The sequence below is a fragment of the Manduca sexta genome, chromosome 26, assembly GCF_014839805.1.
Source record: "Manduca sexta isolate Smith_Timp_Sample1 chromosome 26, JHU_Msex_v1.0, whole genome shotgun sequence".
Classification (NCBI taxonomy): Eukaryota; Metazoa; Arthropoda; class Insecta; order Lepidoptera; family Sphingidae; genus Manduca; species Manduca sexta.
In genome coordinates, this window is record NC_051140.1 from 15,325,481 (window position 1) to 15,429,021 (window position 103,541).

General features: G+C 33.7%; 9 protein-coding genes and 1 long non-coding RNA gene across 16 annotated transcripts; 6 read left to right on the forward strand and 4 right to left on the reverse strand.

The window, feature by feature from the left end:
• Positions 1 to 5,137: 5,137 nt before the first annotated feature.
• LOC115442037 (myb-like protein X) lies at positions 5,138 to 18,330 on the forward strand. 2 transcript variants are annotated; one of them, XM_030166993.2, is made up of 16 exons: positions 5,138 to 5,334; positions 5,999 to 6,136; positions 6,421 to 6,615; positions 7,089 to 7,172; positions 8,317 to 11,232; positions 11,402 to 11,506; positions 12,299 to 12,517; positions 13,102 to 13,212; positions 13,664 to 13,771; positions 13,858 to 14,685; positions 15,044 to 15,121; positions 15,481 to 15,567; positions 15,760 to 15,870; positions 16,742 to 16,849; positions 17,049 to 17,119; positions 17,244 to 18,330. In XM_030166993.2, the coding sequence occupies exons 1-16, from the start codon at positions 5,310 to 5,312 to the stop codon at positions 17,709 to 17,711; spliced, it is 5,652 nt and encodes a 1,883-aa protein (XP_030022853.2). In that variant the 5' UTR covers positions 5,138 to 5,309; the 3' UTR covers positions 17,712 to 18,330. The 2 variants fall into 2 exon arrangements, with proteins under 2 accessions (XP_030022853.2, XP_037299494.1); XM_037443597.1 differs by lacking the exon at positions 5,999 to 6,136 and having other exon boundaries at positions 5,150 to 5,334.
• Positions 7,177 to 34,763, reverse strand: LOC119190783. 2 transcript variants are annotated; one of them, XR_005113099.1, is made up of 3 exons: positions 34,661 to 34,763; positions 33,688 to 33,841; positions 7,177 to 7,294 (listed from the first exon to the last, which is right to left on the reverse strand). It is a non-coding gene; the product is annotated as an uncharacterized LOC119190783 (long non-coding RNA). The 2 variants fall into 2 exon arrangements; XR_005113098.1 differs by having other exon boundaries at positions 33,681 to 33,841.
• On the forward strand, positions 18,413 to 32,855 carry LOC115452409. 2 transcript variants are annotated; one of them, XM_037443599.1, is made up of 9 exons: positions 18,413 to 18,460; positions 26,654 to 26,761; positions 27,050 to 27,954; positions 28,035 to 28,159; positions 28,386 to 28,493; positions 28,606 to 28,775; positions 29,128 to 29,277; positions 29,367 to 29,451; positions 30,010 to 32,613. In XM_037443599.1, the coding sequence occupies exons 1-9, from the start codon at positions 18,428 to 18,430 to the stop codon at positions 30,114 to 30,116; spliced, it is 1,791 nt and encodes a 596-aa protein (XP_037299496.1). In that variant the 5' UTR covers positions 18,413 to 18,427; the 3' UTR covers positions 30,117 to 32,613. The 2 variants fall into 2 exon arrangements, with proteins under 2 accessions (XP_037299496.1, XP_037299495.1); XM_037443598.1 differs by lacking the exon at positions 18,413 to 18,460 and adding an exon at positions 18,625 to 18,851 and having other exon boundaries at positions 30,010 to 32,855.
• Positions 34,764 to 35,264: 501 nt separating the features above from the next.
• On the forward strand, positions 35,265 to 37,876 carry LOC115452407 (protein misato). Its single transcript, XM_030180923.2, has 2 exons — positions 35,265 to 36,215; positions 36,354 to 37,876. The coding sequence occupies exons 1-2, from the start codon at positions 35,736 to 35,738 to the stop codon at positions 37,512 to 37,514; spliced, it is 1,641 nt and encodes a 546-aa protein (XP_030036783.2). The 5' UTR covers positions 35,265 to 35,735; the 3' UTR covers positions 37,515 to 37,876.
• On the reverse strand, positions 37,863 to 46,649 carry LOC115452406 (calcium homeostasis endoplasmic reticulum protein). Of its 4 annotated transcripts, none has more exons than XM_030180922.2 (14): positions 46,382 to 46,649; positions 46,123 to 46,293; positions 45,736 to 46,022; positions 45,023 to 45,185; positions 44,114 to 44,261; positions 43,537 to 43,613; positions 43,159 to 43,357; positions 42,531 to 43,086; positions 42,222 to 42,355; positions 41,935 to 42,102; positions 41,296 to 41,399; positions 41,032 to 41,161; positions 40,153 to 40,301; positions 37,863 to 38,068 (listed from the first exon to the last, which is right to left on the reverse strand). In XM_030180922.2, the coding sequence occupies exons 1-14, from the start codon at positions 46,404 to 46,406 to the stop codon at positions 37,965 to 37,967; spliced, it is 2,415 nt and encodes an 804-aa protein (XP_030036782.2). In that variant the 5' UTR covers positions 46,407 to 46,649; the 3' UTR covers positions 37,863 to 37,964. The 4 variants fall into 4 exon arrangements, with proteins under 4 accessions (XP_030036782.2, XP_037299146.1, XP_030036781.2 ...); XM_037443249.1 differs by having other exon boundaries at positions 40,153 to 40,319; positions 46,123 to 46,255; positions 46,382 to 46,648; XM_030180921.2 differs by having other exon boundaries at positions 40,153 to 40,319; positions 46,382 to 46,648.
• Positions 46,650 to 47,150: 501 nt separating this feature from the next.
• LOC115452408 (vesicle-fusing ATPase 1) lies at positions 47,151 to 62,064 on the forward strand. Its single transcript, XM_037443318.1, has 16 exons — positions 47,151 to 47,289; positions 47,746 to 47,834; positions 50,906 to 51,035; positions 52,122 to 52,207; positions 53,430 to 53,575; positions 54,132 to 54,270; positions 54,612 to 54,754; positions 55,106 to 55,305; positions 55,548 to 55,680; positions 56,081 to 56,283; positions 56,548 to 56,736; positions 57,036 to 57,168; positions 57,579 to 57,736; positions 57,964 to 58,148; positions 58,512 to 58,670; positions 58,881 to 62,064. Exons 1-16 carry the CDS (start codon positions 47,278 to 47,280, stop codon positions 59,014 to 59,016), a joined length of 2,241 nt encoding a protein of 746 aa, XP_037299215.1. The 5' UTR covers positions 47,151 to 47,277; the 3' UTR covers positions 59,017 to 62,064.
• A 1,160-nt stretch (positions 62,065 to 63,224) lies between these two features.
• Positions 63,225 to 64,051, reverse strand: LOC115452412 (transcription elongation factor 1 homolog). Its single transcript, XM_030180927.2, has 3 exons — positions 63,816 to 64,051; positions 63,566 to 63,683; positions 63,225 to 63,495 (listed from the first exon to the last, which is right to left on the reverse strand). Exons 2-3 carry the CDS (start codon positions 63,679 to 63,681, stop codon positions 63,363 to 63,365), a joined length of 249 nt encoding a protein of 82 aa, XP_030036787.1. The 5' UTR covers positions 63,682 to 63,683; positions 63,816 to 64,051; the 3' UTR covers positions 63,225 to 63,362.
• A 1,892-nt stretch (positions 64,052 to 65,943) lies between these two features.
• Positions 65,944 to 71,447, forward strand: LOC115452413. Its single transcript, XM_030180928.2, has 9 exons — positions 65,944 to 66,128; positions 66,211 to 66,325; positions 66,668 to 66,902; positions 67,100 to 67,316; positions 67,479 to 67,672; positions 68,232 to 68,392; positions 68,513 to 68,617; positions 68,761 to 69,234; positions 69,428 to 71,447. The coding sequence occupies exons 1-9, from the start codon at positions 66,059 to 66,061 to the stop codon at positions 69,708 to 69,710; spliced, it is 1,854 nt and encodes a 617-aa protein (XP_030036788.2). The 5' UTR covers positions 65,944 to 66,058; the 3' UTR covers positions 69,711 to 71,447.
• Positions 71,448 to 72,284: 837 nt separating this feature from the next.
• LOC115452410 (protein FAM32A-like) lies at positions 72,285 to 74,002 on the reverse strand. Its single transcript, XM_030180926.2, has 2 exons — positions 73,638 to 74,002; positions 72,285 to 72,449 (listed from the first exon to the last, which is right to left on the reverse strand). The coding sequence occupies exons 1-2, from the start codon at positions 73,845 to 73,847 to the stop codon at positions 72,327 to 72,329; spliced, it is 333 nt and encodes a 110-aa protein (XP_030036786.1). The 5' UTR covers positions 73,848 to 74,002; the 3' UTR covers positions 72,285 to 72,326.
• Positions 74,003 to 86,474: 12,472 nt separating this feature from the next.
• LOC119190806 (cuticle protein CP14.6-like) lies at positions 86,475 to 87,517 on the forward strand. Its single transcript, XM_037443741.1, has 3 exons — positions 86,475 to 86,504; positions 86,832 to 86,976; positions 87,297 to 87,517. The coding sequence occupies exons 1-3, from the start codon at positions 86,496 to 86,498 to the stop codon at positions 87,491 to 87,493; spliced, it is 351 nt and encodes a 116-aa protein (XP_037299638.1). The 5' UTR covers positions 86,475 to 86,495; the 3' UTR covers positions 87,494 to 87,517.
• The last annotated feature ends 16,024 nt before the right edge of the window (positions 87,518 to 103,541 follow it).

Genomic DNA, 103,541 nt, shown 5'->3' on the forward strand with positions numbered 1-103,541 from the left:
ACACTGTATAAATGCAAATTGCGTAAATAAATTGTGTAATAGCAACCATTGGAAATGTGATTGTCCAGCTGCAAAAACTTGATAACAATGAAAATCGACGTTTTAGAGTCTATAAAACGGTACGAAACGACTCTCATCCAATACTCACCCTCCCATACGAAAAAATGATTCAGTAATCAGTTGATGAATATCCAACAAATCCGCAGCAAAAATGACAAAAGGTTTGCGAACGAAAATATCCGCGGCTTATGGAATAAACCAATACGATACAAACATGAAAACTATCGATACGAAAAAGATTACATTAGATTAAATTGAAAGTATTGTTAATGAAATAACAAACATTCCTATTTGTATACCTAGTATACACAAAATAATGTTATGCCGTAGTGATAAAAGTTACGGAGAAGTACTTAGAAGGTGAGATCATGAATTCTTTCCAAATAATCTAATCTAACCTTAGAAAATCTAATCAAAGTTTTATTGAGTTTTTCGACGCGAAAACACCTGTGACCTATTTATTTATAGTGAAGACTAGTCTAGCTCTCACTAAGTTGAACATTGAAATGTTTATGGCATAAATAAGGATAGTTTTTATTATCAACTATTAAAACACCCGTGAGCTTCTTCACAGACTTACACTAAAACACTTATTTTGTAAGTGTCCGTGAGCTCCTTCACAGACTTACACGTTCACATATGTATATTATGTAATTTGTTTCCCCTGTCACATCACTGGTCAAACATAATCTGAGTAAAACGTAAATGTATTCATAATTTCGTTTCTACCCACCGATTCGATAACACTAGCGTTAGCTTATATTTATGATACTATACATTAATAATAAATTGTGAAAAAGAAGTCAGATAGTCACATACCTATAGATTAACCTTGCCCATTATAAATGCTGAGGTAATTCTTTGTGAAAACCGCAAATAAGTAGGCAAACATACGTCCCTTAGCGCGAAGGTCCGACAATAACTGGGTATGACGAGGCGAAATTCAGGCTAAGTGGTACACCTTTGCTGAGCCGTATATAGATGCCCGCTTCAATATTTTGATGACAACAAAGGCAACATTCTATAGGTGTTTTAACATATTTTCTAGACGTTGCTCTTTTTACATACACGGATAAAATAACTATTGACTTAAATATGTAAATGTTTGGTGGTGTAAGTTGTATTGCGTTCATAGTGCGAATGCCATTTTAAAGTCTCGCGTTTGATCCCCGCATTGGGTAAAATGTTATTGGGATTTTTGCTTCACAATCCAGAAATATGGAATTGTACCAATAATGCAACGTACCGCGCGTAATGTGAATGTCATGCACCTCTACGTTCAAAAAAGGAAAATAGTGTGAAGTAAATAAAGATGTAATATTATAATAGGTGCGATATTATCATTGCCAGATAATGTATTTACTAGTTCATAATAAAAACATGTTTCCAGACCCACAAAGAACACTCCAGAACTTTATTATAGTAACATTTACTTAAACTTAGCTTCACAAAGAGATTTTACTACAAACCCGTGAACTTTGGCGTTACACAATAGTTAGGCCGCTTCTTGGCACATCAAAGGTCAACAACTATTTTAACTGCTTACAAATATAATATGCCGAACATAATGAGAGTACCGGATATCAAATAGTTAGGTTAATGCGATTTCTTATCCTCGGTAAATTGATCAATATCATTATAAATAGAAAAGTACCTAGTCAATCAATATCCATCTATCATTACTTTTTAAAATTAAATTAAAGTAGGTTATACAGATAGATATCAAACTTAACAGAATAATCTAACCAAAGACTGGTGTCCGTAATATTCTGATTGGCACAGATAATATCTAAAATATAAAATAAGTAATTGGTAATAGAATAAAAAAATACAAAAATTGTGCGTGCATTGCTAAAACTGAAATGAATTTAGTAAAATTTATTACGTGCTGAAGTTAACTTGACCGTTCATATTTCATAAAACGAGCAATCTCTGAACCACTGAACCCTATAGTGACGAGATTAAAAATGTTAAAATTGCATATTTTTCATACACTCCAATCTACTGTCGATATACTAAAATAAATTAACATCACGTTAATTAAACTTTGTGTCTATTATACACATCAATAATTAATTCGTTGTGATGTAATAAATAGATCTTCTCTGACCCCTTTAAAATTATTTTCATTCCACAATCCACAGTACAATATATAAGTTTACACTTCCACACATAAAGATAACATATTTAATTGTCATTTCTTACTAAGTACTCCTAATTGACATTATCCTTATTACATATATTACAACTACAGTAATGCAGTATTATGGACCTGATCTTAACTTAAAGTCTTAAAAAGAACTAGCAGCGGTGCTAACGTGGACAAAAATGACACTAGTAGAAGTAAGAAATAGGAAAATCAAAACATTGATTAAAAATTCAAAATAAATCTAATTTTCGGATTCTATCGCGGTGTTCGGGGACGGGGGGTCCCCCCCGTGACCATGAAGGCTGCAAAGTCTTCGAAACGTCGGGAGAAAATAAAATACGAACACCGCGATAGAATCCGAAAATTAGTTTAATTTCAATGTCTAACATTCGCGTAAACATAAGAAATCATTAGTTCAAAATAAATTTCGCGCGATACGCAATGAATTTTGTTTGTATAAGTAAGTATATTTTACCTTTTATTTCAATTTATGCATTAATATGGTAATTATTTATTCTCTTTATTAGACAAAAGGTAGCACACTAGGGGCCGTACCCAAGTTGCTTTCTAGAATCGTTAACGCTAACGTTATGGGGATGTATGATTTTTGTATTGTTTTCTAATAGCGTTATCGATTGTAAAAAGACATCTTGGCAACAAACTCGGAGTTGTTAACGGTAATAGTTATTCTAGGTTTAATTCTCATGACCAGAAATCTATATGTTTTATTTGGAATCTAATAAAACACACCTCAGTTCCCTGGATAAAAATATTTTCCAAAATGGCGATAATCTCATTCCCTGTCATATACTTAATGATATCACCTGACAAAAAATAAGCAACAAAACAGCGTAGATACACATGTACAGTGGTACTCTGTATGCAGATATGTAATATAGGTAAGTATTTTAATGCGATATAGTGGCCAATTATTACCACATTAAAATACTTCAATACCCTTAACCCATTGTTAAGATTGTCTTGCCACTCATGGTCCTACGGCGCACAGCGCCTTTAAAAAGGATGTGTAATAAAAACAACGAAGTCAAATTCGTTGAGCAACCGTAAAGTTATGCCGCAATCGCAAAATTATACCCTTTATTATTTATGAACACTGCCATAACAAACCAGTGCCTTATTTGCACAATCAGTGTCATATCTGCCATTCCGTATTTGCCCAATTTCTCCAAGGGTGTTCCAGTTAGACGGACGTCCCCGGGGAGAAATGGGGTTAACATCGTTGAACGTAATTTCTGAAGAGGGTCATCAGGAAGATATAATGCCATTTCTGTACCCTTGATGTCTTTTTAAGTGCGGACCCACTTAACCCTAACGCGGGGCGGAGTTTTCTGCCATTCGATGTCACCTCTGCAAAAGAAATGGAATTATAAAATATGAAAGAATGCAAAATAATATCGGTGGCTAATATTTTGATATTATGCAGTGAAAACAAAAGTACGACCTTTATACTTATCGTTATGCAATCTCTAGATACGTAGAGTCGTGATGTTTTATCTTGAATAATGTACATTTACCGTGGTAGAGACACATTATAAACCTATTTGTCGACATTGTAGACTCAACAAGATAAATAATCTGCTCTACCATGGTAGAAGCAGTGAGATTCACACAAAATTTATGTGTAGTCATAACTTGCTTTTGTTTTTGATCGATAAGTCTCAATCTGTGTTCCATTTTTTTTCTCTAACATCCCCAAACTATCCATTTATTATTGTGGGTGTTTATGGGCTGCGATATTTAGTTTAAAACCTGGATACTTACTGCTTTTACAAAAAAATTAATGCTTTTTTTTTAATAGTCACGGGACTCATAACTCGCAAGATACCTTAGATCATTTACTTTGATACATATAACATGTTCGTACATTCGCGGGTTCGAATCATATTCCGTCACAGGAAATTTCACAGAAAAAAACAATCGTGCGCAGAATATGATTCTCTCACACAGTCTCTCGTTTAAAACTCTAAGTAATACCGAGCGCCAATGCTCGATGGAAGGTATTTATCCGGAAAACTGTCAAACTACCTAGAAAATAAGAATAAAAAGGACTGAAATTTGATCGACTGTCGGTTTCTTGGGTATCTTTTATATTCTAATGCCAAATTTCGGGTGTTAAGAACAACAATAACTTAATCCTTATAATATATACCTATATTGTAGTCATTAAAACCCTACACCAATATCCGAAGAATGCAGACAAAAACTATGAAAACTTGTTTATCATAGAGTCGTAAATTAGATCATTGCGTTGTTTGCATACCTTGCAACTTCGTTTGTATTACACATTCGGCGTACCTATTCAAGATTGGAAAACTAAATAAAAAATTATGCATATTGTGAGTCTCAATTTTTAATACATAATGTCAAAAATATATATAAAGAAGCTCCCCCTCGAAACCCTGGTCGCTTGCACTTGCATACTTGAAATTTTCGCAACTTTAGATTAAGGCTTAGGTACTATTGGTCAAGGTCCGAAGCTTAACATCCCAAATCCCGCTATGCACCGCCTAAACCTACAACAGCTAAGCCCCAGTTTTAAACTTCGGCATTACGCAAATTTCTTCAAAATCAGTCCGTTCCTTTCGAGGGTAACAAATGTTCAAGGAAACATTTTAAAACGCCTGTTTGGAAAGATAGGTATTAGTAATGGTTTCTGCCATTCGATGTTTCTGCCATGCTGACTCTATCATCTTAAGTGAACCGTACGGCGCGACACGATGTATCAGACGTAATGCGTACACAGGCATAACTCAAGACGTGAAAAGTAGTGACTAACCTACTTTAGTTTATAATTTTAAAAAATAACAGAATATTCATTAATATTTTTATTACTATTTATTATGTTTTATTTTTAACATCCAAAACTTTATCTACTTTAACCATAAACCGGATGCTGCAGTGTTGCCAGAATACGTTACCATAGCACGCTTTGAATTTGAGTTTGACAATTCAGACACCGCGTCCTAACAGCTGTTTTTAACCAATTGTTTCAAAAAGCACGGTTTGAATCAGTTGAGGTAGATGCACGTGTTTAGTGGAAATTATAAATAGGATATCATAAGTTTTCTTTGTTTTAAACATGAGTGAAGACGTAGGTGTAAAAGGTACGTAAACCGTATAATAAAAATTTGAAGCCATGAAAACGTGGTCCATTTATCTAATGTGTAGCCACGAAATTATAGCGTCAGGATCTATAAATTCGAGTAAATTACTTATTTACCTTACCAACCAACCTCTATAAATGTTAAAATCAAGAAATGTCTAATGTGAAAAACCCATGAGCCATTTGCGTCGCAGTCTTCATACCGGCCAAATTTATTTTACCTTCACATTGTGCTATTGAAAATAAATAGAAAAAACTCTTTATCAGTGCGAGTACTAGCCACGTGATATCTTTACTTAAGTTCCTTAAAAATATAACTAATAACCATTTCACAATGAATTGTAATTTAAGTTTAAAGCCAAATAACTCAATAAGCATCTAGTACCTGCTCTTTTTTAGTAAAATTTATATTTCTAATGCATATTCCTTTATATGTCTATACCCTTTTTAAATTAATAGTTTAGTTACATTACTTTTTTTTACTTATCTATTTACTTTGCATACATTTATTAGTAAATTACAATTTTACAAACAAAATAGTATATCTATGATTAAAGTTATAAGAAAGTAAGCATAACTAAGGCCTTCATTATAATCAAAAGGGGCCTACAGATCATTTGAATAGGGATTTAGAATAGATGTTAATGTTTGATATTGTTATCAAGCCCCTGTAACACGCTTGAGGCGGAGATTGTCAATTGAGACTGAGGATGTAAAATCTCCTGCTGGGACTATTACACCAACTAAGAAAAAAGGTGGAAGGCTGGCCACAAAACCACAACTTGATTTAATTGAAGAAATTGGTAATTCCATGGAATTAATAACTAATTATAACTAACAGTATCTCATCAAACTGGGTCTCATCATCTACATCTGGGTTATGATAAAAAGAAATATTATAATCATTACTAACATGATGCATTAACACATAAAAAATATTAAAATAGAAACACTAATTCTTTAGCATATTTTTCAATCAATATAAGTTATTATTTTTGTTTATCCTTACCATTTATTTGCAAATTATCACCATCATGACATAAACAGATATATTGACATTAAATAATAAAACATATGTATTAAACAGATTCAGGCCAAGTTCCAAAAAGGTCCACTCGTAAAACGGCAGTAAAAGATATAGAACCTGTTGAAGAAAAACCAATGACGCCTTCAAGACGCAGTGCCAGGATAAGATCCAATACTAGTATTATATCAGAAACTCCCCAGGCTTTGGACTCACCAAGAGCAAAGAGAGCAGCTGCAAGGCGAACTTCTCAAGCTGGTATGTATAATCTCATCATATAATGTATATCATGTACATCTATAATCACATACTGTGGAGCTCAACATATTGTTTCATTAAAATATAAATCATTCAGCCTTAGCATGAATATCATAATGCTATCAATATCTACTCCTTCTTCTTTGATTTCTGGTGATGAGTTTGATTATGAAGCTATTCTGCCAATGTTACATTATTACAGACTGCAGAGTTGTGAGGTGCTATAGTTTAATGTCTTTATGTTATTAATATTTATCTTGTCTCTGTTTATCGCTGCACCATCCAAATGTTAATTGGGAGAGAATACCTATGGCATTAAGTGTCTGTACATACTATGTTTAAAGAATAGTACATAAACATATAAGAGCATTCCAAATGTAGTCTATATACATTATCAGTAACATTTTACTAGTCAGAAACTCTGATTTGCTGTACTGCATATTTATACACTATACCTACAATTTATGTTATAGGAAGTGACAATGATGCACCAATCACACCTGCAAGAGTTACCAGAAGAACTAGGAAGGATTCTACATCAAGCATTGACAAACCAGGTGATTTTCAGTTTGCAATCATATTATTATAATATTACAATTCTACAAAAACAAATACTTGCTCCAAAATAATTCTGTTTATCATGGTAATTTCATCATCATCATGGTAATTTTTCCAACACCTATGAAGACAATAATATTATTAAAACTTGGCGAGACATATTAAATTAGTCGAAAAAAAAACACGGTTTTACTCACGTTTAAAAAAGTGATCGAAAAGCCTCCGCGACGCGACGTCCTCTTAGCACTCGCCCCTGAGGATGACTTACTTAATAGGTCGAAACTGGTCGGCGATTCCGACTACTTTTTAAACGTGAGTAAAACCGTGTTGTTTTAGACTAACCTATGAATACTTCAAAATATGTAAAATTATCATTATTACAATCATTGCAATAAATTCATTTTCAGCATTGGTTGTTTAGCAGACATTGTGATTAAATATAAGGCCAATTAATAACATTTGGTTCCTTTGGATTTGGTGTGTTTCTAAGTGGAATATGCAATTGAAAGTTATTATCTTTTTATCATAAATGATTAATTTCCACAATATTGAAACTTAAGTATCCTTTTTATACAGTACCAATAGCAATGAACCACTTAGAATTATTTTTATAAAATACTGCATAATGCAATCCAATTATAGACTCAACAACTGGGTGCTATCTTAGTATTTGCTAAGTAGGTTCCGTTATGATTTCTTATGTTTACGCGATTGTTTGACAGTGCAATAAGTGTCTATTAAAATAAAACCACTTTACGGAATTTTTTCGTGGTTATCATCATCAGCTGCGGGATGTCCACTGCTAAACATGGGCCTCCTCCAAAGATTTTCAGACTGACATATTGGAAGCGACCCACATCCAGCAACCTCCCGCAACTTTTTTTAGACTTTATGGCCATAAATTTGTTGATTTTTATTCTCGAAGTTTCGTAGACTGCAGTCTACGAAACCTTAACTAGTCTCCCTGTAACCATTCATCGTTACGCGGATCCCATGACCCGTGACTATTATTGGGACTCGGTTTCACAAAAGCTTCAGCTGAGAAAATGCGTTTAGTAGTTTTATTTCAATAGACATCAACATCTACGATAGTATAAAATAAAATTCTATTTACCATAAATCATTTTTTTTTTTAATTTTCAGCTGACAAAGCCAGTTCCAAAACATCTGCACCCGCAGAAATAATAGTAGAAGAACAGGAGACAAATACTTATGAAACTGATTCAAAGGACAAATCCATCAATAAAAGTCCTATATCCAGAGGAAAGAGAGGTAAAAAAAATAATTCATCCAAATCTTCTAATGACACTGAAGATGACATCGATAATAAACATTTGGATACTTCAACCAATAAAGAAAACCAAGTAAAGCATGAAGAATCTATAAAATCTATGCATAAAAAACCAACCGATAATAGTGAAAACAAAGACATACATAAAGATTATGATAACAAAGATGAGCGTAATGAAATTTTGACTGAAAACCTTGATGCAAAACCAAAAAATAATAGGTCAATATTACATAAAAGTGCATCTGCAATTGAAGATTTTAAAAGTAAAAGACACAGAACAATATCTGTATCAGCTATCCCAACACTCAATACAAATGATTGTAGTTTCTTTAGTGACACTGAGATATCAAAAAAGAGGAGAAAAAATAAATCATTGACAAGCGGTTCCAGTGTTACTATGTTTGTCCAGGATGGTGAAATTTCCAAGAAAAGTAATGATAGCTTATTGACACCATTACAAAATATAAATAAAAAGGATGACTCTCTAAATACTTCTGTAAACTCTAAGAAATTTATAGAAATTGAGAATGATAATGAAATGAAATCAATGAATACATCAGGAAACCTAAATATTAATGAAGAAACTACAGAACATGACAAATCTACTAATTCTGTACTAAAAACAGGATGGAAGAAAAATATTATTAATCAGATTCAAACAGGAAGCAAATTGGATTCGAAAAATAAAAAAGATTACATTTCGCCCATAAAATGTTTTGAAAATGCTCCAAGCAAGAATATTCAATCTGTAGTAATTTTAGATGATGACTCTGATTCAAATGCAGTAACGAATGACAATATACGCCCCGTTCCTTATTTAGATAGTGAAGATCAATGTGTGCCTGTTGTAAAGCATGATAATCAAACTGATAGTAATGAAGCTATACCACATAATAACAGCTATGAACCTATGGATATAGATGAATCCATTCAACAAAATACATCTATAAATAAATCAGTAAAAAGTACTCCTATAGCACTCAACAAATTGGGGACAAAAAAACAATCTTTAATAACTATGGACCAAAATGATGATAGCAGTCCCAACAAGTCGAAACGAAAATCTTTACTTTCTTCTTTTGAATCACACAACGAAAAATCTACCTGTGAAAGCAAGAGTACCCTTATATTATCTCAAATTAAGGATACGTCAAGCAATGAAATTGAAAAAAAGTTACCTAAAGCCAACAATAAGGAGGAATTGTCTAAATCCATAAATATTCCTGATAAAATTAAGAACAAAGAAGTTGAAAAAAGAAAGTTGTCTCTAGATTATTCAACTAGCACCCCGCTTCAACAAAAATCTATGAAAAAGTTGGGTGTACCAATTGATACTTCATTAATTAGTCCTAAAAATGATGTAACAGATGGGAAGAAAAGAAAATCAAAAGAAAGTTTTTATGATTCAAAAAAACAGACTAATACTGATAATGATGTTGACTCAGATCAATCTGATGAGTCAGGAGCAGAAATAACAAAAACACAAAATGAAATAATAGATGATGAGGCTGAAGAAGCAAGTGAAGATTATGAATCTGGGGATAGTCAAGATTCAGACGATAGGCAATATGAGGAAGAAAATAGAATTGTAGAGAAAGGTGAAACTTTGGATACTGAGGAAGAATTTTCAGATGATACAGATTATGAAAAAGACTCTTTTGTTGTAAGTTCTGATGCAGAAGATAATGAACTCTTGAGTGGTTCTGGGGATGATCTGTCTATGAGCGATAATGAGCTGTCAATGAGTACGAAATCAAAGAAAAAATACAACGAAAAGAAAATTAAAGAACAAAAGAAAGCATCGAAAGAAATGTATGAAGCGCGCCACAAACTGGATAATTCCAATAAACGTATGCCGAAATTAAAAACAAAGAAAAATAACCGCCAACGCTTAGATTCGTCAAGTTCGGAATCTGGTGAGGAAATATCTTTTAAAAAAAAGAAAAACAATCGTCAGAGGATAGACTCAAGCCAAGATTTAACTGGAATAAATTCAGATGCCAATGAGTCCTTGACTGAGAATGGAGAAACTAAACAAAAAAGGAGGCGAAAACAGTTGTCTGAATCTGCCTGTGATGAAAATGATTTAAATGAACAAGAAATTACGATTTGCAATGAAAATAAAATAGAAGAGAAAGATCCTATTTCTGTCACAATTAAGCATGAACCAAAAACACCTCAAAAGGATAACAACTTATCTGCTGTAGTTATCAATCAAAATATTGAAGAAATTAATGTAGATCAGAATGTAACTATTTTGAAGCCAAACGAAACATCAGACCCATTACAAGCTACAGCACTCGAAATTGATGAAAACTCATCCTCCAGTGAAGAAAACAAAGAAATAATGGATAATTACAATTCAGTTCTTGAAGGGTTAAACAATAAACCTAAAGGAAACAAAATACTTAACAACTCTTTAAACATAGATAAGAAGCAAAAGAAGATTAAGGAGGCATGTGTGTTAATTGAACAATTGAATCTAACTCAAATTAAATCAAAGACAATTAAAAAGAAATCAATTGAAAAAGTGTCTTTAGAAACAGAAACTCACACAGAAAGAGAGAATAAGACACCCGTCGAGAAAGAAGATGATGATGCTTCAGATTCAATAAATATGCGCCTCCTTTTTACGGAAGATAGTAATGACAGCGAGAATCCTAATACAGATAGCATAAAAGAAGTTAGTGTAACAAATATAAGCGAAGACAAAGACTTTATACCATTGAAGAAAACAGAAGCAAAAACTAATTTATTGGAAGATATGGGTAAGGTCTATACAACTATGTCATTAGTTTAGTTTCTTTTTCTCTCATAAGGGTAGCGGGCAAAATGATCGGTATCTAAATATTATTAGCGCAAATAACAATACAAGTTAAAAGTAATCCATTAGAAGTTGATGCAGATAAGGGTTCTAGTAAAATAATCTGTTTTCAGATACCGCATCTATACTTGATAATTCATCTCAACTGAATGAAAGCAAGAAACTGAAAAATAACCAACGGTCTTCACTGAAAATTCCAGAAGAAAATTCACCATCAAGTGAGTTAGCCCACACTTACTTAAACCTACATGCTGTATTATAAAAGAAACTTGTATGTTTATTTGCGCAGTTATGAACTCTCAACTATAAAGGAAGAAAAGACTTCAATAAAAAACAATCGCATTCTAGGCTACAAATTACAATCATAGTGGTTATTGTTCAGTTATAAAAATAGATTAAAATATTGTTTATATTATAACAATTTCTTTTTCGTTATTTAAATTTCTAACATAAAAAGCGCGCTCAAAATCCGGTAAAAAGATATAAGCCACGGAAGGGCTAGCTGTTAAAAACCTAGAAAGAGACGCTATAATATCTATGTGACATCATGGGGAATTATGGTGCGCACGACAAAAAGAAACTAAACGATAACCTCACTATGCACCGAGTCTTTAGCATTTCAATATTTAATATATAAATTGATTCGCCAACTTTTAACCAATCCTATTGCTAGGTTCGGAAAAGAAAACAGCTTTTCAACACTTAGAGAATAATTTTAAAACCGAACATAGTAAAATACCCTATTAGAATATGATGTACTGTCATACTGGCCTGACATACCTATATCCACGACGAAATTTCAAATGAAGGACATAAACTTCAATTCATTTTTTACAATCAAAAGAATTTTGATAAAATTCTTAATCAGTTAAATAAAGTCAGTCAGTAAAGCTTCGACCTTTATAATAATAGACATCCTTAAGTATTGACGATATCCACCTAAAATACGCGCGTTAATGTTTTTGTATCATTCATACCAGCAATTAATAAATTATTTAATGCAATTTCAGATGGCACAGAGAAAAATGAAGTTAGTTTCTTCATTGACACAACGGGTACTAGAGATGACCAAGATGAACCAATGAATGTATCATTGAGTGCTAGCAGTAAGAAGAAGAAAAAGCGTAACAGCTCTTTGACGGATGTTCAAGAATTTTCCATCATCGCTGACGGAGCTACTGGAGAGAAGACACCGAAAAAATCTGTTGATACTGAAGTGGTTATCACAGGTAGGTAACATCCGGCATTAGTATTCAATACAACAGTAAAACCTTCTTAAGTGTATTCCAACATTTAGTTCGAGAGATATGTACAAATATCTAAACACTATTTAATTAAATCTTTAACGCCAGCAGACAAAACTAAATTAGTTAAGTCTTACTTGCATGGCTATGAATATTACTCATAGGACCTTGCATAGTAAGCTATTTATATAGTTTGTTATAATTAAGATTTATATAGTTTTTCGTCTGCGCACAAGTATAAATAAATACTTCAGTTTTGCAAGCTCAGCTAAATTGACTTGGCTTGGCTTTTGATCTGCAACCGCAGAACCGGCGTCAAAGCTAGGTGACCATATAAATTCACATTGTATTAATTATTAGTACAAAAGTCTCTTACCTGATAAGATATATCTGATACCCCCTTTTTCAACAATCATTTGTTGTAGTAGTTCACCCATGACTAGAAAATTGCGTAATATATATTTTTTTTATCATCATCTTTTTTGTATGTGTGTGTGTGTGTGTTTTTTATGCTGTGTGTTACTAAATTCCGTACAATATTTTAAGCTTATTCTATCGTATTTTTATAGATGAAGTTGAAAATGAATCAGAAAAAATTACACCGCAGAGTGAAAAGAAAAAAAAGAAAGGAAAGAAATCATTGAATATCACCGAAGTTGATGAACTGCAAAATGAGATCAGTAAGATATCTTTCTAAATAATAAATAGTTTACAATAACTTTCATAATGTCTGAGCCAGTTTTCTTTCTTCTTGGCCCTCTAAAAATGAGATATTGCCTATAACTCTCTAAATTGAAATATATTACCTACACAATAATAAAAAAAAAGCAATATTCTTTGGGTTAATTAAAATGCAAACAACTTATTTATGAAATTATTAGTTCTTTTTCGGGACTCCGCCCATGTTAAATCCTTTTTCGGTATAAAAGAATAGATGTGCAATTAACGATACAAAAAGTAGCCTGTATGCCAATTCTAGAGTATGTTATATTCATGTGACAAATTTTATCCAAATTCATATAATGATTTCCTCACTTACTTCTAACAAAAATCCTAATTTCTCCACGAACTTTCACAGTCACGATACGTTTTGTTCAATGAAATAGATAAAGATATTGTTTATCATTACAGGTCATGATGAGCCAACAGATCAGATCAAGACACCACAGAGTGGGAAGAAAAAGAATAAATCAATATGGTCTTTGGATGAGTCTGAAAATATTATGCATAATGTTCAAGGTAATAGCCACCTGTCTTGTTTTATGGTCATATTTCATATAAATTACTATTTTACATAACTATTATTATAATTGTTTATTTTTCAGAGGAAAAAGAACAGGAGATATCTTTTGAGAATAAAGCCAGCAGTGACAAGAAAAAGAAAAAAGCCAATACATCTCTAACTGATACTCAAAATGAACAAGTTGATGGAATTAGTGAAGCACCTACAGGAGAAGAGGAACAAGAAATGTCATTTAATATCTTTACTTCCAGTGACAAGAAAAAGAAAAAAAAGAAAAAATCTCTGAATAATACACAAAATGAGCAAGTTGATGAAACCAGTGCAGTGCCTACAGAAGAAACCCCACAAGAAACATCGTTTGATATTTTAACAGCCAGTGATAAGAAAAAAGCCAAAAAGTCTTTAACTAATATACAAAGTGAACAAATTGATGAAACCAGTGAAGTGCCTACAGAACAAATTCCACAAGAAACATCCTTTGACATCATAACTGCCAGTGGCAAAAAAAAGAAAAAGGACAAAAAATCTTTAACTAATGTACAAAATGAACAAGTTGATGAGATTACTGCAGAGCCTATAGAAGAAAATCCACAAGAAACATCCTTTGATGTCAAAGTCAGCAGTGACAAGAAAAAGAAAGCCAAGAAGTCATTGACTAATATGCAAAATGATGAAACTAATGAAATAAATATAGAGGACAAAGAACAAGAAATATCCTTTGAGGGCCAAACTGGTAGCGAAAAGAAAAAGAAAAAGGCCAAAAAATCTCTAGACAATATTCAAAATGAACATGTTGTTGAAACTAGTGATGAGCCTACAGAGGTTATGCAACAAACTAAGAAGAAACGAAAATCCAGTCAATCCAATATTGGCACAAATGAAATCATTCCTTTAGAAGCAAATAAGTCAGGTATTTTAGATTTTACATAGCCAAAGTTTCAGTATTAACTTTAAAAGTTCCTATCTAAATGGTCAATTGTTCACAATACTTATGTTGCATATTTTTTAGAGAGAATGATTGTACTTCTTGCCCTTAAAAATATGTTCTTTTATGACTATGTATAGTTACTATACAAAACATAATTATACACTGCTGCCAGGTGACTGTTTCCGTAATAATTGATCATAGAACTAATAAGCGTTTATTAGTAACATGAATAAACTAGCTAAAAAATTTCTTCATTTTCGAACAGCCTCCCGAAAAATAGACGCCCTTGTTCATCCTTGCCTTACAATAGAATATAACAAAAACCTGTTTATTTTTCTAGATGATGAAGGGGCACCTTTAGAGATTTCCTACCAAAGTAATAAGAAGCACAAGAATGTGTTGCAGTCACAACTGTCAGGTAACTATCAAATGTGAAAGGTTTTTATGTGTATTAATACATGATAACCCAATTTTGTTCCACTCGTTTTTCTTTTACTAATCAAAGTCAAAAGGTATTGTACATTGTGGCTAATGTTTCAATTTTTTTGATCTCTTTTACTATGAGAAATGACAAATTTCACAATAATTTGGCGTTAATGAAACTTGTTCTGAAACTTTTGAATCCTTGCATGATTTTCGTTAATAACTCGTTTATAATTCCCGATGCCCAGAATATGAAATATCATATTTTTGTGTAGGGACCAAAACCGACAATGTCTGTTCTGTGTATTTATTTTTAAAAATTTTTCAATCAACACAAAAATTTTTTTGTTGCAGAACCAAATATTGATAACAAAGAGATTGGTTCAAAGAAACGGAAACGAAAACATTCTGCCACGGCTGATGAAGATGCTACTGTAGAAAGTATGTATACCAAAATTAATGTTATCAGCCATACATAGTATGATTCATTTTTTATACAACTAAATGACTCCAGTAAATTGCTTGGTTAGTTAGAGTCAAGTCTCCATAAACAATAGCAATTAACAAATCTTTGAAATATATAAATAATAGCATTGACTTACAGAAATATATTAATTATAATTTTATTTATAGATATTAAGGAAAAACCCACCAACGAACTGTTAAATGAATCGGCAACAGGAAGGCAAAACAAGAAACGTAAAATAAATAATAATTCACAGGATCTCAGTTCACAGGATAAAGGTATATTGTTTTAATCTGCATTTACAAAATCGGTGTTCCAATATAAATACAATTTAATTGAAAGTATTCATCTAGCATTGGTTTATCTATTTATCAGATAAATAATATTAGTTAAATGATACAATATATTTGACATTGGGTTACTAATTGAAACAACGTGCTTATCTTCTTCAAAATCACACTACAATAAGTTACTCTAACTTTAGATAAAAAAGTGTAAGTTTCAAACATCAATAAAAGTAATTTTTATTTCACACTCTAATCACACTAATTACGAACTCTAAAAGCTACTACGAATTCTAAAAGAATTCGTAGTAGCAGGAGCAACACATTATAAGTCAGAAATACACTTCCAATAATTATACCATATTCGTACTAAACTAGAAAAGGGTCGAAAAATCAAAAAGTAAAACTGGGATTTTGCTGAAAATATTTGTTATTCATGAATGATTTTTGGCAAAATGTTAGCAAACGTAAATACGAGTATATGGTTTCATTTATTAACGCAATGTAAAATTGATTCTGTATAACATTTTTGTAAATATAACTGTTTTATTATAATTAACCTTTGTAATATTAAGTAATGTAATAATTAATATGATAGATTATTATTATCTGGTTATTGACAAATTATCCCTTATTTATATAATGTTGCTAACATGTGTCGTTTATGTAACCCGTAACTACAGGTTAGTGCTCTTGATTGAATTAAAATAAAATATGTAATTAATATCTGTCCACATCAATAGGTGGAAATGCAATTCATTCAACAAAAAACAAAATGAGAACATACCGCTTTAGCATGTACTATGACTCTATTAATTATAATTTATGTATACAAATTTGTATTTAAAAAAATCTTTTCCCACAGATGCTACCAAACATGGCAAAGAGCTATCTAATCTGGAGAATAGTAAACCTGCAAAAGTAAAGAAAACTAAACATGCAAAACAAGAAAATAATCAAATTATTGACAAGGGTATATACATAATCTTGTGTAACTTTGTTTTTACTAAAAATTCATAACTATTACAATTAAAAAAAAAAACAGTAAATATTGAGTATATTGTATAATACAAAGATAAAAAGTTAAACTGCCTTAAATGTTTGGGTATATAATACAATCAACAATTTAACATTCACTAAAATATAATGTTTTTGTGTTTTTATTGTTTTAGACACAGAAAGCACCAAACAGAACAAAAAACGAAAGGAAAGAGATGACGATGATATCACAAATGTGTCAAAGGTAACATATATTTTTTGAAGTTACATGTAATATATAATTTTTCATAAAAATATGTTCTTAAGATTGTTTATTTTATATAGCATCATTTAAAAGGGTTATTAATCCAAAAACATTTCCTCGTCAGGTACTCAAACAAAGCTCCTTCGACAAAGCGCAAGTGCCGCGGCTTCCTTCACACATTCTAAACCAACTAGAAGATAAACCAAACAAAACTATTGCAGAAGCTAAAAAGGCAAAAGTCATAGCCACTACTAAGTTTACAGTGGAAAATGCAAAAGTGAGAAGAAATAAACCTTCAAATTATTTGGAGGAGAGTGTGTACTTAAATGACGATACACTTGTTGAGAAAAAGCAAAAGAGGTCCATCAAGAAACCCAAAGTGCTACCGTTTATACCAACAGCTTCCACTTCTGATAAAGGGTTCACAACAAACTTTAGAATTAATGTTTTACCTACTGAAACCCAATTTGTTGCTCAAGCAACCAATGTCACAAATTTCAAAAAAGATTTCTTACAACAACAAAAAATGAAAAAGTTCCACACATTTGAAAAATACAAGAATCAAAGGAATGTCAAGTTATCTAAGTTTTAATTTAATGTTTATTTTAATTATTGATTTTTAATGTCTGGTCACATTATTTGTTTTGATATTTTATTTCCAATGTTTTTGACATCAAACAACGCCCGTAATTAGACATTGCAAATAATAATTGTTAATTTATGTCAAGGAAAGAGCCATTAGGTCTTACGACTTTACATGGAATCTGATTAATTATTTAGAGTGGGTAACTTTCAGGCTTCTAGAAACAATTAAATATAAATACAATATATTCACAGAACCATAAATGTGAAGTCTGCTAATGCACTACTATTCTATAAATGTTTCAATCGCCTATGAGCTTATTTAACATACTGTTTATACTTTTCTTGATCCTTAATCTATCTTAGAATAACCTAGATGTAATCAAGTTTCTATAAATAATTGTTATTCTGTAACCCAGAGGTAACTGATGACTGAATATCTACTAAACTAAATTTAAAGAAAACGAATGTTTGATTTTTCCCGCCATTATGTTTGTGTTAATAGGATATGGCCGCTAGTGGGCGCTAGTGTTTGTAAAAGTGGTATCGCCCATGTGCATGTTCTTTGCGATTATTTTGTAATTGACTTCTTATCATATATGGTTTTAATCAATAAAGTATCCATTAGATTTATATCTTCATTTTTAAACCAGTAAACAATAAGATAAGTATACATACACCACAAAAGTACTTCCCGCCTTATCATGCCGGTGTAAACAAACCGCCATGTTGTTGTTAATGGAATGGAAACAGTTACCGGTAAGTAAATACGTAAATCATATTTACTGCATTATGAAACCTAAATCTTCTTCCAGTGATTATTATTATTTAAAAAAATATTTTTCGTAAGCGTATTATTAACATATTGGTCGTAATTATAAAAATACAATGTCTATTACTACATGACGTCAATTGATATCTCGTATCGTACCAATGGCAGTCGTTCGTAGACGGTCACGTGGGTAAAATCTACCAATAGAAAAAGACACCATTCATTGTGTACCTTTTCACAGAACAGTAAAACAGATTGTGGTTTTTATATGGAGTGAGTGGTGTTATATCTGTCAATCTAATGACGTTAAAAGCGTAAATGTGTGAAATTCAGGATTATTGCATCGAGCATAAGGATATTTATACCAATAAATATTCGGTAAGTCACACAAGATTTTTGTAAGTTTATGTTTATAGCTATTGTTATGAAAACATGAGATTGACAATGGGAAAGTCCAAAGAGTGGACATGTCCCGCTCTTTTTAACGTCACTAAGCTATTGTCTTAAGTTAATATTAACTTTTATTGCATTAATTATGTATAACGTGTCTTATAAATTACAAATAGGCCTCATTTTAGTATAATACGAAAAAATATAATCATTATTGAAGTGGCGGGAAATCGTTGTAGCTCTCTCTTTCTCCCCGTGAAATAACTGCCTCCGAATAGGTATCTTCCTAATTGATTAGGTAATATCGGGAAACTAGTATCTTGCTCTAAAAGAGCTTAAGCGAGACCATTTATAGATAATATTTTAATATCTTATTTGGGTCGTCTATTTTCTAAACGACTACGTGTGTGTATAACGGACATCGTTTATTTTATTTGTCGTCTCTTTCGCACCTACCAACTTTATCAATAGTTAGTAAGGATAGCCAGCCTATAGGTACATAAATTATTATTATCAATGGTTCATTCTATTTCTTATGCACGTTTGTTTTGTAACAGGAATTATATATTTATGTTAAAATATAGATAACAACTATTTTCATATATTTATTTATTTAGAATTCAACACAAATAAAGTGAATTTAATAAGTTAAGTACTTATTTCGAAGTAAAGGAGATAGTAAAAGTAATAAATTATTGTGTAGTAGACATTAACGTGGTATTTTATTTTGTAAACATCATACGGTGTTATTGCGTATGAATTACTGATTAGTACTACATAATAATATGTTATATATCATTAATAAATAAAATAATATATCGAAAACATCTGCATAAACAGGCTATTTAGAAAACGTCTCCATTAATAGTGAAGTTATTTAATTTTTTTTATCATTAACGTAACATGTAGGAATCCAGGAGGCAATTTAGTTCCCACGGCCGGTTTTGAGCGAGCGAGAATTTCAAAACGTTGAACAATGAGTGCACCGTTTGTTTGTGTGTAGTTGTGTCCGTATGGACGTGCCATGGTGTGTGTGTGGTGTGCGCACTCAACGAGACGAGATGGCTGCCGACTGGCTATGCTGTTCACTACAGTTTTTTAGCTCATATACCTGCTTGGATTTTTAAATGGAATTTGAATAGGTACTAAACCGTAAAACTGGGCCCAGAGACGATTTAAAAAGTTAAACATTTGACAATCAGTCGGAACATATATTTCGTACCAGTTTCTTAGACCCTAAATAGGTTTATAGGTATTATAAGAGTATATAGACATTTCATTAAATTCTACCGAACGATGTCACTAAGGTTGCCAATTTTCATTTAATAACATTGGTATTACTTGCGGCTTCGTCTGCGAATGTAATGTAAATGCCGAAAAATCTACCTGCACATAAAATTTATCCAAATCCGTTTAACTGTTTATTCATTTACTTTAAAAAAACATTTCCGCAAACTTTCCAAAATATATCCTTTGCGGAGGTACCTTACCACCCGGACTGGCTTTCAAGAGACTTACCTCATAGTACTAAATACACAACTCACGCCTCTTATCCCCGAAGGGGTAGGCAGAGGTGCACCCACTTTCCGCCATTTCCATATTGGTCACAAATTGCACACACCGGACGGATACTAAGTAGGAAACCCCATATTACTGCCTGTCCCGGGGATCTAACCTGAGACCTTAGCACTGCAGTCGTACCATAATACAACTACGCCACTGAGGCACCACATAGTATTTTCCTGTAAGAATAAGATATAGTTTTAATTTTTTATATATCCCAAATATTTATGTGTCTACGTAAGAAAGAGTCTGTAACAACACAAAGAAAAAATCTCATTTTCTAAAGACTACGTAGTTTGCAGCTTTAATGGTACTAAATTAAGGTACCTTTATACTTAATCTTCGTACAACAAAACGGCAACCCTAGCAACTTATATGATGTCGCTATGCACTATGCGGATTACAAGGTTGCCGATGATCTAACCGGGAACTAGAAATATTTTCTTAAATAATCTAACAAACATTTGATATAAATATTCTAACGAGCTAAGTCAGCGTCATAAACAAGTACAAAGCTTGTTCTATCTGTGCCAGGTTTCAGATAAATCCATTCATCAGTTTTTGCCTTTAGGTACATATTATCCTGTGTACCAATTTTACTAGTTGGTTTATTCTTTAAATGCATTGAGTAAAAGAAACAAGCTATAAACTAATTATAAATGTCAGCTGCCAGTCTTTAGGAAATGCAGTTTTAAATGCCTTCAAATAGTTTCCAGTTGTTTGTTGTACTATTTACGGAGCACCATGTATAAACTACTTGTACAACTTATTGGAAAGTTTTCTAATGGTTTATACTACACATTCGTCATTACTCGCAATATTTTGCTTTTACTGTAGGCACTATTGGTTCGTGAACTGGGATGTATGTAAGGTCCAAAATAACTAATTTGAAGAGCGTATGTTGATACTTATCACGTAACTAAGAAAAAAATCTATATTATGTATTCCAGAAGGGCAACATTAGTGCCTCTACCTTAAATTCGTCTGTGCAAATTATGTAGAGTATGCAAAAACATAATAGTTTCTTCAATTACATAATATGTAACATTTTAAACAATTTACAAAGAATCAGAGACAAAGTAAATTATTATATTTTGCTTGAGTGTTGAAATAAGATGGACATTTTGACAAAAGGCAATGCATGTAAAATAATTAAACCTGCAATTTTAAATAGCATGAGACGCGTTTCTTGTCATTAAAACTGACACCTGTGAAAACTTATAAGGTCACCTTTCGATCTATATTTACTACCGGAAATTTGCTTAAATGCTTAGTCATCTGCTAAAACTAGAGTACATTATATAGTTTATGGTATAAGTTTTATACTTATATGATTGATGGATCCATAGTAAAGGAATTTATGATGTCCTTTTAATAATTATGAAGAAAATTATTTTAACCGGATTATGGATGTGAAATTACGTAATTTGAAAATTCTATATTTCGTTAGAATTGATAACATTGTGTGTTACAATGAAGGATCTGTTATACCTAAAAGTTAAACACAATACATTATATTTCCTAATATACTCAATACAATATTTCTAGTAGGAAATATAATATATTAAAAAATCATACACATACAGATACATGTAATTTCTCAAAAATAAGTTAAATATCAGGCTTTGAAATTTCGTGAAAGGTGAATGTAAAATACTTATGAAGAAATTACGGAAAAAAGGTGCATCACCTAAGCCGTGACGTCACTAGTATTAGAATACAGACGTTAGAGAAAGACAGCGAGATAACTATGTATTTGAAATACGTAGTCCCTGCATGCTAGTTTTACCAATTTCGAGCCTGTTTTCCTATAATAAGGGTTTTTTCATGTTATATTGTCACAAACCATTACCTAAGTATTTTAAGCAAATTATTTGGTTTTTCTTAAATCCGAATATAAAAAAAAAACAAATTTTAACAAATTGAAAATAATAAAATCCTTTTTATAAGCATTATAATAATATTAATTTTATACTAATATTTTTGATCGAGCCGATTCGGCAAATAATAAATATAGTATAATTTACTTAATTGTAAATAAAGAGTTCATGTTTCTTTGAAAACTTCTAGAACGCAGCAGTTAAAAACAAACTCGTACGAGTTCCACTTTACAACAGAAGCGAATTAATCGATAATAATCGTAGTGCGCCCGCACTGCAGACAGTTGATAACTTTGAATTTGTATACCGCACGTCGCTAATGTAATTTATTTTAAAGTTTAATCTACATGCCTTGTACGTACAGCTTCATTAATTACAAATTAAAAACATAACGATAATATTACTTAGGTGGAGTCTTTCATTTACTTCTACGGCTCAAAGTTTACTAGACTATGTACTACACAATAATAGAAGGGTTTCTATCAGATGCGCTTCACGTATTAAATTTTAATATATTTGATTTTAATATAACGCAATTACCTGGCCGCTAATTAATAACTGAAGTACCTGCGGTCTCACATACATCAACCGTTATCAACAAAGTTTTCACGTACCTACCTATTCTTGCTGGGAAATGTGAAATAAAGTTGGTTTCTATTCATAGATCGTTGAGTCAGTAATTTACAGTGAGGTTGTTGACCTGTGAGCCATCTGTCTGCGGATCTTTAATAATATATTATATTGTTTAGTAATGGAAAGAAAACTAGTTGAGTTAGCAAATGTCACCCCATTTGCTGTATCAAAATCAGTACTTTGGCAATAGTACTTCGTCCTCTTACCTCTATGAGTAGCTAAGTAGACGTTCCTAGCTATAACTATATGAAATATTTCAGTTTCCCTCCCTTTATTCGAAAGTGGGAACTTTGAACTAGGACCACAGCGAGGGGAGCAACTCGCGCATGTAATCAATACGGAACCCCGCCAAGAAGTTGGCTCTGCGCGCGCAGAAATTATGGGAAATTTTCGCGCCAAGGAACTTTATAATTTTGTTAACTTCCAATATTTATTATGTTGAAATTTATTGTGGCTAAATGGCTGCTAAAATAATACACGAATAACTTTTTTTGACTAAGTAAATCAAAGCATTTCTAAGTCACGCGTTACATTTTTTCCCCAAGACGTCAATTTTTCGCGGTCGTAAGCGAACGTCGACCATAGGCGCGAGAGGCGACCACGGAAAGTTCAAGGCGAGCGCGTGCGGTCAGGTTCGAGGACACGGCGACGGCAGCGCGTACCCCTCGCGGTGCCTCCTCCACAGGCCGCAGCTCGGATACTTTACCCAGCATGCCATCATATCTCATTGCTGCAACGACGTAGGTATAATATAGGCACTTTATGGTATTAATTTTGCTGAGAAAATTGTACCATAGCATTTTAAACTCGTCACTAATACCGGAATTAACAGATCATTGACATGCTTTTTATTTTCGTTACTTACCAATAATATAAGACCAAGTAATAGTCTTTGTATGGTGCCTAAATGGGAAATACTTATTTAAATTTCTTAGAAACAGAACATACGGCTATCATTTTAAAAATATCTACATAAAAACATTCTGGTTCATATCGCACGTAGCAGACGTAACGAAGATGAACTCGAAAAATACTAAAGCCGAGTTCATGGCCTTCTATGACACGACATGTCTGTGACGAGACGGATGGACATGTCGGATCCGGAGATGTACCTATTTTATTACGTATCAAGCACGTGTGTTTACATCTTTATCCGATAAGAAACTAAATTATCTACCGGGGTCATAACCTTATTGGTATAGCGCCACGAATAACGATCCAAAATAGATTTGTACTAATTAGCGGTAGTACATTAAACCTTTTATAACGAACAGAGGTTTCTGTTTTGCCATCAAAAGTAAAAATGTTGAATTTTCGTTCACCCTGAATCGATTTTCTTCGCTTAATAGTAGAAATTAAATCATTGTCCGAAAAATAACGTCATAGGTAATTGATTTTTTTTCAATTATGTATTCATATGTTTATTTTGTAATAACAATTGAAACAATCTTATTATCCTAAAGAATTGATTTCCTGTTTTCTCTGTTTTGTTCCTATTCTACTTCTTATTATTTTTTCATAACGACAGGTGTCGAAGCTACGAAAAAGACAGGTGGAAACTATAAAACAGCATAAACCTTGGTAACATAATATTAATTATCGATATCTACCAGAATAATTAAGACTTATATGGAAGTTTTGATTCCTTATAACTATGCTATATTTTATAACCATTATAGAGTAAAACCGAGTCGGATAGGCCTGCAAAAGCGTAATGTAAACTCAAAAGGGTGCGGCCTGGCGGCTACAATGTCATTAGGGGTTGATTCACCCTCTTTCGATCCTGTGTATCTATCTCTTTCTGGCACCCCATCTATACTTTCTCTTTCACACGTGCACATGGCCTCCGTGTTTTTATTATTCCCATAAAAAAATGGCGGGAAAGAGAATTGTTTTAAAACAGCAATTACTATTAAATGAAACTTGTCAACTGTAGTTCAATACGAACTTGCAATACCTACTTAGTTTGAGTCACGAATTTACTTTTTACATATCAGAATAAGCCCCTTGTGATATATTCTTTTTGTAACACCGAGCCGCCTGCATGGTATTTTAATAAACGTTATCGAAAAGTTCGTTCCAAACTAAGCTTAATTCAGTTAGATGTAAAACACTCACGTGTATCTTATCTGTCAGTGCACTTGTTCGCCATTCCGGCGTGTTTTAAATTGTTTACTTAAGATAAATAACGATTGTAAATAAATGTGATACTGAATATTTATAAAATAAATGTTGCCTCATTAATAAATATTTGTAGATAAACAGATACCTATAGGTATAGGTACTGCTCAGCAAATATATATATATGGCCCACAGAACGGTAAAATATATTTCCAAGTAATAATTCAATAGAAATTCGAAATTTACAATAATTACAAGGCTATCTGTGAAAATAAATACATGCTAATCTATGAATGATAAAACCGATTAGAAATAATATAAGCAACTTCCAGATCATAAACAGGGATGACCTACCAACCTATACTAGATAGAACAAATTGTAAACAATAAGTACACATCCAAGCTTTTTTAAGCATAAATATAGGTAGGTACGTACCCAGTGGTTACATAAAATTTTATTTAATAATATTAATAACGAAACTTAATAGAGAAATAATAATAGATTAGCAGAGCAAGAATAGAAATGATGACAATAACCGTGGGAACAGGATAAAAATAAGCTAGCTTACTAAAGGAATACATTATTTAATGGGTCATGGCATTCCGGTACGTGTTTATTTATAGCCACGAGTAAAAGCACCGACAAAAAATGGTCCCGAATGTTGGAAGCCTTCATCGACACCGTTCGTTAGCGTTTTTTGTGCACTTCGCTTGGAACACTGTCTGATCCCTCGTTTCACACAACAAATTGTCAGTTGCCTTAGGCGTTCCTTTAAAAAAAATGGTAACGTTGCGTAGGCATGGCTTACTATGTAATATTGAATATGGCGAAGAGGTAATATTCAAGTATGAAACGGACGTGAACACCTCATAAGTAGAGTAATTACTAATTATACATAATTGTATAACTCAACAGAAATTATATCTAGTCATACACTTGAAAAAGCTCGTAACATTTTTTTCTTGTAACAAAAATACCTGTCTATTTGAATGGAAGAAAACAGTTTACAATTGGGCCGTCGCGTCAGGGTGAGCATACCTTATGGCAAAACAGGTTTGTATACTACGTTAGTACGTAGTAGTTTCATTGTACCGCCCCTCCCGTCCAACAGTTTTGCTTCACTGCACTCTACAAAAATGGCGCGAAAAACGAATTATTGTTGCAAGAATAAGTTTGTAGAATTTTGGTATCATTGCTAAAAAAATATGTTCTAGGGCATTTAAATTATAATATGCTCGTTATCTATAATAATTATAAGTTATTTTGTACTTTCATCTTTATAAAAGAATTCGTTATTTTCATATTTGGTCAAGTGGTAGATTACTTGACCTATAATGGTTTATAGGTTCTGAATTAAATACACATTGGCTAAGAAATAATATATGAGTTTTTTGAAACAAAGCACAAACTGGTTGCTTGGAATTAAAGTTTATGCTCAAATAGATTGTGCGAATCTAGCCTACCACATAACGAAGTACCTCATAAACCCGTTGAAATATGGGTGCGCCAGTTGAGCTTCTACCAAACCCATCGAGAAAAAATGTTGAGGCTGCATTCGTAAATACTAAATATATTTAATTGTTTTGTTACAGCGGTGCTCAGACATGGATTTATATATCACCGACTCACTCCAGGACATGCTGGATATTGACATCAAGAATGAGATCGACACAGATCTCAGCAGCATCAATGGTTTTCCGGTGAGTGTAGCTTGGTCTATACTTTTAAATGCAATAACTGCAGCCCTTCATTATCCGACCTTATTGTGCTTGTGCTAAAAAAATGGGCATAAGGTCGCAGGCTCTATAAATTGAGTTCATATGAAACTATTTCTCGAAAGTACCCTGCGCAGAATCCCGATCTGGCACGCATTAAATAGAATACGAATGATGATCAGCATAGCTGTAGTCAATAGTTATATCGGTTCATTAATTTTGATGGTACATACTCTAACCTACATTGCGTTAAGGTTATGTAATTTTTTTCAGGACTCGCTAGGAACAAATTTCTCCGAAATGCCGCCACTTTTAGACATGGATACGGATAACTCCGCGTGGCTTAATAATAGTTCTAGTTTTGTCCACAATTTAGATTTATATGGTTCAGAAGCGAATGCTGTGATGGTAAATCCAAATTCTGTTATGCCTTCCTCATTCGTGGACACCCCTATAAAAAGCATTGTAAAAGAAGAAGCGTCTAATTTACTCCTAACGTCAGCAGCCGCCGTGGAGAATGACTCTAACAGTAGCACGTCATTACCGAGTCCAAAAGGAGAAAAGAGTCATTTAACGTTCTCCCCAAATACGATAAAAGTGTCAAAGGTACAAGAACACGAAGAGCCCGTAGTAAAAAGAGAGTTAGAAGAAGCTAAACAAATGGTCATATTTGTAAGAAAGAACGAGAAAGCCGTTGTAAAAGATTTAATAAAAGACTTAGAAAAGTCAAAAGTGCCGACTCCCACGGCGACAGTTCGAATAAAAGCACAATCAGAGTTATTAAAAGTGAATAATAAAAACTGTTCCATTTTAAACACTAGCCAAAAAATAACTCAACATCAATTAGGAACTAAAACTATTATATCTGGTAACATTCACATATTAGATGCTCAAACAATCAACCAATCTAGGACAATTTTAGCAAATGGCAACAAAAACCAAGCAACAATATTGATCGAGAATTCGTCATTAAATAATAGTAGGCAATTAATTAAAACTTCTCTTAATGGTGCGTTTAGTGTCGACACGAGTCAAACAAAATATGTAAACACGTCTAGCAAAATTAATGTTGGAGAGTTCCCCAAGCCGGCATACTCATATTCGTGTCTAATAGCGATGGCGCTTAAGAATTCACGGACAGGAAGTTTACCAGTATCGGAAATTTATAATTTCATGTGGTAAGTTGATAAACAATTGAGTAAATGCAATGTTTTGTAATAGATTTAAAAGATTATCTAACTAGATTTTTACTTTTCAGCCAACATTTCCCATATTTCAAAACGGCACCAAATGGCTGGAAGAATTCCGTTCGTCATAATCTAAGTCTCAACAAATGCTTTGAAAAAATAGAAAAACCATCAACAAATGGAAGTCAAAGAAAAGGTATTTAAAATGATAAAATAATGATTTCTTATGTTTACGCGAATGTTAGACATTAATGTTAGCCATCATGAAGGCTGCAAAGTCTTCGAAACGTCGGGAGAAAACTAAAATATAAATACCCGCGATAGAATCCGAAAAGTAGTTTAATTTTAATGATAAAATAAGTAAACAGGTGATGGACTATGTTTTATGTCTTCATGCTAAAACTTTTTGTGCTTTTTTACAGGTTGCTTATGGGCTATGAATCCTTCTAAAGTAGGGAAAATGGACGAAGAGGTTCAAAAATGGTCACGAAAAGACCCCCAAGCTATAAAAAAAGCTATGGTGTATCCAGGTAAATTAATAGTTTAAAAATATTTTAATATGATTCCTATTTATGTGGAATAAAATTTTCTATGACATTAAAATCCAATGTATTCACATATTTTTTTTTTCTTTCTTTTCAGAAAGTCTTGAAGCTCTTGAAAGAGGTGAAATGAAGTACAGCAGTGCGGGAGGCGACACGGATGCGGACGACGATGCTGACGTCGACGCCGACGTGGAACTAGACGCTGACGTAGAAATAGATCCAGAAGTCAAAGAGGAAGTAGAGGAAGAAGAGGCTATCATAGAACAGGTAATATAGATAATATAGATAATTAAAATAAAACTATTTATCGGCTTTTATCGCGGTTTTCTATGTTATCTTTGTTTCTCGACACGAAGTTTCGAAAACTTTGCAGTTTTCATGGTCCCGAAAGGGGACTCCATCAATTCCACAAATAGACTTGCAGCGTCTTTAACGCATAAAACATTTTGGGCGAGTTTTTCGAGCGTCGCGTTGCTGCGTATTTCAATTACAGACAATAGACAGTAGAATGGAATTTGGCCACCTTTATAATTTCAAGGTCCAATGCCTTAACAATCGGTCGCTTTACCTGCATTTGAACATAGATACATTTTAATGTTATTATCGTACTGATTTATAGGAAGTTTCGGATCAAGAGTTGGAAGTGGAACAGGTGGTGGAAGGCACGGGCATGGTGGGCGGTACGTACCGTCTACTAGCAACAGGGCCATCTTCGCTCACGTCATACATTACAGACGTCGAGTCTAGCGAGGAAGTGAGCGATATTGAGGTTAGTATTAAGAAATACTGCAAGAAAAACATTTGGTATACAAAATTCGTTGATATTGTTGGGTATTAATGATGTTCATTTCTTTTTAGATCCTAGACCATTCATATGAAGAAATTGATATAGATGTAACGAAACCAGTTAAATTAGATTTATCGATGACGGAAAACTACACATGTAAGTAGCCTTGTTGATTCTTTTATATTTGTCTTATAATAATTATTATTGATAGACATAGCATAAGCATTTGCCTATACTTCCAAAAGAGCAAACAGAAGTATTACGAGTTTGTTATACTTTTTTCGATTCTATATTACGATAGCGCCTGATTCTTCAGCAATAAATTTACGATTTTTGAGTTGAAGTCTTCAATTTTACTGGTGGTAGGTCTCTCATATGTAATAGTCCGTCTGGGTTGGTACCACCGCAATGTCTATTTCTGCCGTCAGGAAGCAGTGTTTAGTCACTTTTATGTTCCAGTTTAAAGGACACTGTAACCAGTGTAACTACTGGACATAATGAGAGTTAACATCTCGTGTCTCAGGGTGGCGAGCGCAGTGGAATACCAAACAATACATTGTAATTTAAGGTGTTGGATGGTGTTTCTACTGTCTATGGGCGGTCATATTGCTTACCATCAAGCGAACGGCAAGCTCGTCTCGTCATTCAAAGCAATAAAAAAAATTTATACTTTGCTTCTATTGTACTAAATAATATTTTATTTTTTGTTCATAGATTCAGCGAAACGACCAAAAACAAGCTTCGTGTACCAGCCGGTAACTACCCAGACCCACACAAGCAGGCGGAAAACACCACTCGTGAACCGAGTTGCACTAATGTAAAATGTAATTCCTAAACAATTAGGCTTAGTAAATTAATGTGATCTAATATTATGTGGTGAAACGTAACACATAAAATCTCCAGTGATTGCTCCTTTATAATACAATTGCAATGAATCGAATTCTAATTATTTTATTGTGAATGTAAGTGGTAATTTTTTGTTGTATTAGAATCGCAAACGTGATAGTCTGTACCGGATAAGTGTATTTACTTTTAGTTTTTTTGGTTTAAGATTATGGGACACTTGTTACATATCTTACACTGTAGATTTTAATTTTTAAGTCTTTAATGCCTAGAATGTCTATATTGTCTTCTGTACAATTCAAATTAGATTTTGTATAATGCTGTGTTTAATGTCTTGGTATTTAATGTTTCCTTGTGTAGTCCTTAAATGGTTGATTAACAGCCATGTATCAGTACAAAGACATAACGCCGCTGAATTGACAACTTTTGCACCTAACACTCTAAGTAGCTTGAAATTTTTATTTTCATCGCATTTTTTTACTGTGTAACATATCCGAAAAGTAACACTAAATGATAGCAATAAATATCAAAAGGTCTCAATCCAGCAGCAACAATCGCGGGTATGATATATAAATTTCCCACCGCTGCTATGTAAATATATATAATATTGATTACTTAAGTTTGTTGGCACTGGCAGCTTTCTCATTCACTGTGGGGAGTATCTGGATTCTTCCATTGAGATTGTAGCTCATTTTGACATTATATGAGTTTAAAAAGGGTATTTAATACTTCATGGATAATGCTGTTAAAAAGACATTCAGGTTCTGAATTGAGGTGTTAAATATTTCTTTTTGAACTCTAATGTATTTGATCATTTAGACACCAAGTAATTATAGATAGGTTATTGTGTTCATTAAATACAATAATATTCGTTTTTGAATAACCATTTAGTATACGGCAATATTTTACAACTTCACCAATGTTGCAATTGGTAACAGCATATTAAAGGCAATAAGATTCAATGATTTTTTACATGAATTAGGAAATATATTTTACATGTTGGTGAGAATAGGAACGTAGCGTCGCCTCATGGGTTAGATTAAAATGATTAGCTATCATAAATAGAAAATAGATCTGCCTTTAGTAATAAATCGATGGTGAAATGTGAAGAATTAACTTTCATATTCCAAAAAAATAGTCTTAAGTTTTATACGTGTTTTGCAATTATAAATATATTTGGGACATGATCGTAATCTGATACATAAAAACGTGACATTTGTAATATTGTTCAACTACAAAATTGATACTGTGATATGAAACTCGTTAATTATCATGAGTATGTAAATTTTTAGTTTGTGCAACAATTTAGCACTATTGTGACTGTTGTTTATTGTAAGTGCACTGTACTTGTTTTATTGTTTGAGTTATTTTCGAAATTAAAATGAAAGAAAATACAATTTTCAGTTTATGCAAACGCAAGTACACAAAATGGTTTGTGTTACATTTTACATTATTGTTTATTCATATAGTGCACTTACAACAGAGAGGCATAAGCTTGTATTTGTTTTTTTAAGTGTATCTTTCCTGTCAGTGTTATAATTGTATAATATTTTATCAATGGGGCCAATCCGAGGAACTAATTTAACACTGGTATTATCGTAGCTAGTCTGATTTGTTTTAAAGGCAATTCTGCTTATACTTCACCAAATATTGTGGATTTGAAAGCATAAATTTTTTGTATCGGTGTTTTATAGAAAAGAGAAGTTATATATAATAAAACTGCCTCATGAATTCGGACTTTCAAAGACTAGTCAAAAGGAATCCACGATATTTATGTGTAATGCACAATTCCTAAGCTATGATTATACTACTGTTAAATTGTAACTAATATGTCGTCACTCAAGCCATGTACAACTGAAAAAACCAATTAAATGCATTAATAAAACTAAGGCACTTGTCTCACCGCCAACGAGCAGATCTAGTAGAGTTAGAAGCGAGGGTATAGTTCAAATAGTTTTGTTTCTGGGCTATAGCGGGTCCACGAGTGCGACGAGCGATTTCTCGCCCTATAGTAGATAATAGTCGTTAGAAGTCTGCGAGTATTATCTTTTATAGTTCTTATCGCTGCGACAAACTAGTGAAGAGTTTTCGCCGGCAGTGTGAACAGCCAGCGATCAACTATTTATATATATATGTCTAATACAAACAATACTTACACTACTTTACGTTTGTTGAGCTAAAAAATAGTTAATAGTACGTCGCTTCATCGTCGGCGGTGAGAAATGGTCTAAGGAAACGTCTAACTTAGGTGCTCTTTGGATACATATAAACATATGTGCAATTTATATAAATAATTATATTTATTATATTTTGCGTTGGTATATCATATGCATGTATTACATAGGAAACTAGATCGTGATTATGATATACATTTGTTTGTAGAAATCATTGGGAAAATAATATGGTAAAATATTTGTAATGATGTATTAAAAAACTGTAATTGTATTAAAGTTTGCAATGATCAGATATATCCAATAAGAGGTTGTACCGCTATTTAGATGTTGTTACTAGCCTGCCCGCGTGATAGTTCTAATTTTGTACTAAAATATAGTTCATATAATATTTTTCCACTGCCAGTATTGCAACATCCAATTAAGTAAGCATTTAGAATGTTAGTTTAGTAATTTAATTTAGAGTACCTACCTACATGTTAAGAACACTGAGTTGAATGATTTTTAATAACATTTTGTAATAAAATTAAGTGAGTACCTAATACACCTGTGTGTTTAATTTTCATAATGTCCACAAAATATTATCTAATGTCCTAAAATTTAAATGCATCGATGCAGGTAGATTTATTTGGATACTACAAGGAAGAAATAATTTAAAGACACTTAAATTATAATGATAACATGGGTAGATATTTGTATACATTATTGGATCGAATGGAATACACAGTAAAAAGTTGTGATTTATTCCTTCCTAACCGAATTTCGGCCACGGCGGCCGATCTCAACCGAAAACGCCCAAGTACGCAGGAGATTCATAGTGAACAAGGATGTGCGCAATACACAGATGTACTCTGTTCTTTCACTTTCATAGTCCGATGAGACGGCAAGCCGATATGACCGGAGAAAAAACATGCGCAGGACCAACGGCTTTGCGAGCTTTCCGAAGCACGGGGTTTCACACCGTCAACTTCCTAATTCCGAGCTGCGACCGAACAATTTTTAAGATGGAGAAATCCAGTTATAATTATTTTGGTCCGACCCGGGATTCGGACCCAGGACCTCAACGCGGTGGTCGTACTCATACCGTCTACAATTACAACGACGCCACCGAGGCGTTATAAACTTATAAAAGTTATATAATTATACTAAACATAATTATTTCTTATGTTTACCAATGTTAGAAATTGAAATTAAACTACTTTCGGATTCTATCGCGGTTTTTATATTTTAGTTTTCTCCCGATGTTTCGAAGACTGCAGCCTTCATGGTCACTACTTACTTATACTACACATCCAACTCATAACACCACAATCCAAGTACTAATTGTTACTAATATTATAAATGCGAAATAACGGTTACGATGAACATCACCTTATACCTAAAGGCAGTGGCGTAGCGTGCGTTCTTGTCACCCGGAGCAGATCGTCCCAACCACGTTGCACCATATCCTAAAGGCAGATAATTTGCTGACAAAAGACGCCGCTACCAGCCGATAGCTGCCAAGTGCCAACCGGCGCATTTTGTAACCATCTCTGAAATGTGAATGTAGTCTCTTGACTGGCTACGTGTATTGCGTGCTACTGACGTACTACCAACTTTACTAATTGCATTTTTGGCATCAGTATCGATCCCTAATCACCCCCTGATAGTTATTTTGGAAATATATTTCATGTACAGAATTGACCTCTCTACAGATTTATTATAAGTATAGATAAATATAGATAATACTTATCAGCCCTGTATTATATTATACTGTCCCACTGTTGGGCACGGGCCAACACTACTATTAAGATGGATTAGGCCTTAGTCCACCACGCTGGCCTAGTGCAGATTGGTAGACTTCACGCACCTTCGAAATTTCTAATGAGAACTTCTCAGGTGTGCAGGTTTCCTTCACCGTTAAAGCAAGCGATAATTCACAAAGAATACACACATCATTTTAGAAAAGTCAGGGGTGTGTGTGCTCTTGGCTTTTGAACCTGCGGATATTCTTAAAACGTAGTGATTATATTCTCTTTGATATTCTTCTCGGCAGTCCGTTCTACAACCATCTAGGCTATCGCCGTTTTTTTATATGTGTAGTTATTTTTTAAATAGTGTTTTCTTTTTGAGTTTTTAATCATTTGAAGACAAAGCAGACAACACTGAGATTCTCAGTGTTTCCACTTTGAAGACAAAAAGAATCTTTGGGGTATAATATACCAAAAATTATAAGAATTTTTGTTATGAGGCGAAATGGCAAAATTTTGTGCAGGACACAGGCTTATTTTTATTAGGATTTAGAATTAGGGGTAAAATCTACCAAAAATGTTAGATTTGTTTTAATAGTCGTTACCCAATTAAGTACTCACTAAATGTTTTACAGCTCCATTGTATTGATTTAAATTCAATCAATTTGTAGTAAATGTTATCTATTTAAATATAATTTACCATATATAATACAGTCGAATCCGTTTATAATGACATCGAAGGGAATTGACAAACACGTCATAATAAGCGGACGTCATACAAAGCGTTTTGTGAAAAAAAAAATATGTAAATAGTATGCATGTATTTAAGTACTTTAATAGAGAAATATAGTAACTTATAAAATAAAAAATGCACGTAATAAGTACATACCTATGTATGTACATAAAAGTTGTATTTTTTAATGTAAGTAATCTGTAATTTTTGTCTGCTTTTGTTTTTTTATTTTATTGTAAAAACAGTCTCTAATACTATTGTGTATAGAAGACATCGCTATGTCAATTACTCACTGAGATTCAAAACAAAAACGAGCCACGTGCCGAACGTCGTCGGGAATCAAGGAACATTACCGAGGGCGTAAAGAATCATGTCGGTCATTATAACCGGACATAATTTATTAAAAGGGGTCACAATAAGCGACATGTCACTGTAAGGGAAGTCATTATATTCGACTTTTTTATAAAGAATCTTATATGAAAACCAAACTTCGTAGTGTAATTACGTCATAATAAGAGGTTGGTCAATATAGGCAGAGTCATAATAAACGGATTATACTGTATTGTTCTATAGCCGATTACAATGATCGTTTTTAGGCGAAATGTCCTAGGTTATTAGAATTAGACTCTATAAGAAAAGGTTTAGTTGTATTAAGATACATATTTTATTTCAATAAAATATATAAAACACTATGACTTTAATAATATTCATCCAAAAAGGGATTCTAAAATCTTTGAGAGAATTCAAAGGATTTTTCTGATGATTTTGATCTTGGGTATAATCAAAATCATAAGTGGACATACTAATGATTGAACTAGAAATATGACTTTGACATTGCATTGCGGCGCGGTGGTGTGTTTTTGAAACTCTTTGTTTTATATGTAAACCAACGTGAACTTGAGATACATAATAAACCCGTGTGGAATATAATTTGTATTTAATTATACATGTGCCGTATTAATTATGGATACACGCGAAATATTGACTCTACAATTTGGCCACTACTCTAATTTTATTGGAGCACATTTCTGGAATTTACAAGAACTCAGTTTTGACTACACTGGGACGGTAAAAACTGAAGTTAATCATGATATTTTATATCGAGAGGGGCAGACTTCCAACAGAGAAGTAACTTATACTCCTAGATTATTGCTTGCTGATTTGAAGGGATCGTTAAAAACTTTACCTGAAACTGGTGGTTTGAGCAATGATTTGGAAGACTGTGAGGTGCCTTGGGATACTGTTGAAAAAATTGAACAGCCTGCTGCAGACAAGAATGAGTACCTTAAACACATAGACTCTGATGAGGTGCCGTCGACAGCCATTGAACAAAACAATTACAACTTTGACCAGAATGTAAAAACTTGGACTGACTATTTATATCCTAGATTCCATTCCAGAACTGTAAACATTGTCAAGGAGTATCAATATGGTAATGAAACTGTAAGTAATGTAGCACTTTCCTTATTTCTTGTTTAATAGAATAAAATGATTCATTCAAAGTTTGTTCATAACACTGAAACACTACAATGTAGTAAGTATTGCCCTGCCATTACTAATTCATATTTTTTTTGCTTTCAGGAATGTTTTGACATATACAACAAAGGTACAAATGTATGGAAATCAGACTTTGGTGATACATTCAGTGATTCCATTAGGAAATATGTTGAAGAGTGTGATAGCATACAAGGATTTCAAGTCAACTTTGATTGCACAGATGGTTTTTCAGGACTAGCACTCGCTTGTATTGAACATCTTTCTGATGAATACACAAAATCAATTTTGGCTTATCCAATAATAGCATCACATTACCCAGATAATGATCCTAAAACTCAAGAAGAAAGAGATGAATCTAACCTTAAAGACTCCTTAAGACTGGTCAATCTAGCATTATCAGTGCAAGAACTATCAGAACATGTTTCATTTTTTGTACCTTTGTGTACTGGAGAAACTGGATGGAGAAAACCAGGCCGTCCTAGGGTTTTTGAACATGTCAACTACAACCCTGAATTATACTATCACTCATCAGCTTTGTTGGCATCAGCAATTGACACACTGAGCCAAAAATATAGGCATAAAAGTAACTTCTACACATTATCAGACATCTGTGGTGATATGACTGGCTATGGCAGAAAGATGGCTGCAGCATCTATGCAAATTCCACTTACATTTAAGGATACACAATATTTGATAGAGTATTTAAATGAAACTACAAAACCACTATACTCGTCTATTACACCTAGTTGTAAGATAGCTCCAGACAAAATATTCCAGTTGATTACCATTCGAGGTATTCCAGAAAGTTATTTAAAAGCTCCTCCTAAACAAGCCAAGGAGCAAATGAATTTGCCTGCATACAGATGCAATTCTGTTAAAGAAATGTTTGAACTGTATTTCCAAGCTAATAATTTCCTTTCTGCAACAAATGTTACAGTCTGTGACAAACCATTGGAGTTGAAGACACCATTCCCAAAAATATTTTCAGAAAATCTTAATGAATATGGCTTTGTATCAAGTGATGCCACTCAAGAGAAAATTAAATCATGTCCTATCATAGCTGGATACCATAATGGCAACTTCCTTACAAACATGCTCGAAAAGTTACACAGAGAAGTGAGTAGAATACAGTTTACAAAATTACATAAATTTAGAGAGGAGGGTTTGGAAGCAGAAGACTATAAAGAAAAATTAAACAAATTGGCAGAGTTCAAAGATAATTATGAAGATGATTTTGAATTATAAATATAATATTAAAGTCAAATGTACTAAGACATGGCTGGACAACAGCCTTTCATGATTCTGCTTTAAGCTTTATATTGCATTATAATATGCTATTACATGTAATATGTACAAATAGTTCATTGGATCATAGTGATATTGCAAAAGGTAAACTTTAAAAACAACTAATCCTCACTATAATGATCTGGTAATCAGATATTTTGACCTTTATGGCTGTTAAATCAATGGTTTTGTATAGCATCAAAGATTTATCAACCTGCCTTATCTATTAGTTACTAAAGCAATTACTAAACCAAAAAACATATTTTTGTACAAAATGCTTTAAGATTGTTATGGTAATAAAATAAACACTTGTAATAACTTTATTTTAATTATGATTTAGATAAAATAAATCATGTTTCAACCACTCATTCTCAATTGTACACATTTACATAAGTCTCAAAACTGTAGCGATCATGATGAACGCTCCAGTGCTCTCTCCTTCATCCTCGTAATAAATGCTGCACCTTTGTTCTTTCTGAAATTTTCATATGGGTCGTTGAGGTTCACGCCAACACCTGCAAAGTATTTTAAATGTCAAAGTAAGAACTTTGAGTCCACACACACTATGATGAATAGTGTGGTGGAAAAATGCAACACCATATAAGTAACAGAAAAGTTGTAGGATTATCAATAAAAATTTTAGTATACACATTAATTTTAATTGCAACGTTTTTGTTGGTGATAGACAAGTCATCGGGAGAATGTATTGAATGATAAGAAAAATCCTCTACTTCAATTTCATTGTTTGTGTGTTCCAGTGTACGAGTTTTAAGCTATTAAATATTAGTAGTAGGTGGATAATATAACGGAAATAAAATACATTAAAAAAATTAAATAAATAAGTAACTGCATATGAATATGAGTAAGCATATAGAATCTTTATGTGGTGCGTAGGTATGTATGTGTGTGGCGTCGACTCCAGCCCCAGTGTAAACTTGTAGCCGAATGGTAAATAGGGGACCGGACAGGTATTACCAAAAAATCTGAAATTCAGTTTAAAGTAAAGTTTGTAATATTAAAAATATTATCTCATATTTGTTTTTGTAAAAGAGTTGTGATTTGTATTTTTAAATCAATAAATAAAATACAATAATTATAATATTTTTAGTCTATTCTTTACGGCAAATGAAACACCAATCACGGCGCATGACGTCACACGTGGGTAAAATGTAAACAAACAGACGTCATCTGGATGTCATACCGCGTTGTGTTATTTTAATGTTTTAAAGGTGTTTTTTGACACAGAACTGCTCTAATAATTAATATTAATTTATACGGGACGTTGTTACTATCTTCCAGCTTAAGGTTTACATATTGTTTAATCGTTAATCATAATGGACCGCAAAAAATATCGGTGGTGCGTCGTACCTGAATGTAATAATACTTCTATATCTTTACCAAACAAATTATTTATTGATGTACCACGAAAAGCAGATATACGAATAAAGTGGTTGCAGTTAGCAAGACGAACCTACGACGGAATGTCTGCAGACTCACCGATTTAGTTCTGTGAGGATCACTTTGATGTAAGTAAATAAAAAATAGTATTTCGGTTTAAAATAAACCGATGAATATTTCAATTAATTAAATCATTTGTACACCCAGGGAGGTTATGGTTATGAGATGTATTTATTTATGTTTTAGCTGCCACATGATATGGAATAGAATATTTATTTATATAGAATTCTGGTTGTTACACAGTAACCTGAGATTGCCTGAGAGTCTATGCAGTGTTGCCAGATCATAATTTCTCTTTACCCCAGGATTATTTGGAATTAAAAATTTTACCCTTAAACCAATCATAAATAATTCGGTACTTTTTTTTCTATATCCTTATCTATGCAGACGCCACTTCTTTCTTCACTTCCACTTCAATAATTATTAATTTAATTATCTCATTTTATTAGGAACAACTAGTTGTACACGAAAATTGTATTGAATAAAAATTATAATTGTTTCATGGCCTACAATTTTTGTAGGAAACATCTTTCTCTAAGCTCAATATTTATTACAATACCGTGAAACAATAGCTTTAATACCTTAACTCGTAGAATTACCCCAAAAATTACCATAAAAAATACCCTGCTGATTCAGTTTTACCCTAAATCTAGGGTAAATAACCCTAATCTGGCATTATTGAATCACTGTTCAAATGACAAGACTTGTCAAGTTGCTTTATCCACGTATGACGTCACACGAGACGAAATGACATAATGTAGCGTTTGCGCGGGAATTATAGCTATTTAACATTTAGGCCTGGTTTTATGTACTTTTTAAGCTTTATTTGTGCAAAATACTATTTTTCTTGGCTATTTATATCCACAATGATCAATTTAAAACACCTTCTGAAAATTTGTCCGGTCCCCTATTACAACATAAAAGCTGCAAATATGTTTTGATATGATTTTGTTACTACCTATTCTAAACAATGTTAATAACATATAACATACCTGAATCTGAAGTATACTATGTTGAGATATTTAAAAAATACCAAAAACTAGATACCAAAAAATGGTCGGGGCGCGTCTTTGTGGATGAAATAATCTATAACATGATACAATTTTGCAAATTGCTAGAATCGTAAGAAATGTAGATGTACCTTTATACTGATCTTGTTTATCGCGAACAATGCCGCCGCTGATTGGCTCCGCAATGCCTTGCCCCGAAGCTCCCAGTCCTCCCGCACTCCACCCCATCTTCTGTAGCAGCTGGTGGCCCTTATTGGTAGCGTCCAGACCGCTTGATGTGCTGGGATACGACGAACCTCTGATAATTTGACAAATTATATAAACATCTCACGCATAATAATTTATTTGACTCAAATATTACACATTTAGATTTATTAGCCCAATTGTAATATTGCAGTGCGCAGGTAGTTGCATAACATGACCTATTTTTAATATTGTCGTAAAATATTTAACCATAATACAGAGAATTCCCAAATTCTAAAGAGTGCGACACAGTACCTTAGGACGCCGACAACTAGTTGTGTGTTTATGATGTGATGGCAATCTGCATGCTTGATGGTAAACACCACAACATAATAGAAACAACATCAAACAAACCAAAGAGCAACAGACATATCAAGTAAAATTAAGAGTCCAATTTCACAGCCGGCGAAGGTCCTTTACACTATACCTCATTACTGTTGAAACCACGGCCCTTAAGTCATACAATGACCAGTAACATTAGGTACAATAATCTTTAATCCAGAAGACCACAGCGATGACTGATAATTGATATGTAATTATTTTAGGAAATAAAATTATTTATTGCCCAAAATAATTACATAAAACAATAAAATTGGTACCCTGGCGCCCGAACTAGCAACTCCACTGTAATTCACATGATGCAGCTTGGCTGTAGTAATATATATTGCGGTGGTACCTACACTAGTAGTCTCAAAATTTACTAACACATGAAATAAAACTACTGGCCGATGCCGTAACAGGCGATTTGTTATGTATTTAGCACTCACAAAAAGCTCGGCGGTGTGGGTGATCTTGAACGTTCAACACGCCGGGACTTCGGAGAGTCCCTGTGCCTTTCTCGTTCCCTGGATTTGCTGCGTGATCTTGACTTTGACCTGGATCGAGATCGTCGACGACCTATCATGAAATGTATTGGTTACTACAAATTCAATTTATTTGACGACCCATCTAAACACAAAATTATTGCAAAATAAAAAAATCGTCTGTGTATAAAAAATATTCTATTTAAAAAAATTAAAACAATTCATTACTCTCTCGTTCTCTTCTCCAGGAATTGTTGGATTTTCTTTTTGGTGATGGCGACCGTGATCGCGATCGGGCTGGGGAAGGCTTCTCTGGTGTCTTACTTCTAGATCTGCAATACGTATTGATCAATAAAACCTCAGAAGTAATGTTTTTAACAAGTTTTATTGTTCAAAAGAAATCGTTAAAAGTGCAGAAAAAAAAGACATTCACATTTTCGCAAATGATAGTTTTAAAGATACTTCATGCATAGTCACTATTTATGGTGTGGGAAATATTGTGAGGATATTTTTCAATGTCTATGGTAATAGCGAATGATATGAAAACAAATATTCCTGTGAAAATAGAATCCATATTAATTTGAAAATAAGGTAACAATTCATAATCCAAAATTTTTATGAGCAAGGATACAATAGTGGAGTTATCTCCATCTCTCTCGTACTCCCGCACCGCAATACTAGTTACGTCACTGATTACTTAATATAGATTTCAAGTTATAATCGTAACTGTTTTTTTAAGTTACTTTTGATAGATTCTTGACGCTGTATTTAAACAAATGTACAATCTATACTATTTTAACATTCAGATGGTCTTTTATCATAGACTTCTAATTCACAGCCAACACAATATGGTGCTATATAACTTACCTATATCTTCTACCTGGAGGGGTGGGTTGCTTCTGTAAATCTTTAGGGATAGGGCTTGGAGATTTAGACTTCTGTCTGAAACCCTGCGCTATAGCTTCTTCTTTCCTTTTTCGAGCCGCATTTTTAGCCTTATAGTATTCATAGAGACCCAACTTCTCCCAACCCTCACTGGAATGAAAAATACAAAATTGTTTACCATACAAATTGAATATGGAGTGAGATATTTTACAAGTAAATCAAGGTGTGTTTTGTTCATGTGTATTACAGTAGGGGAATAAAACACGTACTTATCTCTTGGTCGCTCATGGTTAGGAGACGCATAAAAAGCATCGACAGCTGCCAGTAGCCGATCGTTGGGGGGCGCTGGCGGCGGTAGTCGCACTCTCGCCGGATCCAGGGGTTTGTATCTGTCGTCTTCTAACTGTAACAAAAATATATATTATTATGTTTAGCTTGTTCTTGATTCAAAAATCTTGGATAATTTAGTTTTGGTTTTATGATAGTTCTAAGTAAGACCTTGTAGAAGATGTTCAAATTGCTCATTTTTAATTGTAATTGATTTAACAGAAAATAATTTATGAAAATGTTATCATTACCATAATAAGTGGCACCATTAAACCAGCGGGTAATTCAAAATATGGTACAGAAGGCATTAATTCGTCATTATTAATGTCTGGAAATGGCAGGAATCCAGGTGGTGGTTTACTTAAATCTGGAAGACCATTCTGGAATGCTAGTAACGCTGGGTTCTCTTTAGGCGCGAATCCGGGTGGTGGTTGTGAGAAGTTAACATTTGGTAGGTTTGATAAATCTGGTTCTTCAACCACATCCTTCTTGGACTTTGTGATTTGATCAAATGTTTGACTGTCAAAGCTGTTTTCATTCCCACTCATGCTGTTGTTCGACGCGTAATTATCTCCGCTTTCACTGCCGTACTGCTGACTGTTTGAATTAAAATTTTGATCATATCCACTTATTTGTGAGAATCCTTGATCATTAAAGTTGTTGTTTTGGAAATTGGGAATATTGTTGTGGGGCATATTATCTTTGTCGTCGTGATTATTCTGCATTTCCAGTGCGTGTTTTTGCATTTCTAATTGTTGTATTTGCTGCATTGTATGAGCAACAAATGCTTGATGTTGTGTTTGGTAGCTGAAAGTTAAATGAGATGATAAATGATTATTGTCATAATTTAAAAGTCAATATAAATGTTGCAATACATACTTTTCAACTGTGGATTTGGTTTGTTGTGTTAAATGAGCGATTGCGTTTGAGTGTTGAGCGATCAAATTGTTCTGGTACTCTTGGTAGGAGCTGGTGGGACTCTTCATTTTGTCAATGACGGATGGCTCGAAGTAGTTGGACTTGGACTCCCAGAGCCGGAGCAGCTTGTTTAACTTAGCCTCCTGCTCTTCAGTCACAGCTGAAACAGCCAAACGATTAAAGAGATGTCGTATGAGCCAGGCGACACTAAGCAAGTTACCTGACTGGTGCACACCACAGTGATGATGTTCTAAAGATGCTTTAAATTATAAAATGAGAATGCGCAATCGACAAACAAGAGAGACCTACATCTCGAGGGCATTATTATAAATATGTTACCTATACTGGCATTGCAAAACATTGGAACCACCACATTTTCCAAATTTTTCTTGAGATCTTCAGCGTTTTTGCGTGCACTGTAATTAGGAATAATAGTATCATAGACACCGAATCGACATGACAGGATACATTAGAAATTGTGTTGGGATAATATTTTTATTTAGAAAACAATATCAAAGTTCTAAAGTGTTTTAGAGAATTTAATTTATTTACAAGTTAGTCAGAAAAGAATTCAACAAGAAAAGCTTTTCAAATCTCTTTGATTAATTAATTTCATTTACAGTTTATAAAGTTTAATTATAATTGTAAAACATTCTTACCAAGGCGAAATGCCGTACGTTTTTTACTGAGAATTTGACCACATTTAAAAGCATAGAAATACCTACATTTTTGTTACAGTTTTAACGACCCACTACTAATGATGAAATATAATTGGTGATTAACGCTGTATTATGACACAAACTAAACATAATTTAGAAAAATAATAAGTAAACATAAAAATAGAAATAAATACGAAAACGTTAATTTCGATTAACCCACCATTGTTTTAAAAACTTAAGCAAACATGGGTACTAACCAATGGTGTAAGACGTCGTTGACAAGGTATATGATGTGCAGTTTTTGTGTGAAAGGCGCGCCCGACTGAGTGACTTTTCTCAGGAGGTGCTGCGATATTACTTTGCCGGCGTCATTTGATGTCGCATGTTGTAAAATCCAACCTTTTCCTATAACAAAATTAAAAATATTTTAGTTGCAGTATAATACAAAGATTTGTTTCAATGGTGTTAAAATCACATGAATCCTATACATATTTTTATGATTGGCCTGCTTGCTTTAACAGTATAACCCAGTGGCCGTCCTGGACCGAAATTCGTAACCCGTTATTTGGTTGCCTTCAACATGGCTGCTTAATTTCCAACGGTTGCAAGCAACTAAACCGCTCACTCTATAGTTTGGCGTGTTTGTATAAGCCAGGCCTTATCAGGCCAACAAACATAAGTCACATAAAAAAAAAATCATAGAATTATTATACCAAAAAACATTTGCATAATATAGTCAATTGTCAGGGAATGAACTAGATTATTGTTATCAGCTAATACAGGTTATATTGACCAGATAAAAAAAACAAATGAAGACAAAACACACTATTAGAATATTTAGATTAATAATTCACTACTTAAATATTCCACAGTTCTGTCTAGACAATTTAAGCAATTCTCAAGGCTTGTTTACATGTACTAATTAGTTAATTGTTTAACAACAAGTTTTGTTTACTTGAGTAAATAATTTGCTATTATTGTCAAATCAAAAGTAAGATTGTAAAACTGAATAATTTGTCCACAGGTAATAATTTTGGTGGATCTCTTTGTATACTATTAGCCCAATGCTCATACAAAATATACATTGGTAACAGACAATTTGGATGCAATTCCAAAGTTATGATAACAATTTTGTGTAACAGACAGACTAATTCAATATAGTGTACCTGAGGAGATGCTGTCTTTAGTGCATGTGTCAATTATAGGTTGCAAAATGGTATCTAATTCTGCGAGGCTGATATTATTCTCCTCTGCCATCAACTGTATGGTCTCCACTTGAGCCTTGCTCACCAGCTCGTTGATCTTGGCTTGTTGTTGTTGGATCAACACCTAGAACAATGTTCTACTCAATACCATCACTTTATGACATAAGTGTATTTATCTACACTTAATGCCATTGATATACAAGATCAAAATCTGATTTTATCAACATGATTTACATATAAATGATATAAATGAAAATTACATTTAATATTATCAAAAATTATGTATTGAATATTGCATGAAACTACAACTCATTAAGCTCCAGTTTAGAATATTTTTAATATGAATGGTAATGAAACCAGTACCAAAGATTTAGACTTAAATAGAAAAAATTATGAACAGTATTATTTTTTTTTCTTTAAATAAAGGATGTAATAAATTGTTTACAATAGTCACAAAACAATGTTGTCACTCTATTATATGAAGCAAAATGCCTGAAAACAAACATTTCTTTTAGAAAATCATTAAGGCCATACTAAGATAATAATACAAAATTTGCTATAACACATGCACCATGCTCCAATATGAATGTGATTATTTATATTTATTTATCTATTATAAATATATTATAAAGCTATATTAATATTTGTTAGTGCATTTGTACATAAACACTTACAGTATGCTGGGCATTGAGGTTATTCTCAGACTGTGTAATTTGCTCTTTAAGCATGTTGATTTGTGCGGTGATGTTGTCCGTATCATGGGAGTGGAGAGCGGCGGTCGGAGGCGCGGAGTTGGCCGCGAGCCATTGCTGCAGCGCCGGCGCCGCCGCCATCGACGCCGCCAGGCCGAGCTGAGCGGCCGAAGCGCCGGCCTGTTGGGGCATTACATATTGCCTGTTCTGTGCCATATAAGCCCCGGCGGGAGCGGATGCCGGCTGGCCACCGGTCGATTGCTTTAGAACTATAAACAGCGGAGGTTCACTTAATTCGGTTATAATAACGTGCCAATCAGCGATCATCGAAAAGGTCAATGGCTTCCATCATCATTTTACAATGCTTACTTGCTTGTTCTGTCGTCACTTTATATTGATAATAGTTGAAGAATTCGCCGCCGTAGAGAAAGCTGAATTTCGGGTTGTTCTTTTGTTTATTCTTGGTCATCTTCTCGAACTCCGGACCATTTCTGGCGACAAACTGAGCGAGTTTGTCAATTATGTTGCGAAGATCTTGATCTAAAAATTTCAATTGTTAAAATCATTGCATTTACGTATGGGCAATTCAGTTTCACTAGATATAGGGACTTTATACACTACGGCGTACCTTGTGGAGGTTGTGGAAGCTCCATTTTTTCTCTGGTTGAATGAGGTTAACCAACAGCTATTTCTTCTTCAGAGACAATGTTTTATCGCCCGCACTTTCTTCATTTTAAGCACTTCAACTAATATGAGTCTATTAGAGGTATGACGATATATACAGTCAGATAAAGTCACTTTTAAACCATGTGAAAACACTTTACAAATAATACGCCAAAGTTAGCTTTTCAGCCATTTGTAATCTAATTTGGGTTGCCACTTGCCAATTTCTACTTTCCAGTACCTAGTGTAGCGGGCACTAGACGACCACAGCTTTGTGCCTTGTTTACTGTTGTAAAGGCCATACACGTTGTAGCGGTCACAAGGTACGTCTCACGAGGTACCTAATGATACGATGTTACGATATAATAACATGTTTATTTTTGCGTTTTTGAAAGCATAGAGGTCGAGCAGAGAAATCAATACACCGCCGAAATCCTCACGGGTTAAATTCGGTAAAACAGTCCGTTCGTTCATCGCATCATTTATGGCCTAACTATTGTTAGTTGCAACTTGCTTGTCAAGTATATCGACAATTATTTTCATTTATTTATACAAACAATATCAGAAAATATTTCATTAATTAAGTTTGGGAGCGCCGTAGCGTTGTAATTTATTTACAGTTATAAAAATTAATGTGGCCACAATTGACCGGCTTGAAAGATTAGTACCCCAAGCGGTTAGAACTGTTTATAAAAAAAATGCCGTCCCGATATTGATCGCCTAGCCAATGATTTTCCAGACAAAATAAATTCATTGCAGTCATTCGCTGTTCAAGTGACGGCTTAGATGTGTGATGTCAAATCAGCCAACGTGAATCATTTGTCAAAATAGTGTATTCAGTGAAAACAATAAATTGAAAAAATGTCTTCTATGGTAAGTTTTAGCCACATAGCTGTTAACTCTTGCCTTTTATTACAATATAGGTCATTTTCATGTTCGATAACGAAACGTAAATTCAGTAGTCTCGTGTAAGATTTTATAATATTTAGTGTAATTAATTTCACCACTTACTTGTATTTACATCATTATGATCTATTCACATTAGAATTTATCAACAAAAAAATTGTTAACAAATGGGTTATGGAATATTCACATCGTTTCACTTCATTTAATCACAGAGTTAAATACATCATATTAATTGCTGATTTAGTACCGCAACATAATGAAATACATTGTGTTAAGTATTTACCTGCATTAAAAATCGGTAACTCATTTATATGTGTATAATCTCACAACGAAATCTCAGAATAATTATATTTTAATGCCAATTCTGTTTTATGTTCAAATGTTTGTCTGAAAATATTGTAGGTATCTTGTGTAATTTTACAGCGTATGAAGGCAGCAAAATGTCCATCGGACGAGTTGGCCATCACAAACTGTGCTCTCATCAATCCAGATGATTTCCCAAGTGACGTAAAGTATGTACCAATTAAAATAATACAATTCAATTGCAATTATATCATACAAATATTGATTATTAGGTAACACTGAGAATATAGGGAAATCCCAGTTTGTCGGGTCTTGCGGACTAGGTCAAGCAGAGCCAATACCCACATCCATGTAGTACTGACACACATTTAGATGTGTAGTAATTTAAAAATTTGTATTAATTTACACACAACAACATCACGCATTTTATCCCCGAAGGGGTATGCAGAGGCGCAACCATGGCACCCACTTTTCGCCGAGTGTGTTCCGTCCCATGATGTGATAGGGGGCGAGCCTATCGCCATATCGGGCACAAATTCCAGACTCCGGGCTGATACTGAGCAGAAAAAGCCAAATATCACTTTGCCCGACCCGGGATTCGAACCCAGGACCTCAGAGCGCTGCCGTACCGCGCAAGCAGTACAACTACGCCACCGAGGCAGTCATTGTATATTTGCATTGTATTAATTTTACAGTGAATAATAAAAAACATAAACAACTTAATAGTTAAATTTGAACAATTACACATAGGCGATACCCTATAAAAATACCTGATAGAAATTAACTCTTATTTTAAAAATTGATGATCTCATGCTTGTGGCACCATGGTCATAGTTTAAAAATAGAACTAGATGTGTCATAGATAAAAACATGCAATTTGCATGAATTAATGATTCTTTAAGGTGTTGGTTAAAATGTAATTGTACCTGGAAGTAAACTTTTAATGTGAGCTCTAAATATTATGAATTATGGTATGTAATCTAAAATGTTGGTAATAACATGGAATAACCATTTTGCTTTCTATACTAGAGAACCATCAATCATTATAATTAGTAAATTGACAGTAAGTTACCGCCAGTACTCACAATCCAAATGCTAAAGGACTTGTGAAAAATTACTGGACGGTTAAGAAATGGATATTTATGGGTCTAGTGCTTTCAGTGATCTCATACAACAAAATACAACAGCAAAAGTGGCAATAGCACCATGCATGTCATTAAGCCATACACATTCATAATGTAGATAAAAATGGCAATAGGGTGTCTCTAAGTCAATCCATAAATTGGTATTGAAATTTTCATATTGACATGTAGAATAAGCCCGTGGGAATATTTTATTTCAAAAAACAAATATCCACCCGACTGTATTATCTGAAGCCATTTTATCTATAGTTCCCTAACCTTCATCTGTAGCACAACATGGTAGGTTGAGAGTAGACTGACCGGAAATGCGATTATGTGCACACTCTGAAGCATTAAAATTAATAAAAAAAAAATTTAAGTATTACCAAACTTGATAATCAAACCAAAGACAATTCCAATTTTAGATTTCCAAATTACAGTTTATATTTTGTACTACCAGACAAGATTTCGCTCTATAGGTGATATTGTTATAAACATCGTGTGGTTACCGATTGCAAGCAGTAGACATGTACTAATATTGAATTTGTTACTGCATCACGTAATATCCGTGATAAAACTACTTGTTCTTCACTAAAATTAAGGTGTGGTCTTCTCATACTCATGATTTCTCATGTTACCGCGAATATTACTAATTGTAATAAAATTACTTTTATTTTTTTTATTATTTTTCGTTTCATTTTTACTTCCGATGTTTAGGAGGATGTAGCCCTGTCATGGACTGAGGTGTTTGAATTAAATTTTAGAATTAATAAAATAAAGAATATCTCGTACCTATTCTATCTCACAGACTTAAGTATTTTGTGGGTGGACGGATATCTACTGTAATCCCATATTACAATTAATTAAACAATCAAGAATAAGCATCATTATTATGTGTTTGAAATAATGATTTCTTATATTTACGCGAATGTTAGACATTGAAATTAAACTAATTTTCCGGAAACTATCGCGGTTTTTTGTTTTTTATTTTTCTCCCGACGTTTCGAAGACTTTGCAGCCTTCATGGTCACGGGGGGGACTCGGGGACACGGGGTCACGGGGGGACAGTCCCCCCCGTGACCATGAAGGCTGCAAAGTCTTCGAAACGTCGGGAGAAAAATAAAAAACAAAAAACCGCGATAGTTTCCGGAAAATTAGTTTAATTTCTATGTGTTTGAAATTTAAAAATTATCATTGCATTTCAAACGTTTACACTACGTTGAACGTAAAAAGTTATATTTTTTTTAATATAAAATGTGCACGCCATCAATGCACGATATTGCGTCACAAGGTTGCGTAATAGGAAAGCGAAAAAGTATTTAGTTAACTTGGAAAGAGTGAAAGAAACTGTACCTTAATGCGTCTTATAAACTCTTGAACAAGATTAATTCTGCTCCAATATTTTCCTTAAATTACGCAAACTATATTTACTTAAGTCTCAAAGATGTTACAGTAAGATATTTTTAAAGTTCATTAATTGGTAATGTATTGCATAAAATAAAATTGCAAAGAACCTAATATTATGAACATTTTATAATAACTATTAATTTCTACTAGTCTTATCCCGGTCAAATATTGAATGAGGGCGACACAATTGACGCCTATTTCTTCTGGCGAAAAGTATTTTCATTCATAAGTAATAAGTATATTTATAAAAATATGAAGTCGAAATATTCATTGAGCGCATGTTGATAAGTGACATTTGGGATTTGGAAATATGTATTTTTCCCGAATAAAGCCCGCCACGCGCTAGATACTGCGTCACACAATCTATGCGCATGCCAAATTGGGTAACGATCTGTTTCTCAAATGCAGGGTGAAACTAATATAAGTTTCGGGCACAAATTAGAAATACCTACATACAATACTGCGCAAGATGTTAATACAACATGCATAGAGGAAGGCTCAATGATGATTTGAATGTAACTCGAAAACGGTCCTAGAGGAAAAGTGTGACGATTTGATTGTAACTTGTTTTGTGAATTATACATACTTAGTGCTAATAAATATGTTATTGGCGAAATAAAAAAAATGTATTTGGACATAAATCTTGATCTTCCGATAACTTGACAGAATTTCCGCTATGTTAAAGAATGAACTAAGTGCCCATGCACGCATATTTTCTTAGGACAATTCCAATTGTAATTTGGTGTTTTTAGGCACATAGAGATCTCAACCGGGCCCTCGCAGCACTTCGTGTTCAGCATCAGATTCTACAGCGGAGTGGATCGCGGCACAGTTGGTTTCTCAGCACCGCAAAGAAAATGGGCCACCCTCTCCATTGGTCAGGTTGGTACAGTCAAAGATACAATATTAATTATGTACTTTATCGTACATACCTAGAAATATGTTAGCAATTCATCATTAGGTACTGATATCGCAATTTTGTTAAAGACTTAAAATCAGATAAAAAAATATGTAAGTATTGATATTATAATGAGGTAGATAAAGTTTGTAACTTTGTTTGTAGGGGGTATCTCTGGAACTACTGAACCGATTTTGAAAAATCTATCACTTATGGAAGTCCCGAGTGCTATAGGTTAATTTTTATTTATTATTTATCCCGGAAATACTTTTTCACACGGGCGGAGTTGCGGACATGAGCTAGTAAAATATAAACGCGCTGGCAGATTTAACAATCGCCATCATTAATATATTTTATAATAAGTTTATTGTACGTGGTTTCTTTTTCCACGCCGAGATAGATCGACTGACTTACATAATGCTCTACTTCGTCCGATCTTTAGCTCTCTAGGTCGCGAGACCATTGTTCCTTGTGAGTGATAAATGCTACATGTGAACTATTTAACAACTAACTATTTGACACTGAAAACGATAATATCGAGCCACTTCACTAAGGAGAACCATTTATGAAGCATGTTAGCTTAAACGTATTCCTATAACATTATATTATTATAACTTAATTAATACACTAGTATTTGGTCGCGGCTCGGTTTGTGTCAAAAAGTCTTTCCGGCATAATAGTTTCGCTCTATATTTTCACGGAATAAAACACATTACAGTCAGCAGTAATTTAGCTTCCTATTTGTGAAAAAAATATCAGAATCGGTTCAGTAGTTTCAGAGATTAACCCCTGCAAACCTACAAACAAACTCAACCACTTTCCTTTTTATAATATTCGAATGGATTTATATGATACGATATTTTACTTTTTATTAGTGAACCATTTAATAACTTATAAATAAACAGACAATATTCACAAAATATAATTACAGTATTACACGGCAACTAGCATCACGCCTTCTTCCCTGTTTAGTGGCAGGCAGAGGTTATCACACTCTTTTCGCTAGATATAGCCATTGTAGGATATTGATATATCATATTATATGTATATGTAACGTACGTTTGTTTCAGACGATAGAGGTGAAACCGTTCAAACCGCAAAGCGCAGAATGTCTGTGCAGCGTGACCTTAGAGGCAGATTTCATGATGAAGAAAACGTGAGTATAATGCGCTTATCTCTATCACGTCATATAGATTCATCATTAACACACACAAGTACAATATTTAATTCTATCATAGTATAAGGTATATTTTTTTTATACGGGCTAGGCTAAGTGCACATGATGGTAAGTGGATTGGGGTCCAATACTATGTCGACTGATGAAAGATGATTACCCCTTGGCAGTCGACACAATTATGACGGCCTGTTGGAACTGGGTATGCTGAGGGTGATCCCGGAACGCGACACACTTACGTGGTCGCTATCCGGGCGGATATAAAATATATCCTGCTACCAGCTCCCCTATATCCTATCCTTTCGATGTCTATTTTTGGATAAATTTTATAAGGGAGGTTAAAGAAGCTCAATATTTATGTCTGTTTGCCAAACATAAATATTGAGTTTCTTTAACCTCCCTTCTCTTAAGTTTACAACAGACCGCTTGCCGATATCGGTTCGTTGTGATGGATTAAGTTCTAGACAAATTACCTTAGAAAATTATACTCAAAGTGTTGCTTAAAATTGTGATCGACGACACATCCCGACGGTTTCTCGCACACGAGCTATCCTAACTAGTAGAGTTCATCGAAAAATTAGAAGTAAAGGATCAATACGTTTAAAAAAAAACTTGCTCATAATAGTTTCTTTTGGATGCCAGCCAGCTGCGTTAGATCAGCTGTGTCAGACGATTGTCGCCTTTATACCACTTGGCCTCGACTTTATTGCAAATTTGAAGACCTAAGACCTATTGTGCTGTTCAATATTATGTGAACTACGTACGTACGTTAGCGCTCCATGTCTCATAGTGCGATGTTTCAACCGGACACAAAATATTCGTATCCGTGCCCATAATCAAAAAAATCATAAAAGGGTTGAACTGTGTATTCAGTAACATATTACCTGAACACTGTTTCTCAAGATAAAGGCTTGCCTAGTTTGAGAGGCAGGGTTAATTAATTATATCAATTTAGAAATATTAGATTCTTCTTTCTATTGCAAAAACGTATCGTGTTTTTCTATTTTCACATGGTTCTGTACCTCGGGCAGAATTGCGAGAGTTAGTCATTAATAAAAGCATGATACCCACAATGGTTGGCGGCAAGTGAGGAAATGGAGCAAGAGATCGGGGTTCGTGGCGTACTTTGAGAGAAGTCCCTATCTAGCCATGGATACGATTTAATAATAATAATATGATATGAACTATTTACAATTTGTTTCAGGACATCATTGGAGCCCTACGACTCAGAGCAGATGGCACGCGATTTCCTCATTCAGTTTTCGAATCAGGTCTTCACCGTTGGACAGCAATTAGCCTTCTCGTTCCAAGAAAAAAAAGTGTTGTCGTTGATTGTCAAGAATTTGGAAGGTAAATTATATTATAACTGTTTATATGAAAATCATAATATAGTCTATTGCAGCTGTCGTTTACCTGCGATCCACTGAGCTCTAGCCCACATTAGATAAAAAAACAAAAATAACTTTTCCAAAGATCATTTGATTTGTATACTAAGCGTTTAGGAATAAAATCATTCAGTTAATTGTGAATACGTTTTATTCTATGATAAAATGGCGACATTCTATTACGTTTTTAGACATTTAAGGTCAATGAGTTTATGTTGGCCTAAAGCATCATCATCATAAGACATCTCAGTCTTTTTAACTTGTATAAAAAGATTGAGTATGGTTGGTCGATTGAATATTTTATTTTAAAATTTATTTATTATGGTATGTATTTAACACAACTCAACAAGTGTCAACTTTCTATAAATTATAAAATGCTGCGCGTTGATCTATTGTAGGGCTATATACACTACTTAAAATTAAAGATAATATAAAGTAATATTTATTTGCGTTACATCTCTGCCTACCCCTAAGAAGGGATAAGACGTGGTGCCATGTTATGTAATTTTCCCACCCTTTAGCTGTGGACGTGCAAGCACTAGCAGCGGGTGTGAACGCGGTGCCGCGTCGCGTGCGCATGGGCCGGCTCCTACCGGACGCGTCGGTGCAGTTCGATAAAGCTGAGAATTCTTCCTTGAATTTAGTCGGGAAAGCTAAGGGGTATGTATAGAACCATATTCTGGTAAATGAGATCAGTTTTAATTAATAAAGCCTATTGGTAAACGATTTTTTATTAATAAAGGCTATTGGTCAACGACCATCGTGTGGAACGTTGTCTATTTTCTTTTCGACTATCAAAAGCTATCTATAAAGTGTCTTCGGGTATGCAAAGTGATATATCAATAGTCAAATTAATCATAAAAAAAATTGAGAACTGAAAATAAAACGACTTAAGTAACTTTCTCCTTTTTGTAGTCAGTTAAATAAAATAAAAAGTGCTAAATTTAATTTATCATTTTTTTTTTGTTATCTTTGCTGAGCAATTTTTATTGTGTATAAAGGAAACAACCCCGTCAGTCGATTATCAACCCTGACTGGGACTTCGGCAAGATGGGCATCGGCGGTCTGGACAAAGAGTTCAACGCCATCTTCAGGAGAGCGTTCGCTTCCCGAGTCTTCCCGCCCGAAGTTGTGGAGCAGTTAGGTAATATATAAACTCTTTGAATATTTCATACGAGTTTTGGTGGCGGAATCGATTAACTAGACATAATCGCTAAGTTCGCAATCGGATTTTAAAGAGTAGTGCTCTACAAAATATCTATAATTACTCACGGCTACACCGCTTGAAATACCTGTCTTAGTTGAAAAAGTACACAGCAAGTTCTTTTCCACGATAAAATATGACCTAGGTTTGAATCCAGAAATTGATCTATCTATGTAACAAATACATATAGGAGTTTCTGCATTTACTTCTAACAAACATCCAAACATCTACCAACTCGTTCCTTTATAATATAAGCAAAGAAGTTATCAAACAATGTAAGTTTGGTTTCAGGCTGCAAACACGTGAAAGGTATTTTGTTGTTCGGCCCCCCGGGGACGGGCAAGACTCTCATGGCGCGACAGATCGGCAAGATGCTGAACGCGCGTGAGCCCAAGATCGTCAACGGGCCGCAAATATTGGACAAATACGTTGGCGAGAGCGAGGCCAACATTCGCCGGTTGTTTGCCGATGCCGAAGAGGAGGAAAAGAGGGTACGCAGTTTATTGTGACCTTATAAAATCATGCTACAGAATATCTGTCATAAATTTTATAGATACTGAATTATATATAACCGGCATTTATCAAAGTTTTCTTAACGATGACAATAATTTAGAAACATGAAATAGATACTTTACAAACGTAAATAAAACTAAACCTAATTTATAGCGATTTATCGCTAACTCATAAGTTATTATGTTTGTTACTACTCCTTTAATAATCGTTTCCTTGATAGTGCGGACCAAACAGTGGGCTTCACATAATCATATTCGACGAAATTGACGCGATATGCAAAGCGAGAGGCTCGGTCGGAGGGAACACCGGCGTCCACGACACTGTAGTCAACCAGCTCCTGTCGAAAATCGATGGTAAGTCGCTGAAGTTATTGTTAAGTGTTTCCAATAGTAATCGTTATTAGCAAAATATTACATTTAGTATCGAGTGTAGCATTCGGAGGATTTTATTCTATTTTGATTCACTAGATAATGATATATATCTTTTGGCGGTATAGTTCCTCGTGTTCTACACTTCCCTATCCTCTTTACGTCTCTGAAAACAATTACTGCAATATAACTCGGAGCTAACTTCAGACCGACGAAATTAATACGCGTACTGTAGTAGCTATTACACATAATAGTTTTTCATCTTTTCGCCTTACAATTGTCACAAAACTTTTACTGTTATACTAAAGTAGCGTCCTATTTTCATGAAAGTGTTTCAATTTGTTACCTTAGATCTAAAAATATTTATCGACAAAACTATCTACAGGTGTGGACCAACTCAACAACATCCTTGTGATTGGCATGACGAACAGACGGGACATGATCGACGAGGCTTTACTCCGACCTGGACGACTCGAGGTGCAGATGGAGATCGGCTTGCCCGACGAGAAGGGCAGGGTTCAAATCCTGAACATTCACACGAAACGCATGCGCGAATATAAAAAAATCGCTGAGGATGTCGATAGCATGGTTAGTGTTGGTTTGAATGCAGGTCTTTTAGGACTGGTTAAGAGAAGATGAAAAAGACAGCAGTAAAATTAATTATCGATATTTTGAGATTTACAGCATCGGATAATTACTGATATTTTGATCGATAAGTATATCGATACTTATCGATCAAAATATCAGTAATTACTACAATAAAGGAGTGACAATTTTTAATACACTATTTTAAATTAGATGATCGAACATTCTTTTTTTTGCAATAAATAACTAAAATTAAATTATTTGCAGGAATTAGCGGCACTAACAAAGAACTTCTCTGGTGCCGAGCTGGAAGGTCTGGTTCGTGCTGCTCAGTCCACCGCCATGAACCGACTCATCAAGGCATCCAGCAAGGTGGAGGTCGACCCTGAGGCCATGGAGAAACTTATGGTGGAACGCGGAGACTTCCTGCACGCGCTTGAGAATGATATCAAACCTGTGAGTAACAATGGGACTTTGTTACCCGGTATGAAATACCAGATAATATAATACCTGTAGTGTTTTACCTGCCAGATTACCTGAGGTGCTTGAGGTAAAACATTGTGCACAGTGTCTCACATACACGTAAGACCAAATTTAGAAAGATTAAAGATTTTTAAGTCGATGTTATGTATATAAATTTTTGGTGAAGTTTATTGAAAGTCCATACTTATAACTTTAACATTATCTTGAAGCATATGAAACAACTTCTATAACTACAGTCTATAAATGTAATAACGTTCAAAATTGCGTGGTAGGCGTTCGGTACGGCCGCGGAGGCGTTGGAGCACTTCCTTTCACGCGGCGTCATCAACTGGGGGAACCCGGTGACTTCCCTACTGGAGGACGGACAGCTGTACATACAGCAGGCGCGCGCTACTGAGGCCAGCGGTAAGGTTCATACATATACGTTACAGGTTCATTGCTTATTTTTTATCGTTAACTAATCATTTACACTTTGGACTTTCTTAATTTCACAAAGCATTATCTCTTTATTGTTCTGTCATACACAGTATTCACTTCGATAAGTATTTTCACCTACATATTACATGTAATGAGAAGGGAATACTAACTTATAGCAACCATTCTTGGTTGCTATAAGTTAGTATTTACACCCAAATCTACCTAAATGTGGATACGGAGATGGGCAGATGGTAAAATTCATATTAAAACTAAACACATACTTTTATCGCTGAAGGCGTCGGGAGAGGTGAAACCAAAGTACCCATTTTTCGCCAAGTGTGTTCCGTGTTATGATGTGATAGGGGAACTAAACGAAACGTTTTCTTTTCCTATTTCAGGGCTAGTGGCGGTCCTGCTCGAAGGACCACCCAACAGTGGTAAGACCGCGCTGGCAGCACAACTCGCCAAGCTCTCCGACTTCCCGTTCGTGAAAGTGTGTTCGCCAGAGGACATGGTCGGCTTCACGGAATCCGCTAAATGCTTGCAGATTAGGAAAGTAAGTTAATTAACATGTTTTTTTCTGTAGTTCATTTTTTTTTCTTTCACTAGAGTATTGGAATTTTTAGACATCAAATTATTTGATTCTTCTGAGGAAAAATTCAATTTTGTTTATAAAATATTATGAAATTAAACAAACTATACACGTTATTGATTTGAATGTAAAAGACGTATACCAGTTTCAATTTACCTAGATTGATATGATAAAAAAATGATTTTTTTTAGTATTTCGACGACGCATATCGCTCGAGCCTGTCTTGTATCCTGGTGGACAACATCGAACGTCTATTGGACTATGGTCCTATCGGGCCACGGTACTCCAACCTGACCCTGCAGGCGCTACTCGTGCTGCTGAAGAAACAACCGCCTCGGGGCAGGAAACTGTTGATCCTCTGCACTAGCAGTCGAAGGTATGAGATTTGTAGATAATAGGCAGTTCTTGTCATGTATTTTATTTACAAAAGAAATCATATTTCAAGCTTTCATTGTTTCTCGAATAGCGTTTTTAACAATGTTTAACCATTAAATTTGGTGATAATTGTTTTTTTATCTATTTAAGGTGTGATTTTTGTTGCAGAACCATGACATAAAACAACTTTTAAAAAAAAAAAACTTTATTTTGATTTGTAGAACTACATATATTTTGCGAACAATGCACAATTCTGTATTTTTCCAATCTTATTCTCATTTAAATTTTGTCACCTCAATCATACAGATAACATTAAAACAGTATGATTATCTACTTTTACTCAGAACTCAATAATATCCCACAGACAAGTCCTGGAAGACATGGAAGTGCTATCAGCATTCACGGGCATACTCCACGTACCGAACCTGTCCCAGCCCGAGCATGTGATGGCAGTGCTTGAAGAAAGCGATGCCTTTTCTAAGAGGGACCTGCTGAAAATACAACACGACCTGCGCGGCGCCAAGTAAGGATTCCTTTATAATCGACTTGAATGTTTTTCTATGGTTTCCTAGTGGGTATATTTAGTTCGATTGCATTTACATTGATGTGGTTCATGCTATTCGCGTCTTTGTTTTTTATTAATGGAAAGTAAGATTGTAGCATTTAGAGATCGAAAAATGAGGAACAAAAATATGAACATGGAAAAAAAACTAAATTTTATATGTCTTCACAGGATCTTCATTGGTATCAAGAAACTGCTTGCACTCGTCGATATGGTGAAACAGACAGACGAAGAGTCCCGCGTATTCAAGTTCCTCACCAAGATGCAGGAGGAAGGCGGGCTAGATTTAGGCACTACTATACAATAAGAATCGTTGCAACCTTAGGGATTACATGCGCATACCACACTATCGCCCACACCAGATTACATTAACGCACATATATGTTCATCGAAGAGTCACATAATGAAAGTAAACGAGTGCACCCCGTGTACCTCAGACCTCAGGAGTTACGAGATCGACTATGACGATATAAGCGAATGCACCGAATCGTTCATGGACTTCAGTCACAAGAAGGGTATGACGGCGCGCGGCAACGAGCTATCGCCCGCCAAAATGCCGCTTATGCGAATAAGGAGCGTCGAAATTGTGTACGAAGACGAAATGTCTACTTGTACCGACACCGGCATACTGGATAGAAGCGTAGAACTACTAGCGTCAGATAGTAGCGACGACTCTACCAAATGCGTTGACGATTTAGAGCACAATATGGTGGTCGAAAAGGAGGGCCAATATGATTCCGTCACACTTAACGCGGAAGGCGATTTGTCTGAAGACAATTCGGTGTCACTAACGAGGGATGAAGACATACCCAAAATAGTGACACCCCAAGCCAGCTTTCATGATGTCGATCAGAGCATTCATATACAAACGGAATGCGTTACTTTGGCTATCGATATGGCTTTATCACCGAATGTGTCGGACCTCGCCGATTCAGGCCATTTTACAGGCGAAGCTAGTACATCACATCTGTGCACAATACCGATGATATACGAAGACGCTCAGCTTTCGAATTCATTGGATGCGATCAACGTGGAAAAATCTACGACCGTGATAAACACGTTTGAGTTGTCAGAAATGTCTACAGCTGGGACCAGCACCAGCAGACTGTACGAATATATAGACAGCAACAGCGACAGTTCAGACACCACGGTCACACACGACGCCGACAATATCGTACACTTAACTTCGCTCAACATGATATCACCCGACGAGGATCATACTCTATGTGACAGTTCCGATCTACAGTACGATTCTTTTGTAGATATGGGCAAATTTTAACTATATTTAATGAAAAAAAATGTTTAACTTTCGCAAAAAAATATTTCGCTTCTCTATGGATATCTTTAATCTATCGTAAAAGTGTGTGTCATTTCAAATTCGCGGTGTTTTTGTGATGATTTGGTCAGTGAAATGAATGTTGTGTTAAGAACATTCCAGTGAAGTTTTTGTGGTGCCGTTTGTGTAGTTAAATTTTGGTATGAGCTATTATTACACCTTGAATCCTTCTTACACAGCTTGTGCACAGAGGGTGGTATGCGGCTCTGGTAACCATGTCATGTCCCTTCTCAGTCGACACGTGTTTGAACATATAAGTAATTACATGTAAGTATTATCCTCCATAGTGCAATTTAGTATTTATGTCCGTTAGTGAGATGACATGGTTACAGATATCCCTGGGTTGTATGTCTAGGCGATAGCTCAATTTCTCTACAATGTATTATATTTGTTTTTGTAGAGCTCTTTTTATTTATTTCAATTTGTTATTGAAATGTGATCAGCTCAAAGCTGTTTTGTGTTAATAGGTATATTTTGATCAATGTTTAATATTTAGCGTTAAGTGAATGAGGTCAATGTATTATTAAGACATTTGAGGATAGAGTTGTTACAATCTGGTAGGACGCAAAGCTTTTGACGTGTGCATTAGTACAATTAAATTTAGGTGTATTTGCATGCTTAGCAGAATTATGGTCAATTAATTGAGCACCTAAATAGCAAGTGTTGACACAAATAATGCCAAAACGTAATTTGTTAAAACATACTACATAATGTTATGTAGATGGTAAATATTTAATAATTAATTATGTAGGTGGTACACAAACTTCAAAGTGATGTTTCTATGTCTGGAGATGTTGTTTGTCACAGATTTCTGCTGTGGTGCTGTTACAGAGATCGGAAGTGTTCATGATAAGCTTTATATTAGAAGATTGATGAAAAATGACATTGAATGATGCAATTATTAACATTTGTGAATATACACAAATTTTGGAAAAACTTACTTATTTGTGTAACCTTATGTTTGGATTGGCGACCTGTTATTCCAATCAGTAATATTGGCAGACTATAAAGAACCAGAGATCTGATGGCAATATTTTAAGTACTTAATGAGTGATGGGTATTGATGGACAAATTATCAAATGCATAAACGAATGAGCACCACAAATGAAAAACTTGTGACAAAAAGCTCTCATAGTGTTATACAATTATTGTTGCTATAGGTACATTATTGTTAGTTTCTGCTAGTTAATATAATGTAGGATTACATTCCACTCATGTTCAATTCACTATTCTCACTTCTGTGGATATACTTAAAAATATTATGTGGTTTTAATGCTTCAAGTCGTTAGGTCTGTAGTGCTTTTTATTGTATGTGAAGTTATACTCTCTATATATGTCTATATACTGTCTATTAAAATACTATTTAAATAGCCACTGTTACTGGAAGTTGTTTCCTAACTAATGTAAGTATTTTTATTGAATATATTTTTAGATTATTTAAAAGTTAGGGTCCTTGAAAGTCAACTTTATCAAAGCTTGGTTGGAAATAATTTAAAAAATCATGTACTTCATGCAGTCCTTTTACAAATTGCGATATTTTGATGATTTTTAGATGTTGATTACCCTGGTGGGATAGTTCTATTGCGGCAAGACTCTCGTGCTGACGTCACGGGTTCGATTCCAGAGTTGGCTAAAATGTTATAAGCTTCTGTGTTCAGTGTCGGGTCGGAGGATGAAATTCGTGGCCATTACGTGGTAGATAGGCTCGTCCACTTGCCGAAAAGTGGGCGCGCTAGCTGGACCTCTGCCTACCTTTTAAGGGATAAAGAGCGCGCGCGTAGTAGACATAGTTCCGTTTTTTTAAAAAGATTGAGCGCTATAATACGATTTTGGCACTGACACATTCAGATGCACTATTTAAAGACCTCGGCCTGTGTTTCTTATTCAACGCATTTCATGTGAGTATTTTATCTGTAAGTGCATTTTTGTCATGTGTTCTTCAGGCATTGTGTAGTGCAATATAATGGTGGCTATATGAATAATTATGTATCCAGTTGGCAAATAAATTTATTCAACATAGTTTGGGGAATTTTATTCGCTTATACTAACATAACCCCTATCCCTATGCTGTATGGTTTTTTATTTGTGTATTGGACCCTGTAGTCAACACCGCGGGAAAACTGCGAATGGGATATTGCAAACTCACGGCTTACCGACTGCAGGGGCCTAAAGATTTGTGGGAAAGGGAAGTGCGAGGGAAAGAAAATGAACCCTTTTAGGATGGGCGGAGGGAAGAAAGCCAACAAATATTCGCGAGCCCTCATAGGCCTCAGTGTGTATTGACAACCAAGATGCATACATATTGAACTGAGTGATAGGGCTACGGCAAATGTCCGTCCGTGTATGGGTGTGCATCGGGTGTGGAGACCGAGCGCACAAGAATTGCTCGGCAGGTATGCTGTATGATTAAGATTATACATGATAGTACTCTAATGTAATATCTTATTACAAATGCGAATATTTGTGAAAATGTTTGGGAGGTTTGTTAGAAGTTAATGCAGTAACCATTGGACAGGTTTTTGAAGAAATTTTGGCACACAGGTGCATGCTCTGGATTAACATTGGCTACATTTTATTATTTTACGTTATATGTTAGTATGGAAAACGCCACACTGACATATTATGTATCCTACTAAGTAATTAATAGCATCTACAATAATCAAAAATTATGTTACTAATTTATAAAAGAAATATAAATACATACTTGAAACTATGCCCAAAATACCAAGAAATTATATCACTCCCCAGAGTCCTGCTGTGGTGCAGCGGGAAGCCTTTTGAAGTTATGATATGAGTGCAGAGCACTTTTTATTTGACTTTTCTAAATTTTGGTCGTAATGTCCCTTAAACTGGAACATGATGCTTATTGGTGGCAGATATTGGGATACATTTCATATTTATTAAGAATTTCAGAAATTAATCTTGTGCTGTGAATGTTAAAGTATAAAACTGTATAATTGTACTCTTATCCTAAATATTGTACCTAACCTCCTTTTTTATTTGAAGAATATATTTAAGGATATTTGTTAGGAAATTTTAAATAAATATATGCTTTAGTATTGTCAACTTCATTTCCTAAAAACAGGTCCATTTAATAGGTCTGGATTTACAGTTTTCCAAATCAGTATGTTTGACAAAAATCTTTAGGTTAATGTTTCTTATATATAAATAAATACAAATAACAGCATTTCAAACCATAATAGTACCAATTAAAATGGTTCAATTATTTATTTTACTCAAAGATGACTTACAAATAAAAAGTGAGTTTTTAAGTATATATAAGTAATTATTAAAACTTAAAATACAAAATTATTAACTTAGTTGGCGCTCTCGCAGGCATCCACCCAGTCATTATAAACATCTATGGGCTCAGACAGTACATTTGTTGTTGTCTGGAAGTCTTCTAAACAAACTCTGCACTGTATCATTGCCGTATTTTTAGCTCGATCCCTGTAAAACCATGGATGTATTACAACCAATAGAATGTATTCTACAATATTTTGAAAGGCAAATGACATACATTTTTACTTCACAGGACTTTTCGTGATTACAAAACGGACAGTTAAACTGCTGGTCCAACGGCTCGATCGCTTTGCGCTTTGGCGGAGGCTTTCTTTTCGATTTGCGGCGTCCCATTGCTGAAAGAATACAATTACTATTGTATGTTTTGTCACGTTATTTTTTTATTAACATAATAAACGCCACGACACTAAGGTAGTTTACATATTATTTAGTAATGTGCCCATTAAGTATTGTACATTGATACGTACTTGCACTACAAAATATACAGAAAACCACGAATTCACTTTCTACTTATTTTGTTTTTCGTTGATTAAAACAATTTAGAAGCATATTTTTTTTTTTTTTTTTTTCTTCACCTTAGAGGACAGTCTTACGACCATACTGCCTAGTCCTACGTATTTCTTTTCTTCAAATTTAAATTCTTATTATATTGTCTTTCGTAAGTTTAGAACAATGATAAAAGAGTATAGAGGATGAGTGATATGGTCACGTGACATGCGGCATATTTAATGCATAAAATGGCGCCGACTCCGCCCCTTACAATAGTGATATGCTAGTACCGAAAATTTTCTATCGACATCGAAGAACTAAACGAGAGACAAACAAGCCAAAAAAAAATCAAATACGAAAGGGGTTAGGTTCTACCATAATATAAATATAACAAACCATAATATAAACAAACAAACTGAAACTGATTTATAAGTAACAATTGTTAAAGAATGCAGTAACTGTTGTGACAAACATCCAGTTGTGTTTGATCTATATTTGTATGTTACACTATTCCTTGCTAAAAATTTAAGGTACAGATTAAGATATTTACTTAATACATGATGAATGGAATAAGATAGCGTAGCCAGCAATTATTTGGTTGGTTTTATTTTATTATTATGCTCTTTAATCGAGAAACATAACTATGTTTCAGCAAACTAAAATCAATGAGCGTAAAGATGGTGGTTAAGATAATCAATTATAATAATTATTTGCAATAACAATATGATTATATATCTATTTCCGTGCATGCAAAGGTTGCTCGAAACATAAGACCGCCAATTGTAAAAATATATCTTACATTTCATCTTTATGTTGTTTCTTTTATGTTTATCTTTTATGTAACAATTCTAATTTTATTCATAGCAATATATTAAAGTAATATTACTATTAGGTGAAGAATAATCATCATTACTATTTTACTTATCGGGAATATTGTTGGAAAACAGTTATCTTTTACTCGCGTTAATTAAACGCGTGGTTTATGCATTTCTTCTCAAAATGTAAAGAACGAATATATGTATTTGGTGTAGGATTCTAATCACGTCGCCCAATATTCTCAATTCATTTTGCCTTGGTTTTTAAATTTTTTGGTAATCTAAAAAACATTCTAATTTCGCTTAGTTTATCGTTCTGGATAATACAATATTGATGTGTGCTCTAACATTCTTTCAAAGACAAAAACCGTAACTGATAAAAGGGCGTCTGTTAAAATATCGATATCAATAATTTCTAAACAAATCCACCCATCCCTAAACTCGTGTGTAAACAAACATAATGATTTTAATGGACATAAATCACGCTTAAAAGGGTTCAAAGCTTATCAAACAAGATCCACATATAATTTTAATTGATAAAAACACATCCAAAAAGTAAATATACAAAGATATTTACTAATTTTCGGTAAAAACAGTTACTAACCTATGAAAAGATATTTCGGGGTCTTTCTTGCGTGAATTCGATTTGCATCCTTTCGTACAACACTGAGTCATTTTCGAAACTTAACAAATACACTAATAAACACACTGAACAATTGAGAATATGATTATATTACTTTAAATTCAATATTTATGAAGATTTGTTTACATCGTCTGACACTACATGTACTTGCTGACTGGGCTGCAATAAATGGCGTTTCTGCCGCAAGGCGGTCCCAGTGTGTTGAAGTAAACGAAATAGTGCCATATTCGAAGAAAGCAATTATTATTGTCTTTTTTTGTTGCGGTCCAAATAAGCTTTGAGTAAAAGAGATAGACATATATATATTGACAATTCTGCGTCGATTTCCCCAACATAAATATAACTTATTCATATAGCTAACTTTTGAGGCCTGTCCTCTTTATATTTAGTCATTGGTTTAGAAGCATATGTTAAAATGTCAAAGTGACAATTTGCTGACGAGTGTAGGGCTGCCAGAAGATTTTCTGAATAAATAGATACGTGTAATCTGTGGGTGTAATACTTTCATACAAAATAAAATTTCATAAATCCGATGGTAAATAAAGTAATGGGTCATAAAAACATTTGTTTTAATTTATTAAAACTTAGATAATTTATTAATATAATTTTGTCAATTATAATCGTTTTTTACTTCGTTCCTGCCGCTCCTTGTTGTCATTCACGATCGTTTCTAGGTTCTGTTCATTTCTGTGAAAAACGTACTTGCCGCTTTGTTGCTTCTGTTAAAACTTTGGTTTTGTATTTTATAACTCATGTTTTCTATATGATATATTATTTTATCATGACTCGAAACCTTTTATTGTTCTACTTAATATGTCTCTCAACTTTCACAAGTAAGTTGTGTTTAGTATTCTCTTAATTTATGTTTTGGATAAAGGTAACGCCCTAAGTTTCAATAACGTATTTTATTTACAGTCGTGTCTGTGTCTTCTGAATGTTCTATTCCCATGGTATTGAGGAATACATGGTTCTCAATGGAAGATGGTAGACAGACCATAACCGAAATCAATGCAAGTGAAATGGAAGGAAGGTAATAATTTGTAATTTATGCTAATAGTATTTCAAATACATTTAACTGAAAAATAAATATACAGTCACGCATTTATTCCTCGAGGGGTAGGCAAAGGCGCAATCGGTGCACCCACTCTTCGTCGTGCGTATTCCGTCCCATGATGTGATAGGGGCAAGCTTATCGCTATATCGAATACAACTTCCAGAAACTGCACTGATACTGAGTAGAAAACTCAGTATCATTTTCCAATCCGGAGATCGAACCCGAGACTTTTATATTGAAGACGTATCGTAATGCAACTACGCCACCGAGGCGGTCAAAATACATATATTCCTTAATATTCTGTTATCTATTTTGTAGGGGTACCTGTGTTAATATAAAGGCGGACTTTCGCGTCAATTATACGATGGTGTTTAAATACTCGAAATGTTACTACTGTGTGAAGCTGATAGTGCGAACAGTGAATGTTGTGGAGAAGATAGAGACCCCCTGTGTTGATTTGGCACCTGATGAAGAGCCCACAGTTGAGAGAGTGTGTAGGGGCCTCAACCCAGACCAGAACCTTGTTACATTTTTCTCTGAAAAGTTTGTACCTGTAAGTTTCTTGTATAAATTTTGTTTAAAAATGTTCTATATTTAAATTAACATATTTTGATATTATTATTTCTTGATTGAAGTATTAAATATGTGTTATTTTTCTATATAAATGTTGTGTATGTTCATAATAATGTTAAGTATGTTAAGCATTAATAAAAAAGTAAAACAATTTAATATTCTTCATCTGTTTAACAGGTTAATTGCCGTTCGTCATTAGAAGGCGTATGGCAGTTTGCATACCAGAATAGGTTCCGTTTTACTGGAGAGTGCAATCATCCAGACGCACAAATACGGTCATGTCAGACTGCTGGTACACAGTTCTTGATCACCAACCAGAAGTTCAATATCACTTACAGGAAGTGTGCAGGAATGTCCAACACGTTTGATGGTGTTGTCGAGTTTAATTGTTTAGGTAATTAATTTAGTTCCCTTTTAATTCATCCGTCAAGTTGTAATGAATTGTACTACCATATGAAATATGTAAACTTTATAAAGATTTTGTTTTGTTGTGCTCAACTGTTATGATTATGATAATGTTTTCAATTAAACACTATTATATGACATTATTTATCAGGTCATTGGTTTGTTGACAAAAACCACTTCTTTGCTGTTGCAAACACAAAGGAATCACGTAAAGATGAGAAATACCGTTGCTTCTTGAAAAACAGAGATGATGACTTATACATTGGGGCATCTATCACAGCAGAGTGCAATACTTTGAAGACGGTAGAAAAGTCTCCAGAAAGATACAGAGTCACACCTGTTAAGGTATAAAAAATTTTACTATCCTAAATATAAAGAATATATTTTTTACTGTTGATGTCACTTAAAGTTGTATGTGTAAAAAACATTAAGTTACTTAGTACTTTTTAAGATATATTTTACGTTATAAACAACTGTAATTTGTTGTTTTAATTTATAAGTAAAATTATTATAAAATTATTTTTAGCTTATGTTTTGTGATGATATTATCTATCTATATATATAAAAATGAATCCCTATTTCCGTTGCGGCTGGAAAGATTTCACAATTTTTTTTTGTTGTGTTTGTTATTGTCAGGAGAAAATTTGCGCGGAAAATTATACAATTTAAGAAAACTTAATGAAAATATTATTTTTTTATAACTTGACAGTTATAAAAAAATTGTTTGAAATAACTGTCGGCGATTGACAAAACGCGCGCTGCAAATTCATAGTTAAGACGGGACAACGTCTGTCGGGTCAACTAATTATTTATGAATAAACATTGTCGATGGTGAATTGCCATCACTCGAATTAATAATTCCACAAACCCATAATTTGCTGTATGACATCTTTGTATGTTTTAGGCAGAAGTAGTTGAGCCTGGTTGTAGGTTACCACAAAACTTCTCTGGAGATTGGATTAATACTGCCAACATTGACGCAGATGTATTTATCAATGAAACGCACATTATCGAAACATACTATCCAGATGAGGGTAGATTTAGAAGGACTATTTATGTGTGCAGGTAATTGTTTTAAAAATATTATTTCACAATTAATTGCAGTATAAAAAAAAAAATTGGTCAAATTGAATGGTTGAGTAGTCAAAAAGTGCATTTTCATTGCAAATAATTGTATTATTCCAGGGAGCAACGTGATTCTAGGGTAATGATGGCGCGTTTAACAGTTGATGGATGTCAAAAAGATTACATTTGCTTCGACTTTGTGCCGCGTCACCATAATGTTATAAGGTAAAGTTAAAAGGACAATTTAATTAATATTATCATAACTTGAACATTTCTTAATAATAAAACTGTCAGGTATTTAATTGGTTAACATTACATTTTTATTTACCATGACTTGGATATAATTAATGTTATAAACATTTTTACAGATACCGTAAAGGCCTAGCTATGATTCAAAGCAACTTCCACACAGTTTGTTCTTGGGTGCAGTTTCCTAACAAGCAGAAATGGCGGTATGACATTTTCCTAAAGAAGGACCCGACGCCCATCCGCTGTCCTGTAGCCGGCAAATTCAACTTCACACAAAAAGGAGATGTCATGTTTGAAACGAGAATACTTGGAGGTGTAACGTTAAGCCCTAGGCCAAACTTGTACTGCAAATTGAATTTAAGTGACTTTTCAGTGTGCGATATTGATCAAAAAACAATCCAGATTAAGGAGAATTACTGTTTGTCTGTAGATTATTTGGGCCGACCTGTCGATATTTACAGTGATCCCGATTACAGAATGAAATGTATAGGATTTTGGAAAGAGAATCTAAAATCGTACATGATTACTTATGACGAGTTGGATCCTTTCTCAAAATATAGGTGTTGGGTGTATCAGAGGGCGGATCTCAACAGGTAAATTTAACTACCAATATAATAACAAATATACTGTCTTAGCAATATCATATTTTTATAGTGTATCATATAATTACTCAAGTTAAAATTTGTATAACCGAGTGTATAAACTGACCATTTCAGTAATTATGATGTTTAGGCAAAAATTACTTATGTAAATAACTAAGCCTTATAATGTATTTGTTTATTATAGAGTGCTGATGTCCCAAGCCTTGGGTCCTTACTGTGACTTGAATCAGGATGTAACGTCATGGAACTACACAGAGGGCGCCGCTGTCGCCTTAGAAATGGAGGAATATGAGAGGGAACGCGACCGTTGCCCCATGCATTTTGACGACGGCAGTGATCCATGGAACACAAAGGAAAATTTCATCAAAATTCTAACATATTCCTACTGGGGTTATAATGGTGCATCGTTGTTTGGTCTCAGTGCAGCTACATTGTTAATGGCAGCTTTAACTTGTCTATTGCACTAAGAGTTATATTAAAATTACTAGACTGATATAATTATGTGTAATGTGAAATAACAGTGCTATGTACAATTTTTTCAATATCTGTATCAGTTTGTTCTATGAAGATATAGTGTGGAACAATATTGTTTAGACTTGTAAAAACTTGGTTGATATTAATACTATATAGTTTTTATTTAGTATTTACCTTGAATTATGTGCATAACATCTTTAACATTATAAACTATAGTGTAAAATATGTATACAATTTATATTGTTGGTTGGAAATGTGTGGATCCTTCGCCATATTGGTCAAATTATCATGATTAATGATAGGGTTTATAAGATAGAATTATCTGTACCTATATTTTATTCAAATGAGTTGTGCCTTTATACTTATGTCTTAAAACATATTTCTCTTTAGACTCTACAGTCTCTTCTGAAGATCTGATTTATTTTATAACTTTTATTATACTGTCGTAATGTACTTACATAGATTAGTTGTGATTTCCGTCCAAATAATAACAGCGGTATCAATCGATATCTGGTACTGTTGTTTTGATTTTCCATATATATTATAATTCTCTTTGGTTTTGATACTCGACTTCTAATTTGGCAGAAATTATCAATTGTTTCAAATTTTAATATTACAATAAAGTAGATAAGTATCAATACTCTAAAATATGCCTATGTATCAGATATCAAAAGAGTCCTTATTAAAGGAGTTTGATACTTTAAATCGTAGTTTTAAGTAATTCAAGTGCCTAAGAATGTGCAGCAAAATCAGTCGTAACTAGATAAAAAAATAATACTTATTATTTAAACGTAATTATATTGTTTACAATGGTGCCAGTGCGCCGTTTCTTAAATACAATCGATTATTATTGGTTTATTTTACATTTTGTATGAACGGATGAAATCTATGCAAACATATTTTGCGAGATTCTAATATTTGATATTTTCTTAGCTATGTTCTGTTTAAGTACTAGTTCTTTGCTAAAATACCAATTTTACTTATGATTTTTTTTTTATTAAAGTCCAATCAGATTGAATACATTTTTTGTGTATACAATTTGAAATATTTATTTGCACTCTGATAAATACACATTGGAATTGTTATTTTTTAAAGTTGTATCTTTTTTTCCATTATTTTAATCCTCTTTTGTGAGGATATGATAGTGTTATCGTGACTGTAATGTAGAAAGAATATTGAATAGTATAATATAGTTAGTTATAGATTGGACATCAGGACCATACTCCAAAAGTTATTGCAAATGGGTAATAAGTGGTTGCCTTATTGGAAATGTCCATACAAGATGTCAAAGCATTTTTAGATATTAATTACAAAAATTATAAATTAACAGAAAATATGCTAATATACTCATTGAAAACTTGCAAATCACGATATGGAAAAAATACGAAGTATTTAACATTGGAGTTTTGTAAATTGAGTACTTGTTACATGAGCGCAACTTTTTGTATGATAATCTTCCCAATGTCCGCTCTATACAATCATAGAATTCTTTGAGTAAAATAAATAAATTCTTTTTTAATGATAGACATTATTAATGTAACTTAAATCATAATATAAAATGACTATCTCATTATTATAAGTGTCCACAACCATTTTTATTATTTTATTATGCTTTTTTATAATTTTAAATTCTGTCATTTGTTTTAAACATTACATTCCGAATTACCCGTCCAAATATTATAACAATGTGTTGTGTCTAGACTCAATAAAGCAAATTTTATACAAAACAATTTATTATTTTTAATTGTACAAGTTACTTGAATTTTATAAAATAATTTTATTGCACTGAGTGGTGGCAGTAAACGTAATACAAAATATATCGAACCACCTTTCTTGGGCAAGTGACTGGGTTCTAATGCTCTGTAGTCAGTTTAAATAGCTATTGGCTTTTGCATGTAGGAATTATTGAGATATTTATTTTTTTTACAAATTTCGGGCACGCGAATTATATGCTAAACATTGTATATACATCATTCTTTGGGTTTCACTTCATTTAACATCAGGTGCAGTGAAGCTATTTTGCCAAGCCCCGATGAAAAAAGCAAATCATTGGGCCATAAAAAAGTTACTAAATAGGGGCATTCGGATAAAGGAAATTGGTCCTGGATTGCATGTTACAAGCCATATTTTACTTTTATAAATAATGGCTTGTTAACCTTTAAAGATTTGTCATCCCTGACTTAGGATATGCTGCAGTATAATTGGAGTTAACCTACTGTGAAGTAGTAGTGAACCCTCATAGTGCTGGCACACATACAATGTAAACTAAATTAACAAGTTTATATATCAGCCTAAGATATCAGCTACTTATTTTTAAAGTAGTACTATAACAATGGGTAAGTTTGAATATAAGTATTTGGATGTTTGGCAGAACTAAATGCTGAAACTGCCAAACAGTTTTGAATGGCATTTAGCACACAGGTAGACCATATCTTAGATTAACTCATTATGCACTCTTCATTTTAAAAAAAATGCACATTAAGAGTGACATTCTATAAAGTATTCATCTATGTATAAAACAAATGTGCTGTGGGTAGGCATTATATATAACAGAATAAATCACACTCTTCACATACAAGTTTTTATTTACAATACAATACAACCAATATTTATTTTGTCCAAGATACTTTAGGAATATCAAAGTGTTCAGTGAGACTGTCCAGATGTTGGTTGAATTTCTCCACTCTTTGCTTGTGTGTCATTTCTGCTTTCTGTTGGATTCTTTGTTTTTGCTGAAACAAGCAATGTTTATTAAGTATTTGTTTTATGACTTATAGACAAAGGAGACGGGCGAAACTTCATAGAACCTTGGGCTTGGTGTTACAGAGATAATTTATGCTTTAATTTATAGGAATAATAGAACCATTTCTAAATTAGAAAAAAAAACTGTCTCTACAATGGGAGTAAAGAAATAATCGCTATAGAATATAGCGTAAAAAAACACTTTTCTGTGAATAACTTCGTATTTACCCGATGGCATAAGATGTTCACAGCACCTAATCATTGTCCATTGATTGCCGTGTTGACTAATGAGCAGCTGGCTTAGATAATAACGAGAATTGAAATTATCGCATGGGATCGACGAGGACCGATATAAAGGTACTTAAGTACTTATCGCAAGATGAATCTAAGTGTAGGTTGCATATCTTTTTTTATCTACTCCTTCATGGAAACGGGCATGAGTTAATACTGTTTTTATATTATTGAAAGAACTATTTCGTTTTCAATTGGACGAATTCCTGTAGTGTTACAACGCCATGTACAATGCTACAATTAACACAAGGGTGTTGATGGTTCATCAATACTTTCCGAAATCTGGTAGAACAAGCAAAATCAGTCGAGCAAGCAAGAAATAAAAGTCCGTTGTTGAATAAGCGTGGGTAGTTCATTAAAGCAGCAATCGTCAAAATATTCTCAAAAAGCCGTAGTCGTTAAAATAAAAATATCAAACCAAAAACATTCACTTGCGCAGAAGTACAGAAAGCAAATAACAATCATAATATACATTAATAATAGACAGCCTGATATTCGCGATACCGGAAGTCAGTTACTTATTCATAACAAAAAATATTTTATTTTCCCATTGTAATACAATCTAATATTTTTTAATGGCTGATATAAAAATAGAAGAGGAATATTGATAAATGTTTCATAAGTGTACAGTCTAGCCCAATTTCGCCCGTCTCCTTTATTTTTAATAAAACAAATAGAGAACCAAATCAATGGACACTGATCTTGGCAATCCATGATGATCCATTTTGAATAATTGTGATAGCATCAACACTTGATCTTTAAGGAGATGTATGTGAGAATGGGATTTTCCGCAAAAATTATACCAAATGTGGATTTTGGCACTTGGTAATGTTAATTTTGTTTAGTGCAGGGAGCAGATATAAGCCACTATCTTTTCATTTTCTTACCATTTTCTCTTGCATCTTTTGGAACGCTATTTCAGCCTTGGTGCGATTGTCCGGATTGCTTTGTTGTTTAATTTGTTGTTTTACCTCATTTTCAATTCGTTTTTCTGTTTCCTTGTTGGCTTTCTTCTTCTTTTTCTTTTTGATTCCAGAATTATCCTTGATTTTAAGTTGTGTTCTATTTACACACCCGTATTCATCTTCTTCCACCATTGCTGTGTACTTTTGAAATGATTTTATTAAATAATATTATTATGTTCACTTATGCTACCAATATGTAGCTAAATCAATATTATTTTTCGCAAAAACAATTTGTTTATTCGCAATTGAGTGAATGGATTGAATGCGTCACCCACAAGTCATTGAAACATGACGCATCTGGATTGGTATTGCCATCTTGATAAAATAATTTGTACTATGTGTCTATCAGTCTTTTAAGCACCAAAGATATAAACAATAATCATTTGCTGGATCTGTCTTGTGTTTAGACAATATTTAAAAGACGCGCCTTGTAATAAATGGTCTTTCTTTTCTGTCTAAATACAAAAGCAAATTGTCATGTACAAATTTATAAAACTGTTGTAATGTAAGTAAAACAGACAAGTGTTTATAGGGTTTTTTTATGATTGAGTGTAGAATGTGTGTTGCACTCTTTACGTAGTAGTTAGTAGTTTAGATACATTGTCCGAGCTCAATATTGGCAAGACGAAAGCAAGGTAATTGCCCGACAATTACTTAGTCAAACTCCAACCAATGTCGCGGCTAGTTGGCTTACTAACTTTTTGTATATCTATACTATTATACTATTATATTATATATTATATTATTATATATTATATCTATACTATTATATAAAGCTGAAGAGTTTGTTTGTTTGTTTGAACGCGCTAATCTCAGGAACTACCGGTCCAAACCGAAAAATTCTTTTTACGTTGGATAGCCCTTTGTTCGTGGAGTGCTATAGGCTATATATCATCACGCTATACCCAATAGGAGCGGGGCAGTAATGGCTAATGTCAGGAACTACCGGTCCAAACTGAAAAATTCTTTTTGCGTTGGATAGCCCTTTGTTCGTGGAGTGCTATAGGCTATATATCATCACGCTATACCCAATAGGAGCGGGGCAGTAATGGCTAATCTCAGGAACTACCGGTCCAAACTGAAAAATTCTTTTTGCGTTGGATAGCTCTTTGTTCGTGGAGTGCTATAGGTTATATATCACCACGCTATACCCAATAGGAGCGGAGCAGTAATGGCTAATCTCAGGAACTACCGGTCCAAACTGAAAAATTCTTTTTGCGTTGGATAGCCCTTTGTTCGTGGAGTGCTATAGGCTATATATCATCACGCTATATTCAGTAGGAGCGGAGCAATAATGGCTAATCTCAGGAACTACCGATTCGAACTGAAAAAATATTTTTGTGTTGAATAGTCCTTTGTTGTGGAGTGCTCAAAGTTATATATCATCACGCTATGACCAATAGGAGCGGAGCAGTAATGAAACATGTTGCTTAAACGGGGAAAATTATGAGTTTCGAGCGCTTCCGTTGCCTGCGCTGTGTAAACGGTTAAAGTTATGCAACAATGATGTATGACGGGATTGTTTCACTTAAAAAGTTCTAAAAAATATATTATAAAACAAAGTTCCCCGCTGCATCTGTCTGCCTGAACGTGTTAAACTCAAAAACTACCCAACGTATTAAGATGAAATTTAGTATGGAGACAGTTTGAGACCCCGGGAAGAACATAGGCTCCCGGGAAACTACTACTTTTATAACGGAAAACTTTAGTCTGAAAAACTTTATAACGCGGGCGGAGCCGCGGGCAAAAGCTAGTATTATATAAAGCTGAAGAGTTTGTTTGTTTGAACGCGGTAATCTCAGGAACTACCGGTACAAACTGAAAATATATGTTTGTGTTGGATAGCCCTTTGTACGTGGAGTGCTATAGGCTATATAACATCACGGTATACCACAAAGGAGCGGAGCAGTAATGGCTAATCTCAGGAACTACCGGTTCGAACTGAAAAATCCTTTTTGTGTTGAATAGGTCTTTGTTTGTGGAGTGCTATAGGCTATATATCATCACGCTATGATCAATAGGAACGAAGCAGTAATGAAACATGTTGCAAAAACGGGGAAAATTTATTGGTTTTGAGAGCTTTCGTTGCGTACGCTGCCTAAACAGTTAAAGTTATGCAACAATAATGTATGATGGGATTGTTCCTCCTAAAAAGTTCTACAAAAATATATTATAAAACAAAGTCTCCCGCTGCACCTGTCTGCTTGAACGTGTTAAACTTAAAAACTAACCAACGTATAAAGATGAATTTGGTATGGAGACAATTTGAGACCCTGGGAAGAACATAGGTTCCCGGGAAAATATATAGCGTGACTTTTATAACGGAAAACTTTAGCCCGAAAAACTTTATAACGCGGGCGGAGCCGCGGAAAAAAGCTAGTTTATAAATAAAATGTCTTCCTGTGTTTTAAACGATGTACAGGTTATACTCCAACTGTGAATGAAAAAAACGTTTCATTTCATACTTTAGTAATAAGTATATACTATTTAACTTATTTTTTAACTAATAAATGCATTTTATTCGACTGTCATGGCGACGGGGCGGTCGACGCTCGGGGCCACTCGGGCACACTCGGGCCGTATCAATGGGAGCTGCTAGAGCTGGGACTATAGTAAATATCGCGCTGTTTTTATGTGCAATTTTGTTAGTCTATGACGCGTCTATTTGTAAAACGTCATTGGTAGTTACATTGAAAATGGCAGATTTTTTATTCGCAGCAATATGGCGGGTCCTTTCTAGTTGATTTAAGATCTTGTGTAGAAAGAAAACATTTACAAAATCTCATTAATTAAGATGATGATAATAACATATTGGCTCAGTTTCGATCTTTTGTGTACTTCAGAGCTCGCGATGGCCCAGATGATTTTTCATGCGTCGAAGTTGATATAGGTACCTACTATGAGAGCTGAGTCGAAAGATCATAAAATGGACTATCTATGTTGTAGACTTTTCGTACTACAATATAATAGTGATCCTCTTGATTGTCCAAGTTAAAAATGTTATTCTATTTAAACGTTCACGCACAAAGGAATAATATGTTGGTTAAATATATTATGGAGGCATCAACCCATTAGTTATTCCGATGATAAAATTGGGTAATATTACTTCAATAAAAGAAAAACTCATAATTGAAGGTAAGTATATCTAACTATTGTATGTACTAAGTGGTTTGTATTAGGTTATTGTTTAGTTAACAAATATTTAAAGGATTATGTATGTTTTTTTTATTAATTCGTTCCAAGCACGTATGTTTATCATAATATTATTATATGTGTCATAGAAGACTGTCACACGTGTGGATTAGTACCGAAAGCTCTGCAAAATAGAAAAATAGTACCTATTAGGTACCTACCCAGTACTTACCTAAAGACGTAGGTCAATTTCGCTCGTTTTACACTGTTAAAAATTGTTATTTATAACAAACCGAAGCCTACCTAACAATATGGCGCACAGTCGGTCTTTTACGACATGATTGTTGGTAAAGGGTTTGTCTACATATCATCGCCTGAACCAGCCAGAGTCAGTATGGTAATTTGGGTGATCAATTCTAATATATCATGCGTAATCGTTGACAGTTTAGTGTTTATTATGATTAATATTTTAGGCAGTTATGTAAACAGTTATAATTTTGCTTTTGTCTTCAATCTCAATACCTAAATGATATAGTAGGTAACTAAATATTATTGACACATTTTTTACACTATTAAATTAAGTGCATTAAAAAAGTATGGGATCAAGCCAAGTTGTTTCATAGACGGTTATCAATTTGTATGCAATGGTTTTTGTAAGTCTAAGTATCCAAAGTATCATTGCCGATGAGATACATTTTTGCTTAAAACGATACTTTTAAATAAACATTGTATATTACGCTTGAATCACGTCCCCTTCCCTATTTAAAGACTCGGTGAACGTATAGCTTTAGCCAAGTTAAGTACGCATTAAGTCACGAGGGTGGCAGGTTGACTAGTAGCAAATATCATAAATAAATAAGCGATTGTTCGCGACAAAAGAGCGGGAATGAATGGCGTTCCTTGGCGTTATCGGCATAGCGCACGCGCCCCGGCCGCCGACGCGTACGGCGAGGAGATTAGTTCGATTTCGCGCCACGTGGCGCCACGTGCGCGACAACTACCCACCAAATAAGATTAACGGATTTGCACACTACAGATTGCACACGAATGAGCAGGAAGTGTAAAGTGAAACGCCGGTAATGAGATCGCTTTGTGGGCTGACATGCGTTTGGATGCGTTGTATGCTGAAATTCGTTAACTGATACTATAAGCTCTTATATAGGGTAGAAACTAGTAAAAACCCGATATGTATTTTTTATTATAATTATAGCTAACTGCAAAATGTATAAATCAGATTTTATAATAAATTAATAGTGTTCAAACAATGTTAATAAAGTTATTATAATCATTAAAATCAGCGTATTCGTAAAATGTAGAGTCAAACTTACCTAACAGTTTAATCTTGACTCTGCGTGTTGTATTTCATTTAAGACCTCCAGCCCCAGTCTAGTTAATTTTTTGTCATTCAGAAAGTTAAACTTCTTAAATGTTTATGTATCACTGAGTAAATTGAGTTAAACTTTCACACACGTTCAAGGTTATGGGGTGAGACGACACGTGGCAGCCGTGGCAGCGACCATAGATAAGGCACGCTTTCCTTCGCTGAAAATTATCGAAAGGAACATTGATCTACATTTATATAAATCCGAAAGACGTGTCTAAAAGTTTGGATTCATGCACGAATTTTTAAAACTTTGAATTTGGAATGTCTTTTATTTAGGTTTTAGAGTAGTGTAAGGTTTCGCATCTTTGGTTTTGGCGTTTCGATAGTTTGGTTTGATAGAGTACTGTTATGCATAGAGTTGCAGATTGTAATCTTCAAGTGTCACGTGTCACGGTGTGACGCTGCTTCATTTGTACCAATGTCACATAGACGGTAATTAAATTATTTTGATTTAACCTTTACGGCACTTAAAGATACTAATTGATTTGCCAAAGAAAATTAATGATTTATTACCACTATCTATAAAAGTATAAATTATGTATTAAATACTGGTACTACATTAAAATCTAAGTATGTTTGTCTGTAAATAAGAACGAAGTGAATGTTATCGGAAAATCTAGTGACTCGGTATTTTGAGCAAGATATTAATTGATTAATTATTTATATCACGCAAAGTGATGAAGTTTGAAGAATTATGATTAGTATCTTCCATCAAACAATTGTACGCCGCCATGTTTTTAAGAACTTAAATAAGTTAAAAGATTTATTGTTCTACCTTCACGAATAAAAGTGAAATTTAAACAAAAATGTCAGTACTAAGTATAAGAATTCCATTTTTAAATTTTATTTCTACCATTCGTTCTTTTTGCTCACGGTTACTCTACCGAACAAATAAGCGAGCCTTAAGCGCTTAATCCAGAATACGACTTCACTATTGCACAACAAATAGCTTAGTTCAGTACTTGTGTTGCTCATTTTCGTCTCTCGTGTGAGCGTTGCAGGCTTATGTCGTCAACAAATCTAAATAGATGGCGTGTGCGCTAGAGAACAATGAGCCAATACTAATATACATTAATGCAGCATTAGCTGTAAGGGCGGCAGGGCGCCGGCAACGCCTTGTTTGCCAAACTGCCCTAATCCGCTATTTGTATTGTATGTTCACCATTCTGTGTGGTGTGGAAGGATAATTTTGTAGAGAACGATGTTGTTTGTGGTTTTAAAATGTAGAAACTAGTCGTTGAGTTGATATACGAAGGGTATGTTAACGTGTTTGAAATTCAGTCCCTTGTTCGGAGAGGATAAGTTTACAATTTATAAGGTATATTTGTTTTTAGGTCGAGTGCATGCCATAGCATAAACTTAAAATTATGATAAAATTAAACACGTGTTGGCGTAAAAATTATTTGGTAACATAAAAAACAACGCATCAGAATTGAAATCCGATATTTAGATGCTTCATGTACGTCCCAATTGTGAGTTGTTTGGTTACCCTACAGCAGTCGAATTCCGCTTTGACTTCTGAGAGGAAATCCTTTTCCCACGAGCTTTATTCAAACATATGTAAAGCGTATGATGGATGACGCGCGGACCGCCCTTTAGCGGGGGTTAGCCGTTTAAATCACAATCATGTGGCCCCCAATACATTTCGCTTGGTCACTGAATGTTCAAATTTATAATGTCATTTATACCAACCGGAATTCATAAAGAGTTGAATGGCACACGTCACTACTATTGCGCTTTTTATTGTCGCGCGCACAGGAATATACAGTTACAAATTATAAACGCCTGGGAAACAACAATAAACCAATGAAACACGCGTGTAATGCGAGTTAGCGAACTCGAAATCTTCGCGAGTTTGGTAAATATGTCGCGAAAACAATAGAAATTAAACGTGTAAAGTAAAAACGGTAGGCGTTTGTTGATCGTAGTCGCTCGGGGCGGAGGCGTCAAAGTTTTCCCATTACGCGACTCGCAGACATTAGCAACCCTCTTGGGTTCATTAAAATTTGTCAGCTTGTCGTATAGGAACAAGTTCTAAATGGATGTAGAAACTTCTTTAAGTGAAACTCGACTGACGTGAAAACTTTGGCGGATTTTGAGTTGCCCGGTTTTTTCGCAGCCATCAATTTCCCAGGCCGTCAAGAAGATTATTCGCACTCGTAATGCGGAAAAAAGAGTAATTTAAGTTTTCCAGAAGACTCGTTGCGTGGGAGTTATGATCTTTGTTTGAAACTTAGATTGATTTATGAAAGGCTCATTGTCTACTGGCGCGATTAGCAGATCAAATGAATTTCGAAAACTTTCAGTTTAGGTACGTTTTGAAGACCGTGGCAAAATATTTGTGTGGATATTTAAGATGTCTTATTGAATACTTGCTGTTAGACAAAATAATGAACATAGGTGCTTACAAACTTTAGGGCTAATGTATTGTATAATAATTAAGAGTTATATTCTCCGTTATTTATAAAAATAAACAATTCGCCTTTATATTAAAAAAAAAATTATATAAGTATATTTGTATAAATACTGATTTAATATCATAAAAATTCAAGACCGCCAAAGTCATCGGATACAAACAATACAGCGTGTTATAAAAATTAAAACGGCTGAGATTTGTGAGTCCGCAATCGCAGGTCCCTGCAGGCAGCCGATGTTATTGTTCCTTTTATGACACGAGGGTTGAATGTATTCTAGAGGGTGACACCGAGACGCGGCCAACAGATGTAATTGTATTCGAATGACTAAACTCGGCTGGTGAGTGGTGAAAAAATTGTGTAATTAACGCGGCGGGAGCCCGACTATTAAGTGCCGACTAGTTTTTTTATTTTTAAATTAACTGTATTTAAACTATAATTGTCAGTTACTTTAAATTTTAATTGTATTTTTTAACGATTATATTAGTGTGATGAATGAATTTTTGTCATGTTTTCTCGTATAACACAGAAATATATTCAAGATGTAAGATAAAAGTTGTAAGCACTTAAAGTATACAAGTTAAACAAACTCCTTAAAAACCAGCTAATTTCCTTTATAGAATATATTTTATAGTACTTCATATAAAAAAAATTTAATTAGCCTTTATAACACATTGTTAAAATGGTTAAAGAATAAATTAATATTAATATTTGCAATGAAATATAAATTCAATTATTTTTTTGTAACGAAGAACTAAGAAGCCTCTGTACTTATTTTCATATAGAATACATCTAGATAATTGTATATCAAAAATACCCGAAAGCATTTTAAGGGACAGCTGTAGATATAGTCATATATACGTGAAACGTCTTGGAGAAATCAGCTAATCTCAGGGGCACTATTCAGGCAAAAACGAATACACTGGCACAAATTGGTATAATGATATATTTAAATAAATACCATTATAGTTATGCTTCGCTTAATTAAAAAGCCACTTACTGGTTGGTGTACGTGGATATAATATAGACACGGATAAAAATAATCCAGCACATGTCACTTGGATGAAGTATGACGTATTAAGCAATTAGTGGTCTATTTATAAATTATATTAATCAACGTAACTACAAGATTAATGGCTCTATTCTGGGACATACTGTATATAGACTGCTCTGTTATAACTCGGGAATACACATAAATTACTATACGTAAAAAGGCGTATATTATTTATAATTTTTTAAACTAATTTAAGTAACTATTTTAGTGCAATAAATAACATTTTTTTATTATTTTGTAACAAGATTATATTTATAAATTTTAGACGTGAAGTATTTTGTGTTAATTTAAAAAAGGGCACTGTGTGTGTTGAATGTAAACTATTGAGTTTTGTAGCATAAAAAATAAACAAATATGCTAGTAGGTCACGCAAGCACCATTGCCAATGAAAATCCTCAATTCGTGAGATATCGCCTCTACTATTAATAATTGAAGATCAGGGGCTATGTTATTAGAATTTTGATAATAATTCTAATCAAATGAAATATTTTACGTTAGTTTTGTCTTAGTAAAGAGAAGACGTGGTCTCTTCGAGCTATCGATAGACAAGACTTTACCACAAATAAGATACTATATTATAAAAAAATATTCCCACGAAATACTACCAAGGAGAGATGTCATAAATTCCTTTTTTAAATTCAATCGTTGACATAGAGGGGACAAGATGTCATCGGCGCATGATCAAAGACAATAGATGCGCACGCGTTCGGCAAGCCACACACTTCCTGATTTGTGGCGAATATGCAGGGAAAGATAACGCACGACTGTCGACATTTGTCCTTATGTTAAGAGATTTTAGGCACAAATGGAGATTGACTGATATGTTTAAGTACGTCCGTCGTATAACGTGCCGGTTTTTTCTACCTTATTGTAAGTTCGATTGAGGTATTTGATAATTTTATAATAATCGCATCTGATAACGTAAGAACGAAATGAGCAAAATTTTAGGCATTTAAAAGGGTTATATATAAGTTTATATCAATTGTAATTAATTAGTTTAAAATTTTATTAATTTAAAATATTTTGTCCATATGACGTCAATAAGGGACAGTGTAGATTTATAAGATTTTTTTAAACCAGCCAGTAGTATCAGAGATTTTAAAACAAAATGATAAACATTCTATATTTAAATGTAGACTTAAATAACTTAATAGACAATATAGACAGGCCAGATGGTGTTAAACCACATTAAGTCTATAATTGTCTGTTGACACACATTACATAAGGTGCGTTGTATTAATTGTGTCGACTGGGGACCATCAGTTAGGGTGGTTTATGGCATTAGACATTTGTTCGGCGTGTTGCGGCTTGTTCACACTGACGGACAATGAGATAATATGTTGTATGAAATGAAAGATGCGTTCATGGGACGGAGTTTATAAATAACCATCGATGTATATGAAAATAACGAGGTGCCTTGAGGCAATGCAAAATACCTTTATAATGAAAAAAAGGTGCTTAACTGTTAATCTAATCTATCCAAGCGCCATTTTGCTGGATATTTTGATATAACGCATTTGGATCTGTTCAGCGGTTATTTCCTCTACTTCTAACAGTTCTTATAAACATCTTCAACGAGTTTCACATATATAAAACTAAGAAAGATATTAATGTTATATTATTTTCCCGCTTCTAAGCATAGAAATCTTTGAGGAATTCTTGCGTATACCATAGTCAGTTAATATGGGTATGTCATACCTTCGAAAAACTTTCACGGAAGAAGACGTCAGAAAGTCATACAGCGTTCATGATCTATTAAAGCGTTTTTGATATATTTACTATACAAGCTACTTGTAAAATTATAATAATAATAAAAGATTTGTTTACATTTTTTATAAAATATTTTGAAATAAAATTTCTAGTACTCGAACCTGCTGCAATACAAAACTACGAAACATCGGTTCAATTAAGTCGCAAATTAATATTATTAGGGCACCGGGCATGTATTAGAATTTAGTAATAAAAACTAAAGTTTCATAAAGATTTGGTCCAAGCAAAACTATTCGCGCATCGAAATAAACCAATACTTTCTCGAACGTCATATTCCAGATACGTTCGTTCTTTATTTCCTTATTACGAAAACCTATTAAACAGATTGAATAAACTCCTATCTCCCGACCGGATAAAGAATATCAAACCATCTTCTATTAAAGTGGCACAAAGAGAACACGTTGTGTTGGCACACCGCATACCTATGTATGTTGTTAGTAATTAGGCGACGCACGGGCTAGTGGGAGGTGGGCGCCGGAACCGGAAGCTCGCCGGAGATGAAGGCGCGATACAATATCCGGTTAGACGCCATTTCCGCCGCGAGACGCCGCCTCGTGTGTGGATGCCTTTACATTACTCGTTCATAGATACAACATTGATTTTGTATTGGCGATTTGTGAGTTTACGATGCCTAAAGCTCTTGTTTATGGATTCGGTTGCGTTTCGGTTTAATGCTGTTGTTTATGATATTTCGAATGGATGTTTATAGAGAATTTACTTTCGATAAAACAGCAAATGCAATAAACAGTTATTACGAATAGTAGCTGTGATTCATAAACGCTAATGTTAAGAAGAAAACGGTAAAAAGAGTTAATGTTTTGTAAAACACTAGCGCAATTAGATTACCGGCTTGAAAAATATTCAGATTTATTTATAAATTTTTATTACCCATCTATGTTAAATAAAACTGGCATATGTAATTTTAAATTGAATTAAAAAATTTAATTAGAATATGAATGACACGTTCTAATTATTTTGTAATTCTAAATTTAAAATAAAAAGTTCAAATCTATTTTTAAATTTAAATACAACTGGCCAAATTAAAAATCGACTTAATATTTTTTATGAAAGTCCTCGATCTACAGGATATTCGCCGATCAAACGAATTTAAATACAGAACTCAGGTCCATTATGACAAGTGCGTACTCGGATGATGACGATAAGGCATACCAGCTCTTCGGGACTCCCTCCAGCCTTTGTTCCACGAGAGGGAAACAGAATAGCTGGCGGCGGATTAACCGTTTATGTGATTTTTCAGTCTGAGAGCGTTGAGTGGTTAGAAGGTGTCACCTTTTGTCTTAAATATCTGATGGAAGCGAGTGGTATGACTATTGCTGTTGAGTGCTGATGCCTTAGTACATGGTAGAGATCGTACGTAAGTAAGAGTTATCGGTTTATTTTTTTCCGGCACTGTAGTGATTAGACTGACCGACCTCTAAATAAAATTACAAGTAAAGGAAAGCGTTTATTGTGTGATTTATGTTTTTTATTGCAAGTAATTAATATGTTTCGTATTTTTTGATAATCAGGAAAAGCCATTTATATCATCCGAGTTTAAGGATACCATTAATAACTTAATATTTCATGAATGTAAACGGTAAAAGAATCATATTTGAAATATGGACAACCTCTGCCTTATGGCAGCTGCACCGGAATTAGTTTTATTTTACCTTTGAATATTTTATTTTTATTAAATTAAATGATTACAGTTATTTTTTTTTTATGACAAGTTAAAAAAGTAAAAAAAATATATATTTACCCATTCGTTTTAGTTGAGTCACTCATAGATTAAGAGTAAGTATTATATATTTCCTAGTTGAACAATTCTATTCATATTGAGTAACATACTATTTAATAATTCTAGATGCTAGACTTAGGCTACTAATTACTTTCATGCTTAGTCGAAAGTTGGCCAATGGTGGTCAAAATTGTTTCAACTATTAAACGCATATTATTATTCCGTATTTGAAAAATATTTTAAAAATAATAACATATATACATCTTAACTTATCCACAAAAATATAACGACGCAATCTCACTGCATTTGAATAAACTTTATTAATTGCGTATCGACAAATCTTTATCATCGCATAGATTTATAAAGCACATATTATGGCGGCGTAGACAAAGAGTTGATATGTATATGTAGTAATAATTATTCGGCGGCGTATTACGATAATACAGATTTAGATAGAGCACCGGCTGGCGTGATAACCCCTTACATAGCTCAGAGCACATAGCGCCTACCCACCCCTTGGGCAGCGTCGGCAGACAAATCTAATTGTTTGAATATTTGGATTTTAAAGAAGAAAATAATTATTATATGTCACACCTTAGAAGTAAGGTGACCTGATTGAAAAAAGATGATATGTGAGATACAATAAAACAAAATAAAAGTATTTGAAAACAATTTAGAAGGTGGTCGTCAAAAGTGAGAAGCTCTATTTCTATTCTATAATTAAGTCTTTTTTTCATCTTAGGGTTATAGGGCATCGTTTGAGAGTATTTTTTAACAAAATCAGGGAATATATAACTTTACTTTTGAGTTAGGTCACTTTAGTTCTAAGGGTGCGACCATCTTAGTAAAAAATATAAGTCTATAATTTATTATTGGAAATTACAAAATGAAATAAAGAATAATAAAGAATCTTTTTATCTTCATACTTTAATTAAATTATTCTAAAGCTTATGCAATTTTCTGAACTGTATATGTGTATATCCCATGGAGATAATCCTAAAAAAAAATATGGGCAAAACCATAAATTCATAGATTATACTTACAAAAACTTGTTATTTAAATTGTGAATAGTGCAAAATATATTTTTCATAATCGATTATATCTTAATGAGGTTACCTATAGCTAAATAGTTAGAATAGAAGCACGTTAGTAATCACTAATTACTAATCAGGTTCTGTAAATATGTGAAAACTCGTCACATAATTTTGCAATAATCCATTATAAATATTCTGGGTTTAATAGTAAATCCATCATTTGGGTGCATCGTCTCACACAACAAACCAACACAATGAAAACTGTAAGTGCAGAACATAGATTTCATTTTTTTACGTTAATCATGATTCTTTATAATGTCTGATTAAGAGTTTAACCACAGTTTCTTATAATGTATGATTTGTTTGTATATACGTATTGCACTCTAGTAATTTATCATCATATAGATTATACTGAATATTTTACTACGTTTTATGAGTTGATAACTAAATACAAGACAGAAAAAGTACTAGAATATACATAATATAATATAGTTTTTTATATGTAATATATAATGTCGTTTACGTATTTTGTTTACCCGGTGTGAAAGTCTTCGTCAATAAACTTGTATTCATACATTTTGTTCCTCTAGTTCGTAGTACTGAGCTGCCTGGTAGCGCTGGCGTGGTGCGCTCCCGCTCCTGCCGACTCGGGAGTGCGGGAACTGCCTGCCCTGCGGCATGAGGAGGTTCACGATGAGTTCGGACAGTACGCCCTTCGGTACATCACTGCTGAAAGTAAGTATATTTGACTCTAGTTTGTTTATCGCTTTATCTGATGGCACTACTATTTAAGTAGTCTAAGAGATTGTGTTTATTTATGCAAGCGATAAATTGTCTTACACTGATAAAGTTCAGTTCAAGATCACTTTATACCTTAGTCTGGAAAGTCAATCTGAATTTTGTTTTACGTAACAAAGTAGTCATTATCTTGAGATAGTTGATGTCAAAAAGATATCTTAACGTCCTATAATAGTACTGGAAATGCTGACACTGCACTGTTCTCCGGGAATAATACCGCGTTAGGAGATTCAGCTAATTAATTGATTATCTTTTAGACACGGTGGTATCAGAGCGCGGTCGGCTAGTCCCCAGCTCCAACGGCGGCTATGTGCTGGAGATCGAGGGTCGGTACCAGTTCGTGGGCGATGACGGCAAGATGTACGTGACGGCGTACAAGGGCGGCCCTGGCGGCTTCCACGTGGACGGACAGCACTTACCACAGCCGGTCCCAGTACCCCCTGTCGCGCTTTAGATCAATAAAATCCGGATTGCTTCAATACTGCATTTTATTAAATCCTTATCCAGCTAAATGAGAAGAAATGTAGACAATACGACTCACTACAGTAGCTGTATATAGGCCAGGATGTCTTACTGGATGAATCAACGTGCTGCGTTGGACCGAGTCTTTTTGGCGGAATTTTCATCGTGTTTACGGTTGATAACCGTTCTGTCTATTTTATATGAAATATAGTGATCTGTTTTGTACGAAAGATTTACGAGTTCAAAGTACATCTGATACTCTGATATAAATCTGGATCGTCTGCAAATGTTGTTGATCGCTAATTTTGAATAAGTTTATAGAGTTCAAGTTGAATGGATTCAGCCCGATAAAACACGGTAATAAATAGAAAGAATATTTATGCATAGCTTTGTTAAAGATTTAGGAAACCAGTTTATGTTAGTTTTGTATATGGTATGTGATTGGTTGGTTAATTTGGACCATAAAACCGATTAAGAGCATTGGTAGAATTTACTATTAATGGATTCCGACGTCAACTGGTTTTGTAAATACATTTATTTTATGAAGAATTTAAGAAATTCGTAATGTGTTGACTGTACTCGGCGGATTTCTGAAAGGATCTAAGGAGGGTGGCGAGAGGCCTCGAGGATGCGCCGAGAGCGGGCGGTGGTACGCGCGGGGGGCACGCGGGCTGCGCTGTGACGTCACGTCCTATCTCGGCGGCCATCTTGGATTATCTCGTCGCACCTGGGGGGTGCGGGGCAACAGTATCGACCCGATGCCGTCCTTGCACATTTTCAGACCAAACTTAATGTCTTCTCGATATTATAAAGACATTTTAATATAATAAAATATTTAAAACATCATAGACAACCGACAACATTTTAACATAAAAAATGTCCAAGCTAAGATGGCACGTTATGTAGGTAGGTCTGTGTCTTGATTAAAACTTGTTCCGTTGGTGTTTTACTATTTCTGTGAACGGTTTACAAACAAGTTTCTTAGAGACACCATTAATTAGTCGTGTTAATTGGTGCGCATATATTTTATGTACGTATAATAAAAACTAATGCATTTAGGAAATCAAAATGGTGGTGTCTTAGAGATTATGTCGGTTTTAATTACATTGTCTGATGGTCTTAATTATTTAAATAAACAGGCGAATTTTACACACTTTGTAAAAGATTTAATAAGTCTTCTATTTTATATACGATTTTAACTTCATCAACTTTTATTCTGGATTTTTTTTATAATGTTATGTTCCGTTTTCTCTGAACTCGGTACTTATCGAGTAAACAAAACTACTTAAGTTTGTTCTATTCCATAAATGACAATATATCATCCTTATAAGGTATTAATACAGTTATAGTGTAAAAAATAAGATAATATTATAGATAAATAACAAAACAGAATGACTTCATACTTAGATTAGCTTAAGTATTGTACCCAATTTTTTAATACAAAAAATCGACATGAATTGATATCATATTGTTACGTTTCATACGTTGAGTGATATTCCCAGCAATTTCTTTTGACATTAGGTAATTCAGGCTCTCGCAACCACAATTTTATTTTTTGACACCGTGAATCTTTATGAGTAGTTCCAACCACTTACCATCAGTTAAATCCATAGTTGGTCGGTTTATGTGATAAACAATAATTTGAAAATCTGTAAACGTGGAACATACGTTACGTCTGATGCCTATTTTATTTACTTTATTGTATGTATCAGTTTGTTTTGTACCCAAGCTTAAATCAATTAAATATCATATAAACTAGACTTAAAAGGGACCTATACATTGTCATGGATCTAAATCGTAAAAACTAACTTATATTCTATCAACAAACACGACGAGGGACAAAATAAAAACAATATCAATATTACCATCTCAACACGTATACAATTCCTAAACAATAACAGAAATTAGCTGCAACTAGGAATATTAAGCTGTATTAAAATTCTAGTCGCATACATGGCTCCGTTATCTGGCTGTGGCAGTTTGGACACGCCGATAGGATCTGTGGTATCCCCCCTCCTCTTACCACCCCGCAGTCCCCATTGTGACCCCAAGCCCACGTTTCGCTCTAGGGCGGCTTTGTCGAGACATCAAACGATCCGCCCTTGTATTTGCAAGAACTTGAAGCGAATTTTATTTTGTGGTTATAGAGTATGTTGGTTTGCGGTTTTGTGATTGTATTCATGTACTTATTGTTTATTAATTATGTTTAAACTTGGATATTTTAGATAAGGAGAAGCTGTCTTTCTACATTTAAGAATCTGCGGGTACTGTTAGAAAAAGATATAACTGAAAAATATCAAAACAATACCGTACAACAATAATATTAGAAAATGAAACGGGTGGAATTTCAGTAGTTGTAAATTTATTTAATGAGTGCTTTTATTACTATGAATTAAAGTCGTTATTTATTTATTATACGAATAAATTTAACATGTCTTTCAATGTAATGTATTGTTTCCTTTATTCTTGGCTATTTTTTTTATCAATTGCCAGATATTTACCAACAAAAAGCAGGGAAGTTGTCAAGTGGCAATCAATATGTTAATTCCGAGACCACCAGCGCCAGGGTTGATACTCGACTAAAACAAAGCACTTATATTAAGAGCGCGTGCTATGCGCAGCTGCGTGTGCGCACCTTACCGCTCGTAGTTCCTACACTTACGTACAGAGGGCGCTGTTATGAATTGTTCTACGGATTCGAGTGGTTTGAAGAGGGTAAACTACGGCACGTGCTTAGACACGGTGGTCTGACCACCGCTACGCGTGTGGCGGTTAGTTTGATAAAACAATAATTATCTTATTATAATGTTTTTATATATTTTTGAACCATTAATTTAAGAATTTAACTATTGTAAGATGTAAGACATCAACGATATCAAAAGTTCTTACTACAATATTAGTGGTAAAAATCGAAGTATAGATCCATTTCCTGGATCCAAACAACTTATAGATTCAAATTTGTAAAAGTATTGTTAATGATGAATTGTTACAGCCGTAGTTTTAGCATACCAAAGCGGACGTATCACTGAAAACTTTTATAGTACCTATACATACAAAACTTGGTTGTCGTTACAATAAACCTGGAATCGTAACTCTTATAATAAAATATATTTGGGGTCGTTGCATCCTTTTGTGTTTTACAAAAGTGCGACGGTGGCGCTCGTAGCGTTTACAAGCGTAACAAACAGTAAAGATAACACAAATAGACTTTAAAATCTTATTGGTGAGCCGCGGTAATTTTACACGCTATATTTATTGTTTCTGAAGGCTAATCTTTGTCTCGTTATGCAAACAATATATTTTTAGCCTATGTGGTGAAATTCAAATTTTACGTGCGATTTTCGTCTAGAATTTTTACCGATTTGAACTGTTATGTATTCGAATTAGTTTTTTTATGACTTACTTATTGGAGCTAAATATTAATGAATTAATGCTGTTTTAGAAAAATACAATATATATCTTATTTGACTTATTTAGTTTTTGATTTTAAAAGTGACATCAGATTTTTATTGTAACTTGAGCTTAATTTGGCAAAAGGCTGATCATGTCTAGCGTAATGAGTTAGGACTTAGCTTTATTAATATTGGTGCAATAATCACAGCTCTGAGTAGACTATAGAATACGGCTAAAATTAATAAAAATATAACTCCTAATGGTTTCTCGGAATACCGTGTTATAGTAACCTTAACGAGAAGTTTACTTATATACAAATAGTAAATGTATTTTGAAATAAATTCTATGAAGTATGTGGGATATTAATGATTGTATTGAGAAGCAGAGACACACTGGCTGCCGGCGAAGCGCGGGGGTCCCGTCAAAAGACTATTTAATGCTGGAAGTAGAAAGGAGAAATAAAACGGGGTTTAGATCAGAAAGAAAATTTACTAAAATTATCTTTCGCAAGCGGCTGCTGCCAATTTTGAAACTTGCAGGAATTGTGGAAAAGTGTATAGAATTATCGAAATTTTCCGCTAATGTAAACGTATCTAGAAGTTATATATTGCTGCGAGCACTTGCTATGCGATATTTGGGTTAACATTTTGTCTATTGGACTAGATCTTAGAGATGAAGATTCATGTTGATTTGAGCTTGTGAAAGACTATTTGAATGAAAATGTTGAGATTAACAGTTTAAGTTTAGGCCATCATTGTAAAGTAGACATCGACAGGGGCGCAAGTAGTGCAATTATATTTCGTCGAGTCGACTGGAATTTGGAAAACATCGTGTACATTTTTTAGTTTAAATATACAAATTTTGATTATTTATCTCGGAAATCGATCATAGCACTACATAGTTCATAGTCTAAAGAGTTGCCACTACACCAAAAAGTAGAATATATACTTATGTAAAGATAACAGTGATATAGTTGTTTAAAAACCGCCAAATGATGCTTAATACAACTTAATTAATATTTGAATAGAGTAGTTGCCTAGAAATCTGAATGTTGGCCACACTAATTGCTGATTGTTATCTATTAATCAGCCATTAGATTTATCAGATACATTTTTATTTGCAATATAATCTTTATTGATTTATTTTTACAAACAGGATTTCTTGGTATTTTTTAAATTATTATTAAAAAGACGACCAGTCTAGAAAAATAACATTTAAAACGATGACAATTTCCTTATCATCTATCTTTTTTAAAGTTAATTTTGAAAGGTTACCTTATTTTCAATGTCTATGAATAAAACTTATTAAACACAGCAGCAGTGCTGCCTTCGTAGATTTTCTAAGTAAGTTGTAACATAACTGGGTTGTTAAGCTAAGCTATCTTCTACAACTACTTTACAATTTCTTACAATGTAACTGATGATTTTTGTGCACAGGTTTGGAGCATATCTTATTTAATGCAGCACGACTCTATCATGTGAACATGAAGGACTGAACACTTTTTTCTACTTCAATAACAAGGCATTAGTTTGAGCATCAAAGCAAGTAAAGTCGTTGGTCATGTGATCTTTCTGCGGTCAGGCGGATTGCCGTCTCATCGGACTATGAGAGTGAAGGAACGAGTGCACCTGTGTCTTGCGCACATACTTCTGCATTGTCTTATCTCTTGGAATTCTGCCTGATCTCCGTTGAGATTGGCCGCCGTGGCAGAAATTCGTCCAAGCGGGATTTATTTATTCAGATTGGGTTTTTTTTTATTTTTGATGTTCTTAGGGTAGTGACGGATAAAAATGCATTTCGCTGGCGTTCTGTTACAAGGTCTTATGTTAATTTTACTTATGATGATTATAAAAAATTATCTTGTTGATAAAAATAGTTAAGACATTCATGATTAACTTTTATTTATCTTTCCGATTATGGGAAAGTTTCACTAAAAAATATCATTTGATATATATAACCCAATTTGCACATTAAAGTGAGTGAGATGCGATATGTCGAATGTAATTCACAAAAAAGTATGTAACGAGTATCCTGAATTTTAGAATTTTATTCCGTTGGAAGAGAGTGCCATACGGTCCGCTTGTGGAGATTTACAAAGTAGAGAATTAGTATACCTTTCTCCGTATTTCACATCTATTTGTGATCTTGTCCGATTATTGTTTCCTAGTCGTGTTTCTTATTAGATTTGTAGTAATGGGACGGAAACGATTGCATATTTATTTGATACTGACGGGGTGGCATATTCCTATAAGTATTTACCGTCATGTATCAACAAATGCCTTAATTTTATATTTGGTATCATTGATTATGAGAGTCAATACTCATACCAACAATTTAGAACTAATATTTGCTATGCAAACATTTGTTCGGAACCGAGCATACAGTCAATGTAATTATGCCGGCCTATTCGAAAATTAGTATACCCAGATTGATTATGGTAGAAATAATAAGAGTTTATCTATTTACGCTGGCTCTTGTATACCAGAAACCTAACATTGAATATTTTGGCAACGTTTTTATACCAATAATGATGTGGTACGATTTTTTACAATAAAAAAATATGTAAAAATGTATATTTAAACAAAATAGGAAAATGCTCAGAATTCGTAGTAACATTTCACAAATTAAAAACCAGACACAAACTTATTCGTTCTCAAGAATTCGCATCACGGAAAAATCGTTTTTTACTTTTTTTTTCAAAAGTATTTTTCTCAAACATCAATCTTACTTGAAGGGCAAAGTTTTTGAAATGAGGTCAGATTTCCCGCAAAATGCTGATGTTGGCGTTTTAAACATTGTTTTCTTCATTTCGCACTCTAGGAATGCGCGTAACTTTTGACTTGGATCTTAAACCTCGATACATTACTTTAAATATTATCTAAGTATAATAAAAATATATCAATGCCAGCCACTATATTAATAACGATTTATGAAACTCTTACGTTTACATTAATTTATTACTGCATTAAGAATAATATATTTTACCAACCACATCTAAAATAAAAAAGGCAACACTTTTACTTCATAAAATACTAAACATCATAATACAAGTACGAACATTTTTCGTACACATTCGTTCTAAAACAAGCGGTAGCGGAGAAAAATATTACAACTCATATATTGTCGAAAATGCTGGCTGGATAAAACAAACTGAACTCATGCGTGACTGAAAAATGGGTAACACCTTGCAATGTTGCCATGCTATCTTAAAATTGGGTTAGTATTTCTCTCTTTTGTTTTCAATATTGCGTTGACATTTCCATAGAATAATTGGGCGTGAAAATGTAAATTTTATGAAATTTAAAATAAACTAGCTTCCGCTCGCAGCTTCGCCCGCGTGGATTTCGGACTTCAAAAATGGAGGAGGTGCTCAATTTGTCGGGATGTTTTTTTAAGTATGGTGGTATGCAGGTGGTCCGATTGTCCTGTCAGGGTCTGATGATGGGATCCTGGTGAAAAATGATTATAGCATGTTTCATTATTCACGCTTGATGGCTTATTATTAGCGTATTTCATGTATAACTTTGGTGTTTCTAGACCGATTTCTATGAATCTTTTTAAGGAATATTTAATAATGTTAACTTTTTTAATTAGGGATGACTGAGAGTGTTATAAACGTAAGAGTAGTCAAATATAATGAGAAACCTTCGAACTGCTAAGCTATCGGGAGTTACACGTGTTATTGTGAGTCAACCATATAAGATAGACATATGCTGTCGTGGGATATTTTTTACATAATTTTATGGAGAACATTTCCGTCATACATGATTTCTGCGTAGCTTTAACCATTAAGGTTGCACACGCGACGGAAGCTTAAAAAATGGAGTAACTTCTCCCGTTTTTAAACATTTCCCTTCACTGCTCTGTCTCTATTAATTGTAGCGCGATGAAAAGTATACTATAACCAGCACAGGAGTATGACAAATAATTGTACCAAGTTTCGTTAAAATCCGTCGAGTCGTTTTTGTTTCTATAACGGTTATACAGACAGACAGACAGACAGACAGACAGACAGAAAGACAGACAGACAAAAATTTACTAATTGCATTTTTGGCATCAGTATCGATCCTTAATCACCCCTGATAGTTATTTTGGAAATATATTTCATGTACAGAATTGACCTCTCTACAGAATTTATTATAAGTATAGATTACCTTTACTATATTCAAATAGATTTCAGAAGTTCCTTTAATTTGCATTATACGGTACTGTATTTTACTGAATAAATCTTTGCTATCTTTGAACCCAACAAAATAATAAAAATAAATGTTCGTACATTCTTACACCTCATTGGGGAAAAGCAACAGTTAATCACGGCCAAAACACCCTAAATACAAAAGGCGAACGAATAATTAGTATTGTATGACACAGGGCGACTTTTAGTACGAAAACCTAATAACATGTTGTAACAAGTTCTTTGCTGGCGGCGTAACGTGCCGGGAAAACTTGAGGGCTTTTCGGGTTAATTAACCATACAACTTTTGTACGAGATAAAACCTCGCAATGTGCCAACTTACTCGCAGCAAATACAAACATTACGTGCGCAAACTCTAAACTAATGTACGGAAAACAATATGAAACGTTGTACCCGAACACGGGGGCCTTTACCTTGATACTGTACCGTAGATTAAGGTGTTTAATATAAATGGAATAGCATTTAATCCAATTTTCATGTAAATATGTATCATAACTCGGTGGAGCGTAACATTGTAAGGAAATCTACATACCTGAGAATTTGCGATAAGAATTTCGAAGGTTGTAAAAACTGCCAACTCGCACTAGGCTAGTGTCGTTGGACTGAGGCCTGTACCCTCTTATTAGCAGACGAGACCCGTGCTCAACAATGGGCAGTTTCTAATAGCAGGGTTGGTATTATGTAGTTGTCTAGCAACTATATGACTAATATTTTTATAAATTACTATTTTATTATATTTAAACGGTTCCGTCAAAGACAACACCTCAGTTCTTTTGTTTTCCAAGTCAATACCGTAATAGTACTTACCACGGTGGCTCAGACAATTCTTTGTATTATAAGTGCAATTTCTGGGTACCTAAACACTAACAGATGGAAGTCGTTTAACAATTATAGGTGACTCTAAAATTAACAGAATCCAACTTCTGTAAAACCTGCATTTTATATTATATGTTTATTAACATCAAAATCGCGTTCTAAAATTAATTAAACCACAAGTAATTAACATGCACGTTCTTTTCACTATTGTCTTTCATACATTATGGAACCATACAATAACCTCAGTTGCCAACGCAAGGAGCATAATACGTAATGCCTTTAAATTTATACCGTAACATATTAAAGGTGACTGCACACGGTAGCGTCAGCGATCTTTCACCGGCCACCATATTCACAGTGTAATTGCATTGAAACCCACGTATTTATTGCATAGTTGAAGCCAACGTTGGCTTTGTAATTACTCAGTCGGCGACGTAATGGGTGCCGTATTTTGAATGGAATTTTCGGTATATTATGTTGTTTTAAAGACAAGAAGAGGATTTCATAGATATAGTCAGTAGTAGATTTGGTAATAGGCCATATAGACTGCGGACTAGGTGCGACATAGTTAAAATCAGAGACATTTTTTTGCATGTGTACCCACACGGTGACATACGGGTCGTGAAAAACTTAATGCCTTATATATAAAGAATATATAAATTCGGCACTGTGTAGTGTTCTAGAAGAGGCTAATCCATGCTATTTTGGTCATTTAGCTGATGGGGCATTATTGACATCAACATGAGAGTATCTAAACTCAAACAATTAAAATACTATAACCTTGGTTTCAAAAACAGATATTTAACGAAATAAGCAGTAAGTAATTCAAAAAGAAATATAACCTGATTTCACAAAAAACTAAACAATAAAATGAAAACAAAGCTTTATTAAAACCATGTCACTATCAATCTTTGATAAATAATTTTTGATAATTAATTGGCTTTTAGTATCCACTGAAATATCCAGAATATCCAGAAAAACAAGTTTTATTTAGAGCCAAGCGTTATGAATATTGCGGCTGCCGCAGTGACTTGACAATCATATGGCTCGTTGAACCGTTGTAATTAAATCTAGCACGCTGGAGGTTTAGTTTCGCGTTTTAGTACTAAATGGTTCTTAATTAATAACAAGCTATGAATTTCATAGAACAACGTGAATAATAATATAATTTTTACATTCAATAATAAATTAAAAAATGATATGATGAACTTATAAAATAATAGAAAGAATGATAACAAATTGTTATAGCGTTCATTTTATATTTTACAAGGTTTTTCCGACTTACTTGATAATTTCTATTATAACCAAATTCCTTATAAATTTGATTTTTGAATTCAATTTGAAGAACATTGTAGCCAATGTGTTATTCTGATGTATCACCAATAATACTGTAAAGTTTCATCCAAATCCGTTTAGTAGTTTTTCATGAAAGAGGAACAAATATACATCCATCCTGACAAACTTTAGTAGGATAGTTAGTTTACTTTACTTTCTACTACTTTATTAGTAGACTTTACTTTCTATAATATTAGTAGGATAGCGATAGAATGTGGTTAGTGCATGTATGATGGAATTAAGGTTTTCCAGAAATAGGCCAGTGTTAAAGAAATAATCAAATATTTAAATATAATTTGTTTTAATATCACTTAAAGTCTGAAAAGAAAAAAAACACTAATGTAGTACGAATAAATTATTTTACCAAAATAATATGTAATAACCAAAATATAATATTTTTAAAAGCTTAATCCACACCATCCAGAATTTATGATGGGAAAACCAGTAACAAAGTAATTTTGCGAGTATTTATTAACGTTCTCATTAATTGTTGAACCGGTTAATTGATGCATAATGCAATCCGGTGCAGGTGTATCGTACCCGGATCGTGTAAAATAAAATATTTTAATATAAATTATGGGATTGACACGAACTGGAAATTTTAAATTGTGACGTCAATGCTTCATGTTGGGACAGCTCTTGTTACAAAAGGCACGGATTCTTATCCTAATAATTGATATTCGCTGATGCTGTCATAATAGATGAAATTAAATGACATGATGGATGCAGGAAACACTACACTAGTATGCTGTAGTTGCTGTAGCAACTGTCAATTTCGTTGTAATCTAGTGTTTCGCGGCAACGAGTTGACAGCATCTATACGGCGTCTAAATAATGCTTACTTAAAGATCGCTTAGATCTATAAATATTTTCGCGTGAAAGTTAGTAGTAGTGTATACTACTGTATATGATTGACATAATATTATATTTGTAGATTATAATGATGAATCAGTTAGGATTAAAATTTTTGATTTATAGATAAATATGCCTGCCTACACCTTCGGGGATATGCCCACTGCTGAGCACGGGCATCCTCTAGTACTGAGAGGGATTAGGCCGTAGTCCACCACGCTGGCCTAGTGCGGATTGATAGACTTCATACACCTTCGAAATTCCTATAGAGAACTTCTCAGATGTGCAGGTTTCCTCACTATGTTTTCCTTCACCGTTAAAGCGAACGATAAATTCACAAAGAATACACACACGACTTTTTAGAAAAGTCAGGGTGTGTGCCCTTGAATTAAACCTGCGGACATTCGTCTTGGCAGTCCGTTCCACACCCAACTAGGCTATCACCGCTCATCATCCTTCGAGGATAAAAGCTATAAATGTATGTATGTGTATGCATAAGCAATAGATATTTCTTACTGAAATGTTAAACTAGCAAGTCAATTTATACACAAAAGTTCGAACGTAACATATGAATACATTTAAAATATGAACATATTAGCCCAATTACATAATTCCAGAGCTGAAAGTCCATGAACTGATTGATCATAGGCCTTTCATTTCATGCAACGCCGCATTGTGTCGATAAAACGATTAAAACATATATTATGTCCGTGTAAAATCCGTTGTAAGCCCTTAATCGAGTAATAAAATAAATCGTTTCGAGGTAGGCCCGATGGAGCACCGCGCCCACCGTAGTAACAAAATGTCAATTTTAATTTCACACGATAAAGAACGATGGTGTGTTTATTGTGTATTCGTAATTAATGATAACATGCCTGTTATCAGTGGTTGCATTAATTGCCCACGTGTGTGTTTCGTGATAAACAGAAGAGCTTCATCAATGTATATTTGTGGGAAGAGATTGTGGACATGTTGAAAGTAATACTCAAATTCATGCTTAAAGGTGCTCTTTTGGTCGAGGTCTAATTTAATTATTATGCAGCAATGTATAACTTGCTAATACGTATTCCAATGGCGTTAATAAAAGAAAAACGATGTTCGAAATTCAATTTAATCAACTCGTAATGACAAAGGCATTCCAAAACATTTTCAATATAGACTGAATTATTAATTTCTTATAATAAGCTCATACATTCTTCGATGAATTAGTGAGAGAACTTTTAATCTGGCTTAAGAGGCACCCTCGAATTAATCAAGGCGCGGGGCGGGACAGACCTCCTTTGAAATCTCCTGTCACTCTCCCCAATCCTGTGCGACGGTTGATTTTGAAAATGAACGATATTGTCCTACCTACAGAATTAAACTTTATGTTTTTGCTGTTTTATGCTGTATATCTATGTGTGTAGTGTGCATTTTTGTCTAAATTAAACGGGGAGATAAACCCTTTTGAATTAAATGGTCTAGTGTATGATATTTTGTTTAGTATAAAATATTTTAACATGTAAACAACGTCGACAGGTTACGTATACACTGGTGGGTCTCTCATATGTGAGAGTCCGCCTGTGTAGGTACCATTGCAACATCTATTTCTGCCTACAAGCAACAGTGTGTAGTCAATGTTATGTTCCGATTTGAAGAACATTGTAGCCAGTGTAACTATTGGACATAATAAGACTTAACATCTCACGTCTCAAGATGGCGAGCGCAGTGAAATACCAAACAATACTTTGTAATTCAAGGTGTTAGATGGTGTTTCTATTATTTATGGGCGGTCGTTTCGCTTACCATCAGGCGAACGGCAAGCTCGTCTCGTCATCAAAAGCGATAAAAATAAGTGATAAAATTATTTTAAAATCATAAAGGCTTTTTATTCCTTTTACGAGCACAAACTAGGTATGATAAAATTAATGAAGCTGCTTCCAGTTAAGAAACACATCTATTGCTATATTAAACTAATAAAATAAAGCATACTAACCATGAATCTTAATGATAATTTAATAAGGATTCATTCGCTATAGCATCAGTAATTACTTTCCATGCTTTTGCAGGTGTTAATTTCTGAAAAATATTAGTGTCATCTTTGCGATCAGTGTACACCAGTATTTATGTAGAGCTGAATGTTACTTTTAGTAATTATTAAGTTATTAATTAATCCCTTTCTTGTATTGCATAGAATTGATAAAATAAATAAAATGCTTTATTCATCACGTAGGCTAACATAGTTGCACTTATGATAAGTTAAAGTACATTAGAATATTTAATTATAAATGTTTTAATATAATAATAATTCCTCCGATTAAGTCGTTTATATAGCTGCATACACATACATTTTACATTGGACAATTTTTAAAAATATATAATAAAGGAGGCAAGCATGTTACACGTAACAGATGATACATCTGCAAAATATACATTTGATACCTTTGTTGATGGACTCTTGATATTTTTAAACATAAAGTAATAAAGTTATCGTAATAAAAAATACAACAATGCTTCATTATTGCATTAGAATCGTGTTTATTTGATTTTATTCAATACCTCCATAGATTTATGACGTAATTCATTATGAGCATACGTTTTATTATCTTAATAACTCATAAACACACCGATAAATAGATCAAAAGGCAACGAGTGATAGATGGAAGGGCGAGTCTTTAGGGATCAGTCAGAATGGAAAATTAGGGAACTTGCTTTGTTTTGTTCGCACCGGAGCGGAAGGCTCTGGTACTATTGTATATACTTCTTCGCTAATTTAATTAGGTGTATTATGGCAAAGTAACCCACTAATATCTCATTTTAATTCTTATTCTTACTAATATTATAAATGTAAAGTGAAAAAACACATTTTTATACGTTTGATAGAATGCAGAAATAACTAAACTGATTTGGATGAGCACCTGGATAGGTCTTGTCCTGAATTAACATAATTAGACTAGTTTTTATTCCGGTAATTTGCTCCCGTGGAAAATAATTAAATTTTTATCAAATATTTAAGTAGATGGTGCTAGCATAGTAGTATTTTAGAGAATTTTGTAGCAGGAAAAGCTTTCCACGCGAAGAAGCCACGAGCAACACTCAGTAAGTTTATAAAAGTTGTTCCACTAATGTATATTTATATCCTTGTTTGCGGTGATGTTAGTATTTTTGTAAGTATGTTAGCAATAAACAAACACTGTTGAATAAATTAAACATTCTGTTGCATATAAATAAATAACAATCAATTTTCTTATTTTAAATAAGTATAATATTATTATCCAATATTTTTTAGGAAAAATAGTGCAAAAATACTATATTTTACTGCACGTATTTTAAGGTAAATAATAATAATAAACAGAAAATAAACGTGTGGCAATAACAACTTTACCGATGAATTATTTATGAAGTTTTAAATGCATTGTTTTCTTGAAATGAGGGACTGACAGCTAATAGCAGGTAATAACCCCTTGCTCAGTGACCAACTTGATCCGGAATATATGAACATGTTCTCTGAAAGGAAAACATCGTGAGGAAACCTGTATACCTCATAAGTTCTCTAGGATAATTTTGAAGGTACCTATGTGAAGTCTACCGATAACAAATTACTTGATAAAGCTTGTAGGAACTAACTGTAAGCAAGCGGCTTCGATTATACTCGTATCTCTCTGAAAATCTTCGGAGAGCCTTATGTTTAGTAGTTGACTTCCTATGCCTAATGATGGCAATGATAAGTCACGCTCACGCCTTTTATCCCCAAAGGATTAAGCAGAGTCGTAAGTGGTGCACCCACTTTTCACCGTGCGTATTCCATCTAATGATGTAATAAGGGCGAGCCTATTACCATATTGGGCACAAATTTCAGACTCCGGATTGACACTGAGTAAAAACCAAATTTCATTTTGTCTGCCCCAGGGATCGAACCCGTGCCCTCAGCACTGCAGTCTTATCGTAATACAATTACGCCACCGAGCCAGTTGAATAGTCCAACCATATAATTTCGTAGTAACATAAACTTATTTTTCATTTTATTTTTCTCTTCATTTCCGTATTTTCTATCTATACAAAACTTGAACACACACGTCATTTATCCAAGATGTTTGCCACTACGAATTTCGCGCAAAAAACATCTTACTAAAATGTTGTGACACATGTTTCAACGACATTCGAGATAATGTCGTGCGATGATAGCGCTGCATTATTGCCCGGGTCTGCCGCTTAACGACGAAGGAAACTCATTAAATACGCGTGGATTTATGACCTAGGGGTCTGCTTGCTATACAAACATGATAGTAACTCTTTGCTATCTGTTGTAGACGCCGATGTGGGGTTATGGTAGACGAGTTATTGGGTAACTGAACAGTATTCGAAATTCAAATTATGTTTATTCACTTCTGTATCTATATCTATTAAGTATAAAAAACTATTTATACCAAAATAAATAAACGCAATATGAAACAATAATTTGCTAATAAATTCCATCTTAATAAGAATATTTTATAATCTAAATTAACGAACACAATGCTATAATTTTAAAATAGGTTCTAAATTTGAAGTCATAAAGAGCGAATGAAAGATCCGTCTGGGATACAGATAAAATACCAAACAAAGTTGAACTGAAAAACTCCGCCCGTGAAGTTGTACAAAAAAATCGAATTAATTCGGATATCCACTTTGAATTTGAATTGCTTAAGGCCAACTTTAAAATTGCCATTGTGTATCCAAATTAAACTTTGCCTCTTGATTCCGTTAAAGTTTTCAATTACAACGTTAATGTCGGAAATCTTATAAGAGACGTGATCTGTAACATTAATAAGATTCGAAGATTATTAGCAAAATGCGTTGTTAGAGTTTTAAGTAATCGTCAAAGCTTTGGTGTTTTGTATTAGTGTCCTAGTGTCATAACGATTACTAAATATTTTACCTTTCGTAAAAGTCGTTCATAACTGCTGCTTTTGTGGTATTGGGAAATTATAGGTTCTGTTATACTTTTTTTTTAATTTAGTAATTGATTTTCCTATCTGGTATCAAGTTATAATTATAAATATACAGCAAATTATAATTATAAGCTACAAAAACTTAACGAAGAAACATATTTAAGGATTACAAAATTATGAAATCTTAGATCATGTTGTTCATTATATCTCGAGTAAAATTGTTACAAGAAATTATAAAGTCGTTTCCCTTCTCTGTTATAAAATCAAAAGAAATGAGTTCGTTATTTACATGAACGGCGGCCGAGCGCAAGATAAAAATCTTTTATCTGCTGCTGAATGGAATGTTTGTATCTCGATACCAAAGGAAAAACACCTAATTACTGTTGAATCTCCCTGAAGCGTTCAAAAAACCCATATAATTAGGCAAAAAAAATAATATAATGGCCAAAAATATTAATTTCAGAAATATTGTGTACATTTGATATCTTTAGCAAGATATTTTTTGTACGAATTTTACCTTGTTTGACTAGATAATTATT

Coding starts and splice junctions, on each gene's coding strand:
- LOC115452412 (XM_030180927.2), bottom strand. CDS start 63,681: ATGGGACGCCGCAAATCGAAAAGAAAGCCTCCGCCAAAGCGCAAAGCG. Junction 63,496..63,565: donor AAGTCCTGTGAAGTAAAAAT/GTATGTCATTTG, acceptor ATGGTTTTACAG/GGATCGAGCTAAAAATACGG.
- LOC115452409 (XM_037443598.1), top strand. CDS start 18,792: ATGTGTGAAATTCAGGATTATTGCATCGAGCATAAGGATATTTATACC. Junction 18,852..26,653: donor TTTATACCAATAAATATTCG/GTAAGTCACACA, acceptor GTTTTGTTACAG/CGGTGCTCAGACATGGATTT. Junction 26,762..27,049: donor GCAGCATCAATGGTTTTCCG/GTGAGTGTAGCT, acceptor AATTTTTTTCAG/GACTCGCTAGGAACAAATTT.
- LOC115442037 (XM_030166993.2), top strand. CDS start 5,310: ATGAGTGAAGACGTAGGTGTAAAAG. Junction 12,518..13,101: donor TACTGAAGTGGTTATCACAG/GTAGGTAACATC, acceptor GTATTTTTATAG/ATGAAGTTGAAAATGAATCA. Junction 15,568..15,759: donor TGAAGATGCTACTGTAGAAA/GTATGTATACCA, acceptor TTTTATTTATAG/ATATTAAGGAAAAACCCACC.
- LOC115452408 (XM_037443318.1), top strand. Junction 54,755..55,105: donor CGAAGTTGTGGAGCAGTTAG/GTAATATATAAA, acceptor GTTTGGTTTCAG/GCTGCAAACACGTGAAAGGT. Junction 57,169..57,578: donor GCGCGCTACTGAGGCCAGCG/GTAAGGTTCATA, acceptor TTCCTATTTCAG/GGCTAGTGGCGGTCCTGCTC.
- LOC115452410 (XM_030180926.2), bottom strand. CDS start 73,847: ATGGTGGAAGAAGATGAATACGGGTGTGTAAATAGAACACAACTTAAA. Junction 72,450..73,637: donor AAAAGATGCAAGAGAAAATG/GTAAGAAAATGA, acceptor TGCTTGTTTCAG/CAAAAACAAAGAATCCAACA.
- LOC115452406 (XM_030180921.2), bottom strand. CDS start 46,406: ATGGAGCTTCCACAACCTCCACAAG. Junction 43,614..44,113: donor AACGACGTCTTACACCATTG/GTTAGTACCCAT, acceptor TCCTAATTACAG/TGCACGCAAAAACGCTGAAG. Junction 42,356..42,530: donor TAATGGTGCCACTTATTATG/GTAATGATAACA, acceptor TTTTTGTTACAG/TTAGAAGACGACAGATACAA.
- LOC119190806 (XM_037443741.1), top strand. Junction 86,977..87,296: donor TCGGTACATCACTGCTGAAA/GTAAGTATATTT, acceptor ATTATCTTTTAG/ACACGGTGGTATCAGAGCGC.
- LOC115452407 (XM_030180923.2), top strand. CDS start 35,736: ATGGATACACGCGAAATATTGACTCTACAATTTGGCCACTACTCTAAT. Junction 36,216..36,353: donor ATCAATATGGTAATGAAACT/GTAAGTAATGTA, acceptor TTTTGCTTTCAG/GAATGTTTTGACATATACAA.
- LOC115452413 (XM_030180928.2), top strand. CDS start 66,059: ATGATATATTATTTTATCATGACTCGAAACCTTTTATTGTTCTACTTA. Junction 67,317..67,478: donor TGTCGAGTTTAATTGTTTAG/GTAATTAATTTA, acceptor ATTATTTATCAG/GTCATTGGTTTGTTGACAAA. Junction 68,618..68,760: donor CGTCACCATAATGTTATAAG/GTAAAGTTAAAA, acceptor ACATTTTTACAG/ATACCGTAAAGGCCTAGCTA.